The sequence below is a fragment of the Peromyscus eremicus genome, unplaced genomic scaffold, assembly GCF_949786415.1.
Source record: "Peromyscus eremicus unplaced genomic scaffold, PerEre_H2_v1 PerEre#2#chrX_unloc_1, whole genome shotgun sequence".
In the NCBI taxonomy this organism is placed as follows: Eukaryota; Metazoa; Chordata; class Mammalia; order Rodentia; family Cricetidae; genus Peromyscus; species Peromyscus eremicus.
Window position 1 is genome coordinate 11,153 of NW_026734288.1, and position 144,179 is coordinate 155,331.

The 144,179-nt window shown below is 39.6% G+C and overlaps 1 protein-coding gene and 1 pseudogene across 1 annotated transcript; one reads left to right on the forward strand and one right to left on the reverse strand.

Annotated features, from left to right (window-relative positions):
• Nucleotides 1–13,294: 13,294 nt before the first annotated feature.
• Nucleotides 13,295–106,828, reverse strand: LOC131900988 (zinc finger protein 431-like). Its single transcript, XM_059252302.1, has 4 exons — nt 106,706–106,828; nt 19,255–19,381; nt 19,001–19,061; nt 13,295–15,107 (listed from the first exon to the last, which is right to left on the reverse strand). The coding sequence occupies exons 1-4, from the start codon at nt 106,706–106,708 to the stop codon at nt 13,559–13,561; spliced, it is 1,740 nt and encodes a 579-aa protein (XP_059108285.1). The 5' UTR covers nt 106,709–106,828; the 3' UTR covers nt 13,295–13,558.
• Nucleotides 106,829–108,905: 2,077 nt separating this feature from the next.
• LOC131900991 (small ribosomal subunit protein eS1-like) lies at nt 108,906–109,743 on the forward strand (annotated as a pseudogene).
• The last annotated feature ends 34,436 nt before the right edge of the window (nt 109,744–144,179 follow it).

Consider the following 144,179-nt stretch of genomic DNA (forward strand, 5'->3'; position numbering starts at 1 on the left):
TCAGGACAAATCTCTCTCACCCGCCAGTCCTGCAACCAAGTAAACACACAGAGACGCTTACATTATTTAAAATGTTTGGCCTAATGGCTCAGGCTTCTTACTAGCTGTTCTTATATCTTAAATTAACTCATTTCTATAAATCTATACCCTGCCACGTGGCTCATGGCTTACCAGTACTTTACATCCTGCTCCCCATGGTGGCAGCTGGCAGCATCTCTCTGCCTCAGCCTTCCACTTCCCAGAATTCTCCTCTCTCCTTGTCCCACCTATATTATCCTTTCTGCCTGGTACTGGCCAATAAGCATTTTATTTATCAATTAATCATAGCAACATATATTTACAGCATATAGGACATCCCACAGCAGAATACTATAATAAAAAGACTCAGATATTATTCAATTATATCTATAAAACTTAAAATACTTACAATGATCAGTAATGAATAATTTTCCAAGATGTTAGTGTGTATCACGGAAGTTTTAAGTACTTTTTGACATTTGGGATGTCTTCAGACTTTACCAGCTAAACTTCTATCATCTATAAGGCTTTTAAATATTTTAACAGGATTTCAGATTTTCTGATGAGGCATGCTCAACATACCAATTTAATATAATAGAGGATGAGAAAACATTTCCAGAAAAAAATGGGATAAAAAACATATACCTAGAAACTTCACAATCTTAAAAGCAATATTTACTCTCTAAAACATGCAAGTTCCCTATCGATTAAAACAATTTTAAATTTAACTAATCAATTAATTTACTGAATTTTCACAAATTCGGGAAATCTAAATAATTAATGGTGACATTGCTCAACATAAAAAAATGGCATGTACCACAAACTCTAAATATAATTTTCACACTAATTCCTGGAGAATATGAATGAGTGTTCCAATACTGATGTTCTGTCAATAGTTTCATGAAATCCCTACAAAGACACCACAGACTTCTCTCCTATGATATTTGGACCATTCTTGAGTTGTTTAAATTTTGGAAAATTGTAAGGATACTCTAAAGATTTTCTTTTCATTTGCTTTTGAACACAATGAAAATAAAAACAGATACAGAAACCATGAACTGTTCCTCTAATCCCATAACTTATTAGGCTGAAGCAGTGGGGTAATCACATAATGAAATCCTATCTCAAAGAAAGACAAAAAAGTGTACATTACATATAAATATATACTGATATTCAAAGATATACTGAGTTCTAGAATAAAGAGTAATTAAATGAGAAGCAGGTGGGTCTCTGTGGGTTTGGGCCAGACTATTCTACAATATCAAGACCCATTCCAGCCAGTTCTACACTAAGAACCAAATTCTGAATAAAATATAATGTCTTATGGTATGTTTCATTCCTGTTATAAAGGACTTTGAAAGAATGGAATTTTGGTATCTGTTATAGTCCTGGAAAAGACAAATATAGTGGAAATTAATTACAAAGTGAGGTATAATTTAGCAAATGTCTATGGTTGAAAATGACTAACAAACTGCTTGCAAATGAAAGTAATCAACAAGGATACACATGAAAAGGAAAAAAAACAAGAAGTAGTTATGAGTTAGTTCATTTATGAAGAAAAAATAAAAATTATGAAAAATTACGAAAAAATAAGAAATTAAACCATTACTAAGCCCAAGTGTCCAGTCAAAAATTTTATGTTAAAACTTTTTTCTCTGGGCGGTGGTGGTACATTCCTTTAATCCCAGCACTCGGGAGGCAGAGGCAGGCAGATCTTTGTAAATTCGAGGCCAGCCTGGTCTACAGAGTGAGATCCAAGAAAGATGCAAAGCTACACAGAGAGACCCTGTCTCAAAAAACCAAAAAAAAAAAATAAATAAAATAAAATAAAATAAACTTTTTTCTCAGTGCAGGGAAACATATCCAGGATCTCCAGCCTAAACCTCAAACAGAGAGAAGATTTTGACTCAGGTACTGTATATAATAGGGAACCTGAAGATGACTTGCTAGGAAAGATTAGGAAGTTATTGATGACATTTCCACTGTTATTTCCTTTAACATGCCACAATTACATGCAATGGATTATGACATTAATAGGGATATTGAGACCCTAGGAGGACAGATAGATGGAGTACAACATTAGCAGCTGTTCTCAAAACAGACACTATTGGCTCTACCCTGAAAGTGAGCAGGCTTAACAATTCTCTGTTTTTGATATTTAGATTTGAGAAAAGTAAAAAAAGAGACAAACCCTTATTCACACTAACTGGAAGGCAAAGAGAAAATATCCAAATTAATAAAATTAGAAATGAAAAAGAAGACATAACAACAGGCACTGAGGAAATCCAGAGAATCATCAAGTCATACTTCAAAAACATGTACCCCACAAAATTGGGCAATCTAAAAGAAATGGGCAATTTTCCTGATAGGTATCACATATTACAATTAAATCAAGATCAGATAAACAATTTAAATAGATCTGTAACCTCTAAGGATATAGAAATAGTCTTTAAAAGTCTCCCAACCCAAAAAGCCCAGGGCCAGATAGTTTCAGTGCAGAATTCTACCAAAATTTCAAAGAAAAGCTAATGCCAATACTCCTCAAATTGTTCCACATAATAGAAACAAGAGGAACATTGCCAAATTTCTTTTATGAGGCTTTGGTTACCCTGGTACACAAAACCGCACAAGGATGCAACAACAAAAAAGAGAATTACAGACAAATCTCCCTTATATACATTGATGCAACAATACTTAAAAAATACAGGCAAACCAAATCCAAGAACATAAGAAAAAAATCATCCACCATGATCAAGTAGGCTTCATCCCTGAGATGCAGTAGTGTTTCAACATGTGAAAATCTGTCAATGTAATCCCCAATAGAAACAAACTGAAAGAAAAAAAGTTATCATCTCCGATGCTGAAAAAAAGCCTTTTAGACATGTAGACACATCTTAGTCATGAACCCCATTACACTCAAGGTTGTATCTGATACCAGAATACAGTTATATCACTCATTTCTGATAACCAGACACAGTCCTAGAACCCCATGATGCCCACTGGACAGTATATAAGCAAAGACCATTAGTAATGCTCTGCTCTGCCCATGTGGAAAGACACCACCTTGACCAGCCCTGTGTCTACAGCAAATCCCCCAGGATCCTGACCCTTGAATTAGAGACTTCTGTTAGTGACTGGACTTGAACTTCAGCTAATATGCATTGTACTTGTGAGCAGACTTAGGACAATAGTTGGGCATTTACAATGTGAACCTCATGTGATGACCATTAGCATAGAAAAATACAACTTTTGCTATACTAACTATGATACTAGATCTACCTTCTGGCTCACAAAATTAGGATCACTTTCCTATGATTGATGATTAGATGTAAGTCTGCATCACAGCGAAGAAAGGAAAAATTCTACAAACCAAATGCAAGATAACAGATTTTTAGACAAAACAATGTATGATTTGTATTATACACCTAAAGCAATTTGTTTTGCTCTAGTTGCTTTATAAGTCATAAGAATATTTGAAAAAAAAATCATCCCAATTTTTATGTGTATGTTTGTATGTTCAACAGAATGTCTTCCAAATGTATAGAGGTGACACACCAGAAAAGAGGCTATTAGATCCCCTGCTCCTAGAATAGCAAGTAGTTATGAGTCTCCTGATTTGGATGCTGGGATCACATCTGAATTCAGATCATCCCCAAGAAAAATATGTGCTGAGCCACCTGCCAATCCCTATAATATTTTATCTAATTATCTAAAAGTCTTTCGAAGATTAACAATAACAAAATCTAAATAAATATAGTATATAAATGATCCTTAGGAACATGATGCATCAATATTAAGATGTTTTTAATGGACAATTTCAATCACAAATTGAAAACAATTCAAAGCCAAGGCCCAACAATTTACAGCAGAAAACTGATTACAAGGCTACATACATAATGCAAACACTCAGAATGCCCAATGAGATTATGAAAAATCAGTACACACACTGACACAGTGTGACTTCTATATTTACTACAAAAGAAACAACAATGAAGAATGTGTACAATATTTGTAAAAGAATATACAGGAAGAAGAGAAAAAGCCAAGAACAAAAGCAGGAAAATATAACTAAATTTGAATCAAAAGAACAAAAGAAACTCAGCCAGGAAAACTGTTATCTTGACCAATGTTATCCAGCTACCTTTTATTCTATGTGTATAGAAATGAAATAAACACAGGTTTTTAAACTCGCTCAAAATTAACTCAAAGTGATCCTTAAACTGTTAAATTTCTGACTTTCCAACTATTGGTATGTCTTCCAGAGAGGCATCATTCCCTACAGCCCTCCCTGCCAATGGAGATGATTTCCTGCAGAGCCTATGCTGGCTTTACAGCCCCTCATGACCCCTTGTTGTTTCAGACAAACCCAGCTCCATGATGCCTAATCAAAAAACAATGTTGAAAGTAATATGATGCCTGCTTTCTCCCACATGGATTATGTCACAAGCTGTGGCATCTACCCTTTTCAGCTGCCCAACATCATGGAAACTTTAGACACCTGTACAACTCAGAAACTCCTTTTCTGCCCCAGAACTGAACTTTACTGAATCACAACATGGTGGATGACAGTAGCAGAAAGTTGAAAACATTCTAATCATGTATTGCTGAAGGATAATGCCCATCAGCTCCTTTCTACCAGTTTCCAAACTCTCTGTAACATTTTTTAGACACATAAAAGATGGAATGTAACATTCAGAACTTCTAGAAAGCAGACTTTCAGTTTTTCAACATGTTTTCCCACTGCACATCAAAATCAATGCCTGTGTGTGAACACTGGACAGGGATATAAAATGCTCATCATCTTCTATTCCACAGAACCAACATTCCCCAGGAAATCCACACTCAAAACTCAGAGGCCAAAGGCCACTGTCCAGGTCATCCCAGGGACCAAGAGAACCTCAGTCTGGCTCATGGTCCATGCCAGTCCAAAAAGCTCAGACTTGGATAGCTCAGCCAACCTGCTCTACCTGATCTGTGACAGTCACCTCCGCAGTCACCATAGTATAGATTTGTGGTCTTTCTTACAGCTCCCTATAGCAAAACAAGAGGAGAATCCTGTAAATTACCTATAAGCTACCTCCCACTGGTACTCCTGTTTGCTAAGTCTTTCCAGAGTGCCTCAATAGCTTAGAATACCCAGCTGGTCTTTCAGACATAAGAAGTGACCCTAATGCATGAGCAAAGATCAAATAACTCAGACAACCCAAGCCGACCCAGCTCTGCCCTTCCACACTAAGGTGAGACAGTGCCCTAATCTGGGAAATTTTACCTTAGTAAAATCTTCCATTCTCCCTTAGCACTTCCTGTTTGTCTTCTAAGGCAGAGGATTGTATGTGTGCACATTCTATTACATTCTCAATGACCAGTGCAGCCAACCCTTCGCTTCATAGCTGAGTGTGGCAGCCAAACAAAGGTCACATTCAAACAGTGACTGTTGTTAAACAAAAGAGCTCATGGGTTAGAGCACAATGAAGGGTCTATGGGAAGGGTTGGAGGTAGAAAAGACATAGTGGAAATAATGTAAATATAATCCCAAATAATTCTGTTAAAATGTTTAAACAGGTTTTATGGCCATGTAATTCACAGAATAGGGATTTGTATTAGAGCACACAAAGTGTTACTTAGGCTATTTCCCTCAGGGTGTGCATCTTAAACATGGAAAACACAATCATATTAGATAGAGCTACACCATTTTATCCAGTTCTTCTATTAAGTTTGACCTAGTGTAACTAGAGTAATTTGATTTCATGAAAATTCACGTCTTTATTCAGAGTCTTGATTGCCTGGTCTGTGAAACCGAGAAATGGCCAGTCAGGATATTTATGGAACATCTAAAATTAATTTCCTCACTACTTATTGCTAGTGTCAACTACTGTCAAAGTTGGAAGGCTTTCACCCTCCTTCTTTCTCATCACATTCTCTGCTGTGACTACATGTGCTTTATAGTTGGTCAGTGAACTCAATTCTTACAAGGTCCCACTTAATCTGTAAATTTACAATAAAACCTAGAGAACTTGGACAACACTCATTCACTAGTCTATTTTCCTTCCCAAAGACCAGTCAAGGCCCAGCATGGAAGCATTTGCAGGACTGTTTTCCCAGCACTGGGCAGCAGAGGCAAGATTAGGTGTTTGAAGGAATTCTTAATAACATATTGTGAGGCAATCCTGAGTCACAGGAGACATTGATCAAAATCAGTTCTCAAACTTACTAATGCTGTGACTCTTTAACAGTTTCCCATGATATGGTGACCCCTCAACTATAAAATTCTTATCACTGCTACTTCATAAGTATAATTTTTTTACAGATATGAATATAAATATCTGTGTTTTCCGATGGTCTTAAGCCAGTCCTGTTATACGGTCATTTGATCTCCAATGTGGAGTTGTGATCTCCCAGGTTGTGAACCACTGCTCTAAACTGGTATACATAAACAAATAAATAGCACTTAAGAAAAAAAGTGAATGAAATTCTTGAACCAGGAAACATTGGAAAATAGAAATGGAGATTAGAGCAGTAATGCATTCAAAGAAAATAAAATTTAAAAATTATACCAATAACTGATATTTTAAAATAATAAACATAAAGGGAAAAACACTTAACTATACTGACTTTGAAGCAGGGTAGGCACTTCCCTGGTAGGGAGAAGACCATTAATTAGAGACTGTATGATTTTGTTCCATGTAAGGTATTAACTACTGACTGCTGAAAGCTGACACAGATTTACAGGCAATGGCCTTCATCTTAAATATCTGAGAGGACCTAACTATGTCATCCAGGATTGCACATTGTGGTTGATATATTATACAACCCAAATAAATTTACTCAGGGTCAGAGAACAGAACAGTCACTATATTAAACATAGAGGCTAAACAGTGTTAGCACATGCCTTTAATCATAGCATTCTGGAGGCAGAAATCCATCTGGATCTCTGTGAGTTCAAGGCCATGCAGAAGACAGAGCCAGGCATGGTGGCACACACCTTTAATCCCAGGACTTGAGATCTCATGTCTTACTTGGGAAAGACACATGCCTTTACTCCTAGGAATTAATGGCAGGAAGCAGAAAGGTATATAAGTCATGAGGACCAGGAACTAGAGGCTTTTAGGCTTTTAAACTTTGAGGCTTTTTAGCAGCAGTTCAGCTGAGATCCATTCTGATGAAGACTCAGAGGCTTTCAGTTTGAGGAAACAAGATCAGCTGAGAAGTTGACAAGGTGAGGTTAGATGTGGTTTATTGAGTTTCTCTGATTGTTTAGTATTCATGCCAATACCTGGATCCAGGTTTGTTTTTATTAATAAGATCTTTTAAGATTCATGTTACAGCACATATCTGCATAGGAGAGTTCCCCAATTGGAATCTGTTCCCCATAATTTCACACCAACCAATTCTATCTGTTGTCATTCACCTTGAATGAATACATGCTGGAAAAATACACAGAAAGTCATTTACCCAACCCCATCAGGTCCTTCTTTATAATGGAGATTCCTGCAGTTCACTACATTAAACTTCAGTCTGTGATCTAGCTATTGTCTAGTCTGTTTCCCCTACTGTTCCTCCTCTTCTAATCTGAAGAGAGAAGCTCCACACACAAATCTTTTCCCCCTTACTGCAATGGACAGTCACAATGTGACTCACACTGGTAAATGGAGAACTCTTTGGTGCTGCAGACTTGTAATCTGAGAATTAGGTTGGTTAGTAAGGAGGAAATGAAGGGCAATGCCACTCAATCAATCCTGGAGATCTTGACTCAAAACTGCTTTTGAAAAAGAGTAGAGATGTAGCTCTTCTAGAATAAATATACCTTCATGGCACACCAGGACTTAATGTTGATTGTGACCCTTTATTGTTCACTTGAGCAGCATTGAGAGGCCTGTTTTTTAATGGAGGGTTGGTCCTTTCTTGCAGGTTGTAAATCAGGGTTGTCTCATTTGTTATGGAAATGTAGCTTTAAACCTGGTTAGTCCTGGTTAATAAACACTTCCATTTTAACATACTATTTTCTAATAGGAATGATTAGCATGATACTTATTTGTGGGGTATTTGGGGTGAAGCCCTCCCATACCTAAATTTTATTTTGTGACTTAATGTCTCCTAAGGATGAGTAAATCCTTATCTTATGGATTCTATTATCATCAGTTCTACTCTTCTATATCACAGTTTAATAGTGGAGTGCTACTCTAAACCTGAGATACCATTTACAAGCTGCTCAAAATTAACTCCAAATGGATCCTAAACCTGAATGTTATATGTTAAAACTGCAGGACTTCTGGAAGATACTACAGAGACCAGGGCTCTCCATGTTTGGAAAATCTACCTTCCATAGTGACAATACAAGCACTACAGACAACATCATTTCACAGTTATGTCAAAATCAAGGACATTTCTAAGCACAGTCCAGCTCCCATTGCTCTGCACAGACATAGCCAGCACAGTAACATTATTCTGAGGCTGCCACCCTGTCCCAGGGAGTTACAAGGACCATGCAGGACCAGCAGGAACATGCCAAACTTTTGTCTAGCCACTGCCTTCCATCCAACAATGGAAGGACCCAACATACCAGCTCCCTCAGCTCAGCTAACCCATCCAGTCTGAAAAGAGCAGCTCCTCACTCATTATGGCCAGCCACTCCTCCTGACATGAGCACAGTGGTCCCTCAATCACCAAGGTGCACCTGCCAAGGTGACCTGAACTGTCCCTATGATGGAGGCCAAGGCACAGCACACAAGACAACTTCTGACTTCCTCAGGAAATGAACTGAGTCAAAATTGTGACTCCTGGAAGGGCTCTCCCATCTGATTGGTGGGTCTGCTGGAGGCTCTGAATGGATAATAGGGCCTAAGTGATAGGACTAGTGAGCTGAAATCACAAAGCACAATAGTTCCCAGCCCTGGCTTCCAATCTTAGGACATACCTATCCCAGGCTGGCTTAAGGTTTGTGGCAAATTCAACAGCAAGTTACTTGTTATGTAAACCAATGGGTTCAGTTTCAAGAGGAAATATACAAATTCAGAAGGAGGCAAATCAGACAGTGTTGCACAAGAGAAGCACAGGGTAACTCAAGGACATTATAAACAAAGTCCACTGTAGCCTTGGGACTGATAACCACAGCCTCATGTGTACAAAGAGGTGGGTTCTCATGATCAGAAGCAAACCCCTGCCCCAAAAAAACTGGCCCCAGATATTTACCAGCTCTACAAAGCATATTCTATGTTTTAGAGAATGAGCTCTGTTTCTTTCTCAATATATCAGAGACTTAGAAAAACCTTCCAAGGCCTAGACAGGTTGTAAGACTCAAAGGGGCCTAGTTTCTAGTGTTTTCTAGAATGTCTGCATGTTGAATTTGATGTTTAGATGTAAGATTTATTTGAAGTTAAATACTCATCTTATATACTGGGTAACATTTTACTACTAAGCTGTGATATATAAGGGTGAAATTGTTGACATAAAGGATTTACCAATAATTAGGAAACAGTCACAGAAAGTTGAATTTAGCTAAGGGTGGGCTGCATCTAAAATAACCCAAAGGTAAGTCATATGTTATCTAGGGCTGTTAGAGATTAGAATGCTAGGATGTAAATATTCATTCACATTTTTTTGTATACTGTTAATGATCACATGTCTGTAATAAAAAAAATGTTAATGAGATGCTCATCTATGGAGTAGAGAGACCCTCAGGGTAAAGATCTCTCTATCATAAGCTAGAATTTTCTATTTTAAAGAAGGATTATTGTGTTGTACTGGAGGCTGTCTATATCAATTTAATGCTGCTTGGTTATATATTTGCTGTTTCTTTTTTTTTGTTTTTGTTTTTTTTTTTGGTTTTTCGAGACAGGGTTTCTCTGTGTAGCTTTGCGCCTTTCCTGGAACTCACTTGGTAGCCCAGGCTGGCCTCGAACTCACAGAGATCCACCTGGCTCTGCCTCCCGAGTGCTGCGATTAAAGGCGTGCGCCACCACCGCCCGGCTGCTGTTTCTTTGTAATGCCAACATACACCCATTAAAAACCAAAAGCATGGTTATAGTAGTGAGGCCATGTATTACATGAAAACTGTCTTTTGTTTTCTCTAAGGTTTAGTTTAACCAATTATACCTAGGAAATAGTAATTTATTTCATTATCTTTACACAGTTTTTATTCAAATGCCTTTTATTTAATTCTCATTGCTAAGCACTATCTTAAAACAAACAATTGGAACCTTCCTATGATCAGTTTTCCTTGCTTAAAAGGCTGGCCACCACCAAGTTTCCTGACTTGTAAGTTCCAAATGAATGGCAAAGAGTTGGGAGGCTATTCATTCACTGGTCTATTTTCTTTCTCACTGACCAGTTAAAACCCAGAAAAGGAGTGGTAGGACTGTCTTCCCAGTTCTTGACAGCACAGTCAAGATTAAATGATCAAAACAATTCCCAATTACATTGTGTGATGAATGCCGGAGCTATAGAAGAAAGTACTCTAAATAGAAAACAAACAAACAAAACAAAACAACAACAAAAAACAAAAACAAAAACAGCACCAGAGAAAAATGCAAAGAAATCCTTAGTGATTGGGAAATATGTAGAATAAAAGAAACAATAGACTAGAGCAATGCTATAATTAAAGAAAATCAAATTTAAAAAGTGAAACTAAGCTGGGCGGTGGTGGTGCAGGCCTTTAATCCCAGCACTCGGGAGGCAGAGGTAGGTGCATCTCTGTGAGTTCAAGGCCAGCCTGGTCTACAGAGTGAGTTCCAGGAAAGGTGCAAAGCTACACAGAGAAACCCTGTCTCGAAAAACCAAAAAAAAAAAAAAAAAAAAAAATTAAACTAAGCCAGGCAGTGGTAGTGCACACTTTTAATCCCAGCACTTGGGAGAAAAAGGCAGGTGGATCTCTGTGAGCTCAAGGCCAACCTGTTCTACAGACCAAGTTTCAAGAAAGGCTCCAAAGCTACACAGAGAAACCATGTCTCAAAAAATGTAAACTAATAGTAGATATTTTTAAAATATAAATGTAGTTGGAAAGCACACAGCTATGCTGACTTTGAGAAAGAGCAGACCATTTCTGGTAGAAGACTGGCATTAAATAAACAACTGTTTGACCTGGCACTACAGGGTACGTTAGCTGGTGAGCTTTGTAACCTGACACACTCATGTACAGTCAATGACCTGTGTCTCAACTCTTTGAGCTGACTTAACAGTGAAAAAAGGGATTGAACATATGTGTAAAGGAGAGCCCACTAGTTGGAAATCCAGTATTCCTTGGCTCAAGATAACCTGCCAAAACTGTATATTATGAAATACACAGCTGATTGCTGATTAACATAAATTTTCACACCTCGTCAAGAAAGATGAAAATGTTTCTTTGGATACACATATGAAGTATTTAAGGATTTGTATATTCTCTGTTAAGTATTTTAAAATTAACATCATTAAAATGTTTTGACAAAATAACAATCATTGAAAATACATCATCTTACCTTAGTCTTGTCTCACGAGATTGACACACAAGGATCTTGAATTCTAATGTATCAATGACTAATTACTGACATTCAAGCCAGGCTGCATAATAAACATCATTTCAAGGGAATTTGTAAAAAAATATAAAAAATAAAATCAGGAACAAAAATCCACCACCCTTTCACAGACACACTTACTTGAAAAGTATAATCACATGCTGCCTGAGAGATATATGAAAATGGACCACTTAGATGATAGCCATCTCATTCTACACATTGCAGCAGATAAATATGTCTTTCTAAATCAAAGCACAAAAAAATAACAAGGGCCACAGAAGGAATATAAATACGACAAAATAAATGTCACTAATTGAATTTGCCACACATATAACACACTTCAATATGTATCTCAAATGTGCAAAATAGAATCCACAATGTGGTCTTCACATCAGTCTTTAGTAAACTTGATTAATAATTTACTTACTTCAAGGCTACAATGAAAAAGACTTGAAAGAATTTTTTTTCTTGAAACTGAAAATAACTGCACTGTCTAATGTTTTAACCAAATTTGTTTACATGAATAGGGATTTTCTTTTGTATGAGTACCTACCTATTTCCTGACATCAGGATGCCATAAAAAATTTAAAATATTGACAAGAATGTAGACATAGCCAAGCCTTTAACACAAGTTCATTCCCTGGACCAAAGTCTGATTTTTGATGACTTCCAATAATTCCTGCTGCAAGAAGCTCCAAGGACCTAACCTTTTTGAGAACCAGAATGCACATATACATATCCACACAAGGACATACAGATATTGCACAATTAAAATAAAAACAAATCTTTAAACTATTTTTCAATCATGAATGCTTTTCTACTGCAATTTCAGTATCATGGGTTTTGAGGCATCTAAAGGGTTACAGAGTTTTTCTCCATTATGAATTGGTTTATGTAACAGAAAGCAAGCATGCAGGCTTGAAGTCATAGAAATCAATCATTTTCAGTCTGTGATATCATTTGGGAAGATTTAGAAAATGGTGCCCTGCTGGATGAAATATGTCACTGGGGGTTGGCATGAGAGATTATATATGCATACCATTTCCAATTTATACTTTCTGCTTCATGGTGCAGCTAAAGAATATGAATTCTTAGGCTCCTGCTTTAGCTGCCATGTCTGACACTTATATCCATGCCACTTTCACAGGGTTCATATATTGCTCTGGAACCAAGGGCCAAATAAAATCTCTTTGTAAGTTCACTTAGACATGACATTTTATCAAAGCAACAGAAAAAGCAATAATACAAACCTATGAACTTTTACACATGGATTCATTATCTCATGTGACTGAAGAGAAGTATGAAATCTAAGAGGGTTATTTTGTCATTTAAGTTCATAGGCCTTTTGTCCATATAAGATTGCAGCTATAAAAATAAAGAGGGACATCATAATTCTTAGATTATTTACATTTGTCAAATTTTTCTCCAGAATGAATCATCTTTTATAATTGAATGTAAATATGTTGACTGAAGATCATACCAATTCTTATAAATATACAGATTCCCTTTGGTATGAATTTTGTCAGATCATCAAAGTCTTATGTTATATTCAAAGGCTTTAAGAGATCAATTACACACTAAAAGTTTTACAGTTATAGGGTTACTGTGTTGTAACTAGGATTTATCACATTGAGTACATTCACAGGGTTTCTATACAGCATGTGTTTTTTATGTACTTGAATGTTACTTTGAAATGCAAAGGTTTTACCACATTGATTACATTCATAGAGTTTGTCTCCACTATGTGTTCTTTTATGCAATTAAAGAGTATTCTGATAAGCAAAGGCTTTACCACACTGATTATATTCATAGGGTTTCTCTCCAGTGTGTGTACTTTTATGCTTTTGCAGGCTACTTTGACATGCAAAGACTTTATCATATTGATTACATTTATATGGTTTCTCTCCAGAATATGTTATTTCATGTCCTTGTAGATGACTGTGTTGTGCAAAGCCTTTACCATATTGATTACATTCATACTTTCTCCCCAGTATGTGTTCTTTTATGTTCTTGAAGGTGACTGTTGTGCAAAGGCTTTATGTTGATTACATTCAAAGGTTTTCTCTTGAGTAATGTGTTCTTCTATGAACTTGAAGATGACTCTGACGTGCAAAGCCTTTACCACATTGATCACACTCATAGGGTTTCTCTCCAGTATGTGTTCTTTTATGCTTTTGAAGAGTACTACGATGACCAAAGGCTTTACCACATTGAATACATTCATAGGGTTTCTCTCCAGTATGTGTTCTTTTATGTTCTTGTAGATCACTATGTTGTGCAAAGGCTTTACCACATTGACTACATTCATAGGGTTTCTCTCCAGTATGTGTTCTTTTATGAATTTGAAGATTACTGTGAAGTGCAAAAGCTTTACCACACTGAATACATTCATAGGGTTTCTCTCCAGTATGTGTTCTTTTATGCATTTGAAGAGTACTGGGGCGTGTAAAGGCTTTACCACACTGATTACATTCATAAGGTTTCTCTCCAGTATGTGTTCTTTTATGCCTGTGAAGATCACTATAACGTCCAAAGGCTTTACCACATTGCTTACATTCATAGGGTTTCTCTCCAGTATGTGTACTTTTATGGCTTTGCAGGCTACTCTGACATGCAAAAGCTTTATCACATTCATTACATTTATACGGTTTCTCACCAGTATGTGTTCTTTTATGTCCTTGAAGATGACTGTGTTGTACAAAGGCTTTACCACATTGATTACATTCATAGAGTTTCTCCCCAGTATGTGTTCTTTTATGTTCTTGAAGACGACTGTGTTGTGCAAAGGCTTTACCACACTGATTACATTCAAAGGGTTTCTCTCCAGTATGTGTACTTTTATGAATTTGAAGATGACTCTGACGTGCAAAAGCTTTACCACATTGATTACATTCATAGGGTTTCTCTCCAGTATGTGTTCTTTCATGCCTTTGAAGAGTACTGTTATGACCAAAGGCTTTACCACAATGATTACATTCATAGGGTTTCTCTCCTGTATGTGTTCTTTTATGTACTTGTAGATGACCATGTTGTGTAAATGTCTTACCACATTGATTACATTCAAAGGGTTTCTCTCCAGTATGTGTTCTTTTATGCATTTGAAGATTACTATGAAGTGCAAAAGTTTTACCACACTGATTACATTCATAGAGTTTCTCTCCAGTATGTGTTCTTTTATGCCTTTGAAGAGTAATGGGATGAGCAAAGGCTTTACCACATTGATTGCATTCATAGCTTTTCTCTCTAGTATGTGTTCTTTTCTGCAGTTGAACAGTACCATGATGTTCAAGGGCTTTACCACATTGATTAAATTCATTTGGTTTCTTTCCAGTATGTGTTCTTTTATGAATCTGAAGATGGCTGTGTTGTGCCAAGGCTTTAACACACTGATTACCTTCACAACATTTCTCTCCAGTATGTGTTCTTTGATGCCTTTGAAGATTAATGTGACATGCAGAGGATTTATTACACTGATTACGTTCAGGAGGTTTCTCTCCAGTATGTCTTCTTTCATGCTTTTGAAGCTGACTATCATATGCAAAGGCTTTACCACATTGAGTATATACAGAAGTTTTCATTCCAGTTTGGCTTCTTTCATGCCTGCAAGGATAATTGGTACAAGTAAAAACTTTACCACATTCAACATTCTGTTGACTTAAGTTTACAATTTGTTCCAAATGTAAAGAGGAATCAGATTTTATGGTTTCATCGCAATGTTTACATTCATGTTGCATTTACACAGTCCTAGTGCTCATATGCCTTTTCTGTAGTGTGAGTTTGTTGATGTCTTAACAATGAAGCTAGAAACCAATTACCTGTATACTTGAATCAAATTCACCAAGTGTATTCAATGTGGAAACTGCTACACATCTTTTGATTGTTTTGAGAAAGAGATTGTTATGTTTTTCTGTATCCCTATGCTCAAATGGCTTGTATCCAAAGTGACATGTGATATCCCTAGTAAAGGAAGAAAAACAAATAAAAGATTTCCACATTGAACTCAGTTTGACTGATGGGAGATGTCACTTTGTATGCTGTGAATGTGTTGCTCTAATAGGTTGGTAAATAAAATGCTGATTGGCCAGTAACCAGGTAAGAAGTATAAGCAGGATAAGCAAACAAGGAGAATTCTGGGAAGAGGAAAGCTGTGTGAGGAGACACCATCCTGCCATCCAGGAAGAAGCATGTAATGGCACACAGGTAAAGTCGCAGAACATGTGGCAACATATAGATTAACAGCAATGGGGTAGTTTAAGTGCAAGAGCTAGTCAGAGGTAGACCTGAGCTAATGGGTGAGCAGTATAAATTGATATAAGGCTCTGTGTGTTTACTGTGGTCTGAACAGCTACAGACTGGAAAGGACACAGGAAACCTTTCAGCTACAAATGGAGCCAAGTCATAGGGTGAGAATTTCCACCTAAAACGTGTGAAAGTTTTAAAAAATAAGATTCTAAAATGGAGCTAAAAACAGCTTCATAGTTGTGTATCTTAGACAAGCCATGAGCTACAATATGATGGGTTCACAGCAGAGTGTGTTGTTGACCTGCAGCATGGTGGATTTCCACCACACCTCAACAGAGGAATCTCCAAGCTGTGCAGTATGCTGCATGGTAGATATAGCTCTTGCTAATACAGAGGAGAAAAATAGAAAGAAAGAAAAAAAAGATTTCTGGGCCACACACTGCTTTAATGGAGGCATACACCCAGTTTTTCCAAGAGCTGGTGGTACACATGAACCAGAGCTGGAGGTGAATTACCTCCGCCATGTTGAAAACTTGAAATGGGTAGGGTCAGCAGCCAAGCCCGCCACTTTTTGTCCTGGCCATGCAGTTTAATGTCTCTCCTGTCCAGATAAGGATTATAGATTCAAAATAAGACAAACGTAGATGGGATAAACCCTAAACAGTTTACATTGTGTGTAAAAATGTACATAGGTGTGGAAGAGAGAAGAAAAGGAATATACACAGTTATATAAAGAAAGAGTTTTTTTTAAAAAAGTCTTTGAAGGGACAGTAAACGTAGTATAAATATAAGCCACATAAGGATGGATATTACACAGAAAATCTGGATTATATTATGTTTGGGGTTTTTAATTGCAGAGAGACATTTGATTGTAAAAACTGCTGAGTTAATCAATATATATACTTTAAAGTTATCTCAATTTCAAAATTTATGTTTATGGATACACTGATTTGGAAAAGAGGTTTTGCTTTTATTTACACAGTAGATGAGAACTTGTGGATTGCTTCCAGGCTAATATGGTTTGACCAGCCAAGACCCCCTGAAAGATCTCCAATGACACCATGGCATAAATCATTTAACATCCAAAATCAACTTCAAGGCAACTGGCTCAGAGAATATAGCCCCAGAGAATACTCCAGTCAGAACTTGACCATAATCCTAAAATTTTCTTTGTATCCTCATAAGAATATAACACCCTTTATCAGCAGGAAGTCACCTAGAAAACTACACCCACATTCCCAAAAAAATAGATTATGGATGTTTGTCTGTGTTTAGGTTGTTGGTTACAAATTGTTATTGGTCATAGTCAATATATTTCTAAAAGAAGAAAGGGGGATATGATATGGAAATATAGGATAGAGATATGATAAGATAAAAGGATAGATTATTGAACCTACTTTTAAAGAGCAACTTGTTTAAAATGTGTTACATTGCTATAGATTTTAGTTTATTGATATAAATTTAGAGTAGATTTTCTTATACTATATATTTATTTCCACTATTTTTAAGGTATTATGTTTATGTAACTCATTTAAATTGTAATGGATAATTAAGAAATACAGATTAATAATTAGTCTTCTATTACAGTCAAACTTAAGTTTTCTAGGTATACATAGATATAGTATAGTCTTCAAACACTTCAAAGACCTACAGAATATGGGATTTAACATGTTTTAAAAACTTAGACTTTCCTGGACAATGAGACACGTATGCTCCCAGCAGCACCAATTTACTTCAGAGAGGAGGATGGACGTCAAAGACACTCCATATGGAGTTTATCTTCTTCTTGGCAAAAATAGTCATTTGGGCAAGAAATTATTCTTGCTTGCACTGTGTGAAAGAATGTTTTATTGACTGGACTTGCAGGACCCATAAGAAGGTGACCACTGAACTTCGCAAGATAAAATGGTTCTTCAGGTTCCTGCTTTGCAGAAGAAACAGCCAGACATTCTACAGGACACAGAGAGAAATGACTGAGAGACTCTAGGCCTATGGGTTGAAAATGGATGCCCCAACATTTCAGAAGAACTTTGGATGACTGTCCAGGCAGCCAGCTGTCTCTTTCATTCTAGATTTTTGGAAGTTGCTTAAAGTGCACTTCCTGTTTACTTAGGTAATATTATATCCTTCAGAGGTCTTTGATGTAGTTGAAGACTAGATAGATATAGTGAAAATTTTCCTTGGTTATGATAAAAAATGAATTAGATATCAAAATTTAGACTCACAAATTTAGAATAGAATATGTTCTTTAATTTTACAAAATACAAATAGATTAGATATTGTAAGTGTAATTCTTGCTTGATAACTGTTCTATTATATGTAATTTTACTATGTTGAAGTTAAAAACTTCCTTTTAAATAGAAAGAAAAGGAGAAATAATGGGTGATATCACTTTGTATACTATACTATGGATGTGTTTCTCTGATTGGTTGATAAATAAAATGCTGATTGGGCAGTAGCCAGGCAGGAAGTATAAGTGAGATAAGCAGAAAAAGAGAATTCTGGGAAGAGGAAGGCTGAGTGAGGAGACTCCTGCCTGCTGTCCAGGGGCAGCATGTAATGGCACACAGGTAAGGCCCTGGAACACATGGCAACATATAGATTAAACAGAAATGGGTTAGTTTAAGTGTAAGAGCTAATTCGTGGTAGGCCTGAGCTAATGGCCAAACAATTTTAATTAAAATAAGCAAGCTTCTGTGTGTTTACTTGGGTCTGAGCGGCTACAGATTAGGTGGGGCACAGGAAAACTTTCTGCTAATTTGACTTTTTGTCCTCACAGACTTGTGGTATAGGGATTAGTTTCTCCACAACAACTGCCCCTTGGCTCTTGACTCTACCCCTCTCACTATATAGCATAGCCACAACAAGTATATGAGCAATATGAGCTTTACTATGAACTCTTTGCTTACTAGAATGTTTTGGAGATATACTTATCACCTCTTCAATGTGTATACTTTTTGTAATATGAGTAGGATGAAATAAATGGATTAGCAGTTCTACAGCAGAGCTCTCATAGTGCTATGATTCAAATGGTGATATCGGTTAAGGCATTGTCTCCTTTCTTAAAAAAAAATGCCTTGCATATGTAATCCACCTATATAAAATTGAGGTATATGGTTTTGTGAGAATTTAGTAATCATCAATGCACTTTAAGTGGTGCTTATTAATACTGCTGCTTTTGTTTAAAACATCCAGGACATATTACAATTTCTTCAGATGCACATTTGTATCTGCTTGCACAAGACAATTACCTTTCATGTCTTCTAGAATTTTGACAATGTTCTTCAATATTATGGTCTTCCCAACTGTATCCTAAAATATAGCACCAGAAAATGTATATTATTAAACACTTTGTAAAATTTAAGTTATTATCTTCAGTGAATCTTAGAACAATTACTTATTTACTCAACTCATTCTTCTTTCTCAATCAAATTACAGAGGAGGATCCAAAGCCAAGGAATAGTTGTACCCTTACTATAAAACATGAGAGAAAGTACAGTCTTACCTATAATAGTGAGGTTTCTGTAGGTCTCCAGCATGACATCTTTGTAGAGATTCTTCTGGGAAGGATCCAGCAAAGTCCACTCTTCCCAAGTGAAGTCAATATGCACATCATCATAGGTCACTGTATTCTAAAACATCCCATACATATATAGAACAGAAAACATTATACTGACAATATTGTAAATGTATGCTTCTTTGACAGTACAATCATATACTTCTGGTGCTCTCTACACTCACTCCATGATAGATATTATAATGTAATTACCAAGTCGCTTTAGAAGGAAACTGAATAAGAGGGTCACCTCTGTCATTTATGTACCCTTTGAATGACATTATCACCTTGCAAGAGAAATGCCTATTAACAAACATGAAGAGACAAGTAAACAAATCCACAGTACAGAGTACACATGAGAGAAATTGTATGAATAATTACAAACTACAAAAAAGATGAATAAGATGGACAAGCTGGGTGTATTGGCTCATAATTTTAACCCTAACACTCAAAGGACAGAGCCAGGTATATGCCTCTGAGTTTAATGCCAGCCTAGTCTATGCAATCAGGTCCAGGATGGCCAGAAGTACATAGTAAGACCCTGTCTCCCTTGCAAAAATTAGTTAATCCAACAAAAAAGATAGAAGGAACACAGCGATTTTTTACTGAGAATCCTACAAAGAGTTATGCATTCCCTCCAGTTCTGTATTCATCTTCCAGAAACCTGAAGTGTCCTAATTCAAACTGTAACATTGATAAAATTTTAATAAATAGAATTGCATGTTGTAATAGTTACAAATGGACAAATGAAAACATTAGCAATGTAAATGTTGATCATAAATAATCAACATAGGGTAGTGGAGTTGGTAAGTAGTAAAGAGCTTTTGTTGTTCTTGCAAAGAGGTGGGCTCAATTGTCAGTATTTATATGGGGGATTACAACTATCCATTATTCCAAGTTCAGGGTTTCTGAAATCATCCTTTGATCAGTGTGATGCATGCTTGTGGTACATATCCATGAATACAAGTAAAATACTCATTTTCATTTAAAAATTCAAAACAAAACAGGCAGGAAGGTCATGCACCTGCAATCCAATGACTCAGAAGGCTCAGTGTAGTGTGTAGCTGTTTCAGCTTTGACCTGGAAGTACTACCCCCCATTGAGGCTTCTGGTAACTGTCACACCTATGAGGCAGGGCCAAGATAGGAACCCTTAAGACCTGAGATCCAGATGTGCTGGCTCTCTGGGTTCCTGGATCCTGAATGCTGGAGGTAGACTGAGCAGAGTTCTCCAGAGAGCATCACTGGACTGCATTTCACCTCTCCTGGACCCTGTAAACTGCCTACCCTGTCTCCTGCCTCATGCTCACTTGGCTCCTGCCTGCAGCTGCTGCCAGTCAGCATTTTATTTACCAACCAATGAGAACAACACATTCACAGCATGCACAGCACCATCACCCATCAGCTCAGTCAATATTAACATCACACATACATGCCATTCTGAGAAACAGAATGATACCCTCTGCCAAATTTTAAAATTCAAAATATGGGTGAAGCTCAATACAACAGCATATGCTTGACATGTGCAAAAACCTACATCCCAGGCCCATTCCATTACCAAATAATATAAAAACTAAAAAGCCATGAATGTTGGCCCACCTTTGATCCCAGGACTTGAGAACCAGAGTCAAGAGAATCTCTGAGTTCAAGGCCAGCCTGGTGTACAGACCTCCTTTCAGAACAGCCAGGGCTACACAGACAAAACTTGTCTTAAAAAACAACAAAAAATTAAAAGAGTAAGCTACCAAAGTGCCTTAACACTGAATAGCAATTGCTTCTACTGAATCTTATTTGACACAGAGTTAGGTTCTGTAATGGTGGTGACAGCATGAAAATACAAGGAAACTGGATTAGATTAATTTCAACAACACAGTAGACAAAGAACAGGAAATGTGTTAAGGCTGTAGAAATGGATATTACACCCCAAATTAGGAATTTCATATAGAAAATCTCTTCCTACTAAATGTTTCACAAGCAATTGAAAGAACGTCACCAAGGACAGACATGTGATTAAGTAAATCATCCTATCTGGGTGGTTTTTCATTCAGTCAACTACATTCTGACCCAGGAAATGATATGCTCATGGTCATCCAAGAAGAAAATGCATTTAGTCACTTCAATGACCCTCATAGTCTGCAACAGTCCCTACATTGTTCAAATGTCAAAGTCTCTTCTGACATTCAAGATGATCTTTTGACAGTGACATCTTATAAAATCAGAAAATGAGTTACATCTTTACAATATACAACAGCACAGAATGTCATTCACATTCCAAAATAAAGAAATGTAGACATAGTGAGGGAAGATTGGACCAAGGCAAGCCTGAAGCACAGCAGGACAAACATCACATCCTGTATCTCTATCTCAGATGCATGGGGCTTCAGTTTCAAAGTGTTTTGATGGTCCTATCCCTGCAATTCTCTCTCTGGTTACTTTCACTCCTTATATGCTGCGAGCTCTCCTGAGAAGATGTCTCATAGCTAAGGTATCTCAAAATCTTGTGGTATCAAATTGAAACCCAGGTTGTTATGGAATATTATTTTAAGATGTGTTATAGTTGTCTGTGCTGTGGAAGAATTGGTTGAATGATGAAAATATGTGTTGCATTCTTTTATGTTGCAACTTTTTAACTCTATGAAGCTATGTTACCTTGTCTGTCTAAAATATTTGATTGGTCTAATTAAGAGTTAGTGACCAATAACTGGGCAGTAAATGATAGGAAGGGCTGGCAGGCAGAAAGAATAAATGAAAGGAGAAATATGGGAGGAAAAAAGGAAGAAGGGGCAAGAAAAGGAGAGGACACCAGGGGCCAGCCACCCAGGTACACAGTACAGCAAGGAGTAAGAAATAAAGGTACACAGAATAGAGTAAAATAAAAGACCAGAGCCAAAATGTAGATGGGATAAATTAAGTTGAGAAAAGCTGGCTAGAAATAAGCCAAGTTAAGGCCAAGCATTTGTAAGAAAGAATAAGCCTCAGTGTGTGTGATTTATTTGAGAACTGGGTGGCAGGTCCCCCAAAAAGTAAGGACTGAAAAAAATAATCAACAGCAGTAGGCTCCAATCCTACAGCTTCATGCAATGGACTCTCACAGTCTCCTCACTAGGTTTCTGACACTGCCAACCATAGATGCCCATAACAATATGCCCAAACATAGATGCTAAACTGTAACCACAGACTAGGAATTTTGATTCTTTCTTGTTTCCAGGACCAGCACATGATGTGGAATCCTGCAAATTTTACTTCATAATTGGGATGAACACAAACATGCTTAGACCACAGATACTGCAGGTTTTCTATAAAATTGCTTCCTGGGACTATAAATTCCTTTGCTTACTCCTTCCATAAATTGAAGCTGAATGTAGTCTTACCTTTAGAGCACCTTGCTAGGCTAACTTCCATAGCAAGGGCCTTCTCTATAATGGTGATAAACTTCTTGAAAATTCCTGTCTGTTTCAGTACTTGACTGCCCTCTGAAACTACTGTTTCATTTTCATTTATTTCTGCCCCACTTGCTTTTTTTCCACTGTAGATGTAGTAACCATCCAACAGATTCAATATTCCATTTAAGGAACTAGCCCATTATTATTTTTTAATTCTGCATTACTACATTTCCAGAATATGGGCAAAATAGGATTTTGGAAACAAATGTTACACAAATGACATCTACCTTAATTTTTATAGATTCTATTTCCAGCTGAAATCCTATGATTTCAATCTCCACTTTCTACCATTACTCTTAACATTCTCATCTTCCTGGTCCTATAAGAACAGCCAGTTAAGATCTGTGTACAACTTTCTATGGTTTTTGGCACCTAAAGTCCTGATATCTTCCATATTGTTCCAAAAGACAACATTCTCAGGCTCTAGCTAGTCATAAAATTGCCTTAAGTGTTCCCTTTTTTTTAAACTTGCTTTTATGATGGTGCTTTTAAATCCTCCAAATGAAAGTATGTCAGGCAATGAATGGGTTTATCTGGCAGTTTGTGTCAGATGACACTCCATCATTTTGGGAGTTTTGAGGGCAAAGATTGTTTCCTGGTTTCTCTCTTGCCAACTCACTGTCTCGTGCTCAGATAGCTCTCTTTTCCAGCCAAGGCCCACTTTCTTAGGGACATTGACCCTTCAGTGGAGGAGCCTTCCCACATCAATTATCAATCAACACAAACTATTACAGACATAGCAGTTTCTGGCTATTATGAATAAAGCAACTATGAAGATAGCTGAACAAGTGCCATTGTGGTAAAATGGAGTAGCATCTTTGGTGTATATGCTCAAGACTGGTATAGCTGCATCTTGAGGTAGATTGATTCTCAATTTTCTGAAAATTGCATATTGATTTCCACAGTGACTATACAAGTAAAAGGAATAAATCCCCTTGCTCCATGTCCTTGTCAGCATTAGCAGTCACATGTGTTATTGTTCTTAACCATTATGACAGGTATAAGATGAAATCTCAAAGTAGTTTTCATATCCATTTCCCTGATGGCTAAAGATGCTGAACATTTCTTCAAATGTTTCTCAGTCACTTTATATTCCTCTATTGAGAATTCTGTTTAGAGGTGTACCCCATTATAATTGGACTCTTTGGTTTATTGTTGTCTAGTTTCTTGAGTTCTTTACTATCCTCAGTAAGGCAACCCAGAAGCACATAGACAAACATGGTTTACTCACGTACAAGTGTATATTAGCAAGTAAATAAAGTACAATCACAGAAAACACAATTAATCACAATATAATGCACCTATGCAGTAGGGCTAAATAACAAGAATGGCTCTAGGAGAGATGAATAGTTCTCCCCAAAAAGAGGATATAGAATAGATTTTATGAATATAATGGAGGTAGGTGGCGATGGGAATAAGACTGGTTAGATGAGTAAGGAAGGGACAGAGTGGAGAAAAACAGGGAGAAATGACTGAAACGGGGGAAATTTTAGCAGACACATGGAAACAGTGCAGTGCAAACTCCTGAAATCTATAAGGGTGGCCCTAGTGAGGACTCTTAGTAATCAAGAATACAGAGGCAGACTCAACCATCTTCTGTAACCACATAAGGCTCCCAGTAGTGGGACTGGCACACCAAGACAGCCACAAAACATTAGAATCACACCTGTCCTATCTGCAATACATGCTGGAGCAATGGTGGCTCAGAACTTCTTTAGTGGTCCACTGCTGTGGATACTGTGAATGTGTTGCTCAGATTGATTGATAAATAAAATGCTGATTGGCCAGTAGCCAGGCAGGAAATATAGGATAGGCGGGACAACCAGAGAAGAGAATTCTAGGAAGTGGAAGACTGAGTCAGAAGACGCCAGCCTGCTGTCCAGGGAGCAACATGTAAAGGCAACAGGTAAAGCCACAGAACACATGGCAATGTAGAGATTAACAGAAATGGGTTAATTTAAAATATAAAAACTAGATAGCAAGAAGCCTGCCACAGCCATACAATTTATAAGTAATATAAGTCTCTGTGTGTTTGATTGGGTCTGAGTGGCTGCAATTGGTGGGGGCGAAAGATTTGTCCTGACTGTGGGCCAGACAGGACCAGGAAAATCTTGTGGGCTGCAAAAATATATCATAGAGATTTAGCTGTGTATTAAAGCTGAACTTTGACCGGCCAAAGGTCTGTCCAAAGGCAAAGCCATTTATTATGAATATTTGGTGTTACCTAGCCTTTTATATTCCAGCTGTCTTCTGCTATGAAATCCTTGCATGCCCAGACCAATTGGTAAACAATTCAGCTCCCCAGACCTGCTGTACATACTAAGTTACTAACTGCCCTGCTGAGCTTAGGAGACAAGCTGGCGGGAGATGCCTAGCTTTGTTTCCTGTGCTAATGAAGCTCAGACTATCCTCTCATCTTGAGGAGGCGTAATGGATCTCCAGAGCATTTTGACTAAAAACAAAAGAGGGTTTTACATATCAAGGTGAGAGATAAAACAACATTCCTGAGGAGGCAGAGAACCATGTGCCCAGGGAAAGAAAGGGCAGGCAGAAATTTTCTGTAGACAAGGACAGAACAGCATGGCAAGAGAGAAGAGAGGACAACAGAGGTTCCATAGAAAGTAAGCAGATCTCCAGTAGAGTTTTCTGAGTACCAGGAGTAGAGAGTAGCAGAGATGGAGAAAGAGGGTACAGAGGATGAAGATGAGGCTGAAAGCATAGAAGTTAGTCATTAGCATGACTATGAGCTGGGGAGCTGGACAGAACTGCAGTTATGGAGACAGGATTTCATCCCAGAGAAATAAAGTAGATGGATATAGAGCTTGTTATGTCTAGAGTTATTCCTGCCTTGAATGTCTTCTGGAACTATAGCTGAACTGATATAATTTTGTCTCAGAGGAATAAAATTAACAGACATAAGAACACAGTGTATGTAGATTTTTTTTCCCTGATATCCCATGACGGACATAGCAAATCCCCCTTGGAACCTGAGGAATCAATAGGAAAACTTCAGCTACAGTCCACCAATGCCTAGTCTAACTTGAAGCCCATGCTGTGAGAGGATAAAGGTCTTCATGAATAATCAGATGCCTATACACAGTCCCTTGCTTGCTCATGAGAAACCACTTAGATATATTGGATGAGAGTTGTCAGAATGTCTTTGTGTTTAGTCATGTCTTTATCTATGAATGAATATCTATGCCTGCATTTTTTGGAATATGTAAACTGTAAAAAGGTATGATAGGACAGACCAATGAGAGAGAACATGAGAGAGAACAGCATGATGAGAACATGAGAGAATAAAGAAAAGAAACCATCAAGAGAGTGCATGAGTGTTCTTACTTTTTCTAATAACCATCAAAAAGAAAAGTCATAGCTTCACAATGCTGTTTATTTCCCTTTGAGGCCTGAGTGCTATTCTAAAGTCTGGATATCTGGGGCATTTCCAGGAAACTGCAGTTGGGAGGTATTGTATGAGAGACAGTAAATTTTTTAAAGATGTAGATGAACGGTCTTGTTAAATAAGAAACACAGAGCCAATGCAGAGATAAAAGCCCAAGAGGTCAAAGCTAAAAACCTTACCCTTCACTGCTGCTGTTGTCCTCTTCAGCAAGAGACCTACTTCCTGTTTGTTTGTCTTTTTTATAGACTTTCTATTCTGCCTTCTCATTGGTTGTAAACTCAACCACATGACCCCGTCACTGCCTGTCTGTACAGACCTCCAGGTCTTCTATGGTTGGTATTGAGATTAAAGGCATGTGTCTCCATGCTGTCTCTATCCTTGAACACACAGAGATCTGCCTAGCTCTGCCTCCCAAGAGCTGGGATTAAAGGCATGCACCACCACTGCCCAGTTTCTACTATGGCTTGCTATTAGCTCTGACCCCCAGGCAACTTTATTTATTAACATACAAATAAAATCACATTTCAGTACAATTAAAATATCACCATAAAAGAAAGAAAGGGACGTGGTCACAGTGAGGGAATATTGGAACAAGGCAAGATTAAAACTCAGCAGGGCAAACAAGAAACCCTGGAGCTCTGTCTCAGGTGGGGCTTCATTTCAAAGGGCATAAGTAACTCTAGTCCTGAAAATTTTCATACATATCTATCCTTTGCAACTACACTCCCTGTATGGCAGTTGTATTATAGCATGGGAATTGAAACATCTTATCATCTCAAAATACCAATTGACTTCAACTTCACAGCTTCATTCAATTAACTCTCACAGTCTCTTCACTGGGTTTCTGACTCTGCTAAACATAGATGAGTGTAACAGTGCTGGACTGAAACCACACAGGAAAAATCTATGACCTGGGGCTTTATGGTTCAAACCCAGACAAGAAGTTTGTTACGACCTCTTTCAGCTTTGCATCTGATTGTTCTGAGATTTTCCCATCAGCCCTGATATTGCCTAAGAGGGTCTGGTGCTGGCTGATAACATGAGACAAGAAAGCATTCTCAAACTTGGTGATCTTACTGGGCTCCAGTTTATCGAGATAGCCCCTCACGCCTGCATAGATAACAGCCACCTGTTCTTCAATAGCCATGGGAGAGTACTGTCCTTGCTTTAAGAACTCGGTCAGATGCATACCATGACTCAACACTGCTTTGGTTTTGTCATTTATTCGGTAAAATCAGCTCCATTTGTAAAGGATTGCTCCATACTCCTCATGTACAGAAATCACCTAAATAAAGGTTCCATGTTGTGTGTAAGTTTGTGTGGGGGCAGGTGCAGGTGTATACTGTGGCTTGTGGGGGGGGGGGGTCCGAGGACAGCCTGCTGGGACTATGACTCATCGGAAGTGATGGCAAGTGCCTCACTTGCTGAGCCATCCTGCCTGTCTTCATGGTGAGTTCATAAATTCATTTTTGTAAGACGGGCTTACTGTGTTTCCATCACCCATGGCTGGCCCCAGAACTCACTTGAGTAGCCCAGGCTGCTCTTGCCAGAGCTGGCAAATTGCTCTCTTAACCCATTCTACCTAAATGTTGGTACAGATTCTAAAGTCCTTTGTGATTGATTAAAGAGAAATCTGCTGGAAAAAAAAATCTATGACCTATCAGTTTTGCATCTTTCTTGTTTTCAGAACAAGTACAACATGGGTTATTCCCCCAAATTTGACTTCTAAGTTTTGATAGATGCTACCATGATTGGACCACAGTTACAGAAAGTTCTGTATGAAGTTGCTTCTTTGGATTAGGAAACAAGCTGCCTATTCCTTCCATATATTGAAGGCTTAGGTGGCTGGAGACCTACTCTAGGGGACATTCCTAGGTTTCAAATGCCAAGAATGGTCTTCTCTTTAATGGTGATAAGCTTCTTGAAATTTCCTGCCTCTGCTTCACTACAGGACTGCCATTTGAAATTATTTAGGGCTGTTTTTCTCTCTGAGACTGACTTTCCATTTGTTTTTACACCACTTGCTTCTTTTCCACTGTAAACCTGAAGGAGTTATCAGTAATAAACACCGAACAAAATCAATACTTTGTCCAAGAAATCAGGCAATTACTTCATAATTCTGCTTTCCTCACTTTTTCACAGAACAGGGAAAATAGGAAGGATTTGAGGACAAAATATTATACAAATGACCTGTAGCTAAAGTTCTTATGGTGTCTATTTCCCTCTGAAATCCTATGATCTTAAGCTAAACTGTCTGCATTACTTTCAACACTCTCATATTCCTAGTTCCACAAGAATAGACAATTAAACTCTGTATGTAGCTTTCTATGGCTTTTGCCCTCTAAAGTCCTAATATCTTCCACATTTCTCCAAAAGAACACATTCCTACATTCTACTCAGCAACAAAATCACTTTTGGTGTACCACTTTTTGATCCAATTTGCTTAAATCTTGCTGTAATTAAATTTTTTAACCAATACCATTTCAGGTAATGAACATGTTTATTTGGCTGATATTGCCAGATCACAATCAACAATTGTAGAGGTTTAGGATAGAAAATCAAGCTAAGAACTGAAGGCAAAAATCACAGGGAAATTTTATTTATCAGAATCCTTTCTTGCTTGGTCACTGTTGTGTCCTGAGCTAGATCTCTTAACCATCTGAGGCCCAGTTGTTTAGGGTTGAAACCTCAGTGGAAGGGCATTCCCACAACAATAAATACAATTTCTCATAAACATAGTAACTAGTGATTCTGATCTGAGCAGATTCTCAATTGATGTTTGTGATTCTAGGCTACTTTACGTTGACAGCTGAAGCTAATTAAGACAGAGATGATGATATTAGAAGATTTTAAAAACATAAACCCAAAATATTAACCATGTCAATCACTTAAGCAGCAAGAACCCAAACATGAAGTTGGCAACAACTGAAAAACACAGATATGTCAAGTAATAAGGAGAAATGAGCATTAAAGATCAAGAACAAAAAAGTAAAACTGTCTCTCTACAGAAATTTCCCACACAGACTTAAACTCAAGGAACTCATAACATCATATAACAAATTTTCTGAAAAAATATTGGTAAAGATCCATCATTTTCTAGAGAAACAATAACTTTAGATGACAATTAATAAAATCAACAATAGATGGTACCTCTGACCAAACAAGACAAAAAGACATATCTACAAATATATATCATGGTTGCTTAAACAGGAACAGATTCTAATCAAAATTAGTCCACAGGAAGTCACTGGCCAGCACTCATCTTATGCACTCCAGTTCTGTCTTTGGCAATAATAGAAAATGAATAGAATGAGGAAAGCTGTACCACTAACATTAGAGAGATTTGCTTGAATCCTTCTGATGCTTTAACTTCGTGGAAAATAGTTTTGATTACTAAGCCTCGTATTATCTTATAATAAAAAAACAGGATAATTGTTAGAATCACTTGGGCACCCTTTTGTTTCCTATGACTGATGATTGCTGTAAGTCTGCATGAGAGTGAGGAAATAAAAACTTTTCCAAAAATAATGCCAGATAACAGATTTTCAAGGAAATGGTGTATGATTTGTATTGTACATTTAAAGCAATTTGTTTTGTTCTAATTACATTATTAGTCACAAGAACTTTTGAAAACAAGTTTATCTCCCCATTTTGTGTTATGTTTTTATGGGGGAAAATGTCTTCCATGTGTACACAGGTGACATATAAGAAAAGAAGGTGTCAGATCTGCTGGGTCTGAAATAGCAGATGGTTATGAGCCTCCCTACTTGGATACTGGGATATGAGCTCAGGTCATCCCCAAGTAGAATACATGCTGTGTCACCTGTGCATCACTATATTACTTTTTATTCAATAATATAAAAGTTTTCCATGGATTAACAACAACAAAAACTAAATAAACAAAGAAGAAAATAAATGATCCATGGAAACATGATGCATCACTATTAAGATGTTTTGTTCGGGAAATTTGCAGCATGAATTTAATGTAATCCCAAGAAATTCGTGACAATTTATGATAGGATTTCTGATTTGAATGCTAAAGGCACAGAGGAAACACTCAGAATAGTCAGCAATAGGATTATGAAAAAATAACATACGTATTGACACCATGTGACTTCCATATTTACCATGAAATTAACAATAAAAAATATTGACAATATTTGTGAAAGAATAAAGGAGATAGAAAGAGCCAAGAACAAAAGCAGGAAAATATAGTTAACTTTTAATCAGAAGGCTAAGGAAACTCAACCAGGAAAAGTGTGATCTTGACCAACATTACCCAACTACCATTCTATGTGTACAGAAATTAACAAAGGCTTCACAACTCCCACAAAATTAAATCAAAGTGACCATTAAATGTTATGTTTCTGACACTTCGGCTACTGATATTTCTTCCAAACAGAGAGGCCCCAATTTTTAGAAATCTCTGGCAAATGGTGGTAATCTGCTGGGTTCTGCAAAGTCTCATATCCCCTCATTGTTTCAGGCAAACCCAGTCCAATGATGCCCAATTACAAAACAACGTAAAAGAAAAATTTAATTTCTATTTCCACTCACATGGATTATGGCACATGATCCAGAATCTGCTCTATCCACCCACCTAAAAACATGCAAATATAAGTACAAGAGCCACCCATAGGCAGGGAAGCAGAGGTCCCCTCTCCACAGAATCCACATTAAGGGAGGCTCAGAGAAGGACCACAGCCCAGGTCACCACATGGACCAAAAGAAACACAGTCTGGCTCATGGTCCATCCCAGTCACAGAAGCTCTGACAACTCAGCAGAACTGCTCCTCTTGGTCTGGGGTCAGTGGTCCCTACACTCACCATGGCATGGATTGTAGTTTCTCTCACAGCTGCGAACAGCAGAGTCAAATGAGAATCCTGCAAGGAACATGCAAACTACCTCCCACTGGTGTTCCTAATTGCTAAGGCTTCCCATGGTCTCACATTAGTTAAGGCCACCCTTATGGAATTCAGGACAGTAGTAGCTCCCCTACTGGATGATCAGAGATCAAATGACATGGACAGCAAAGGCCTTCTCAGCTCTGCCCTTCCACCCTAGGGACAGACAGGATCTAATCTGTAAAATCAGTAATTTAGTAGAAAATCTTCCAATCTCCCAGAGCACTTCTTATTCCCCTTCCAAAGCACACATTCCTTTTTGTAAAAATACACACTGATTGTTCAGTGCAGTCAACCCTTTGCTTCATAGCTGGGAAGTCCTTCAACCAAAAAAAGGTCACATTCAAACAGTAACTATTGTTACTGTGATTCTGTTAAAGAAAAACAGGCCATGAATTAAAACGATGGTAGGGCTTTTAGGCAGGAAAGAGACTGTGGGCATAATGTAGTTATAATCTTACATAATTATTTTGAAAAGTTGAAACAGAATTCATGGCCATGTGTTCCTTATACTAGGGATTTGCATGAGAGCAAACCAGTGATTACTCACATCTATTTTTTCCTGAGGTTATACATCTTAAACAAGGAAAATGGCAGTCCTATTAGGCAGGGCCATACCATTCTACTCAGAGAGGCAACCCCTCTCCACAAAGGTACTGGATGAAGACCATAACAACTCTCCCAAGCATTTTATTGGTTTTAAAGAAGGAGCTTTGTCTTACTGTCAATACATCAGGCCCTCAGGGAAAGCTCCTAATATTTAGGGCCCAGGCTGTTACGAAGTCTCCCAAGCATAATCCTCTTCCCTGCCTGAGGGCCTAAATGAAAGCCTTGCTTGATCAGTCAAGTCCTTAACACAACAGTATTTTCCTTTTTAAATAGTTGTCACCTGGTGTCATATTGCCCATCTAGCAGAACTACGCCTTTCTCAAGAAGAAAACTGAAACATTATGGCACACCAGGCCTTAAGGTTGGTTGTGACCCTGTAATGCCTCCTTGAGCAGCTTGGTAGAGGCCTGTTCTTTAATATGGGGATAGGCCTAGTGAATGGTTATAAATCAGGGGTGGCTTCTCTGTAATGGTTTGGAGTCAAATATCTGAAAAATTCTACTGAGCAAATATGTATTCTAGCCTCCTAATCTCTAATTGGCCTGGTTAGTATATACTTATCTTTTGGGTGTTTTAGAGGCAATCTTCATTCAGCTAAATTCTACTTTGTGAGATTTACTGATTCTTAAGCATTGGAAAATCATTTAAATCACAAATTTTAGTCTTCTATATCACAGTGTAGTAGTGGAATGCTACCCAACACATGAGATGCCTTTCAGAACCTGTACAAAATTCACTGTAAATGGGTCTTACATATAAAGCTTAAATGAAAGTGCTGAATATGTATAAAATGCTAAAGAAACTAGGCCTCTCAAAGTTTGGCAACCTGCTTCCCATAGGAACACCAAAAGCATGGTGAAGTTGACTAGAAAGATATTTTTATACACAACTCCCTGCTCTCAATGCTCTGAGCAGATTGATCCCACAGAGCAAAGTTATTAAGAGTCCTGCCCCTAGGTAGAAAGAGATTCAAGTACCACATTGCAACTCAAAGGACAGAGATCCCAAGGCAGGTTCTCACCCAGATCTGGGGAGGACCCACGACACTGGCTCCTGTACCTCACAATCTGCTCCAACCCATCTGGGAATAGCAGGCCCTTGCTCACCATGTTGTGGTTTCCCTGCTTGCCCAAACTTTCTGCTCAGCTCCCTACAACAACAATCATAGCACATCACACAAAAGAATTGGCTCCAGCTCCTCTTCAAAGCCAAGCTTGAAGCTGGCAACCGGAAAGACAATGTACAACTTCTGACCAGCAGGTCACCTGGAGGACCTGATTGGCAAGTCAGGCCTGAGTGACAAGAGTACCTCCAATAGGTTTTCACTATGCTTAAAGGCACAGCATAGTGGTTTCTGGCCAGGTCTTCCACCCCAGACAAAGACCTTTTCTAGATCTGCAAAGATATGCATTTCAATATCTCTTGCCCCTGGCTCCAATAGCTGACCCTGCTATCTTCCTGCATTCCATAGGCACTTCCCCTTCTTCATCCTGGACATAATGATTCTAGCTAGCTTCTACGGCCCAGGTTTCCATATGGGTGGAGTGATTCATTGTCCTACCTGTAGAATAGTGCCTAGAATGTTAAAAATTAAAGAGAGATTTAAGGACACACAAGAAGTGTGTGCTGTGGTTTCACACTGAGGTAAGGTGAACTTAAGGTACTTTTTACCTAGTTGTCACAGGGACTTCAGACAACCAGGAAAGAAAAGCAGGAACCAAATCTCAAACAAGATAATAAATATGTCTTTCTTCACATCAGAAGGCTGGATGATGGCTCTAGTGATTTAAGTGTTTTATTCTTAAAATTCAGACCAAAGTCTTGGCAAATAAATAATATTAAAAAGAGTAGGCTTCATAGAAAATTGAATACTTAGAGAATAATGGAGCAAGAGATAACATCTTTATAAACACTATTGTTAGCCATCATATTGTCCTTTTAGGCAGGTGGAAAAACACACACACACACACACACAGCTGCCTTATTCAGAGTTCTCTACATGAACAGGACTGGGAGAATTAATCTCTCTATGCATGTAGAAAGTGGATTTATTAGAATGTCTCACAAGCTGTGGTCCATGTAGTCCAACAATGGCTGCCTACCAATGGAAATTTGAAGCATCCAGTAGTAGTTCAGTCCATGAGGCTGCATGTCTCAGCTGGTCTTCACTATACACCACAATTTTAAGGAAGTAGGTTCTAGTGCTAGCAAAGAAATAAAGTTGAAAGCCAGAGCTAGGGCAAGTGGGCAAAAAACAGAGAGCTTCCTTCTTCAATATCTTTCATATATGTCAGCTGCTACCAGAAGGTAAAATCCAAATTAAAGGTGGACCTTATTCTTCATTGGATTGGGTTTTTTGGTGTTTTAAAGACAAGGTTTATCTATGTAGCCCTGGAACTCACTCTGTAGACCAGGCTGGCCTCAAGCTCAGAAAATCTGACAGCTTCTGCCTCCTGGGTTCTGGGGATAAAGGTGTGCACTGAAACAAGCTGCTAAAGGTAGATCTCCTCACCTCAAATGATCCAGATTAAGATGGGTCTTTAATTTCATAACATTTAAAAAAAATCTCTCACAGTTGTACCCAACTCTTTGGGTTTTAGTTAATTCCAGGGGTAATCAGTTTGACTACCAAGAATAGCCATCACAATAGCCAAGACAGAAGAAATGAAAAAGATTTCTTACCTGCAGGATGCAAGGATAGAATGGGAGTTATTTCCCAAACAATGCTTTTTCTAAACAAAGGAAGCATGTGGAGTTAACCTAGGGAGTCTGGACACATTCACGTAGTGTCCTGTGTATTCTTAAGCATGCTCAGTAAAACGCACTTCTGATCATGATCACAATGTAAAAGCAGAGACATCTATGGATATTCTTACCTAAGAGTTATACAGGAACATATATAATTTTTTTTTTTTTTAAAAATTGATGGAACTAAATTCCTCTGGCCTATTCATCTTGTACCACAAGGTCTTAACTGAAAACCAAGGAAATGACCCTGTAAAAGGTAGATTGCTTTGGGGCCTATGTGACCTGTAAATCTTGATGTTTGATCTAAAAGATAACTGTACCAATGCCACAATTCTCACAGATACAAAAGATAAGAGAACGAAATACAGAAATCTTCAAGGAGAAGTCAAATAACATCACTGTTTACTCTGCTCCTAAATGGACAGTTATAATGATCTCTATTAACCTCAGTGGGCTGGCTTAGCAGAGGGTCACAACTGCTTCCATGCAAGACCAGCAGCAGTTCATTTGAAGTAGCCCACGCTTGTTTCCTGGCTCAGGTCTATGATATCACTATAAATAATTTCATTCTTTCATTTTTCTTTTTTATTTGTACAATATTTTGCCTGAATATGTCTGTGTGTAGTGCCTACCAAGGCCTGAAGAAGGCAGGAGATGACTGGGACTAAACTTACATCAAAAGGTTAGTTATTATGTGGGCTCTGGGAATGGAACCTGGGTCCTCTATAAAAACACCCAGTGCTCTTAATTGCTGAGCTGTTAATCTAGCCCCCTACTTTATTTAAAATTTATTTGCATAAACTGTTATGTAAAAGATATTACATCACTTTCTCCTTTTATCTCTTTACTCCATCCCTTCCCAAATCCTTTTCAACGTCTTCCTTGTTAAGTATGGGTGAATAAGTATGCTGAAATATATTAATACAGTCTGCTGCATCCATTGTTGTTGGTTGTATATATATGGATAATGGGCTGATAATGTTTTATTCAATAAAGTATTGGGGAGCTCATCTTTGCCTAAGGTTAATTCTCTCAGGAGAATTTCACTTTTTAATCAGCATCTGGTGTCTGATGCTGACTGAGCAACCTTGAATGAGAAACATAATCAAGAATAGAAAACTTAGGTTGGAAAAAGCCTTACCAGTTAAGAGCACTGAAGATTCTTTCAGAGCATCTGGCTTCTATTCCCAGTACATATATAGGGTCACTAGTATCTGTAACTCCAATATCAGGGGTCCTGATGCCATCTCCTTGCCTCCCTATCCACCATAAATAGAGGAAACTTGACCATAAAAATTATTTTTCAAGCTGTGAGTGGTAGTCCATTCTTTTAGTGCCAGCAAACTGGACACAGAGGCAGGAAGATCATTGTGAGTTTTAAGGCCTGTGTCACAGTTTACACAAACACACACACACACACACACACACACACACACACACACACAACTGAATTACCTACAAGAAAAGAAGCATTGAAGAATTGGAACAATACAATATCTCTTAAAATCATTTCAAGTGTCTGCCCATAGAATCATTTTCAAAAATAAATGTGGCCAAGCATGAGAGCACATTCTATTAATCCCAGTCACTGGGAGAAACTGAACATTTAACAGTGGGCCACTACCTTACCTCATGACCTGAACTGTCCACTGTCAGTTGAGTGTGATCCAACCCACCAAGTCATAAAGCTGGACATGCACAGCTGCTGTGGGCTTGTCTTTCTGTATTCTGTGAATATGTATTACTTCCATTGGTTAATAGAGAAGCTGCCATAGCCTATAGCAAGGCAGAACAGAATGAAGTGGGTAATCTAAGAGAGATTGAGCAAGATGAAAGGCAGAGTCAGAGGAGATGCTGTGACTCATAACAGCTGTGGTAGTGGTGCACACTTGTAATCCCAGCACTTCTTGAAACATAGAAGGATCAGAAGATCAAGGATTCAAATGAGGTCAAGGCCAGTCTGGGCTACCTGAGAGCCTGTTGAAAAAAAAAAAACCCAAAAAACAAAACAAAAACAACCAAAAACCAAAAAAACTAAATAAATAATTGCAATAATGTCAAACAGGGACAAGATCAAATTTCACACAACGGGGGCAAAAACTGAGGGGATGTAGCAACAACTTAGCAAGTAACAGCAGTGATTACTTTTCTTGGGGACCAGAGTTTAATTTCTAGCATTCATAGGGAAGCTCATACTCATCTTTAATTCCAGTTGCAGGGGATCTTACACCCACTTCTGAAATCTATACGCACCAGACATGCGATAGAAATACAGACACAAATGTAGGCAAAGTACAAACAGGTAACTTTAAATTAAAGCTACTATCTTCTAGTAAGAAATGAGCTAAGAAAAAAAGTGGGACAATGTTGGGGACCGATTCCGGACAGCGGTGTCCTTACTTTATCAAACCTTACAAAAGCAGGAAGTTCCTGGCCTAACCTCGGGCTGTACAACTTCCTGGAGTACCTGCTAATCAGCCAGCTGCAGGGGCCTGGGACCAAAGCGACCTCACTCTCCCTTAGGAATTTTCCATTCTTCTCTCCATGCTTTCCCTGCTCCCCCACCCTGCCTGAAGCCCTGTTTATAAGCCTCAACACCCAGTCAATAAATGAGACCTCGATGCAACTCAGACTGACTTTGTCTTCCTTTACACGCCTGGTCTCCTTTCTCTCTCGCCCCCATTGATCTTTCAGGAGGTGCCTCCTCGGGTCTCATCAAATAACCTGGCCCGCGGGACCAGGCAGGACAAGAGTGGTTACATATGGTGTGGCTATGAACATAAAAAAACACATAAACTGAAAAATCGGGTGTTATTCTGATGGGTTTGCCTTTATAAGTCACTTGGCCTTTTTCCTTTGCTGCTCTTAATATTCTTTCTTTATTCTGTAGGTTTAGTTGTTTAATTATTATGTGGTGAGGAGACTTTTTTTGGGGGGGTCTAGTCTGTTTGGTGTTCTATAGGCTTCTTGTATCTTCATAGGTATTTCCTTCTTTAAGCTGGGAAAGTTTTCTTCAATGATCTTGTTGAATATATTTTCTGTGCCTTTAAGTTGGTATTCTTCTCCTTCCTCTATCCCTATTTTTCTTAGGTTTGGTCTTTTCATGGTGTCGCAGATTTTTTGAACATTTTGTGTTATGACTTTTTTGGCTTTGGTATTTTCTTTGACTGACGAATCTATTTCCTCTATTGTATCCTCTACACCAGAGATCTTTTCCATTTCTTGTATTCTGTTGGTTATGCTTGCATCTGTGTTTCCTGTTCATTTATTCAGATTTTTTTTCAGCATTCCCTCTGTTTGTGCCTTCTTCATTGCTTCTATTTCCCTTTTAAGGTCTTGAACTGTTTCCCTCACCTGTTAATTTGCTTTTTCATGATTTTCTTTAAGGGATTTATTGATTTTTTCCAATTTTCTTGTCTTTTCCTCTATTTTTTTTTATAGGTTTCTTCCACTTTTTTTGTTTGTCTTTTCCTCAATTTCATTTTTCATTTTTTCTAGAAAGGCCTCTAGTATCTTCATGATGCTATTCTTAAGATTGCTTTCTTCTGCTTCTTCTAACTTGTGATGTTCAGGTCTTGCTGTTGAAGAAGGGCTAGGTTAAAGTGATGTTGTATTGCTCTTTATGTTGTTGTATGTACTTCTGCCCATCTCCTCTAATGGGTATAAGAGGTACCTGTGTCTGAGCGAGTTGCTGTTGGTCCACTCTGTGCTTGCTGTGTCTGTCTCAGGGGGCCCACCTGGGTCCTATCTTAGCTCTTGGTCTATTTGGAGCAGGCAGATTCTGTGCCTTAGGGTGCTTCCCTTGGGTCAACCAATATATTAATTATACCAATCACATAGGCAGCAAAAACAAGCCATCAATATATCAACAACTGGAAAACACAGATATGCCTGGAAATGGGGAGAGACAAGCCTCTAAGCTCAAGAAGAGAAAACTAAAACTAAAACTAAAACCAAAGAAAATTAACAAACCAACAAATAAACAAGGAATTCATAAGAAATTTTCTGAATATAAAATTATTGAAGGTCCAACATCTTCCTGAAAAACAATATAATTAGATGATAACAATATAGATGGCACCACAGAAAAAACGAGATGTAAAAAGATACCTACAAATATATCATATCATGGTCCCTTAAACAAGAATGAAAAGATTCTAATCAAAATCAAACTACAAGAATTCACTGACCAGCACATATCCTGTACACTCCTTTCTCTCCTTTGCCAATAAAAGAAAATGAGTTGTGTGAGGAGGGTGTGCCCCCAAAATTGGAAAGATTCACTTCAAGTCTTTTGATGTTTTAACTTTATAGAAAATAGTTTTGACTACTAAAAGGATCTCATTCTTTTATGATAAAGAAAAGGATGTCTTTTAGGAATACTTAGACACAATTTTTCCCTATGATTGCCTATAAGTCTGAATCAGAGGGAGGAAATAAAAACTTTTTAAAACAAAACACAAAATAACAGATTTTTAATGTATCAGTATATACCTAAAGCAACTTGTTTCACTTTAATTCTTTATAAGTCACAAGCATTTTGAAAACAAGTTTATTGCAATTTTGCATATGTTTGTGTGTGAGAAAGAATGTTTTCCAGGATCTAGAATAGTTGAAAATTATAAGCCTCTCAACTTGAGTGTTGGTATCAGAACTCAGGTCATTCTCAACAAGAATATGTATTGAGCCACCTGCAGAAACCAACAATATGTTTTATCCAATAAATCAAAAGTCTTTCACATATTCACAACAATAAGAAAAAAAACCTAAATAAATGCAGAAGCAAATAAATGATCCTTGGAAACATGATGCATCAAAATGAAGATATTGCTTATGGTAAATTTGCAGCATAAAATGAACACAATCCAACAAAAATGCCTAACAATTTACAAAAGGATAGCTGATTACAAAGCTACTTTTGCAATGAAAATATTCAGAATAATCACTGGGATTATGAAAGAATTCTACACAGGTTGACATAATACGACTTCTATACTTACCACTAAGCTACAACAAACAAAAATGAGTGTAGTATTTGATAAAGAATAAAGAGGATAGAGAGGAAAACCAAGAACAAAGGCAGAAAAACATAGCCAACAATAAATCAGAGATCAAATGAAACTTAACCATGAAAAGTGTGATCTTTACCAATGTTACCCAGCTACCTATGATTCTATGTATATAGAAATTAAATAAGCACAGACTTCACAACTACCACAAAATTAACTCAAAGTGACCCTTGAACAATTCTAACCCTCAAGCTACAGATATTTCTTCCAAAGACAAAAGTCCCATGCTCTAGACCTCTTGTTGAAAAGGAGGTGATCTCTTTCTGTGGCTCTGTAACCCCTTATGCCTCCTTGTGGTTTCAGGTAACACAAGCCCCATGATGCCCAATCCCAAAGCAACATAGAAGAATAACTTAAAATCTGCATTATGTCACATGGGTTATGGCACAAGATGTGAAATCTGTCCTATCTGCCTTCCCAATACCATGCACAGTGGAGAATCCTCTGCTTCTCAGAAACTCCTTTTGTATCCTAGAACTAAACTTTGCTGAATTACACCATTGCAGATGGTGGTAGCAGAAAGTGAGAAGCATTCTAATCACATACTGCTGAAACACAATTTACATCACCATCTTTCTACCAGTTTCTAAACTACTGAAAACATTTATAAGACAAACCTGAAAACAGGAATGCAATATTCAGAACTTCTACAAACCAAACATTCAGTTTTTTGAACTGTCTTCCAACTGCACACCAAAATCTTGCCTGTTTGTGCACACTTGCCTGTAATATTAAAGGCATATCTTCCCATGCCAGAGCTGTAGTCCCTCTCTACCCATGAAATCCATTCACAGTGAGGTGCAAAATACAAGGACCACTGACCAGGTCACCACATGGACCAACAGAACCTGTCTGGATCATGGTCCAGCTCAAAACACCTTATCTGAATACCCTATACTCACCATGGCATAGCTTGTGGTCTTCCTTACAACTCATTACAGGAGAAGCAGAGGATAATACAGGAAAGAATCTGCAAGCTACCTGTCACACTTACTACAGATTGCAAAGCATTCTTAGAGTCCTTCAGTGGCTAGAGCCACACAGGTGTGCTTAAGAATATTAGCAGCTCACCTACAAGGTGATCAGAGATCAAAGGACACAAAAGGCACAGTAATTCTAGCTCTGCCTTTCTTTTTTCTTTTCTTTTCTTTTTTTTTAGTCAAATTATGTAACCTTTAATTTCTGCAACAATAGGTTTTCTCCCTAAACACAGGTTGAGAGAGTAGCCAGGAGGATAGGCAAATTGGGGTTTTTCTAACCCAAAAAATTCAACAGCTCTGCCTTTCTTGCCCAGCAGACAGGAATCTATTCTAGAAAGTTTCTATTTTTGTAGACATTCTTCTACTCTTCTAGAACATATCCTGTTCCTCATCCAAAGCACAGGTTCCTTTGTGTGCACATTTCATTACTGACTCAATGTGCAGTGTAGCCAACCCATTGCCTCATAGCTGGGAAATCCTGTAGCCAAAGATCACATTCACACAGTAACTGCTGCTCCTGCATAACTGCTGTTAAAGAAAAGCAAGCCAAAAAAAAAAAAAAAAGGCCATGAATTAGAAAACAATGAGTGGTCATGGTATGGCTAGGAGACAGGAAAAAGAATGTAGACAGGATGCAGTCATGATCTCAAAAAATTATTTTGAAAAGTTGAAACAGACTTTATGGCCATGTGCTCCACAGTCTAGGGATTTGTATTAGAGCACATCAAACATTTCTTAAATCTTTTATCTCTAGGTATACATCTAAACCCTGAAAAATAACAGTCCCATTAGGCATGTCTACAACATTCTACCCACATCTATTTTGGTTGAACTACTGTAACTATAGCAATTTGTTTTCAAGATAAGATCAGTCATTTATCCAGATTCTTTATTGCCCTTGTCTGTGGACCCCAAGAAATGGCCAATCAGGACATTTATGGAACATCTAAAATTGATTACCCAATTCTACATTGGTATTCTCAAGTACTGTTGAAGTAGGAAATTTGTCAACCCTGAACCTGCCTCTTCCTTTCTGCACCGTGACTCCACCAACTTCAAAGTTGGTCAATACAGCTTATGTTGGAGAGGTTATTGAGCAAGGGGAACATTCCTCCACTGCTGGTGGGAATGCACACTTGTACAACCACTCTGGAATTCAGCATGGTGGTTTCTCAGAAAAGTGGAAATCAATCTTCCTCAAGACCCAGCTATACCAGTCTTGGGCATATACCCAAGGAATGACCAATCTTACCATAAGGACACATGCTCAACTATGTTCATATCAGCATTATTTGTAGTAGCAAGAACCTGGAAACAACCCAGACACCCCTCAACTGAAGAATGGATAAAGAAAATGTGGAACATATACACAATGGAGTACTACTCAGCAGAAAAAAAAAGAATGATATCATAAAATTTGCAGGGAAATGGATGGAACTAGAAAATATCCTGAGTGAGGTAACCCAGACTCAGAAGAACAAACATGGTATGTACTCACTCATGAGTAGATACTAGATGTAGGGCAAGAGATGGCCAGACTTCAGGCCACAGCTCCAGAGAGGCCGCTGACAGGGAGAAACCCTGGGAGGGACACATAGATAGCCCAGCAAAGTAGAAGTGGATGGGATCTACGTGAGTGGGCTGGGGGTGGGGGTGGCAGAGGGCAAGGAATTGGGGGTGAGAACATAAGAAAATGGGAGGGTCAAGCTGGAGCGGGGATGGAGTGGGAGAGCAGGGAAGGCAATACCATGATAGATGAAGATATCATGGGAGTGGGAAGAGGCAGGGTACAGGGGAATCTCTCAGGAATCCACAAGGATGACCTCACCTTTGACTGCTGACAGTGATCGAGGGGGTGCCTAGACTGGTCTACTCTGTTGACTGATCTAGTGAATACCCTAATTGTCATCATAGAGCCTTTATACAGTGACCGATGAAGGCAGATGCAGGGATCCTTGACCGAGCACCAGGCTGAGCTCCAGGAATCCAGTCAATGAGGGATTCTGCGATTGGAGGACATCAAGAAGACATGCAGAGATGACCGGCCCACTGGTAGAAACCCATGAAATTTGGACTAGTGGTTGTGGAGCCCCCATGGGACTGGACTAGGCCCTCTGGATACAGGAAACAATTGTTTACCTCAAACTGTTCAGGGTAAGCCCAGGCAGGGTGATTGTGATCCATCCCTGGTGCATGGGCAGGCTTTTAGGAGGCCATTGCCTGAGGTATGGTACCTTGTGAAGCCTTTGTGTGGCAGGGAGGGGCTTGGACCTGCCCCAGCTTGGTATGAGGGGCTCTGCTGACTCCCTGGGGGAGACTTTGATTTGGAGGATGTGGGGATGGAGGTGGCTTGGGAGGGAGGAGGGAGGAGGTGGGATCTGCGGGTGGTATGTAGGGTGAGTAGAAAATTTCTTAATAAAAAATGAAAAAAAACCAGCAAAGTTGGTCAGTGAACTCAATTCTTGCACAGGTCCCTCCACATTCATAAGTTTCTATTAAAAGCCAGAGAGATTGGAGGTCACTCATTAACTGGTCTATTTTTGCTTATCACTGACCAGTCAAAGCCCAAAATGGAAAGGGTTACAAGACTTTCCTGAGCACTGGGCAGCAGAGGCAGAATTAGGTGTTCAATACAATTCTCAATTACATAGAATGAGGCAAGCTTAAACTAAAGGAGACATTGCTCTACACAAAAATCTATAATCAACATAACATGAGAGAAAAGGAATAAAACTATTAATTGGAGAAGAGAAACAAATAGAGATGAGACCAGTAATGCACTAAAATAAGTATTAAAAATGATAGCAATAAGTGATCTTTAAAATGATATAAATAATGTATTTTTAAGATTAAAAAATAGTTATATTGATTTTGAAAAAGAATAGACACTTCCCTAGTAGAGGGAATGTCATTAATATGAGATAGATTGATCTTGACCATATGCATATGTTGGCTGCTGAGATCTATAATGACACATCGAGTTACAGTCAATGGTCTCTTTCTCAAACCTCTGAGCTGAAATAACTGTGTCAACCAGGGTAGGACATATCTGCATGGGTGAATTGTCTAAATGCAAATTCAATATTCATTGACCCAAGATAACCTTCCCAAACTCTACACTCACACAATCTGGTCTGTGATCATTCATGTGACATAAATTAAAATATGATGGGAAATTACAAAACAACTCCTGCTACCATAATCAGGTCCTTTTTTATAATAGTGACCTCAGCAGCTGATTGCCTACCCTGCTTCCCTCTGGTTTCCCAGCTCAGCCATGTTCTCTGCTCAGCTCCTTGCAGGAGCACTCACAGCACACAAAACCAATAGCACCAGCTCCTCTTCAAAGATAAGTCAGAAGCCAGTGGCAGCAGGAAGGACCCTGCACCACTTCTGACTGGCAGGTCACCTGGAGGACCTGATTGGCTAGTGAGACCTGAATGACAAGAGCACATCCCATAGGGTCACAATGTGCTTAAAAACACAGCATAATGATTCCTGTCCCTTCTACCCCACACAAAGACTTTTTCTAGATCAGCAGAAATATGCATATTAATAGCACTTGACCCTGGCTGCAAAAGCAGACACTGCTCTCTTCCTGCTCTCCATAGGCACTTCCCCTTCTTCCTCCTGGACACCATGTGGCTATCTAGATTGTACAGACCACTATACTACATGGGGTGGAGTGATTCTCTGTCACACAGGTAGAAGGGTGCCTGGAATAATAACAACCAAAGAGATATTTAAAGACACACAAGGAGAGTGTTTGTTGTGTGACTTAACACTGACATCAGGTGAAATGAAGGTATTTTTTACCTGGTTGTCACAGGGACTTCAGTCAATCAGGAAAGAAAAGCAGGGACTATATCACTACAAAGATAATAGGCCTTTCTCCCATCAGAAAGCTGGATGATGGCTCCATTGCTTAAGGAGCCTTGTTCTTAATTCATAGCAAACTCCTGGCAAATTAAATAATAATAAAGAGTAGTCCTCATGGAAAGTTGAACACTTAAAGAATAATGGAGCTAGGAAGAATGCATTTATGAGCACCATTATTAGCCAGCACATCTTCCTCCATAGGCAGTTAAAAAAAAAAAAAAACCACAAATGTTTTATTCAAGCTTCTCTACATGATCAGGACTAGTAAAATGAATCTCTCCATGTATGCAGAAAGTTGATTTTATAGAATGTCTTACAAGCATGCAGGATAGAAAGGAGATCATTTTAACTAGTCCTGCCTGCTGTCTGTCTCAGGGCTATGACATCATTGCAGAGAATTTCATTTTAAGCTTTATTTTATGTATGTAAGAATCTGCCTCCAGGAGTCTGTGTAGAGTACTTGCAGAGGCCAGAAGAGAGTTACAGGAGATGGTCAGATATAATGGAACCTGTGTCCTATGCAACAACACCTGGTGCTGCTTTTAACTGTTAAGCTATATCTTCCTAGGCCACTTCTTTATTTATTTGAAATTTATTTATTTATTTTAATTAATATGTATTTAATCAATTTCCCCCTCCATTGTCCTCTCCCCATCCCTTCTCAAATTCTTCCTGATGACTCCATTGCTGTGGGTTGTGTTTATAGGGATTCAAAGATGAACTCATTGTAATGAATATGCAATTAGGGAGTTCATCCCTGCCTGAGGCTAATTCTCTCACCTGCAGGAGAATTCCAGTATTTAATGAGCAACAAGAGTCTTATCCCCAAGTGATATAGGTGCCTTGGACAGGAAACATTATCAAGAATAGAAAATATTATCAAGAATAGTAAACTTCGCTGGGCGGTGGTGGCGCATGCCTTTAATCCCAGCACTCGGGAGGCAGAGGCAGGCGGATCTCTGTGAGTTCGAGGCCAGCCTGGGCTACCAAGTGAGTTCCAGGAAAGGCGCAAAGCTACACAGAGAAACCCTGTCTCGAAAAAAACAAAAAACAAAAAAAGAATAGTAAACTTCAGATGGCAAATATCTCAGCTAACAATTGGTGGTGCCATGGCCCTAAACTTCTGGAGCTTTAGGGAAGATTATGGACATTGTCCTGAGCCAATTACAGTCTCCCTTGGTTCTGTGATCCTCTCCCCATACCCCAATAACCATTCTTATTTGCATGACATTGAAATTCAGAAATTCATACCTCCACTTTCTAAGTACAATGATTACAGGCCTGTGCCACTGTGCCTGGGTTAGGTGGCTTCAACTACATTTAGTTAGGAACTAGAATGACGGATGGGTAACAAGAGCAGTTATACTTAACTGTATTCAAAAACTACTTATTTCTGTGAGCCTGAGTTTTACCATCAGCAAAATAAGGAAAGAATTCTTCCTAGGTCTTTGATGAATTATAACAGACTCAATAATAAAAATAAAATTTCTCATAGTTGGAACACAGTGGACATTAAGGCAGGAAGGCTACATTTGATGGGAACATTCTTCTGTTACTGGAGATAGGACCAGAACCTGTGCCCTGGCTACTCTAACTAGACAGGCTCAGCCACTCATCCTCAGTAAGCCAGTTAAATGAACCAAGTTATCCAGTGAGTGACATGCCCACCTATAATGCAGGCACTCTGGAGGCAAGGTGAACATATCTCTCTGATGTCCTAGGACAGCCTAGTCTATAGTGTGAGTTCCTGGTCAGCCAGGGAGTCATAATAATATTATTCTTTACAAAAAACAAAAGAGAGAGCCGGGCGGTGGTGGCGCACACCTTTAATTCCAGCACTCGGGAGGCAGAGGCAGGCGGATCTCTGTGAGTTCGAGGCCAGCCTGGGCTACCAAGTGAGTTCCAGGAAAAGGCACAAAGCTACACAGAGAAACCCTGTCTCGAAAAACCAAAAAAAAAAAAAAAAAAAAAAAAAAAGAGAAAAGGGAAAAAAGCAAATTATTAATTGTGGGGCATTTACCCACCAACCCCAAAGTTCCCCAGAGTTTTCTTGAGTGAGAGTAGCAGGCAAGATTAGATAGAAAGATTTAGAGTTTGGAAATAAACAGATAGAAAATACAGGATAGACTCCAGAGGGCCTGGATCTTATTCCAACAGGCTCTGACCGTCTCTGCCTTAAGGTATTGATAGAAACTCCAAGGGGTGGAGCAAAAGACCTCCCCCCAGCAGAGCCAAGTGCAGACCATCCCAGACACCTGCACTCAGGCCCATGGTCCAATCAGCCTCTCTATGCAGACCTGCTGGATAAAGTCACCAGGAACCTCAAAATGGGCTCCCACAATTAATGAAAATTTAAAACATGATAATTATTCAAATTGACTAATTTGGAACAATAAAGAAAATACAAGATAAATAATTCATCTTTGGTGTCCTAAGTGGTTTAGATAGAAGGTAAAATATATTCAAACTAAGAAATCTAATGAAAGCCGGGCGGTGGTGGTGCACGCCTTTAATCCCAGCACTCGGGAGGCAGAGGCAGGCGGATCTCTGTGAGTTCGAGGCCAGCCTGGGCTACCAAGTGAGTTCCAGGAAAGGCGCAAAGCTACACAGAGAAACCCTGTCTCAAGAAACCAAAAAAAAAAAAAAAAAAAAAAAGAAATCTAATGAAGCTATGTAATTAATTTTTCCCATCTCTAAAACACTCCCATATTTTCATCTGGAGGATTCAAGTCTTTTCCCACAATGAGATGCCCAGTGAAATTACAATTTCATGGAGTCTATGGTTTCACTAGTTGTTACCCAAAGGGAGAGATGTAAATGTCTCTTTAGAATATCCTTATTCCTACCCGGAATGTAGGTTACATGGATTGACAGGGTGGGGACTGAGGAACTTTAAGGCCCAAGTGAGGACCACAAAGTTGGGCCCTGCAAGAAATTATCACTTACAGCTACATGTAGTTGCCCAAAACAGGATAGTGTGGAAGACCTGGAGTGCACTGATTTACCACAGCTTAGTAGATACAGAGAGCACAATAGTAGCCAGCTTGTCCTCAGGACCACCCCAAGCATTCCTCTCTGATCATCTGATCATGGGATTTCATGATTGAAGCTCCCTCCCAAACACTTCCTCCATATTCTACAGCTCTTTGTAAAAGCCTGATTGCCCTATCTTCTAGTGATTTCTGTTTAAGTCTCAGCATCTCCTGACAATCCAGATATGATCTGGAGTCACCACCATTCAGGGCTCCTAACTGAAAGTTTTACATGCATCAAGAAAGTAGAATATCATCCCATTCAGACAAGTCAATCTTCATGCCTACTATTTCCTCTTCTCTCCTTAAAGGAGGTATAAATTCTAGCATGGGTACATCTGACAATTGTCCCTATAGGCTTATATTGCTCCTCTATTTTTGGCATTGGAGATAAACTCAAGTCTTGTGGCTTTGGTCCAGCAGTCAGACACTTTTAGGACTTGTTAATTACACTCTTAATCATTTTTTTGTAATTGTCCCTCATTTTGTGGAGATTTGGGTTTGGAAACTTCTTTAAGAACCATGTCTAAGTTAGTTTTAGAAGCCATCAACCTTGTATTTTTTTGGGTGATTGGGGTTGAGGTAAAGGTGAAATCAGGATCATCCATTCACACCTTACTGCTATAATGACATGTTCATGAGGCTGAATAGATAGTTTAACACCTGAGAGCACTGGCTTCTTATTCACAGGGCCTGACTTTGATTCCCCCACCCAGAAGACAGCCCACAACAATCTCTAACTACAGGCACTGGGGATCAGACTCACTCTTCTGAACTCCACTGGTACCTGGCAACCCCTTGGTATACACACTGGCAAAACTTACACATCTAAATTAAACTTCATTCCTTTTGAAAATAACATACAGAAAAAGAAAAAAAAAATTTTAAATATGGTATCACATATATATCTGTCTTTTCACCATTTGTATATCTGGTATCCTAGCAAGCCCAAAGAATGAATCAGATCTCCTGAACCTACACATACAGACAGTTCTGAGCAATCTGATGTAGATGCAAGGAATCAACCTTGGGTACTCAAGAGGAGCAGGACTATTCAGTGTACTCTCTGGCTTCCAAATATGACATTAAATTGTAGGTAAAGCTGCCAGATTACTCCTTCTGTCTCCTATCACTTGAGGGTGATAAAAGTCCTTGTCAAAGGATTCAATGGCTTTCCAACACTCTGTGCATGGACACTCTGCTTCTTATTTTTATTATTAACATAATTCTCTTGATATGAGTACAAATAACAAAAGATAACAAACCTGATTTGTTGAAACCTGTCAATGTCCAGTCAGATTATATAGGAAAAGTTCTATAATTTGAGATATGCCTTTTCTTTTTTAATTTTTTTGAGACAGGATTCCTCAACACAGCCATGGCTGTCCTGGAAGTCACTATTTGAAACAAGTTGACCTCAAACCTCAAACTCAGAGAGATTGGACTTCCGCTGTCTCAAAAGTCCTCAGATCACAGGAATGTACCTCTAAGCCCAGCTGAGATGTGTTTTTTAAATGATCTATCTTTAAATCAGAGAATTAAAGGATAAAATAAGATTTTAAAAGAAACTATCAATGTTCTAATGAATAGTAATACCCCCTGAAATTCTGTAATAAAAATGTAAACTGGTAAATAATTTCATATATTCTCAAGAACTAGGTTATTTATTCTGTTAATTTTGTCCATTTAAAAATGTCTGAACTATGTCTGTGTGTGTATACCTGTGTCATCATGTGTATGTGGCAGTGAAAGGACAACTTAAAGGTGTCTATTATCTATTTCTCCTATGTGAGTTCTAGAGATAAAACCCAGAGAGTCAGCCAGGCGGTGGTGGCGGCGCACGCCTTTAATCCCAGCACTCGGGAGGCAGAGCCAGGTGGATCTCTGTGAGTTTGAGGCCAGCCTGGGCTACCAAGTGAGTTCCAGGAAAAGGCACAAAGCTACACAGAGAAACCCTGTCTCGAAAAACCAAAAAAACAAAAACAAACAAACAAACAAAAAACAGAGAGTCATCTGGCTGCAAGTGACACTTATTTGGGTTTAAAAATTATTTATGTATGTTCCAGTGTGAAAATGTACACATGCCACAGCCAGAGCGTAGAAATAAGTGAAAATTTTATGGGAGTAATTTGAGTCTTCCAGAGACTGAACTCAGGTCATTAGGCTTAGCAGCACCCAACTTTACCCAGCAAAAATTTCTATGACATTAGATTGTGGTTCTGAGAAAATGTTAGGAACAAGAGTTGAATCCTCAGATTAAACTAATACAATCCAAAGAAAAGTAATAAGAATAAAAAAGAGATAGCAATATATTACTTCCATTTGCAAATAGGATCTATTATTCAAATTGTCCTGTTTTCCTCTATCATTAGATGACAATGTTTACAATCTGAAAAGAAAACAATATTTTACTGATGTAATATTTCAACTAATTTTATTTGAGAGCTAGTGAGACAACTAAGTGAGAGATGTCTGTGCAAGGCTGGGACTTGACCTTGATTACCAGATGAAGACCAAAAGTAGGTCCCACAAAGTTGCCTTCTGGTCTCCTCATAATCTGTCATGGCCTAAAAACCCATAATCACATCACACACACACACACACACACACACACACACACACACACACACACACCCCAGAAATGTTTTTTGTTTTTAATCATAATATTATCTGGCATCTCTGGATAATTCCCCAGAAGGCAGTACTTCAAGATGAAGTGACAAATGGGAAATTAATGGGGGCATGAAGAAGTATGGGGACTTCAAATAATATATACATATCCATAGCACATCAAGCTATGTTGTAAAATATTGATGTGGACCACATGGTGACCATTGATGCTTGAAAATTTTACAGCATTTTAATATTTCAGACCAATCACACTTTTCCAACACATTTTTACTTTTAATTTTTAATTATTCTCACTATTAATGCCTTTCCCTTTGGGAAATTTTGTGCAGATTTTGATAAAAGATAATGTATACAATGGTAGACTCTCTAAACAAAATGATTCTTTGAACAAAAATTCCTGCCACTGCAGAACAAGGAATTCCATTGGGTCCTTCTAATTACACTAAGAGCAGAAAAGTTAAAGATTTGTTAGAAATATCTGATCCCAAGGATGAAATGCCTACTATTCAGATCCAGAGTTTGAGGCAATTTAGGTCAAGAGTTCAGTTAATAAATATAGAGAAATTAGAATGGTACAGTATAATGGGGAAATAGTAAGATATCAAGACCTTCCCTTTGGGGAGCATTATGAAGGGAACAGGTCCAAATGGCAACAGTAAAATTTGTGGTATAGTGTCTGCTCACCAGAAGTCTTTTTTACCAAGGTCAGGTATTTGAATAAGGGTCTCCATTCCCTCAGGGGCTTGAGGAAAGTTCTCAATTGCTAAAGCACTCATTCTCCTTATCTGTGGCAGGAGGAACTTGTGGTCCATTCATTAACATATGGCTGATGCCTATTGTAAAAGGTCAAGGCTAGCTTCCTCAACCCATGATTTCAAGCCACACAATGTCTCACAAGCCCTTTTCTCACCTGTTGAATTCTACATGTATAATATATCCTAGAGTATAAAGGTGTCTTTTTCTCAATTAAACACTGCTGGTAGCCATCCAAATACACCCTTAGATTATGTCTGTCTCATTCTTCTGACTCCACACATCATCTTTGGCACATGAAGACCCTCCACAAGCAGGTCTCCAACAAAATATAGAATTTATTGCTGTTTATCCTACATTATTACATCTCTACCAAAAAAATTTAAATGATGATTTGGATACATACATGGGATATTTAATTTTTTTTTATATTTTCTTCTATTAAGCATTTTAATGTTGAAACACATTGACAAAACAGTACACACTAGGGGTACATCTTCTACCCTAGGATTTGTACTCATGAAGCTGACACATAAGTGTAAGGATTCTGTCCTTAATTACGTCATCAGCCTGCGATGGCATCCCAGCCTAAAAAGCAGATGGGCCCTCTGTGCGTCTCTCTCTTTCCTTTCTGCTCCTTCCTTCCATCTGTCCTCTCTCTCTCTCTCTCTCTCTCTCTCTCTCTCTCTCTCTCTCTCCCTCTCTCTCTGTCCTCCCTCTCTCCCAATAAAGCTCTAAAAAGGTAACCATGGCTGTGATTCTTCTGGTCAGCATTCTCCTCAGAGCGGCCGTTTAACCAACATTAAGGATCATAAGTTCAAATGCATCTCTGACTAATTACTGGTATCCAAACCAGGATAAATAACAAACATCTCTGTGGGAGCCCGTTCTCAGGTTCCTAATGGCTTTACCCCGCAGGCCCGCAGAGGGGATGATTAGGACCACAGGCCTGAGTGCAGATGTCTGAGATGGTCTGCACTTGGCTGTCCTGGGGGAGGAGGTCATTTGCTCCACCCCTTGGTGTCTCTATAAAAACCCTGGGGCAGAGACAATCGGGCCATTGGAATAGGTTCCAGGCCCTCTTGAGGCTATCCTTTAGTTTCTACCTGTTTATCTCTGCAAGATTCTCCACAATAAATCCTTCTATCTAATATTTCCTGCTGCTCAAACTCAAGAAAACTCTGGGGAACTGTGGGGTTGGTGGGTAAACGCCCCACACATCTCAAGGGAATTTATGAAATTATGAAAACCCGAAGCAGACATAGCAGTTTTTGGCTATGATGAATAAAGCTGCTATGAACATAGTTGAACAAGTGTTCTTGTGGCTGGACGGAGTAGCATCTTTTGGGAATATGCCCAAGAGTGATATAGCTGGGTCTTGATATAGATCATTTCCCAATTTTCTGAGGAACCACCATATTGATTTCAAAGCTGTACAAGGTTGCACTCACACAAGCAATGGAAGAGTGTTCCCCTTACTCCACATTTATGCTGGTATGATACATTTCTTGTGTTATTGATCTTAGCCATTATGAAAGCTATAAGATACATCTTAAAATAGTTTTATTTGCACATCCTTGATGGCTAAATATACTGACATTTTCTTTAAGTGTTTCTCAGCCATTTTAAATTTCTCTGTTGAAAATTCTGTGTTTAGATTTATACTACATTTTTGGATTATTTGGTTTCTTCATGTCTAGTTTGCTGAGTTCATTATTATCCTGAGTGTGGCAATAACCACATAGACAAATATGATTATGTAATCACTTATAAGTGGATATGAGCTTTCAAGTAAAGAATAATCACAGTACAATCCACAAACCCAGAGAGGCTAAGTAACAAGGACAGCTGTACGGAAGGATGCACAGATCTCCCTAGAGAGGGGAAATAGAATTGATTTTGTGGGTCAGTGGGGGCAGGACCAGGAATGATTAAGTAAGGGAGAGAAGAAGAGTGGGAGAGAATATAGGGGAAGCTGATTGGAATAGAGAAGATTTTAGGGGGCAATGTGGAAAACTACTACAGTGGAAACTTCCTGGAAGCCATGAGTGTGGCCAAAGTGGAGTCTCCAAGTAAGTGAGAATACAGAACCTGACCTGGCCATTTTCTGTAACCACACAAGGCTTCCAGTGGTGGGACTGGGACACCAACCTAGCCACAAAATATTCAACCCACATTGGTCCTGTCTGCAGGATGTGCTGGGGCAATGGCAGCTCAGAGCTTTTGTAACAGCCAACCAATGACTAGTGTAACTTGAAGCACAGTATACAAGAAGGAGCCCATGCCCAACACTTCCTGGATGAACAGGAACTGGAAGTTGAATGGCTCAGAGAATTAGGGTAGAACCAAATGCAATCAACCCAAAAGAAAAAAAAAGTCAATGAAATGATTCCTAACTATATTCTACTATAATCAGAGAATGATGCCTACCCAGTTGTCATCAAAGGATCTTCTTCCAGCAGCTGACTGGAGCAGATGCAAAGATCCTATTGAAACACTAACTGGAGTACTGGGAACCCTGATGAAGATGGGAGGTGGGAGGATTGTAGGAGCTGGAAGGGTCAAGGACACAAAGGGAACATAGCCCACAGAATCCACCTAGCAGGGATCATAGAGACTCACAGAGCCTGAAGCAGCAATCATGGTGCTTCCATGGGTCTGTGGCCAGTCCTATACATATATGTCATGGTTGTTTAGCTTGGAGGTTTTGTGGAACTCTTAACTGTATATTAGGGGGTGTCTCTGACTCTTTTGTTTACTCTTGGGACACTTCTCTTACTGGGTTGCTTAATCTAGCCTTCATATGAGAGTTTGTTCCTAGTTTTATTGAATCTTGTTATGATGTGTTCAGTTGATATCCCTGGGATTTGTACTCTTTTCTGAAGGAAAACAGAGGATCAGTGGATCTGGGTGAGTGGGATAGTGGGGTGTGGAAACTGGGAGGAGTAGAGAGGGGGAGTCTAAGGTCAGGATTTATTGTATAAGAGAAGAATAAATAAAAAGAAAACAGAAATGAAAATGCATTTTGTCTAACTTCAATAATTCTCATAGTCTGTAACAGCCACAATACTATACAAATGTCTTCTGATACTCAAAACAATCTCTTGACTGTGACATCTTATAAAATCAAGAAAAAAATTAAACCTTTCCAACATGACAATGGCACAATATATGTACCCAATCAGAAAGAGAGGAATGTGGCAATATTACAGCCTCCATAGTAGACAGACATCCCATACTCATGAGCAGGCCACACCAGCCAGAACTGCAGGTAGGTTACTAGCCCATGGAACTTCCCCATTCTTTCAGTTCACACAGACACAATGCTTTACCAACCTTCCAGGCACCACCCCTGTAGCCATATCCCAACCCCCAACTCAATTAAGTGGACATCTTCTGCTCAAGTGCAGGATATACAAGCCTGAAGAATAGGTAAGTAAGCTCAGTTGAATATGCACTACTGGACTGGGGCCATGACAGTCATCAGAAATCCAGGTGGGCTGTCCAGCAATGGACTCCTCCACTCTTTCAGTATTCCCCAACACTATACCCAACCCCACTTACTTCCTTGTCACTGTGTCCCAGACCCCAGTTCGGGCAGAAATGCCCTGCTGAATCAAAAGACACAATAGCTGCCAGAAGTTCATGTAGGTCACCTGCCCACAGATGTTCCTCACTCTTGCAGTACCCCCATCACACTACTCCCTGTTCCCTCTAACCTTTTTGCCTCATTGTTGTCCCCAACTTGAATGGAAACTCCCTGAAGGAACAGAAGCCAATCCTGCTACCAGATTTCCAGCTGCCAATTTGGGGCTCAGGGAACCTCTGTTTAACCATAGGACATATGGACCAGAAGACCAGAACAAATATACACCAAGGACAAAGCACTGATACAACAAAGACAAACTGAGAAATAGGCACCTAGAACTGTAATCATTCCAAACCCAGATTGATACCTAGACATGACCTTCAGAACACAATCAACAACAGGCAGGGCAACATGTCACCACCAAAGCCCAGATACCCTACTACAGAAGGTAGCCCTGAAGATTCCAACACAGCTGAAGGACAAGCAAAATACCTAACGACCATCTTTATGAAAATAATAGAGGTCCTTATAGAGGAAGTGAATAAATCTCTTAAAGAAAGCTAAGAAAAAACAAATAGTTGAAGGCCATGAGGAAAACTCTTCAAGATCTGATAATGGATATGGAAGCAATCAAAGAGCACAAGCTGAAGGAATTCTGGAAATGAAAGTTAGCTAAACCAACAGGAACTACAGAGGTAAACTGTTAGGATTCTGCGATGCTCCGGATACATCACTGCACATGAACAGTTTGGGGTCTTACATCATCAATGTGTACTGGTGACTATGAACGTGCCTTAAAAGCTGGACGCAGACCCCACCCACTCTCTCTGCTCTCTGCTGTCTGTCTGTTCTGCTCTGCTCCCTCATCCCCACCACCACCTTTCTCTCTCTCCAGGCCTGGCTGTAGAAGGAAAAGAAATTATGGTGATGTTTTGTTGTACCCTAATAAAATTTGCCTGTAAACCAGAGAATAGAACAAGCCACTAGATTAAGCAGTGAGGCTAGGCAGTGGTGACATACACTATAATCCTAGCACTTGGAAAGCAGAGATCCAACTTGATCTCTGGGAGTTCAAAGCCACTCAGTATTTATTACAAGACATTGACTCAGTCTAGGAGAGAAACAGTGCCAGAAACACACCTTATACCCCAGTCCTTGGGAATCACATGTCTTTAATCCCAGCACTAGGAAGGAATATAGCTGGATGGAGAAATGTATATAAGCTCTGCTCTTTTACCCTAGGAGAAGACAGGACCCTAATCAAGGAAATTTGTATTTTAGTAGAAATTCTTCCAGTCTCCCAGATGACTTTCTGTTCCTCTTCCAAGGAAAAGGGTCTTTGGGTGAACACCCCATGACACAAGGTCTAGTACAGCCAATACATTGCCTCATAGCTGGGAAGTCCTATAGCCAAACAAAGGTCACATTCAAATAGTAACTGTTGTTAAAGCAAAAAGAGGACATGGATTAGAAAGCAATGTGGGATCAAGAAACGGCTTGTAAGCAGGAAAGAGACTGTGGACATGATGTAGTTATAATCTCAAAGAATTATTTTGAAAAGTTTGAACAGGATTCATGGCCATGTGCTCCAGAGTCTAGGGATTTGTATGAGAGCACACTAAGGAATTCACACCTTTTCTCTCAGGCTGGACATCTTAAACCAGGAAAAATCAGTCCTGTTAGTCAGAGCCACAGCTTTAAGGATTCGTCCTTAATTACGTCATCAGCCTGCAACGGCATCCCAGCCTAAAAAGCAGGTAGGCCCTCTTTGCATCCCTCTCTTTCCTTTCTGCTCCTTCTCCGCTCCTTCCATCTGTCTGGGCCTCCTTCTTCTCTTTTCTCTCTCTCTCTTTCTTTCTTTCTTTCTTTCTTTCTTTCTTTCTTTCTTTCTTTCTTTCTCTCTTTCTCTCCCTCTCTCTCTCTCTCTCTCTCTCTCTCTCTCTCTCTCTCTCTCTCTCCCCTTCTCTCCCTCTCTCCCCCCCCCAATAAAGTTCCAAAAAGGTAACCATGGCTGTGATTCTTCTAATCAGCACTCTCCTCCGCCGGCATGGCCACAAGGAGCAGTGCCACAGCGTAACCAACAACAACATTTTACCAGATCTTCAATTTTTGTTGAACTAATATAAGGGCAGTAATTTGGTTTCACAATAAGATCAGTCCTTTCTCCAGTTTCTTTATTGCCTTGCTCAGTGGATTGCAACACATGACCAGTTAGGATACCTATGATCACCTAAAATTGATTACCGGACTCCACATGGCTAATCTCAACTGCTGTCACATCAGGAAAGCCCTCACTCTCCTGCCTGTCCTTCCCTTTCTGCACTGTCACTGCACCACCATCAGTGTTGGTCAGTGAAATTGATCCTTGCACAGGTCCCTCTTCATTTGTAAGTGCTCAATAAAAGACAGAGATATTGGAGAATACTCATTTACTGGTCCAATTTTCCTTCTCACTGACTAGTCAAGGACCAGCAGTAAAGCATTCTTTCATTCTCCTTTCTGCCTCTCCATTTCTGCACTGTCACACTACACCATATTCAAAGTTGTTCAATGAACTCAATTTTTGCAAAGGTTCCTCTTCTTTTTTATTTCCCCAGTAAAAGCCAGAGGGGTTGTGGGTCATCTATTAATTTGTCTATATTTTCTTCTCACTGCTGGTCAAGGCCCAGTCTGGAAGGAGTTGCAGTACTGTCTTCCCAGCAGTGGGGAGCAGAGGTAGAATTAGATGTTCAAAGCAATCTCAATTACATAGCACAAGGCAAGCCTAAGCTACAGGAGACATTACACAGATACAAATAATAAACAGAACTTGAGAAAATGCAATGATATTATTAATGACTGAGAAACATTGGAGAACAGAAACAAATAGAAAATAGAGTACCAATGCTTTTAAAGAAAATGAAATTTTAAAAAATGATACCAATAATTGACTTTATAAAATGATAAAAATAATTTATTCTTAAGATAAAAATCTTAACTATATTAACATTGGAAAAGAATATCCTCTACCATAGTAGAGGGAATGTCATTAATAAGAGATGGATTGACCTTTCCCATAAGCACATGATTGCTAAGATCAGTAACCAGACACATAAGAAAAGTTACAGTCAAATGGCCTGTTTCTCAATCCCCTGTGTTGACTTAATAGTGTCAAGCAGGATTGAACACATCTGCATTGGAGTGTTTCCTAATTGGAAGTTTAATATTCTTTGCCTCAAGTTAACAATCACAAACTGTACACCCACCAATCTGTTTGTGTTTATTCATGTGACATTGATTAAAAGATGCTGGGAAATTATAAAATCACTCCTCCTACAATCAGATCCTTTTCCATAATGGCGACTGCAGCAGTTGATTGTCTGCCCTGTTTACCCTGCAGTGTACAAAATAAAATATTCCTACTATTCTGATCTAAAGGCAGAAGTCAAGCTCCAAATCCTTTTCCTGGGACTGCAATGGAGAGTTGACTACATGACTCAAATGGACAATTTTAAAACTCTGAGGTTGGCTGGGTGGTGGTAGTGCACACCTTTAATCCCAGCACCCAGGAGGCAGAGCCAGGTGGATCTCTGTGAGTTTGAGGTCAGCCTGGTCTACATAGTGAGATCCAGGACAGGCACCAAAACTACACAGAGAAACCCTGTCTTGAAAAACCAAGACCAAACAAACAAAAAAACCTCTGAGGTTGTACAGTCATTTAATTTAATAATGTTGAAGGTGTAATATAGAGGACAGAAAGGTCACTGCCCTGGAGAAAAACAGACTGAGATCAAGACCATCTGAATCAACATAGGAAAGCTTATCTCAGAAGCAATTTTCTAAAAGCCTGGAAATTCAGTTGTTATAGAATTAATGTGCCGCCGGGCGGTGGTGGCGCACGTCTTTAATCCCAGCACTCGGGAGGCAGAGCCAGGCGGATCTCTGTGAGTTTGAGGCCAGCCTGGGCTACCAATTGAGTTCCAGGAGAGGTGCAAAGCTACACAGAGAAACCCTGTCTCGAAAAACCAAAAAAAAAAAAAATAAAAAATAAAAAATAAAAAAAAAAAAAAGAATTAATGTGCCACAGGGAAAAATCACGCCACACACTTAAAATCACTTTAATGATACTATGCACGGCTAATGTTCAAAGAAAAGATAGCCTAGACAGATTTTGCATTCCACATATGCAGTCATCCGTAACATATTTTAGGTTCATACTCAAGGTTACACTTTGAGCAATTTAAATATGAAGAGGAGACAACAAGTCTAGCCATTTAGGCAGATGGGAGACTTAAAGAGCAAAAATAGTCCTAGAATTATTTCTTAAGTACTCCAGTGACCTGATACAACAGGTCATTCTTTGGTGACAGGGTCCTGAGTTAAGGGTGCCAGGGGATGAGAAAGATAGGAAAAGTAGAATGCAGACAAGGCGAAAGCTCATTTGGAGATGTCTTACACAAGCTACGTCATATACCAAGTAAGCTTCTCAAGAATAGCATCTTGTATACTACATTCAGTGGGGGGGGGCCGGGGGGGGGGGGTTGGAAGGAAATGGATGACTTCTATGAAGTCAACAGAAACTACCATACAATGGGACAAATTCAGGAGGAAGTTAATCAAACAATGCTGCATAAGGGGAACACAGGGTATCTCAAGAACATTAGTAAGTTCCTGGTGGCATTGGAACTGATAACCACAGCTCTATGTGGTAGGAAGAGTTGGGTACTCAGCAACCCCTGAAACAACCCCTCTCCACAAAGGCCCTGGGCCCAGACCCATTGCCAGATCTCCCAAGCACATTCCTGGTTTTAGAAAGAAGTTCTGTTTTATTGTCAATACATCGGGCCCTCAGGGAAAGCTCCCAAGACCTAGGCCCCAGGGTGTTACTAGCTCTCCCAGGAATGATCCTTTTCCCACCTTGACTGAGGGCCTAAATGGAAGTCTGGCTTGATCAGTCAAGTCCTTAATACAACACTGTTTTACTTTTCAAATAGTTGTGACCTGGTTTTATATTGCCCATCTGACAGACCTATGCTTTTCTCAAGAATAAAACTGAACCTTTATGGCACACCAGGCTTGAATGTTGTTTGTGACCATGTACTGTCCCCTGAGCAGGTTGTTAGAGGCCTGTTCTTTGATGTGGGGATGGGCCTAGTGGCTGGTTGTAAATCAGGAGTGTCCCTTTTTTGGAGCCATATGTCTCCACAATCCTGGTGAAGAAATGTGTATCCTAGCATCCAAAGCTCTAACAGGCCTCATTCACATATACTTATCTTTGGATTATTTTAGAGACAGCCTCCTTTAAATTCTGCTTTATGTTACTTACTATCTCTTAAACATTGGGAAAATCATTTATATCACCAATTCTATTTTTCTACATCACAGGAAGTGGAATGCTACCCAACATAAAAGATGCCATTTACAACTTCTACAAAATTAAACACAAATTGACCTTTCACCTAAATATTAAATGTGAAGTGCAGAACATTTAGAGGATACCAGAAAACCTAGGCCTCTCCAAATTTGGTGCCTATTTCCAAAAAGCATGTTGACATGGACTACAAAGATATTTCCACACACAGCTCCCTGCTCCGAATGCTGTGCACAGAGGCAGCTCATGGAGGAAAATTATTCAGAGGCAGGTACCTGGGTCCAGGTAGTTTCAAGGACCACATGGGACTTCACAGGACAATGAATCTAACTGCAGGCTCCCACCCAGGCCCAGAGAGCACCACACCAGCTCCAGAGGTTCACTATCCACTCTTACCCATATGGGGACAACATCACCTCACTCACAATGTCGTGGCATCCCAGATCACCTATGCTCACCACCCAGTTTCCCACAGCAGCACTCACAGAACAGAACAAAAATACCCTGGATCACACTCAGCTACAAAGCCAAGCTTGCATTCAGGGCCCAAAAAGAGCCAGCACCAGTTCTGACTGATAGGTGAGACTGGAGGCCTTGATTGGCTAGTGAGGCCTGAGTGACAAGAAAATCACCCTTAGGGTTACATTGTGCTTAAACACATAGAGCAGTGGTTCCTGGCCCTGCCTTCCATTCCTGACCTAGACTTTTCCAGATCTGCAGAGATTTGCATTTCAATAGCACTTGCCACTAGCTCCAATAGCTGACCCTGTTATCTTACTGTATTCCATAGGCACTTCCCATTCTTCCTCCTGGACACAATGTGGCTAGCTTACACAGCTCATTACATAATGTGGAGTAGAATGATTACCCTCTCCCTCAGGTGGAAGAGTGCCCAATTGACAATTAAGAGAGATTTTAGGATAAAAAAGGACATGTTCATTCTGTGGCTTCACAATGAAGTCAGTTGATCTGAAGATACATTTTACTTGGTTGTCCCAGGGACTTTAGATAACCAGGAGAGAAATGCAGGAAGCAGATCACAAACTAGAGGCATTTCTTTCCATCATTTATATAATTCATATATGTTCCTCTATGACTTTGAGGTGAGAATGTCCCTAAATGTTTCTGGTTTTACATTGTGATCATGTTCAGAAGTAGATTTGTTAACTGAGCCTGCTTAGAAGGGAGAATGCTATGTGAACATGTCCAATCTCACTATGTAAAATCCCCATGCTTCCTTTGTTTACGAAAACATTGGTATGGAAGTAACTCTCATGATCTCTTTGCCTCCTACAGGCAAGAAATTCTTCTCATTTCTTCCCTCTTGGCTGCTGTGATGGTTATTCTGGATAGTCAAACTGACTACCTCTGGAATTAACCAATACACAAAGAACTGGGTACACCTGTGAGGAATTTTACTCTATTTAATATTTTTGACATGGGAAAACCCTTCATTAATCTGGATCCTTTAAGGTAATAAGATCCACCTTTAATCTAGGTCAGACATTCTGGTGTGAGACTACTTATATAAAGGATATCAAAGAAGGAAGATCTTTCTCGTTGTCTAATTGCCCTGATGGTATCTGGGAAGGTCATTCCTTTATCATCTTTATAGCACAGTTCTTAGTAATTCTGGTATATACTGAAGACCATCTGAGACACCCAGCCTCATGGATTGAAGAACTACTGAATTCTTCAACTTTCCATTGGTAGACAGCAAATGTTGGTCTAGCTGAACCACAGCCTGTGAGACATTCTAATAAATCAACTTAATAAATACATGCAGAGATAAATTCAATCAGTTCTGTTCAATCAGAGAACCTTGACTAATATACTGCTGTGTTTTCTCTTCAGCTGCCCACTGAGTAAGATGTGCTAGGAAACAATAGTGCTCATAAAGTGATTCATCCTTCCTTCACTTCTCTCTAATCCACCTATTGTGAACACTACACTTTTTATTTTTGTTAAATTGTCAAGCAATTGAAGTGAATTTAAGAAGAAAATTCACAAAACAAAGGAGTGATCATTCAGCCTTCTGATGAGAGAAAAACCTATTTTGTGAGTATGGACAAGTTCATGTAGAGTTCTCCTACTTTTTAAGCATTCTCAATTAACACATTCACTCCTGAACTTGATCACAATGTAAAAGCAGAGACATTTGGGGATATTCTCACCTCTAAGTCACACAGGAACATATATGAATTATGTAAATGATGGAAAGAAGTGCTTCTGGCATTTACATCTTGTACCACAAGGTCTTAGTTTAAATTCAGGTAAATGACAAAATGAAAGTAGATTGCTTTGGAGTCTATGATAACTGGCAATCATGTTTCATCTAATAAATAGATGGACCAATGCCATAATTCTCGCAAAAATAAACAAGGACAGTGAACACAATACAGGAAATATCAAAGAAAAGTCTTCTATCAGCATTGTGGTCATTGCTCTTAGGTGGACGGCTCTGCTGAGCTATTTTCAGTTCAGAACAAGGCTACTTTTACCTATCTGCAGGCTCACTCAAAAGAAGGCCACGGTTACTTCCATGCAGGGCAAGAAGGAGTTCATTTTCACTATGACTGGCTGCCATCTGTCTCAGGCCTGTTTCATCACTGTGGAGAATTCCATTCTTTTCCTCTTTACCCTGTTTTTAATTTTAGTTATGTGGGTATTTTGCCTGAATGTATGAGTTCACAGCACCTACAGAGTCCAGAAGAAGGCAAGAGATGATTGGGACTGGAGTTACAACAAGGGTTATCTACCATGTAGGTTCTGGGAATTGAACATGGGTCTTCTGTTAGAATACCCAGTGCTAATATTTGCTGAGCCATCTCTCTAGCCCTTCTTTTTACATAAAATGTATTCCTATATATTTTACTTTAAAAATATTACACCATTTTCCCCTTTTCTCTCTTCACTCCATCCCTTCTCAAATACTTTGCTTCCAACTTCTTCTTTGTAAAGTATGTATGAATAAATATGCTGAAATATGTGAAAGCAACCTGCTGAGTCAGTTTTTGTTGGTTTTATGTACCATCATTGCAGGCATGAAAAAAATAAGGACTTATACATTAGTGACACCAAAAAGGACTCACACTTGTATGTCAAAGATCACTATTAAACACGTTTCATGATGTCCATGAATTGAAAACCAGATTGTGTTCATTTTGAGCAGCAAATAGGGCAGGGGAGTAGTCTCATTTCCATTAAATTGATAAAATAACCTGACTCAAAGTTACTCAAAGCAACTTCGGGAGGAAAAATATTCATATGACTCATAATTTTACGGTACATCCATATTAAATAAAACATTTCCACCCATGGTCCAAAGAGTCTCATGTTAATCATAACAATAAACACTTCCAAATTCTTAAATCTCATAGTCTTTAAAAATTCCAACATTTTAAAAAAGTCTACAGTCTCCTAAATGTATATTCTGTAAAAAAAAAAAAAAAAGGAGTAACAGCCCACTGTTTTCACAAAGGGAAAAACAGGAGCTTAGCAATCAATCACATTTAAAGAAAATAAAACAGGAAGCCAAGCTCCTGTTCTTCCCTTTTTGAACAGTTTCTTGTATCACATAGTGTAAATTCTGAGACTGCTAATGATATTCTGGGATCTCATTGACTAGGAAAGCTTAATGTTTGAGGCCTTGCTATATCTACAAAGCCAATACTATTCCACACCTGCATCTCTCCAGGGTTATCCTATGGTTCAAAAATCTACTACAGCTTCAGGTGTCTGTTGTAAGCAGTGTGCTCTCAGGTCCTCTCTGCAGGTGTTTCAAATTGGTGACATGGTCATCAGCTCTCTATGAGCCCTTCAGTCTTGGATTGGCAGTCAAGAAACCAAGGCAGAAGAATCTCAGCAAACTCCTAAACATCTGGGCTCTAGACAGATAACAAGCAAAGGTAGTTTCTATTCCTTCAATCTACTGTATGTTGATTCTACTATTAACCTGATCAGAGTCAGAAGTCAGAGAATGATAAATGTTGGTTCTTATTACATAATCCAGTACCAAAACCATGAATTGGAATGGTGCTATCAATTATGGAAGGGAGAAAAGTCTTATCTCAATGAACTTCATATACAAGATAATCTCTCATAAGCACACCCCAGAGAATAACATGATCTAGATAAGCCATCAAAGGTATGCTTGGAGGAGTCTCTTGGCTGATTCCAGATCCTTTCAAATTGAAAATCAATATTAACCATCACACAAAATTGATAAAATTTGCTGTGAAGATAGAAAATTTTCCTGTTTTCAGTAATATCTCAAATACAAATGAGCCATGTTTGAGGCCAAATGATGTAAAACTTTTTGAGTATGGACTTACTCCTTTCCCAGATGTAAGCAGCAATTGTCTGAGGATTACATGGCAGAATTATGAACCTTATGTAGAGTAAGGCACAGTGCAGAACTCTTCTGACCCATGCTCTTACCTCATTAAAACAGAATCCCACCCAAGCATCCTCAGGAACTGACCTATGATCATGTTACCAAAGAAAAAGAGAGAAGGAGATAGAAAGACACTGAGAAGAGAGAGACACACAGAGAGAAACTCCATAAGAACCCATTGAAATGGATCTTACAGATGCACCAAAACTGTAACATGGCTTTTTATCAATTAAGTGTGGCTCTCCCTCACAAGACTACAGTTTCCCAAATTTCTTTCTGTTAATATCTGTGCTAAATCCATAATAAAAATTTCTTTTCACACAGGTGTCATCACATGTGGCAGAGGCAGATGGACTTCTTCAAGTTCTAGGCCTAGCCTATCTATGACATAGTAAGTTCCAAGCCAGACAAGTTTAGAATATGAGACTGTGTTTCAAAGGAGGCTCACTCCAAAATTCTCTACTTCATAAACATTTGGGTTGTGAAAATGGTTTATCACAAAGTGCTCACCTTGCAACTATCCCTTTACTTCTGCATTACAAATACAGTTTCAAGAGTGCATGCCTATAATCCAGTGTTTTTAAGGCAAGAGAAAAGGCAGACAGGAGAAATCTGAAAGCCTATTTACATTTGACAACAAACTGGAGACCCTGTCTCAAATATGCTGAAGGGAAAAGACCAGCACCCAAAATTGTTCTCTGATTTTTACACTGAAACTATGACACATATGCACACCTTTCCACAAATAAATAAGCACATACATACAAACAGACATAAGTAAATAAATAATAAAATTACTATTGAATGATATGGCACAAAACTGTTATTCCAATATCTGTACAGGAAAGGCAGGCAGAGTTCTGGGAGTTTGGTGACAATCTTGGCTACATTTGAAGTTCGGGGACAGCTAGAGATACATAGAGAAACCCTGTCTCAAAATAAAATTCCAACTCTGATTTGTATTGACTCATCCTGAATATGTTTTCAAAAATGCACTGAAGTGTTACAGCTTAATTGCTGCAGAGGTCCTCAGGTTAAGGACAATGTCTCAAAGTCATTGCAGGTGTCAGCCATTTGTTTCTGATAAATCATTCACAAAAGGAATATAGCTGAGTATGGTAGCAAAGCCAGGTAGATCTCTTTGAATTTGGTCTACATAGTGCACACACACACACACACACACACAAATATAGTTGGATATAATTTTGCTCTGTGAGCCGGGCGGTGGTGGCGCACGCCTTTAATCCCAGCACTCGGGAGGCAGAGCCAGGTGGATCTCTGTGAGTTCGAGGCCAGCCTGGGCTACCAAGTGAGTTCCAGGAAAGGCGCAAAGCTACACAGAGAAACCCTGTCTCGAAAAACCAAAAAAAAAAAAAAAAAAAAAAAAAAAAAAAAAAAAAATTTTGCTCTGTGGTTTGAGATAAGATCCCAGCAGAAAATTCAAGCTAGCCTAAAACTCACACTGTATAGTTTAATGAATAATACATATTGAAAATATAGAATATATAAATCAAATATAAAATAATATACATTGAATATATAAGACAAATTTGCCAGTTGGTGATGGTGCACACCTTTAGTCCCAGCTCTCAGGATGCACAGGCAGGCTGATCTCTGTGAATTCCAGGCCAACCTGATCTACAGAGTGAGTTCCAGGATAGCCAGGATGGTTTCATAGAGAAACCCTCTCTCGAAAAACCAACCAAAAAAAAAAAACCTTCCAGTAAACATTTTATTCTATACCACTGGCTCATTATTAAAAACATGACAGTTTTCTATGTAAGAGGGAGCTTCCAAACAACTGTCTAACCCTGACCTGTCTAACCACGATCTATAGGAACAGCACCAATTTATAATATCCCCAAGCTCTGTAATTCTGATAATAGCCAATATAGCTAGATTTTTAAATACAAAATAAATAATGCTTCAATATAATAGTTATGAGTTTGTTTAGCTTATAACATTTCCAGTTTTACAAAGAAGCTTACCTATGAGGAACACTCATGCTGTCTCAGGAACATTGCAAGACTCTAGCAGTATCTGAAGTCTCAGAAGGCAATGGGGGGTCCCCTGGAAAGCTCTGAAAGCAGTTGGGCACCAGGAAGAATTTGGATGGCATTTGGACTCAATGAAGGGTCTGGAGAGTGGCTTATAAACTAAAGAAATCAGAAGGCAACCTGGTGGAAGGAAGGTCCTTAAAAACAGTATTGGACGCCCTCCTCACTTTCCCTGTATCAGGTTCTCACTTATATGACCACAGAAAGATCTTCCTGCATTGTTCCAGCATCCTGCTAATCCTAACAACTACATCAGCATCACTATGACCTCCATGTATCTGGGTTTCATCATCAGCCTTGGCTGATTCTTTTTCCAGCTAGATTCAGGTCCTGGAGCGTGGTGGTATTTTACTTGTACTGAAATGTGATTTTAATTGTATGTTAATAAATAAAGTTGCCTTGGGGTCAGAGTTTTAGAGCCATAGCAAGTGCATGGCGGTGATGGCACACGCCTTTAAGAACCTGGAGGGCAGTACATACAGGCAGTGACAAGGCAGTCACATGTTTAGTTTACAACCAATGAGAAGGCAGAACAGCTAGACTATATAAAGACATACACACAGAAAGAGGCCCCTTTTTCGGAGAGCTCTCTTGGCTGAAGCAGGATATCTGAAGCAGGAAGGGTAAGGCTCTTAGTTCTGACCTCTTGGCTTTCTTCTCTGAATCGGCTCTGTGTTTCTTATTTAATAAGATGGTTGGTTACATCTACACTGGAGTTTTCCAGGAACTAGTTCCAGGGCTGCAAATGATCAAGGCAGGTGATACTCCATGAACACCTCCTTCAGCTTCACAGATACTTGAGATAGGCAAGACAAAAGCTAGGTTGGTGCACAGGGCCCTGTGCTTTTGCAGCCCCACTTTCTGGCCTCTCTGGGTCAAGCCTGCAAATCATCTACTAAACACACCCTCTCCCTGATGCAAACCCAGCAAAAATTACTCTGCTAATCTCCTCACAAGCACAGCAATGTCTAGATGTACCTCCAGGCAAGTTCTTCACAGGCACACCCATAAAACATGCTCAGGGACATTCCCCTTCTCTGGAAATGCTCTTCCAGACATTATTTTTAGCCTGACTCAGAGGACATGGGAAACCTCCAATTTGAGGAAAGAGTCAGAGTGTGGAGTGATTGGTAGCTATACTGGAGAGCTGCTTTAATATCAAGGGCAGTGGAGACAGCAGGGCAATCCATCCACTACAACCACAGAGCCCTGCAAGGGGAGACCTGGACCTCCAGAGCTGCATTCATACAGGAGCTGGGAACTCAAAGCCACAGCTGATAAAGTAGACAGACCCTGAGCCCTGCAAGATCTCATGTGGAAAAAAAAAACATGGCCAGTGGACACACTAACATAGAAGGTTTGGGGGGATCTAATGAGACTGTCTCCCTAGACCAAGTACTACAGGAAACTAATGACTATGAAGGGGGAGAATTGTTTTTCCCATGGATGAGCCTCTTTGTTAGTTATTCAAAACAGAGTGGTCTGCCCTGAAATCATATAAAAAGAAGAAATACCAAATGGACTCAATAGCTTATATTTATTTATGTGCAAAGACACATACATATATGTGCAATAGTAATAGCAAAAGATAAACTACCAGTTTGAGATAGAGTAAGTGGGAGCATGTAGCATGTTCTCTTTTAGGCCACCAACCAACTCCCAAATCATGACACAGAGACTTATTAGTTATGAATGCTTCCTGTCACATGGATTATGGCACAAAATGTGGATTCTGCCCTATCCAACCACCCAACACTATGCACACCTGAGAAATCTCTACAGATCCAAAACTCCCTTTGTCCCCTGGAACTAAATAAACTTCACCAAATCATACCATTGTGGCTGGTGGTAGCAGAAAGTTAGAAACATTCTAATTATATATTACTGAAAGACAATTCATATCACCATTTTTCTATCAATTTCTAAACTATTTATAATATTTATAAGACAAATCTGAAAGTGGAGTGCAAGTTCAGAACTTATAGACACCAGATCTTCAGTTTTCCAAATTGTCTTCTCCCACACACCAAAAGCTTAGCTGTCTATGCACACTGGAGAGTGATATTACAAGCATCATATCCTTTCATGCCAGGGTTGCAGAGTCTCCACATACCCAGGAAATCCACACAGAGGGAAGCTCAGAGGACAAGGACAACTGCCCAGGTCACCACATGGATCAACAAAACTACAGTCTGGCTCATGGTTCATCCCAGTCCTACCAGAAATGACAGCTCAGCAGACCTGCTCTAAACATGCTACACTCACTATGGCATGGCTTGTGGGCTTCCTTATAACTCCCTAGAGCAGAACAAGAGGAGAATACTAGAAAGAACCTGGAAGCTTCCTCCTGCTAGTGCTTCTGATTGCTAACCAACCCAGAGTTCCTCATCAGCTAGGACCACCCAGCTGGGCTTCAGGACACTAGCAGTTTCCCTACTGGGTGAGCAGAGATCAAAGAACTCAGAGAGAAACAAACTTTCCCAGGTGGGTACTTCCACACTGTGATTGGAAAGGACACTATCCAGGGGATTTGGTAGTTTAGTAAAGTCCTCCAAACTCCCAGAGCACTTCCTGTTCCTCTTCCAAGGCACAAGGTCCTATAGGTGCATAGTTCATTACATACTTAATGTCCAGTGCAGCCAACCTGTTGCTTCCTAGCTGGGAAGTCCTGTAACCAAACACAGGTCACATTCAACAGTAACTATTGTTAAACAAAAAGAGGCCATGAATTAGAGCACAATGAAGGGTCTATGGAAGGGGTTGGAGGCAGGGAAGTGATAGTGATGATAATGTAAATATAATCCCAAATAATTCTGTTAAACAGTTGAAACAGGCTTTATGGCCATGTGCTCCAGAGACTAGGGATTTGTATTAGAACACATCAAGTACTACTCACATCACTTCTCTTAGGGTATACATCTTAAACCAGAAAAACACAGTCATGTTAGGCAGGGCCACACCATTCTATCCAGTTTTACTACTTAGGTTCAACTGGTACAACTACTCTAATTTGGTTTCATGAAAATTCAGTTCTTTATCCAGATTCTTAATTGCCTGGCCTGTGGATGGAAGAAATGGATGGTCAGAACGATTATTGATCCTGTAACATTGATTACCTCAATACTCATTGCTAAGGTCAAATGCTATCACAGCAGGAAAGTTTTCACCCTCTTTCTTGCTCATCTTTCTCTCTGCTGTGACTACACTTGCTTTACAGTTGGTCAGTGAACTCAATTCTTATACAGTTCCACTTTACTTCTAAATTCACAATAAAATCTAGAGAAGTGGGAGGATATTCATTCATTGGTCTATTTTTCCTCCTCAGGGACCAGTCAAGACCTAGCCTGGAAGGAGTTGCAGGACTATCTTTTCAGCACTGGGAGGCAGAGGCAAGATTAGGTGTTCAAAGCAATTCTCAATTATATTGTGTGAGGCAACCCTGAACTACAAGAGATATTGACCTGAACCAATGGTTCACAACCTTCCTAATGCTGTGACTCTTTGATACAGTTTCTCATGATGTGGTGACACCCAAACTATAAAATTATTTTCACTGCTACTTCATAACTATATTCTTGTTCCTGTTATAAATTATAATATAAATATCTGTACTTTCTGACAATCTTAGGTCAGTCCTGTGATAGGGTCATTTTATGCCCCAAAGGGTGCCATGACATCCAAGGTTGAGAATCACTTGTAGAAACTAAAATAAATAAATACATAAACAAACAGCAGTTAAGAAAAAAATGGAATAAAAGTCTTAAACTGGGAAACATAGAAAAATAGAAAATGCTATCAGTAACGTAGTAAAAGAAAATTAATATTAAAAATTATACCAATTATTGATGTTTAAAAATAATAAAAATAATTAAAAGCATATGTACCTATACTGACTTTGAAATAGAGTAGGCACCTCCACTGTATGACTTTGTGCCATGTAAAATGTTAGCCACTGAGTGCTGTAAGCTGACACATGGAGTTACAGCCAATGGCCTGTATCTCAGTCCTCTCAGCTGATTTAACTGTGTCAACCAGGATTGAACAAATCTGCATAGGAGAGTTTGCTATTTGGAAACTGAATACTTAGTAGTTCAAGCTATCCTCCCAAAAGTGTACACCAGCCAATTGTGTCTGTCTTCATTCACATGGAAGGAATTAATACATGCAGGGAAATTACAAAGAAAGTCACTTACCCTGCCCCATCAGTCCTTCTTTTTAATGGAGACCCCTGCAGCTCACTGCCTTCAACTGCAGTCTGTGATCAAGCTATTGCCTAGTCTAATGTCCCCTGCAGTGTACAGAGTGGCCCATCCCCCTGTCTGCAGCCCCCATCCTACCAGGCAGAGGAGAAAGGAGGAAGAGGACAGATGGCTCCACCTCCTGTCTACAGGCCCCACCCCTGTCTGTAGGAAGCCCACTCTTCCTCCTCTTCTGGTCTGAAGGGAGAAGCCATGCTCCACACACAAATCCTTTCCCTCTTGTGCAATGGACAGTCCACTATTCACTCAAACTGGTAATTTTAGAACCCTGAGGTGGTGCAGATGTGTAATCCAAAAATTTAGGGTGATTAGTTGGGGGATAATAAGGGCAATGCTCTGTAGGGCTACAGACAGGGCTCAAGTCCACCTCAACATAAAAGTCCGTGACTCAAAACTGCTTTTCAAAAGGACTGGAGATGCCCCTGTTCTAGAATTAATATACCTCCATGGCATACCAGGAATTAATGTTGGTTATGACCCTGTAAATGGTCTCTTGAGCAGCATGTTAGAGGACAATTATTTAATGGAAGGATGGGCCATTCTACTGGTTGTAAATCAGGGTTGTCTCTCATGTTATGGAATGCAGCTGGTTAATCTGGGGAACAAACATTTAAATCTTATCATACTAATTTTTAACCATCATGGCTAGCATACTACTTATCTTTGGGGTGTTTGTGATACAGTCCTCCCTGACCAATATTCTACTTTGTGAATTAATGTCTCCTAAGAACTCGTAAGCCCTTATACCATCATTTCTATTACCATCAATTCTACTCTTCTACATCACACTTTAGCATTGGAGTGCAACTCTTCACAGGAAATACTATTTACAAGCTCCTAGAATTAATTTCAGTTGGATCCTAAACATCAATGTTAAATGTTCAAAGTGTAGAACTTCTGCAACATACTCGAGGAACCAGGCCTCTTTGAGTTTGGAAGTCTGCGTTCCATAGAGACAACACATGGACTAAGGGTGCCAGTATTTCACAGTGATGTCAACAAGGCCATTTCAAAGCGCAGCCCTGCTTCCAATGCTCTGCACAAATGCAGCCAGCAGAGTGAAGTTATTGAGAGGCTGCCAACCAGTCCCATGAATTGGAAAGACAATGCAGGACCATACCAGACCACAAAGATCCACACTGGAGCATGCAGGATGAGGAGGACCATGTTGGACAATTCAGGCCCAGGTAGGAACATGTGGAACTATGCATGTTACCAATTGCTCCCACCCAGAAAGGATAGGACCCAACACACTAGCTCCCATGACTCAAATGACCCCTCCTTCCAGTTTGGGGATGGCAGCCCATCCCATACCATATTGTGGTTTTCCAGCTCGACCACATTCTTCATTCAGCTCTTTGCAGCAACACTCGCAAAGCACAGCAAACAAAACTACTGGCAACAGATTCTCTTCAAAGCTAATCCTGAAGCTAGAAACTACTTCTGACTGGCAGGTCTCCTGGACAGCCTGATTGGCTAGTGAGGCCTGAGTGACAAGAGCATCTCCCATAGGGTTAAACTATGCTTAAAGATACAGCACATGATTCCTGATCCTGGCTTCTACCCAAGACCCAGACCTTTTCTGAACCAACATAGATTTGCATTTCAATAGCAATTGCCCATGGCTCTAACAGCAGACTCTGCTCTCTTCTGGCTCTCCATAGGCACTTCACCTTCTTCCTCCTGAACACAATGTGGCTAGCTAACTTGTACAGCCCACTATACTCTGTGGAGTGGAATGATTCCCTGTCACACAGAATATTAACCGCTAAAGGGAGATTTAAGGAAACAAAAGGTGATGTTAGTCCTGTGACTTCACATTGAGGTGAGGTGAACTGAATGAACCGTTTGCTTGCTTGCTACAGGGACTTCATGAAGACAACCAGGAAAGAAAAGCATGAACTAGATCACAAACAAGATAATAGCCCTTTCTCCCATCAGAAAACTGGATGATGGCTCCATTGCTTAAGGAATTTTATTCCTGACATTTAGAACAAAGTTTTAGCAAATGAATAATAATACAGAGTAGTCTTCAAGGAAAGTTGAATACTTAAGAGAATAAGGGAGCTAGGAAGAATGCTTTTATGAGCACTATTGTTAGCCAGCACATCCTCCTCAGTGAGCAGGTGAAAAGAAAAGACAACTATATTATTCAAAGTTCTATGCACAAACAGGACTGGTAGAATGATCTCGCCATGTATATAAAAAGTGAATTAAATAGAATGTCTTACAAACTGTGGTCCAGGTAGTCCAACAAAGGCTGCCTACCAATGGAAATTTCAAGAGTCTAGTAGTTTTTCAGTTCATGAGGCTAGTTATTTGACCTGGTCTTCAGTATACACTGAAATACCAAGGAAGTAGGCTCTAATGCTGGTAAAGAAATGAACTTGGTAGCCAGTGTTTGGGCAAGGAGGCAAAGAGAGAGACAAAGCTCCCTCCTTCAATATAGTTTAAATATGTAGGCTGTGACCAGAGATGCAATCCAGATTAAAGATGGATCTTAAACTTCATTTGATTTTTTTCCTTTTTTTTTTTTTGGTGTTTTTGAGATAGGGTTCATCTTTGTAGCCCAGAAACTCATTCTGTAGACCAGGCCAGCCTCAAACTCAGGAAAATCCAACTGTTTCTTCCTCCAAAGTGGTCAGGTTAAAGGTGTACACAGACACCAAGCAGCTAAAGGTGGATTTTACTTGAAATGATCCAGATTAAAGATGGATCATTAATTTTAAAACATTAAAAAAAAATCAATCACATGTATACCCAACTCTTTGGGTTTTAGTTAATTCCAGAAGTAATCAGTTTGACTACTAAGAATAGCCATCCTAACACCCAAGAAAGAAGAAATGAGAAAAAATTTTCTTACCTGCAGGAGGCAGGGAAAGCATGCTTTATCTAAGCAATGGAAGTATGTGGATTTTACTCAGGAAGTCTGTTTAGGATCCTGCTCTCATGTCATCAGGGCAACTGCATACCACTGTATGGTCATGCAATCTCTGCCTTAAAAAGTTAGATGCGGAGCCGGGCTGTGGTGGCGCACGCCTTTAATCCCAGCACTCGGGAGGCAGAGCCAGGCGGATCTCTGTGAGTTCGAGGCCAGCCTGGGCTACCAAGTGAGTCCCAGGAAAGGCGCAAAGCTACACAGAGAAACCCTGTCTCAAAAAACCAAAAAAAAAAAAAAAAAGTTAGATGCAGACCCCTACCTCTCACTTTCTTTTTCCTCTCTGCTGTCTGCTCTGCCCCACTTCCTTCCCCCACCAGGCCTGCCTTCCCGCTCCTTTCCCCTCTTCTTTCCAATAAGGCCAATTCTAACTCTGGTAGCCATGACCCGTGACTCTTCCACTGACCAACCAGCACCGTTTATCCTTTCAGTCTGAACATGTTCATATAGAATTCTCTCTATTCCTAAGCAGGAGAGTAAATAAATCCAATTCTGAACATGGTCACAATGTAAAAGCAGAGAAATTTAGTGGTATTCTTACTGTAGTGTCATGCAAAAATGTACATAAATTATAATAATGATGTAAAGAAGAGCCTCTGTCATGTTCATCTTTTACCACAAGATCATAGCTAAAAATTAATAAAAGATACATTGAAAAAATTCTGCTTTGGAGTCTATGCCACCTCTAAATCTTAATGTTCAATCTAAAAGATAACTGTACCAATGCCATTCTCACAGTTGGGAATGATAGAGAACACAAATACAGAAAACTTCAAGAAAATGTCACTTAACAGCACTGTACACTCTTATCTTAGATGAATGGTTGCAATGAATTATATTAACCTCAGAATCAAGCTGCTTTTGCCTCTGAGCCAGCTGGCTCAGTGAAAGGCCACAGCTCCTAACATGCAAGACCGTAGGGATGTAGCTGGAGAATTTCTCTCCAGCTCCCGCCAAGTCCCGCCAGTCCCAGAGCCCACTTATAAAATAAACACATAGACTCTTACATTATTTAAACTGTTTGGCCATCAGCTCAGGCCTATCATTGTCTAGCTCTTACTCTTATATTTAGCCCATGTGTATTAATCTATACTTTGCCACGTGGCTCGTGGCTTATCGGTACCTTACATCTTCCTTGTCCTGGCGGCAACTCCAGGCAATCTCTCCCTCTACCTTCCTGTTCCCTCAATTTTCCTCTCTGTTAGTCTCGCCTATACTTCCTGTCTGGCTATTGGCCAATCCGTGTTTATTTATACAGAGTGATATCCACAGCATAGGGATATCGTTTTAACTAGCCCTAGCTGATGTCTGTCTCAGGACTGTAACATCACTGTAGAAAATTCCATTCTTCCCTCTTTCTAATTTAAAAAAATTAAATTATATGGGTGTTTTCCATGCATGCGTCAGTGCATAGTACTTACAGAGGTCAGAAAAAGGCATGAGATGCCTGGAACTGGAGTTACAGTAAATGGTTAACTACCATGTGGGTTTTAGAAATGGAAACTGGATCCACCCAGTGCTCTTAATTGCTGAGCCATCTCTCCAGCCCCTCTTTTTATTTAAAATTTATTTTTATAAATTGCTAATTAAAAGATGTTACAGCCCACTTTTTCCCTTTTATCTCTTCATTAAGTCCCTTCCCAAGTCCCTTCTAATATTTTTCTTGTTAAGTGTAGGTGAATAAGTATGCTGAAATACATGAATACCACCTGCTGCATCCACTTATGTTGGTTGTACACATATGAATAATTGGCTGACCATGCTGTATTGGACAAATAATTAAGGAGCTCTTCCCTGCCTTATTCTCTCACATGGAGGAGAATTCTACTTTTTAACCAGCACCAGGTGTCTGACCATGACTAGGCTGCCTTGGACAGGAAACATAATCAAGAATAGAAAATTTAGGGTAGAAAATACCTTACCAGTTAAAAGCACTGAAGTTTCTTTCAGAGCATCCAGCTTCCATTCCTAGAACATATAGAAGTGCACTACTATCTGTAACTCCAGTATCAGGGGTTCTGACACCATCTCCTGGCCTCCCTGGCCACCATAAGAAGAGAAGACTTAAATCATAAATATTATTTTTCAAGCTGTGGGTGGTAGTACATTCTTTTAGTACCAGCAATCTGAACACAGAGGCAGGAAGATCATTGTGAGTTTTACAGCCTGTGGTACACAGTGTACACACACACACACACACACACACACACACACACACACACACAGAGAGAGAGAGAGTAAAAGAACAAACCTTTATGGAGATTTGCAACCATACAATACCTATTAAAGTCATTTCAAGTGTCTGCCACTGGTGCCCATAGAACCATTTTCAGAAAATAAGTATGGCCAAGCATACAAGTACATGCCATCAATTCTAGCCACTGAGAGAAACAACATTTGACAGTGGGCCATCACCTTACCATGTTATCTGAAATGCCCATCATGAGCTCAACATTATCAGCACACCAAGTCATATAGTAGGACACGCACAACAGCAATTTGCTTTCAAATGGAAGTGGTATTCAAGTGATTAGTCCCAAGCTGATCCTGAAGGCACAAACAACCTATGGGAAGAAGTTGCCCAAATGCCTATGGTCTCTACTCCTGTTGCAATGCCTTCTGCTTCCAAGCACGCATCTAGAGCTCCATGTGGGGAGGGTTCCCTATGATCAGTTGACTGAGGATGAGAAGACTAGGGCCTGGTTTACTGATGGTTCTGTACATCATGCAGGCACCACATGGAAGTGGATATCTGCAAGCATTACAACCCAGTTCTGGGACAACCATGAAAGATACCAGTGAAGGGAAATGTTCAGAGTGGGCAGAAGTTTGGGCAGCACATATGGTCATCCAGTTTGATTGGAAGGAGAAATGGCCAAATGTGCAACTACTCACTGATTGATGGGCTGTAGCCAAAAGTTGACTTGTAAAGTGCTCCTGTCAGAAACCACAACCAACATTGGTAATAAAAACATCTCAGGAAGAAAGTAAGTGAATGCATCTCTCCAAACAGAGAAAGGATGTAAAGATACTTATATTAATGTTCATGTTAATGTTCAGCAAAAGCTGACTTCAGCTGAGCAGGGGTTTAATAATCAGATAGATAGGATGACTCTTTCTATGGACAGTCAGCCTCTTTTCCCAGCCATGAACACAGTGGCCATGGTGGCAGAGATGGGGGCTATGCAGGAGCTCAACAACATGAACTTGCACTTGACACAGCTAACCTGGCTACTGCAGCTGCTCAGTGCCTGATCAGCAAATAGCAGAAACCAAAACTGAACCCCATATATGGCACCATTCCCAGGGGTGACCAGCCAGCAACCTAGTGGCAGGTTGACTACATTAGATCATTTTCTCTGTGGAAAGGACAACTCTGTCTTTACTGAAGTAGATACTTATTCTGATTATGAATTTGCCTTTCCTACATGTAATGCTTCTGCCAAAACTACCATCAATGGACTTACAAAATGTTTTATCCACCAACATGGTATTCCACACAGTATTTCTTCTGACCAGGGAACTCACTTCACAGCCAGAGAAGCATGACAGTGGGCCCACAATCATGGAATCCACTGGTCTTACCATGTTTGCCAGCATCCTGAAGAAGCTGGCCTGACAGAAGGATGGAATAGCTTTTGGTCTTTTGAAGAATCTGTTACAATACCAACAAGGTGGCAGCACCTGGATGGCTAGGGCAAGCTTCTCCAGAAGGCAGTATATGTTCTGAATCAACACTCAGTATTTAATATCGCTTCTCCTAGAGCCAGGATCCATGGTTCCAGAAATCAAGGAGTGGAAAAGGAAACAGTTCCATTCATATCACCCCTAGTGACCAACTAGGAAAATTTTTGCTTCCTGTTCTCGAAACTCTAAGTTTTGCTGGCCTAGAAGTTTTGGTTCCAGAGTGGGGAGTGCTCCTGTCAGAAACCACAACCAACATTCCATTGATCTGGAAACTCAGACTTCTCCCAGTCATTTTGGGTTTCAAATGCCCTTAAACCAAGAGATAAGAAAGGAATAACACCTTTAGGAGGGGAGATATATCCAGATTACCATGGGGAAATTGTAGTCTTTCCATAATAGAAAAAAGAAGAATTATACCTGTAGTGCAGGAGATCCTTTAGGCCGTCTCTTGATGCCACTGTGCCCTGTGATTAGAGTTCATGGAAAAGTACAACAATCTAATCCAGGAAGGATGACAAAGGGCACAGACCCATCATGAATGAAGGTATGGGTCACTCCTCCAGGAAAAAAAACCAAGATCTGTTGAAGTGCTTGCAGAGGGTGGAAGAAATACAGAATGGGTAGTAGAGGAAGATAGTTGTAAATACCATCTTAGAACTTCATGACACACACTGGACAGTATATAAGCAGAAATCATGAACAATGCTCTGCTCTGTGCATCTGGAGAGACACCACATTGATCTACTCAACATCTGGAAATTCTTCCCCAGGATCCTAATCCTCAAAACAGATGTCTGTTAGAGACTGGACCTGACCTTCAGGAAACATACTTAGAACAGGTGAGCAGCCTTGAAGGAGTCTTAGGACCTTAGTTAGGAACCAGGAGTGTGAACTTGGTGTGATGACCATCAGCATCATAAAATATAACTTTTGTCACACTAACTACACATACCTACCTTCTTGCTCATGACATTACTCTTTTCCCCATTTCCACTCCAGCATTTGTCAGCTGTTTGGCAGGTCTTTGCCATTCTGACTGCAATTACCACAACTCTTTCTAACAGACCAAAACCACACTCTATAGAAGCAGCAATAATTTATATCAACAAGCTCCATAATTCTGACAGTAGACAATAAAACAAGAGTTTTAAATACAAAAGAGCAAATGCTTCAAAACAACAGTTATTATTTTATTTACCTTATAACACTTCCAGTTTTACCAAGGAGCTCACCTATGAAGATCACCCATGCTGTGCTGGAAACATTACAAGATTCTATCAATACCTGAAATCTCAGAGACAACTGGGGGCCCATGGAAAGCTCTGTAAAACAGCTGGGTACCAAGAAGTATTTAGAAGGAATTTGGACTCAAAGAAGTGTCTGGAAAGTGGATTAGAGGCTAAAGATTCAGAAGGTAACCTGGTAGCAGAAAGGTCCTTTAAAATGGTAGGTAGACACCTACCTCACTTTTCCTGCATCAGGTTCTCACCTATATGACCATGGCAGCTATTCCTGGGTTATTACCTGCATTGTGCTACTCCTAACATCTACAGCAGCAGCACTAAGACCTCCAACTCCATGGGTTTCATCACCAGCCTTTGGTAATTCCTTGTCCAGCTCAATTCTGGTCCTGGACATTTGTTAGAAATAGTTCCAGGACTGCACATGATCAGGGCAGGTAACACTCAATGCCCCCTTCAGCTCCACAGGCATTTGAGATAGGCAAGATAAGAGCTAGGCTGGTGCACAAGGCCTGTGAGCTTTTGCAGCCCTGCCTTTCTGTCTCCCTGGGCCAAGCCTGTAAATCACTTACTAAAGACACCATCTCCCTATGGCAAACTCAACAGAAATTCCTCCAGTCCTCTCCTCACATGCCCAGCAATCTCCAGATGCACTCCCAAGCAAGACCCACAGAGACACACCAACATAACTTGCTCACAGACATTCCCCCTCTCTGGAAATACCCTTCAAGACATTACCTTCAGCCTGACTTAGATGACCTGGGAATCCTGTGATGACCTCAGTTTTTGAGGAAAGATGCAGAATGGGGCAGTGCTTGGTAGCTAAATTGGAGAGCTGCTCTACGATCAAGGCCAGTGGAGACAGCAGAACAGACCATCCAGTGTACCCACAGAGCCCTGAAAGAGGGGACCCAGACCTCCAGATCTGGAATCATACAGGAGCTGGGAACCCAGAGTCACAGATGGCAAGGTAGACAGACCCTGAGCTCTGCAAGAGGATCTCAGGTGAAGGAGAAAAAAATGGCAAGTACACATACTAACATACAAGGTTCAGGAGAAGGATCTAATGAGACCCTCTCCCTAGAAAAAGTACTAGAGGAAACTAATGACTATTAAGAGGGAAAATTATTTTTCCCAGGGATGAGCCTCCTAGTTGTTTATCTAAAACAAAGTGGCCTACACTGAAATCATATAATTAGAAGAGATGCCAAATAGACTCAGCAGCTCACATTTATGTGCATAGACATATAAATAAGAAAAGTGAAACAACCAGTTTGAGACAGAGTAAGTGGGGGCATGTAGCATGCTGTCTTTTGGGTCACCAATCAGCTCCCAAATCATGAAACAAAGACTTCTTATTAGTTATGAATGCTTTCTGTCACATGGATTATGGCCCAAGATGTTGACTCTACTCACACAACACCATGTACACCCGATAAACCTCCACAGCTCAGAAACTCCTTTTGTCCCCTGGAATGAAATTTCACGGCAAAACACCATTTTGGCTCGTGCTAGCAGAAAGTTAGAAGCAGTCTAATCATGTATTGCTGAAAGATGGTCCACATCACCATCTTTCTACCAGTTTCTAAATTATTTGTAGCATTTATAAGACAAATGTGAAAGAGTTCAATGTTCACAACTTCTAGAATCCAGACCTTCAGTTTTTCATTCTATCTTCTCATTGTATACCAAAAGCATGTGCATGTGTGCACACAGAACAGTGACACTATTAGCATCATATCCTCCTGTGCCAGAGGTGCAGAGTCTCCCTCTCCCAAGGAAACCCATCCACAGAGAGGCTCAGAGGACAAAGATAACTGCTGAGGGCACCATATGGACCAACAGAACCACAGTCTGGCTTATATTCCATCCAAATTCCAGTAGAAATGACAGATCAACAGACCTCTGAACACCCTACATTCACCATGCCATGACATGTGTTCTTCCTTACAACTCCCTACAGCAGAAACAAAGGAGAATCCTAGAAAGAACCTTCAAGCTACCTGCCACTAGGACTTCTGATTGCTAAGCCTTCCCAGAGTACCTCATTGGCTAGGACTATCCAGCTGGGCCTCAGAATATTAACAGTCACCCTACTGGGTGATCAGAGAACAAATGATTCAGAAAGCAGAGTCCTTCTAGCTCTGCTCTTCCAGCCCAGCAAACAGGGCCTTAGTCATGAAAGTTTGTATTATAGTAGACATGCTTCCACTGTCCTAGATCACTTCCTATTTGTTGTTCAAAGCACAAGGTCTTTTGTCTGCACATTGTATTATACACTCAATGTTCAATGCAGCTGACCCATTGCCTTGTAGCTTGGATTTCTACAGCCAAACATAGGTCACATTCACATAACACATAGTAACTGTTCTTACTGTGTAACTGTTGTTAAAGAAAAACAGGCCATAAGTTACAAAACAATGAGGGGTCATGGCAAGGCTTGGAGACAGGAAAGAGAATGTAGATATGATGTAGTCTAGATCTCAGAAAATTATTTTAAAAAGTAGAAAAAGGCTTTATGTCCATGTACTATAGACAGCAGGGATTTGTATTAGAACACATCAGAGATTTCTGAAAACTTTTATCTTGGGGTTTACATCTTTTATTAAAAAAAAGATTTATTTAATTATTATGTATACAGTATTCTGTCTGCATGTGTCCTTGCAGTCCAGAAGATGGCACCAGATCTCATTACAGGTGGTTATGAGCCACCATTTGGTTGTTGGGAATTGAACTCAGGATCTCTGGAAGAGTAGTCAGTGCTCTTAACCGCTGAGCCATCTCTCCAGCCCATAGGGGTTTACATCTTAAACCAGAAAAATAACAATACTGTTAGATAGGACCACAATATTTTACACAGATCTATTTTGGTTGAACAATTGTAACTATAGAAACTTGGTTTCAAGACAATGTCAATCCTTTATCCAAATTCTTGATTGCCCTGATCTGTGGACCCCAAGATATAACCAATCTGTACATTTATGGAGCATCTGAAATTGATTACCTAATTCTACATTGCTAGTATCAACTACTGTTGAAATGGGAAAGCTCTCAACCACCATCCATCCTGCCTCTCTCTTTCTGCACTGTAACTCTATCAGCTTCAAAATTGGTCTGTGAACTCAATTCTTATACAGGTCCCTCTTCATTTATAAATCCCCACTAAAATCGAGAGAGATTTGAGGTTTCTCACTAATTGGTCTATTTTTTTCTTCTCACTGGCCAGTCAAGGCCCACACTGGAATGAGTTGTGGGACTGTCTACCCAGCACAGGGCAGCAGAGGCAAAGAGCAGAGAGCTGAGAGACAGTGTGGGAGTCCGCATCCAGCTTTTTAAGGCACAAATTTCACAACCATGCGGTGGGTATGTAGTCACCAGCACCCACTGATAATGTAAGATGCAAAATCCTGAGCTGCACATGTACAGGATCCTAACAGTCACAAGAGGTGCAATCCACAATAAAGGTGGATCTTAAACTTTTTTATTTATTGATTGATTGATTTGCTGTTTTCAAGACAGGGTTTAACTATGTAGCCCTGGAACTCATTCTGTAGACCAGGAGAGCCTCAAACTCAGGAAAATCCAATTATTTCTGCTTCCTGAGTGCTTGGGTTAAAGGTGTACACAGTCAGCAAGCAGTTGAAGGTGGATTTCACCTCAAATGATCAAGATTAAAGATAGACATTTAATTTCAAAACATAAAACAATCCCTCACAAGTATACTCAACTCTTTGGGTTTTTGTTAATTCCAGAAATAGTCAGTGTGACTACACAGAATAGCCATCACAACAGCCAAGAAAGAAGAAATGAGAAAAAATTTCTTACATTCAGGAGGCAGGGAAAGAATGCTTTTCCTAAACAAAGGAATATGTGGATTTTACTTAAGAAATCTGAACATGTTCATGTAAAATTCTCACTATTCCTAAATAAGCAAGTAAACAAATCCACTTCTGAACATGATCACAATGTAAAAGTACAGACATTTAGGGGTATTCTTACATCAATGTCATGCAGAAACATATTTTAATAATAAAAATGATGGAAAGAAAAGCCTCTGGTATGTTCATCTTGTACCACAAGGTCTTACCTGAAAATCAGTAAGTGACACAGTAAAAAAAAAATTGCTTTGGAGACTTGTAAGTTGTCAGTCTTTATGTTCAGTCTAAAAGATAAGTGTACCAATGTCATTCTCACAGATAGGAAAGATGGAAAACACATAAACAGAAAACTACAAGGAAAAGTCACTTAACAGCAATGTATACTCTGATCTTAGATGAATGGTTATGATGAACTATATTAACCTAAGAATGAAGCTGTTTTTGCCTCTGAGCAGGCTGACTGAGTGGAAGGCCACAGTTCCTGCCATGCAAAACCACAGGGATGTTGTTTTAACTAGCCCTGGCTGATGTCTGTCTCAGGGCTGTGACATCACTGTAGAAAATTGCATTCTTCCCAAAAAATTAAATTATATGTGTCTTTGCCATGCATGTTTTAGTGCACAGTACTTACACAGGTCAGAAGAAGACCGGAGTTGCCTGGGACTGGAGTTACAGCAAATGGTTAGCTACCATGTGGGTTCTAGAAATGGAAACTGAGTCCTCTGTAACAATAGTCAGTGTTCTTAATTGCTTAGACATCTCTCTAGCCCCTCCTTTTATCTAATCTGGGAAATTTGTAGATTAGTAAAATCTTCCTTTCTTCCAGAACCCTTCCTATTCTTCTTCCAAGGCATCGGGTCCTATATGTGCACATACCATTGGACACTCAATGTACAGTGCACCCAACCCTTTACTTCATAGGTGGGTGATCCAGCAATCAAACACAGGTCACATTCAGAGTAATTGTTGTTAAACAAAAAGAGGCCATGGATTAGAGCACAATGAAAGGTCTATGGGATGACTTGGAGGCATGGAAGAGATGGTGGAAATAATGTCAATATAATCCCAAATAATTCTGTTTAAAAGTTGAAACAGGCTTCATAACCATCTGTTCAAGAGACTAGGGATTTGTATTAGAGCACACCAAGTACTACTCACATCATTTCTCTTGGGGTATACATCTTAAACCAGGAAAACACTGTCATATATTAGACAAGGCTATACCATTTCATCCAGTTCTATTTAGATTGAACTGGTTTAACTACAGTAATTTGGTTTCACAAACATTCAGTTCTTTATCGAGATTCTTGATTGCCTGGTCTGTGGACCCAAGAAATGGCCAGTCAAAAATTTACTGATCATCTAAAATGGATTACCTCATTACTCATTTTTTTGAGACGGTTTCTCTGTGTAGTTTTGGTACCAATCCTGGATCTCACTCTGTGGACCAGGCTGGCCTTGAATGCACAGAGATCCACCTGCCTCTGTCTCCAGAGTGCTAGGATTAAAAACATGCATCACCACTACCCAGCTGTCATTATTCATTCTAATATCAACTACTGTCACAGCAGGAAATCTTTCACGATCTTCCTTGCCCATCCCTTTCTCTGCTGTGACTACACCTGCTTTACACTTGCTCAGTGAACTCAATCCTTACACAAGTCCCCACTTCATATGTAAATTCACAATAAAATCTAGAGAAGTTGGAGGATACTCATTCATTGGTCTATTTTTCCTTCCTAAAGACCAATCAAGGTCCAGCCTAGTAGGAGTTTCAAGACTGTCTTTCCAGCACTGAGAAGCAGAGGCAAGATTAGGTTTTCAAAGCAATTATTAATTACATAGTGTGAGGCAAGACTGACCTACAGAAGACATTGATCTAAACCAATGGTTCTCAACTTTCCTAATGCTGTGACCCTTTAATACAGTTCCTCATCATGTGGTGACCCCCCAACTATAAAATTATTCTCACAGCTAATTCATAACTATATGTATGCTACTGTTATAAAATATAATATAAATATTTGTGCTTTCTGATGGTCTTAGGCCAGTCCTTTGATACAGTCATTTGATCCCCCAAAGAGAGTCATGACACATAAGGTTGAGAATCTGCTCTAAATTGATATAAATAAACAGTACTTAAGAAAAAAATGGAATAAAATTCTTAAACTGAGAAACATTGAGAAATAGAAAAATAGCAGTATGCATTTAAAGAAAATGAATTTTAAAAATTATACCAATAATTGATGTTTTAAAATGATAAAAGTAATTGGAAGAACACTTACCTATGCTGACTTTGAAACAGAGTAAACACCGTCATGGTCAAGTGAATACATTAATAATAGGCTGTATGACTTTGTTCCATGTAAAATGTTAACTACTGAGTGCTATAAGCTGACACATGCAGTTACAGCAAATGGCCTGTGTCTCAAACCTCTCAGACAACTTAACTGTCAGCCAGCATGGCACATATCTGCATTGGAAAGTTTGCTCATTGGAAACTGAATACTTAGTAGTTCAAGCTATCCTCCCAAAACTGTACACCCACCAATTCTGTCTGTCTTCATTCATATGGAAGGAATAAATACAGACAGGAAAATTACAGAGAAAGTATAGCTTGAGTTTTCCTGCCTGGCCCACAGTCAGGGCAAATCTCTCTCACCTGCCAGTCCCACAGCCTCTCAGACCCAACCAAGTAAACAAGGAGACTTATATTGGTTACAAACTGTATGGCCATGGCAGGCTTCTTACTAACTGTTCTTACAGCTTAAATTAATCCATTTCCATTCATCTATACCTTGCCACATGGCTTGTGGCTTACCGGCATCTTCACATGCTGTTTGTCATCATGGCGGCTGGCAGTGTCTCTCTGACTCAGCCTTCCACTTCCCAGCTTTATTCTCCTCCTTGTCCCGCCTACACTTCCTGTGTAGCCAATGGCCAATCAGTGTTTTATTTATTGACTAATTAGCAACACATTTGCCATACAGAACATCCCACAGCAAGAAAGTCACTCACCATGTCCCATCAATCCTCCTTTTTAATGGAGACCCCTGTAGCTCACTGCCTTCAAATTCAGTCTGTGATTTAGCTATTGTCTAGTCTTATTCCCCCTGCAGTGTGCAGAGTACACTATTCTTCCTCTTCTGGTCTAAAGGGAGAAGCCATGCTCCACACACAGAACTTTGCCTGTTCTGCAATGGACAGTCTAATATGTGACTCCAACTGCTAATTTTAGGGCTCTGGGGTACTGCAGACATGTAATCCAAGATTCAAGATGGTTTAGTCAGAAGGGTAGCATGGGAGTACACACAGTGTTCAAGTTCATCTCAATCAACATAGAAGATCTTGACTTAAAATTGATTTTCAAAATGACAGGAGACACCCCTGTTCTAGAATTAATTTACCTTCAGGACACACTAGGACTTAATGTTGGTTGTGATCCTGTAATGGTCCCTTGAGCAGCATTTAGAGGCTGGTTTTACAATTGAGTGATAGGCCTTTCTGCTGGTTATAAATCAATGTTGTCTCCTTTGTTATGGGAATGTAGCTGGTTAATCCTGGGGAATAAACATTTACATTTTATTCTACTAATCTTTAACAGGCATGGTTAGCATACTACTTATCTTTGGGGTATTTTTCAGTGCACCCCTCTCTTACTTTCTACTTTGTGACTTGATGTCTCCTAAGAACTGGCAAGCCCTTATACTATCAATTCTATTACCATCAAGTCTACTTTCTTACATCAGCTCTACCCAGGAGATACTGTTTACAATCTCCACAGAATTAATTCCAGATGGATTCTAAACCTTAATGTGAAATGTTCAAAGTGCAGAACTTCTGGAAGGTACTGGAGGAACCAGTGCTCTCTGAATTCAGCAAATCTGTGTTCCATAGCAGTAACAAAAGCACTAAGGGTGCTGGCATTTCACAGTGGTGTCAACAAGGTTATTTCAAAGCACAGTCCCACTCCCAATACTCTGAACAAATGCATCCAGTAGAGTGAAGTTACACAGAGGCTACCAGCCAGCCCCAATAATTGCAAAGACAATGCAGGACCATGAAGAACCACACTGGAGCATACAGGATGAGGAGGACCATGCTGGACTATGCAGGACCAGGCAGAAACATGCCAAACTCTGCATCTGGCCACTTGCACCCACTCAGCCAGGAGAGGACCCACCACACTGGCTCCCATGACTCAACTGACCATATCTCCCAGTCTGGGACAGCAGGCCCTCAGGCACCATGTTGTGGTTTTCTAGCTTGCCCCTGCTCTCTGCTCAGCTCCTTTCAGCAGCATTCACACAGCACACAAAACCACTCTTGTCAGATTCTCTTCAAAGCCAAGCCTGAAGCTAGTGGCCAGAAAGACCTTGCACAACTTCTGACTGGCAGATGACCTGGAATGCTTGATTTGCTAGAGAGGCTTGAGTGACAAGAGCACCTCCCATAGGGTGGCACTATGCTTAAAGTCATAGCACAATGGTTCCAAACCCTGCCCTCCACAACAGAACCAGACCATCTCTAAATCAGCAGAGATTTACATTTCAATAGCACTTGCTCCTGGCTGCAAAAGCAGACTTTGCTCTCTTCCTGCTCTCCACAGGCACTTCCCCTTCTTCCTGGACACAATCTGGCTAGGAAGCTTGTAAAGCTTAAGTTTTGCATCTTGTTTCCAGAACCAGTACAACATGGGTTATACCCCAAATTTGGCATCTAACCTGTGATGGATGCTACCATGCTTGGACCAGAGTATAACTGGTTCTGTGTGAAGTTGCTTCTTCAGATTTGAATCAAGTTGCCTCTTCCATACATAAATTGAAGGCATAAATGGATGGATTCTTACCCTTAGGGTACATTCCTAGGCTTCTAATGATGAGATGGGCCTTCTCTTTAATAGTGCTAAACCTCTTGAAATTTCCTGCCCCTGCTTCACCATACAACTGCCATTTGAAACTACCTCATGCTGTTTTTCTCTATGTAGTGTATGAGAGAAGAATACGTTTTTGAAAAAAGAAAGAAAGGGATGTGGGCACTGACTTTTCGTTTGTTTCTGGACCACTTGTTTATTTTCCACTGTAAACCTGAATGAGTCATCAGTAATAAACACCAAATAGAATCAATACTGAGTCCAAGAAATCAGCCAATTCCTTTTTAATTCTGCCTTACTAAGTTTCTCAGAGAATTAAGAAAATAGGAATGATTTGGGGACAAAAATATCATACAAATGACCTCTATCTAAATTTTTCATGGTGTCTATTTCCCTCTGAAATCCTATAACCTTAAGCTCCACTGTCTGCATTACTTTCAACACTCACATATTCTTAGTCCCACAAGAATAGACAATTGAGCTCTGTGTGCAGCTTTCTATGGCTTTTGCAATCTAATGTCACAATATCTTCTACATTACTCCAAAAGGAAACATTCCTACATTCTACCCAGTAACAAAATCACTTTTGCTATACTACATTTTGATCTAACTTACTTGTTTCTTGCTGTGATTAAATTCTCTAACCAAAAAAAATCTCAGATAATGAACATGTTTATTTGGCTGATATTGCCAGATCACAATCAACAATTATGGGAGCTTAGGATAGAAACTTAAGCTAAGAACTGAAGGCAAATATCACAGGAAATTTTTATTTATCAGAATTCTTTCTTGCTTGGTCACTGTCATGTCATAAGCTAGATCTCTCAACCATCTGAGGCCCAGTTGCTTAGGGTATTGAAACCTCAGTGGAAGAGCATTCCCACACCAATAAATACAATTTCTTATAAACAGAGTAACTAGTGACTCTGATCTGGGTAGAGCCTGGACTGATGTTTCCTCAGATGACTTTAGGCTGCATATTGACAGCTGAAGCTAATTAAGACAGAGAAAATAATATTCGAAGACTTTAAAACACAAACCCAATATCTTAACCATATCTATCATTTAAGCACAAAAACCCAAACATGAAAGTAGCAACAACTGGAAAACACAAATTTGTCAAAAAATGAGAAGTGAGCCTTGAAGATTAAGAAGAGAAAAGTAAAATTGTCTCTCCTTAGGAACTTTCCAAACCAACAAAAACACAAGTAACTCATAACATAATATAGTAATTTTTCTGGAAAAATTATTGGAGAAGATCCATCATTTTCCATAGAAACAATAAATTTAGATGACAATTAATAAATCCAAAACATAGATGGCACCACTGACCAACCGAGACAAATAGACATACCTACAAATATGTATCATGGTCACTTAAACAAGAACAAGATTCTAATTGAAACAAAATCACAAGAAGTCACTGGCCAGTACTCTTCCTGTGCATTCCAGTTCTGTCCTTTGCTGATAATAGAAAATTGATTGGGTGGGGGGAGCTGTTACACCAAAGTTGGAGAGATTTGCTTGAAATTTTCTAATGTTTTAACTTTGTAGAAAATAGCTCTGATCCCTCTATTACTTCTTATCCAATAATATAAAAGTCTTCCGAGATTCACAATGACAAAACCTAAATAAATAAAAAAGTAAATAAATCATCCATGGGAACATGAAGCATCAATATTAAGATGTTGAGTATGGGAAATTTGCAGCATGAATTGAATATAATTGAAAGAAAATTCCCAACAATTTATGGTAGGATTCCTGATTCCAATGGTACATGCAAAGTGGAAACACCCAAAATGCTCAACAGGATTATGAAAAAATAATACACATATTGACACCAAAGCTACAACAATCAAGAATATGTACAATACTTGTGAAAGAATAAAGGAGATAGAAAGAGCCAAGAACAAAAGCAGGAAAATATAGTAAACTATTAATCAAAAGACCAAAGGAAACTCAGCCACAAAAAGTGTGATCTTGACCAATGTTACCCAACTGCTTATGGTTCCATCTGTACAGAAATTAACACAGACTTCAGAACTCCCAGAAAATTAACTCAAAGTGACCCTTAAATGTTATTTTACTGACCCTCCAGCTACTGATATTTCTTCCAAACAGAGAAGCCCCAAGCTTTAGAGCTCTCTTGGCAAATGGGGGTAATCTCCTGCTATGGCTCTGCAAACTCTCATGTCCCCTTGTGGTTCCAGGCAATCCCAGCTCCACTGATGCCAAATCACTAAACAGGGTAGAATAATTTAATGACTATTTCCTGCCACATGGGTTATGGCACATGATCTAGAATCTGCTCTATTCATCTGCCTAACAACATGCATATTACATATTACAAGTATTACAGCCTCCCATAGCTAGGGTGGCAGAGGCTCCCCCTCCCCACAGAATCCACATTCAGGGAGTCTTAGAGAAAAAGGACCATTGCCCAGGTCACCACATGGACCAATAGAATGCAGTCTGGCTCATGGTATCTCCCAGTCACAGAAGCTCTGACAGCTCAACAGAACTGCTCCTCTTAGTCTGGTATCAGTGGTTCCCACACTCACTATAGCATGGCTTGTGGTTTCCCTCACAGCTACAACAGACCCAGAAGAGAATTCTGGAAAGAACTTGCAAGCTGAGTCCCACTAGTACACCTAATTACTAAGCCTTCCTAGGGTCTCACATTAGCTAAGGCCACCCAGTCAGGATTCAGGAAAGTAGCTCCCCTCCTGGTTGATCAGAGATCAAATGACATAGAGAGCAGAGGCCTTCTCAGCTCTGTCCTTCCACCCTAGTGCAAACAAGGCCCTAATTTGGGAAATTTGTATTTTAGTAGAAATACTTCCTGCCTCCCAGAGCAATTCCTGTTCCCTTTCCAAGACACACAGTCCTTTGTGTACAAATACACACTGATTGATTGTCTAATACAGCCAACTCTTTGCTTCATAGCTGGGAAGTCTTGCAGCCAAACACAGGTCACATTCAGAAAATAACTGTTGTTACTATGTAACTGTTAAAGAAAAATAGGCCATGAATTAGAAAACAATGAGTGGTCAATGGTAGAGGTTTTAGGCAGGAAAGCAACTGTGGGCATGACATAGTCATAATCTCAAAAAATTATCTGAAAAGTTGGAATAGAATTCATGGCCACGTGTTCCAGATACTAGGGATTTGTATGAGACCAAACTGAGGATTACTTAAATGCATTTTTTTCTTAGGCTATACATCTTAAACAAGGCAGGGCCACACCATTTTACTCAGATCTTCTATACTGGTTGAACCAGTGTAACTAAAGAAATTTTGTTTCACAATAAGGTCAGTCCTTTAACCAGACTGCTGGATGTGCCGGTCTGTGGACCTCAAAAAATGCCAGTCAGGACATTTGTGGATGATCTAAAATTGATTACATGACTCCATATTGCTAATTTCAAATACTGTTGAAACAGGAAACTTTTCCTCTCTGTCCTGCCCCTCTATTTCTGTACTTTCACTACATCAGCTTCAAAGATGCTCAGTGAACTCAATTCTTACACAGGTCCCTCTTCATTTGTATGTCCCTAAAAACACCAGATGGACTGGGGGACACTCACTAATTGATTCATGTTTCCTTCTCACTGGGCCCAGCATTGAAGGACAGTACTGGACAGCAGAGGCAGGATTAGGTGTTCAATGCAATTCTCAATTACATAGCATGAGGCAAGCCTGGGCTACAGAAGACATTGCTCTAAAAAGAATTTAATAATCAACACCTTTTGAGAGAAAAGGAATGACACTATTAATAACCTAAACACATTAGAGAACAGAAACAAGCAGAGATAAAAGCAGTAATGTACTTAAAGAAAGTGTTAAAAACAATACCAATAAGTGATATTTTAAAATGATAAAAATAATGCATTTTTAAGATTAAAATATTTAGCTACATTGACTTTGAAAAAGAGTAGGACCTTCTCTAGTAGAGGGAATGTCATTTATAAGAGATAGATTTTGCACAAATGCACTTGTTAACTGCTGATTTCTGTTATAGTCAATAGCCTTTTTCTGAAACCTCTGAGCTGACATAACTGTGTCAAGCAGGACTGAACATATATATATCTGCATAGGACATTTGCTTAATAGAAAATTCATATCCCTTGGTGCAAGTTGAACTTCTCAAATTGTACAACAACCAGTCTGGTCTGTCTTCATTCTTAAGTCATCAGTTAGTACATGCTGGGAAATTACAACATCACTCCCCCTGCTACAATCAGGTCCTTTTTAATAAGGATGACTCCAGCAGCTGATTGCCTACCCTGTTTCCCCCAGCAATGTACACAAGAAACTATTCCTTCTATTCTGGTCTGAAGGTAGAAACCATGCTCCAAATGAAAATTTCTTTCCTTTTACTGCAATGGATCTTCAATTGCATTACTCAAATGGATAATTTTGAAATTCTAAGTTGGTACAATCATTCAACTTAAGATTTTGCAGGTGTAATAAAAAGCATAGTAAGGTCACTGCCCTGGAGAGCAACAGATTGGGACCAAGGCAACTTGTGTCAACATAAGAGAGCTTGTGTCAGAAACATTTTTCTAAAAGGCTGGAAATGTAGCTGTTCTAGAATTAATATGCCTTCTCAGAAAAAAAATCACCCCACACACTTTAAAGATTAATAAAGTAAAATTTCTTTAATGATAGCAGGCATCTGTAGTACAAATTGTTAGAAGGTCTTATTAATGAAAACAAACCCAGGAGCCAGATATTGGGGTGAATGCTGGAAGATCAGAGAGACAGAACACAAGCCACAGCTAACCTTACCTCTACAACTTCCCATCTGATCCTGTTTCCTCAAACAGGAAGCCTCTGAGTCCTCATCTGGAATGAATCTCAGCTGAACTGCTGCTAAAAGCCTAAAAGCTTAACCAGGCTCTGGTTCCTGGTCTTCACGCCTTCTTGTCATCACTTTCTGGAATTAAAGGCATGTGTCACCATGCCTGGCTGGTTCCAGTGTGGCTTTGAACTCACAGAGATCCGGATGGATCTCTGCCTCCAGAATGCTAGGATTAAAGGTGTGTTTGCCATCATTTTCTGGCCTCTATGTCTATCTAGTGGCTGTTCTGTCCTCTGATGCCAGATAAGTTTTTTAGGATGCAAAATATATTGGGGGACACAATATATCACCACATGCATCCATCTCTTGTTTGCATTCCACATATGCTGTCATCCTTGTGTCTTAATTTAGGCTCAGGCTCCAGATTACACTTTGAACAATTGAAATAGAGACAGGCAACTTGCCAGTCTAGTCACCTAGGCAGATGGGAGAGTTACACAGAAAAGATATTCCCAGAATAATTTAAGTACACCAGAACTGAAACAGCAGGATCTTCTTCAGTGACACAGTCCTGAGGTGAAGGTCAGAGGAGATGAGAAAGGGAAGAAAAGTAGAAGGTAGAAAAGATCAAAGCTGGGTTGGGGAGGTTTTGCACAAGTTATGTCTCCTATCAACTAAGTTTCTTAAGAAGAAGAATATCAGCCGGGCGGTGGTGGTGCACGCCTTTAATCCCAGCACTCGGGAGGCAGAGCCAGGCAGATCTCCATGAGTTTGAGGCCAGCCTGGGCTACCAAGTGAGTTCCAGGAAAGGCGCAAAGCTACACGGAGAAACCCTGTCTCGAAAAACCAAAAAAAAAAAAAAAAAAAAAAAAGAAAAAAAAAAAGAAAAAGAATATCGTGTATACTACTTGTGGGGGCGGGGAATGGAAGAAAATGGGAAACTTCTAGGAAGTCAGCAGAAAATATCATACAGTTAGACACCCAGTAATAGGCTAATCAAACAATGCTGCATAGGGGAGCACAGGGTTTCTCAAGAACATTACTAAGCCCCATTACTAAATGGCATTGGGCCGGATAACCATAGACTCATGTGATGAGAAGTATTGGGTTCTCAGGATCTGAATCAACCTCACCACTAAGGCCCTGATTCCAGACCATTGGTAGCTCTCCAAAGCATATTCTTGATTTTACAGAAGGTGCTCTCTTTTATTGTCAATACATTGTGCCCTTAGGGAAAGCTTTCAAGGCCTAGGCCCAAGGCTGTTATTAGCTCTCCCAAGAATTTTCCTCCTCCCTGCCTGAGGGCCTAAATGAAAGCCTTGCTTGATCAGGCAATTCTGTAACACAATGATGTTTTCCTTTTTTTTTTTTTGGTTTTTTGAGAGCTACACAGTGAAATCCTGAAAATGGCGCTATAGACCAGGCTGGCCTCAAACTCACAGAGATCTGACTGCCTCTGCCTTGCAAGTGAGTGCTGGGATTAAAGGCATGTGCCACCACCACCCAGGTAGTGTTTTACTTTTTTTTTTTTTTTTTTGGTTTTTCGAGACAGGGTTTCTCTGTGTAGCTTTGCGCCTTTGCTGGAACTCACTTGGTAGCCCAGGCTGGCCTCGAACTCACAGAGATCCGCCTGGCTCTGCCTCCCAAGTGCTGGGATTAAAGGCATACGCCACCACCGCCTGCCGTGTTTTACTTTTAAAATAGTTGTTATCTGGTGTCATAATGCCCATCTCGCAGAACTATGCTTTTCTGAAGAAAAAAACTGGAACTTTATGGCACACCAGGACTTAAGGTTGATTGTGATCCTGCAATACTTCAATGAACAGCTTGTTAGAGTCCTATACTTTGATACAGTGTTAGGCCTAGTGGCTGGTTGTTAATCAGGAGTGGCTCCTTTGTAATGGCTTGTAGCCAAATGTCTGAACAATCTTGATGAACAAATGAGTATCCTACTGTCTTAATCTCTAACAGGCCTGGCTAGAATATACTTACTTTGAGGACTTTTTGATGCAGTCCACCCTTAGCTAAATTCAATTTTGTGAGACTTGCTATTACCTAAGAATTAGTAAATCCTTTATATCACCATTTCTCTTCTTCTTCATTGCACCTTAGTAGTGGAATGCTACCCAATATATGAGATGCCTTTTACAACCTTCACAAAATTAACTATAAATGAATCTTACTCATGAAAGTTAAATGTGGAGGTGGTTGTGGTACATGGCTTTAATTCCAGCACTCAAGAGGCAGAGGTAGGCAGATCTGTGAGTTCAAGGCCAACCTGGTCTACAAAGTGAGTTCCAGCACAGCCAGGACTGTTTCAGAGAGAAACCATGTCTCAAAAAAAAAAAAAAAAAGTTAAATACAAAGTGCTGAACCTCTAGAAGGTAGTGGAGAAACTAGGCCTCTCCAAATTTGACAACCTGCTTTTGATGGATGCACCAAAAGAATGATGAAGTTGACTACAAAGATATTTCTACACACAACTCCCTGCTTCCCATTCTATGAGCAGATCAGCCCACAGAGCAAAGTTATTCAGAGGCCTGCCCTGGGACTAGGAAGTTTCAAGGACCATAGGAGATCACACAAGACAGGGATTTTGGCTGATGGTTCCCATCCAGATCTGGGGAGGCCCTACCACACTGGCTGCTGCACCTCATCATCTGCCCTACCCCATCTGGGGACAGCCGCACCTCACTCACCATGTTGTGGTTTCCCAGCTTGGCCATGCTCTCTGCTCAGCTCCCTGCAGCAACACTCACAGCACAGGACAAAAAACTACTGGTGCCAGATTCTCTTCAAAGTCAAGCCTTAAGATGGCTACTGGGACCCTGCACCACTTCTGACTGGCAAGTCATCTGGAGAGCCTGATTGGCTAGTGAAACCTGACTGACAAGAGCACCTCCCATAGGGTTATACTATGCCTAAAAACAAAGCACAATGGTTCCTGACCCTATTTTCCACTCCAGACAAAGACATTTACTAACTCAGCAGAGATATGCATTTCAATACCATTTGCACTGGCTGCAATAGCTGATCTTGCTATCCTCCTGAATGCCATAGGCTCTTCCCACTCTTCCTTCTGGACACAATGTGGCTAGCTTACACAGCCCATTACACAATGTGGAGTAGAATGGTTCACCTCTCCCCCAGGAGGAAAAATTTCCAGAATATTAGTAATTAAGAGAGATTTTAGAACAAAAAAGGAGATGTTTGTTCTGTTGCTTCATGCTGAGGTCAGATGAACTGAAGGTACCTTTTACCTGGTTGTCACAGGGTCTTCAGACAACCAGGAGAAAAAAAGAACCAGATGACAAACCAGAGACATTTCTTTCCATCATCTTTATAATTTATATATTTTCCTGCATGACTTTGAGGTGAGAATGTCCCTAAATTTCCCTGCTTTTACATTGTGATTGTGTTCAGAAGTGGATTTGTTAACTGAACCTGCTTAGGAAGAGGAAGAACTCTTCAAAAACATGTCCAGACTCCCTAAGTAAAATCCACATGCTTACTTTGTTAACATTTGTTTAGAAGTAACTCTCATGCTCTCCTTGCCTTCTGCAGGCAAGAAATTCTTCTCATTTCTTCCCTCTTGTCTTTTGTAATGGCTATTCTTGGCAGTCCAACTGACTACCTCTGGAATTAACCAATACACAAGGAATTGGGTATACCTGTGAGGGATTTTACTTTATTTAATATTTTTGACATGGGAAAACCCTTCATTAATCTGGATGTTTTGAGGTAATAAGATCCATGTTTAATCTGGGTCAGACCTTCTGGTGGCAGACTACATATATAAAAGATATTGAAGAAAAAAATCTCTTTCTATTTGATTGATTGCCCTGATTGTGGCAGGGATGGTCATTCCTTTATCATCTTTATAGCCCAGTTCTTAGTAATTCTGATGAATACTGAAGACCATACCAGACATCCAGCCTCATGGATTGAAGAAATACTGAATTCTTCAACTTTCCATTGGTAGACAGCAAATGTTGGACTGGACCACAGCCTGTGAGACATTTTAATAAATCCACTTTCTAAATACATACAAAGATTTATTCAATCAGTTCTGTTCAATCAGAGAACCTTGACTAATATATTGTTGTGTTTTCTATTCAGCTGCCCACTGAGTAAGATGTGCTAGCTAACAATAGTGCTCATAAGGACATTCATCCTTCCTTAACTTCCCTCTAATCCACCTATTGTGAACACTACACTTTTTATTTTTGTTAAACTGTCAAGAGATTAAAATGAATTTAAGAAGAAAACTCCTAAAACAATGGAGCCTTCATTCAGCCTTCTGATGGGAGAAAGACCTATTTTTATGAGTCTGAACATGTTCATGTAGTGTTCTCCAACTTCTTAAGCATTCTCAGTTAACACATTCACTTCTGAACATGATCACAATGTAAAGAAAGAGACATTTGGGAATATTCTCACCTCAAAATCATGCAGGGACATATATGAATTATGTAAATCATGGAAAGAAATGCCTCTGGTATGTTCATTTTGTACCTCAAAGTCTTAGCTGAAAATCAAGGAAATAACACTGTTAAAGTAAATTGCTTTGGAGCCTATGATATATGTCAATCATGATGTTTCATCTAATAGATAGATGTATCGATGTCATAATTCTCATGAAAAAACAAGGACAGAGAACACAAATACATAAAATGTAAAGGAAAAGTCACCTATCAGCATTGTGGTCACTGCTCATAGATGGATGGCTTTGCTGACCTATTTTGAGCTCAGAACAAGGCTGCTTTTGCCTCTGTGCAGGTTGGCTCAGATGAAGGCCACAGCTCTTTCCATATAGGACAAAAAGTTCATTTTAACTATCCTTGGCTGCTGTCTGTCTCAGTTCTGAGACATCACGGTAGACAATTTCATTTTTTCCCTTTTTTCTGTTTTAAATCTCTTTTTACTTTGGTCATGCAAGTGTTTTGTCTGTATGTGTCTGTGCACAGTACCAACAGTGGCCAGAAGAAAGCAAGAGATGCCTGAGACTGAATTTACAACAAATGGATGGCTACATTGTGGGTACTGGGAATAGAACCAGATCCTCTGTTTCAACACCCAGTACTATTAATTGCTGAGCCCCTCTTTCTATTTAAATCTTTCTAGCACCTCTTTTTATTTAAAACTTATTTCTATACATTTTATTTAAAAGATATTACACTACTTTACTCTTTCTTCACTCCATCCCTTCTCAAATACTTTGCTTCCAACTTCTTCCTTGTAAAATATGTATGAACAACCTGCTGAGTCTGTTTTTGCTGGTTGTATGTATATGGTTGCAGGGCTGACTATGTAATAGAGAGGAGTAAGAAATTATGCATTAGTGACACTGAAAAGGACTCAAACTTGTATGTCAAAGATCACTATTAAAAGTGTGTTTCAGTAGGAGACCTTGCAGATGTCCATGAATTGATAACCAGGTTGTGCTCATTTTGAACAGCAAATAGGGCAGAGGAGTAGTCTCATTTCTATTAAATAAATAAAATAACCTGACTCAAGAACAACTTTGAGAAAAAAATATTCATTTGACTGATAATTTATGATATATCCTTTTCAAACAAGATGTTTCCATGTACGGTCCCCAAAGTCTCATTTAATGATAACATAAAACACTTTCAAATTCTTAAGTCCTATAGTCTTTAAAAATCCCAACATTTAAAAAGTCTATAGTCTCCTAAATGTATATTCTGTGAAAAAAATGAGTAACAGCCGAGTCCACTGTTTTCAAAAAGGGAAGAACAGGAGCACAGCAAATAATCACTCACATTTAAGGAAACGAAAACAGGAAGCAATGCTCCCATTCTTCCCTTTTTTAATGGCTTCCTATATCACATTGTGCAAATTCTGAGACCATTAATGATATTCTGGGCTATCATTGCCAAGGAGGCTCCATGTTTCAGGCTTTGCCATCCCTAGCATACACAGCTTTTCTACCATGCCAGTTCTATTTCAGACCTGGAGCTGTCCTTGGTTATCTTATGGTTATTGAATCTGCCAAACCTTCAGATGTCCACTGTAAGCAGTGACCTCTCAGGCCTTCTTCGCAAGTGTTTCAAATCTGTTATAGGTCATCAGTTCTACATGAGCCCTTCAATCTTGGATTGGCAATCAAGACACTGAGGCAGAAGAATCCCAGCAAACTACAAAATAGTCTTGGCTCTAGTCAGATAGCAAGCAAGGGTAGTTTCTATTTTTTCAACCTACTGTATGTGGATTCTAATATCAACCTGATCATACTGTATGAAAAGTCAAGAGCCAGAGAATGATAAGTGTTGGTCCTTATTACATAATCCAGGACTAAGACTATATAATGGAATTTTGTTATCCCTCCTGGAAAGAAGAAAGTCTGCTCATCTCAATGAACTTAATATACAAAGTAATCACTCATAAGCATGCCCCACAGAATAACATGATCTACAGAAGCTCTCACAGGTGTGCCTGGAGGAGTGTCCCTTGGCTGACTCTAGATCTTACCAAGTTGAAAATCATTATTAACCATCACACAAAATTAATAAAATTTGCTTTGTAGGAAAAAAAAACTTCCTATTTTTAGTGATATCTCCAATACCAATGAGCCATGTTTGAGGCCAAAGTTTGTAAAACCTTTTGGGTATGGACTTATTCCTTTTGTAGATTTAAGCAACAATTTTCTGAGGACTGCCAGGGCAGAATTGTGAACCTTATGGAGAGTAAGGCACAGTGCAGAACTCTTCTGACTCATAATTTTACCTTATTAAATCAGAATCCCATCAAGCCTCCTCAGAAACTGACCTATGATCTTGTTACCAAAAAGAAGGAGAGAGAAACAGACAGACACTGAGAAAAGGGAGACAAAGAGAGAGTCCCTAAGAACTTGAAATAGATCTTACAAAGTCACCAAAACTGTAACATGGCTTTCTATCAATTCCATGTTGCTCTCCCTAAGAAGATCACACTTTCCCAACTTTCCTTTTGCTAATATCTGTGCTAAATCCATGATAAACATCTATTTTTACCCAGGTGTGGTCAAGTGAGGAAGAGCCAGTTTGGCCTGTTCTCCCTTGGCTGAGTGGGAGCCAGTGGCCAGATGTAGAGTTCTGCGTGTTTTTGTATGGTACTTCATGGTCCAGCGTGGTTCTGCACATCCTGCATGCTCCATTGTGTTTCTGCATGGTCCTGCACTGTCTTTGCAATTTCTGGGCTGGCTGGCAGGCTTTGTGTAACTTCACTCCGAAGGCTGCATCTATGGGGAGCATTGGGACTATGACTGTGCTTTGAAATCACCTTGTTGTTGACATCACTGTGAAATGCTGCCATCCTTAGTGATTATGTTGTTGCTATGCAACAAATATTTGCCAAATTCAGATAGCCATGGTTCCGTATCTTTTGCATTTTCCAGAAGAATTGCACTTTGAACTTTTCATGTTTAAATTTAGGATACATGTGACATTAATTCTGTGGAGCTCATAAACCATATCTCCTATGTAAAGTAGCCCTCCAAAGCTAAAATGAGATGTGGTTTTGGTACTGGATTATGTAATAAGGACCAACACTTATCATTGTCTGGCTCTTGACTTTTTATACAGTATGATCAGGTTGATATTAGAATCCACATACAGTAGATTGAAGAAATAGAAACTACCCTTGCTTGCTATCTGACTAGAGCCAAGACTATTTTGTAGTTTGCTGGGATTCTTCTGCCTCAGTGTCTTGATTGCCAATCCAAGATTGAAGGGCTCATGTAGAACTGATGACCTATAACAGATTTGAAACACTTGCGAAGAAGGCCTGAGAGGTCACTGCTTACAGTGGACATCCAAAAATTATTCTTTGACTTCTACACCTAAACCTATGACACACATGCACATTTTTCTATACATAAATGAGGACATACATACAAACAGATAGAAGTAAATAATAAAATTGCAATTTGATGATATGGCACACAACTTTTATTCCAATATTTGGATAACAGAGGCAGGCAGAGTTCTGGGAGTTTGGGGCCAACCTCATATATATTCTGAGTTCAAAGCAAGCTAGAAATACAGAGAGAAACCCTGTCTCAAAATAAAATCCCAACTCTGATTGTATTGACTCATCCTGAAATTGTTTTCCAAAATGCACTGAAGTATTCCAGCTTAATCTGTAGAGGTCCTGAGGTTAAGGACAGTAACTCTAAAAGTCATTTCTGGTGTCAGCCACTGGTCCCTGTCAAATCATTAACAGAAATGAATATAGAGAAGGGTGATAATAGAGCCAGTTAGATCTCCTTGAATTTTGTCTTCATAATGAATATGATACAAAGACCATTCTCAATAATACACACACACACACACACACACACACACACACACAAAATCACAAATATAGTTGAATATAATTTTGCTCTGTTGTTTGAGACAAGATCTCATTAGAAAGCTCCAGCTAACCTTAAACTCACACTTAATAGTTTAATAAATAATATATATTGAACATATGGAATATATAAAACAAATATAAACTAATATATATTGAACATATAAAACAAATTCCAGTAAACATTTCATTCTATACCATTGGCTCAGTATTCAAAACATGTTTTCTATACAAGAGGGAGCTTCCAAACGTCCTAACCCTGACTTTTCTAACTACAATCTATAGGAACAGCAATAATTTATAATATCAACAAACTCCATAATTCTGATAATAGCCAATATAACTAGATTTTTAAATACAAAAAAGCAAATGCCTCAAAACAACAGCTATGAGTTAGTTACCTTGTAACATTTCCTGCATCCAATTCTCACTTAAATGACCTTGGCAAGCTGTTCCTGGATTATTCCCTTGATCCTGTGCTGTGGGATGTACGGCAAATGTGTTGCTAATTAATCAATAAAACACTGATTGGCCGTTGGCTAGGCAGGAAGTATAGGTGGGGCAAGGAGGAGAATAAAGCTGGGAAGTGGAAGGCTGAGTCAGAGAGACACTGCCAGCCGCCACGATGAGAAACAGCTTGTGAAGATGCCGGTAAGCCACGAGCCATGTGGCAAGGTATAGATTAATGGAAATGGATTAATTTAAACAGTAAGAACAGTTAGCAAGAAGCCTGCCACGGCCATACAGTTTGAAAGCAACATAAGTCTCTGTGTTTACTTGGTCGGGTCTGAGAGGCTGTGAGACCGGCAGGTGAAAGAGATTTGCCCTGACTGTGGGCCAGGCAGGAAAACTCCAGCTACAATCCTGCCATTCCTAACATCTACAGCAGCAGCACTATGAACTCCACCTCTCTGGGTTTCATCACCAGCCTTTGTTAACTCCTTGTCCAGCTTGATTCAAGTACGAGGGGTTTCCAGGGAATAGTTCCATGACTGCAAATCATCAGGGCAGGTGACACTCCATGAATACCCCCTTCAGCTCCACAGACATTTGAGATAAGCAGGACAAGAGCTGGGTTAATGCACAGTGCCCATGAGCTTGTGCAGCCCTGCCTACCTGCCTCCTTGGGCCAATCCTGCAAAACACTTACCAAACACAACCTCTCCCTGAGAGAAACCAGGCAGGAATTTCTCCCAGTCTTCTCACAAGCACAGCAATTTACCAATGCACCCCCAGACAAGACCCTCACAGACACACCCACACAACATGTTCAGTCATTCCCCCTCCCTGGCAATGCCCTTCCAGACATTATATTTAGCCAGACTTAGAGAACCTGGGAATCCTGTGATAACCTCAGTTTTAAGGAAAGAGACAGCAAGGCGGCCCATCCAGTGCACTCACAGGCCCCTGGAATAGGAGACCCTGACCTCCAGATCTGGAATCATACAGGAGCTGGGAACCCAGAGTCACATCTGCAAATGTGGATAGACCCCAAGCCCTGCAAGAAGATCTCAGATGAAGGAGAAAATAAGGTCAGTACACATACTAACATACAAGGTTCAGGGGAAGAACCTAATGAGACCCTCACCCTAGAAAAAGTACTACAGGAAACTAGTGACTATTAAGAGGGAAAATTGTTTTTCCCAGGAATGAGCCTCCTAGTTGGTTATCTAAAACAAAGTGGCCTGCACTAAAATCATATAATTAGAAGAAATACCAAATGGACTCAGCAGCTCATATTTATTTATGTGCATAGACATATAAATAAGAAAAGTGAAACAACCAGTTTGAGACAGAGTAAGTGAGGGCATGTAGCATGCTTTCTTTTGGGCCACTAATCAGCTCCCAAATCATGAAACAAAGACTTCTTATTAATGATGAATGCTTCATGTCACATGGATTATGGCCCAAGACGTAGATTCTGCACTATCCACCCACACAACACCATGCATACCTGATAAACCTCCACAGCTCAGAAACTCCTTTTGTCCCCTGGAATGAAATTTCACTGCAAAACAACATTGTGGCTGCTGGTAGCAGAAAGTTGGAAGCATTCTAATCATATATTGCTGAAAGATGATCCACATCACCATCTTTCTACCAGTTTCTATGTTTTGTGTTTTTTTTTTCCTTTGGTTTTTCGAGACAGAGTTTTACTGTGTAGCTTTGCGCCTTTCCTAGAACTCCCTCTGTAGTCCAGGCTGGCCTTGAGCTAACAGAGATCTGCCTGCCTCTGCCTCCTGAGTGCTGGGATTAAAGGTGTGTGCCACCACTGCCCGGCCAGTTTCTAAATTATTTGTAGCATTTATAATACAAATGTAAAAGAGCAGTTCAATGTTCACAACTTGTAGAAACCAGACATTCAGTTTTCTAATATTTCTTCTCACTCCACACCAAAAGCATACCCATGTGTGCACACTGAACAGTGATACTATTACCATCATATCCTCCTATGCCAGGGCTGCAGAGTTTCCTCCTCCCAGGAAATTCATCCACAGGGAAGCTCAGAAGACAAAGACAACTGCTGAGGGCACCATATGGACCAACAGAACCATAGTCTGGCTTGTATTCCATCCAAATTCCAGTAGAAATGACAGATCAACAGACCTCTGAACCCCCTACAGTACCCTGAATCCCCTACACCCACCATGGTTTGGCTCGTGGTCTTCCTTACAACTCCCTACAGCAGAAGCAAAAGAGAAACCTAGAAAGAACCTTCAAGCTACCTGCCACTAGGACTTCTGATTGCTAAGCCTTCCCAGAGTCCCTCATTGGCTAGGGCTATGCAGTTGGGTCTCAGAATATTAACAGCTACCCTACTGGGTGATCAGAGAACAAATGATTCAGAAAGCACAGTTCTTTTAGCTCTGCTCTTCCAGTCCAGCAAACAGGGCCCTAGTCATGAAAGTTTTTATTATAGTAGACATTCTTCCACTCTCCTAGATCACATCCTATTCCTTGTCCAAAGCACAGATAATTTTTTTTACACATTCTATTATCTGGACTGGTAGGATTTGCTGGGCTGTATACCTAACAACGAGCAGCAGAGGCAGGATTAGGTGTTCAAAGCAATTCTCAATTACATTGCATGATGCAGTGATATTATAAGCTCATAGTCCCCCACACCAAGATGGCAGAGCCTCCTCCTCTCCAGGGAATCCACTCAGCAAAGCTCAGAGGACAAGGGCCTCTACCCAGGTTACCACAAAAGCAACAGAAGGTCATTCTGGCTCATGGTTCATCCCAGACCAAGCAGCTCTGACAGCTCAGCCAACCTGTTCTTCCTGGTCTGGTGACAGTGGTCCCCACACTCAGCATGGCATGGCTTGTGGAATTCCTTACAGCTCCCTACAGCAAAACAAGAAGAGAATCCTGGAAAGAACCTGTAAGCTACCTCCTATTGGTGTTCCTGATTGCTAAGGCTTCCCAGAGTCCCTCATTAGCTAGGACTACCCAGTTGCATTTCAGAACATTAGAAGTTATTCTACTGGGTGAGCAATGATCAAATGACTCAGAGAGCAAAAACCTTCTCAGGTTTTTCTTTCCACAGTATGGTCAGACATGATCCTAATCTGGGGATTTGGTAGTTTAGTAAAATTCTACAATCTCCCAGAGCATTTCCTCTTCCTTTTGCAAGGCACAGGGTCTTATGTGTTCACATTCCATTACACACTCAATGTTCAGTGTAGCCAATTTTTTACTTCATACCTGGGAGGTCCTGCAACCAAACACAGGTCACATTAAAACAGTAAATGTTGTTGAACAAGAAGAGGCCATGGATTAGAACACAAGGAAGGGCTTATGGGAGGGGTTGGAGGCAGGAAAGAGATATTGAAAATAATGTAAACATAATCCCCAATAATTTTGTTAAAAAGTTGAAACAGGCTTTATGGCCATGTGCTCCAGAGGCTAGGGATTTGTATTCAAGCACACCAAGTACTACTCACATCATTTCTCTCGGGGTATACATCTTAAACCTGGAAAACACAGTCATGTATTAGACAGGGTCACATTTTATCCACTTCTGCTATTTAGGTTGAATTGGTGTAACTGTAGTAATTTGGTTTCACACACATTCAGTTCTTTATCCACATTCTTGATTGATTGGTCTGGGGACCCAAGAGCTGGCCAGTGGTAACATCTATTGATCATCTAAAATTGATTACCTCACTAACATCATCTACTGTCACAGCAGGAATGCTTTCACGCTTCTTCTTGCCCATCTCTTTCTATCCTGTGACTATATCTGTTTTCCAATTGGTGAGTGAACACAATTCTTACAAAGGTCCCACTTCATTTTTAGATTCACAATAAAATCTTGAGAAGTTGAAGGATACTCATTTACTAATCTATTTTTCCTTCCTACAGACCAGACAAGGCCCAGTTTGGAAGGAATTTCAGAACTGTCTTCCTAGTAGTGAGCAGCAGAGGCAGGATTAGGTGTTCAAAGCAATTCTCAGTTTTATGGTGTGAGACAACCCTGAGCTACAAGAGACATTGATCTAAACAAGTGATTCTCAACTTTTGAATGTTGTGACTTTTTAATATAGATCCTCATGATGCAGTGATACCCCTAACTATAAAAGTATTTTCACTGCCTCTTTATAACTATATTTTTGCTACTGTTATGAATTATATAAATATCTGTGGTTCCTAATTATCTTAGGCCAGTCCTGTGATACAGTCATTTGATCCCTCAAATGGAGGCATGATCAAGGTTGATAACCACTGCTCTAAATTGATATAAATAAAAAGATAAACAGCACTTCAGAAAAAAAATGGAATGAAATTCTTAAACTGAGGAACATGGAAAAATAGAAAAAAAAAGCAGCAATGCATGTAAGAAAATGAATTTTTAAAATAATATCAGTAATTGATGTTTTAAAATGATAAAAAAAATACTTGGAAGAAAATTTATCTATACTGACTTTGAAATGGAGTAGGCACCTCCATAGTAAAGTGAATAGCATTAATGAGAGATTGTATGACATTGTCCCATGTAAAATGTTAGTCACTGAGTGTTGTAAGATGACACATAGACTTACAGCCATTGGCTTATGTCTCAAGCCTCTGAGCTGATTTAACTGTGTCAACCAGGATTGCACATATCTGCATAGGAGAGTTCGCTAATTGGAAACTGAATACTTAGCAGTTCAAGCTATCCTCTCTAAATAAACTGTACACCCACCAATACTGTCTGTCTTCATTCATATGGAAGAAATTAATACATGCAGGAAAATTACAGAGAGAGTCACTCACCATGCCCCATCAGTCCTTCCTTGTAATGGAGACCCCTGCAGCTCACTGCCTTCAAGTTCAGTCATGATCAAGCTATTATCTAGTCTGTTTCCCCCTGCAGTGTACACAGTACACTGTTCCTTCTCTTCCGCTGGTCTGAAGGGAGAAGCCATGCTCCACACACAAATCCTTTTCCTGTTCCGCATTGGACAGCCCACTATATGACACAAACTGGTAATTTTAGAACTTTGTGGTGCTGCAACTTTATAATCCAAGATTTAGGGTTGTTAGTCAGGAGGATAACAAGGGCAATGCCCTGTGAGGCCACAGACAGGGTTCTAGTTCACCTCAAGTAACATCAGAGACCATGACTAAAAACTGGTTTTCAAAAAGACTTGAGATGCCCCTGTTCTAGAATTAATATACCTTTATGGCATATCAGGATTTAATGTTGTTTGTGACCCTGTAATGGTCCCTTGAGCACCATTTGAGGCCTGTTTATAAATGGAGAGATGGGCCTTTCTGCTGATTATAAATCAGGGTTGTCTCCTTTATTATGGGAATGTAGCTGGTTAATCCTGAGGAACAAACATTTATATCTTATCAGATTTATCTCTAACAGCATATTACTTATCTTTGGGGGAATTTGGGATGGAACCCTCACTATATTAAATGCTACTTTGTGAATTAATATGTCCAAATAAGTGGTAACACCTTGTACCATAAATTCTATTACCATTAATTCTACTTTTCTACATCTCATTTTAGCTTTGGAGGGCTACTTTACATAGGAGATACTGTTTATGAGCTCCACAGAATTAATGTCACATGTATCCTAAATTTAAACATGAAAAGTTCAAAGTGCAATACTTCTGGAAAACGCAAAAGATACGAAACCATGGCTATCTGAATTTGGCAAATATTTGTTGCGGAGCGACAACATAATCACTAAGGATGGCAGCATTTCACAGTGATGTCAACAACAAGGTAATTTCAAAGCACAGTCATAGTCCCAATGCTCCCCATAGATGCAGCCTTCGGAGTGAAGTTACACAAAGCCTGCCAGCCAGCCCAGAAATTGCAAAGACAGTGCAGGACCATGCAGAAACACAATGGAGCATGCAGGACGAGCAGAACCACGCTGGACCATGAAGTACCATACAAAAACACGCAGAACTCTACATCTGGCCACTGGCTCCCACCCAGCCAAGGGAGAACACGCTAAACTGGCTCCCATGACTGAAATGACCACTCCTCCCAGTCTGGGGACAGCAGCTCTTTACTCACCATGTTGTGGGTTTTCAACTTGCCCAAGCTCTCTGCTCAGCTTCCTGCAGCAGCACTCACAGAACAGCATACAAAACCAATGACGCCAGCTTTTCTTCAAAGCCGAGCCTGAAGATGGTGACCGGAAGGACCCTGCACTACTTCTGACTGGCAGGTCGCCGGGAGGGCCTGATTGGCTAGTGAGGCCTGAGTGACAAGAGCACCTCCCATAGTGTTACACTGTGCTTAAAGTCACAGTACACTGGTTGCTGATCTGTCATCAACCCAGACCCAGAACTTTTCTGAATTAGCAGAAATTTGCTTTTCAATAGCACTTGCCCTTGGCTCTAATAGCACACCCTGCTCTCTTCCTTCCCTCCATTGTCACTTTCCTTTCTACCTACTGGACACAATGTGGCTAGCTAGCTTGTGCAGACCACTATGCTATGTGGGGTAGAGTGATTCCCTGTTACACCGGTGGAAGAGTGCCCAGAATATTAACAACTAAAGAGAGACTTAAGCACACAAAAGGAGATGTTGGTTAGGTGGCATCACAATGAGATCAGGTGACTTGAATGTACTTTTTGCCTGCTTTTCAGAGGGACTTGGGACAACCAGGAAAAAGAGCAGGAACCAGATCACAAACAAGATAATAGGTCTTTCTCTCATCAGAAAGCTGGATGATGGCTCTATTGCTTCAGGAATTTTATTTCTGAAAATCAGAACAAACTGTTGGCAAATTAAATAATAATAAAGTGTAAACTTCATGGAAAGTTGAATACTTACAGAATAATGGAGCTAGGAAGAATGTGGTTTTGTGAACCAATGCTAGACAGCACATCTTCCTCAGGGGGGCAGGTGAAAAAAAATGCAACTGTATTATTCAAGGTTCTATACATGAACAGCAGTGGCAGAGTGAATCTTTCTGTGTATGTAAAAAGTTGATTTAATAAAATGTCTTACAAGCTGTGTTCCAGGTAGTCAAACAATGGCTGCTACCAATGGAATGTTGAATAATAAAGTTGTTGTTCAGTTCATGAGGCTAAATATTTTAGCTGGTCTTAAGTATACACCAAAATATAAAGAAAGTAGGCTATAATACTGGTAAAGGAATGAACTTTGTAGCCAGTGTTAGGTCAAGGAGTTAAAGAGAGAGACAGAGCTCCCTCCTTCAATATATTTTATATGTGCAGGTTTCCATAAGAGGTGTAATCCAGACTAAAGGTGGATCTCAAACTTCATTTGATTTTTTTTTTTTGGTGTTTTTGAGACAGAGTTTATCTTTGTAGCCCTGGAACTCATTCTGTAGACCAGGAGAGCCTCAAACTCAGGAAAATCCAACTGTTTCTTCCTCTTGAGTTCTTGGGTTAAAGGTGTATATAGCCACCAAGCAGATAAAATAGGATTTCACTTCAAATGATCCAAATGAAAAATAGGTCTTTAATTTCAAAACATTAAAAAAAAATTCTTCACAGGTACACCCAACTGTTCGCATTTTAGTTAATTCCAGATGTAGTCAGTTTGACTACCAAGAATAGCTGTCACACAGCCATGAAAGAAAAAAGGAGAAAAATTTCTTACCTGCAGGAAGCAGTGAAAGCATGCTTTTCCTAAACAAAGAAAGTATGTGGATTTTACTTAGGAAGTCTGAACATGTTCATGTATAATTCTATCTAAACATGTGAGTAAACAAATCCATTTCTGAACATGATCACAATGTAAAAGCAGAGACATTTAGGGGTATTCTTACTGCATTGTCATGAAGAAACTTATGTAAATTATAAAAATGATGGAAATAAATACCTTAGAAAGTTCATCTTAGTTCATCACAAGGTCTTAGATGAAAATCAATAAATGCCACAGTGAAAAAAACATCGCTTTGGGGCCTATGCAACCTGTCAATCTTGATGTTCTATCTAAAAGATAACTGTACCAATGCTGTTCTCAGATAGGCAAGAAAGAGAAGACAAATACAGAAAACTTCAAGTAAAAGTCACTTAACAACACTGTATACTATGCTATTACATGAGTGATTATGATGAACTGTATTAACCTCAGAATGAAGCTGCTTTTGCCTCTGAGCAGGCTGGCTTAGTGGAAGGCCACAGCTCCTAACATGCAAGACCATAGGGATGTTGTTTTAACTAAGCCTAGCCACTGTCTGTTTCAGATCTGTGACATCAGTGTAGAAAATTTTATTCTGGGCTCTCTCCGCAGCACCATGGCGGTCAGCAAGAACAAGCGCCTGACAAAAGGCGGCAAGAAGGGAGCCAAGAAGAAGTGGTTGATCCATTTTCAAAGAAAGATTGGTATGATGTGAAAGCTCTGGCCATGTTCAATATTAGAAACATTGGAAAGACACTAGTTACGAGGACTCAAGGAACCAAAATCGCCTCTGATGGCCTCAAGGGTCGTGTGTTTGAAGTGAACCTTGCTGATCTACAGAATGACGAAGCTGCATTTAGAAAATTCAAGCTAATTACCAAGGATATTCAGGGCAAAAACTGTCTGACTAACTTCCATGGCATGGATCTTATGCAGGACAAAATGTGTTCCATGGTCAAAAAGTGGCAGACCATGACTGAAGCTCATGTGGATGTCAAGACAACTGATGGTTATTTGCTCTGTCTGTTCTTTGTTGGTTTCACTAAAAAACACAACAACTGGATACGCAAGACCTCTTATGCACAGTACCAGCAGGTCCGCCAGATCCGGAAGAAGATGATGGAAATCATGACCTGAGAAGTGCAGACAAATGACTTGAAGGAAGTGGTTAATAAATTGATTCCAGACAGCATTGGGAAAGACATAGAAAAGGCTAGCCAGTCCATTTATCCTCTTCATGATGTCTTCGTTAGAAAAGTGAAAATGCTGAATAAACCCAAGTTTGAATTGGGAAAACTCATGGAGCTCCATGGTGAAGGTGGTAGTTCTGGAAAAGCTACTGGTGATAAGACAGGTGCTAAAGTTGAACGAGCTGATGGATATGAACCACCAGCCCAAGAATCTGTTTGAAATCCAGATTTTTAATAGTGACAAATAAAAGTCTTAATTATGAAAAAAAATTTCATTCTTCCCTTTTTCTAACTTAAAAAAAAATAAATTATATGAGTGTTTTCCATGCATGCATCAGTGCACAGTACTTACAGAGGTCAGAAAAAGGCAGGAGATGCCTAGAACTGGAGTTACAGTAAATGGTTAACTACCATGTGGATTCTAGAAATGGAACCTGGGTCCTCTGTAGCAACACCCAGTGTTCTTAATTGCTGAGCCATCTCTCTAGCCCCTCTTTTTATTTAAAGTTTATTTTCATAAATTGCTATTTAAAAATATTACGTTCCTTTTCCCTTTTATCTCTTCATTTAATTCCTTCCCAAATCCTTTCTAAATTTTTCCTTGTTACGTGTGGATGAATAAGTATGCTGAAATACATGAAAACAACCTGCTGCATCCATTTTTGTTGGTTGTACATATATGAATAATTGGCCGACCATGTTGTATTGGACAAATAATTAGGGAGATTTTCCCTGCCTTATTCTCTCAGATGAAAGAGAATTCTACTTTTTAATCAATACCAGGTGTCTTACCCTGACTAGGCTGCCTTGGACAGAAAACGTAATGAAGAATAGAAAACTTAGGGTAGAAAATACCTTACCAGTTAAAAGCACTGAAGTTTCTTTCAGAGCATCCAGCTTCCATTCCTAGAATATATAGAAGCTCACTACTATCTGCAACTCCAGATCAGGAGTCTACAACTCCAGTTCTAGGTGATCTGACACCCTCAAACAGACATCTGGTGATATTGACCTTATCTATTCTTATGTAATGGTTGGAAAGTTTGGAATGTCAGATACTTTCCCTTAGTTGCTGGCCCATTCTTGGGTGGATCCCTAGGTAGTGTCATTTTATGGATCTAGGTGTTTCCTACCAGTAAGCCTGTCATGGCAGCTGTGTGGTTATGCAAAATAGAAGGAATATTTTATTGTGTACACTGCTGGCAGAAACAAGGTAGGCAATTAGCTGCTGGAGCCACCATTATGAAAAAAGACCTGACTGTGGTACTGGGAGTGATTTTGTAGTTTCCCAGCATGTGTTAATTCATGTCCTGAATGAACAAAGACCAGATTGTGTTGTGTTGTTTGGGTAGGTTATCTTGAGCCAATGAATACTGAATTTACAATTAGACAATGGTCCGATGCAGGTATGTTCATTCCTGCTCAACACAGTTACATCAGCTCAGAGGTTTGAGAAAGAGGCCATTGATTGTAACTCTACTTATCAGGTTCAGATATCAGCAGCCAACATGTACATATGAACAACATCAGTCTGTCTTTTATTAATTGTATTCCTTGAACTAGATAAGAGCCTACTCTTTTTCAAAGTCAATATAGCTGTTTTTAATCTTAAAACTACATTATTTTTATCATTTTTAAAAAACCACTTATTGATATCATTTTTAAATATTTTCTTTAAGTACATTACTTATCCTATCTCTATTTGTTTCTATTCTCTAATGTTTTTATGTTACTAATTTCATTCGTTTTTCTCTCAAGTGATGTTGATCATTGATTTCTGTGTAGAGCAATGTCTCCTATTGCTTAGGCTTGCCTCATGCTACGTAACTAAGAAATGCATTGAACACTTAATCCTGCCTCTACTGCCCAGTGCTGGGAAGGTGGTCCTGTAACTCCTTCCAGGCTGGGCCTTGACAGCTCAGTGAAAAGGATAAATAAACCAGTTAATGAGTGAACTCCAATCTCTCTGGCTTTTAGTGGAGACTTATAAGGGAACCTCTGCAAGAATTAAATTCACTGACCAACTTTGATGCTGGTCACAGTTCAGAACATTTGAGTCAGGATGGTGTATGAGAGCTTTCTTGCTTCAATAGTAGTTGATATTAGCAATGTGGAATTGGGTAATCAATTTTAGATGCTCCACGAATGTCCTGGTTGACCGTTTCTTGCAATCCACAGATGAGGGCAATCAAGAATCTTGGTAAAGAACAAACCTTATTGTGAAACCAAATTGCTATTGTTATAATAGTTCAGCAAAAAAAATAGAAGATCTGGATAAATGATGTGGCCTTGCCTAACATCACCATTATTTTTCTGGTTTAAGATATTCATCCTTAGAGAAAACATATAAGAAATCTTTAATGTGCTCTAATACAAATCGCTATTCTCTGAAGTACATGGCCATAAAGGCTGCTTCAACTTTTTAAAATAATTTGTGAGATTATAGCTACATCATATTCACATTCTCTTTCCTGTGTCAAAGTTCTACAATGACCCCTCATTGTTTTCTAATTCATGCCTTGTGTTTCTTTAACAACAGTTACACAGCAGCAAAAGTTACTGTGTGAATGTGCCCTGTGTTTGTCTGCAGGATTTCCCAGCTATGAGGTAATTATCTGCACTGGATGTTGGGTGTGTAATGAATGTGCACACAAAGAACCCTGTGCTTTGACTGAGGAACAGGATGTGTTCTAGGAGAGACTATGACCCTTGCTGCTGGGCTGGAAAAGCAGAGCTGGAAGGAATGTGCTGTCCCATCATTTGATCTCTGATCACCTAATAGGGGAACTGCTAATTCTGAGGCCCAGCTGGGTGGCCCTAGCCAATGTGGGATTCTAGGTAGAGTTAGCAATCAGGAGTACTAGTGGCAGGTAGTTTCTGGGTTTTTTTCATGATTCTCCTTTGCTTCTGCTGTAGTGAACTATGAGGAAGACCACAAGCCATGCCATGGTGGGTGTAGGGTGTGAAGAACAGGTCTGCTGAGCTTTCATTTCTGCTGGAATTTGGAGGGATCATGAACCAGACTGTGGTTCTGTTGATCTATGTGGTGACCTTGGAAGTGGCTATTTTCCACTGAGCCTCCTTGTGTATGAATTTCCTGAGGAAGGAAAGACTCTGCAGACCTGTTATGGGAGGATATGATACTTATAGAATCACTGTCCAGTGGACACACATGAGTACTGCTTTTGGTGTGCAATGGGAAGACAAATCTGAAAACTGAAAGTCTGGTTTCTAGAATTTCTGGGCATTGAGTCTCCACATTAAGGTTTGTTTTATAAATGTTACAAATAGTTTAGAAACTTGCAGAAGGAAGTGCTGGGTAATCATCTTTCAGAAACACATGATTAGAATGTTTTAACATTTCTGATACCAGTATTGACCTGATTCTTGAAAGTTCACTTCCATGGAAGAAGTTACTAAGCTGCAGATATATTTCAGGTTTGCCTGTTGTTGGGAAGGTGGATAGGGCAGATTCCAAATCATGTGCCATAATCTATGTGGCAAGAGATAGACATTAAATTATTCTTTTATATCATTTTGTGATTGGGCATCAGTGGGGCTGGGTTTGCCTGAAACTACAGAGAGACATGAGAGTTTTTCAGAGCCATAGCAAGAGAGTACCTTCATTTGCCAAGAGAGCGCTAGAGCTTGGGACTTCTCTGGAAAAAAATATCAGTAGCTGGAGGGTCAGAAATATAATATTGAAGGTCACTCTGAGTTAATTTTGTGGAAGTTGTGAATTTATATACACATAGAATCACAGGTAGCTGGGTAACATTGGTCAAGACAAAACTTTTCCTGGCTGTGTTTCCTTTGTTCTTTTGATTAAAAGTTGACTATATTTTCCTGCTTTTGCTGTTGGCTCTTTCTATCTCTTTTATTCCTTCACAAATATTGTACAAGTTCTTGATTGTTGCAGCTTTGATGTAAATATAGAAGCCACATGGTGTCAATATGTCTACTATTTTTTTTTTCATAATCTTGGTGAGCATTCTGTGTGTTTCCACTTTGCATGTAGCATTCGAAACAGGAATCCTGTCATAAATTGTTGAGGCATTTCTTTTGATTATATTCAATTCATGCTGCAAATTTACCATACACAACCTCTTAATATTGATGCATTATGTTTCCATGGATCATTTATTTCCTTTGTTTACTTATGTTTTGTTGTTGTTAATCTGTGGAACTTTTATTTTATTGGATAAAAAGTAGTATAAGGCTGAGTAAGTATACATGTATTCTTCTTGGGTATAACCTAATTTCATATTCCAATATCCAAGTTAGAGGCTCATAACCACCTGCTACTCCAGATCTAGGTCATCTGACACCTTCTCTTCTTGTATGTCACATGTATGCACATGGGAGGCATTGTCTTTCACACATGAACATATACAAAATGTGGGGATGAACTTACTTTCAAAAGTTCTTCTGACTCATAAAGCAATTAGAGCAAAACAAGTTGCTTTACATGTACAATACAAATCACACACAATTTCTTTAAAAATCTGTTATCTTGCATTTGGTTTGAAAAAGTTTTAGTTCCTTCCCTCTGATGCAGACTTACCAGCAATCATCAGTCATAGGAAACAAAATGGTGCCTAAGTAATCCTAACAAATATTATTTTCTTTTTTTTTTAATAAGATAGTGGGATCCTTTTAATAATCCAAACTATTTCCTACAAAGTCGAAACATCAAAAAGCTTCAAGGAAATCTTTACAACTTTGGTGGAACAGCTCACATCGTTCTATCCACTTTCTATTATCGGCAAAAGACAGAAATAGAGTGCACAGGATGAGTGTTGGCCATTGAATTTTTGTCATTTAATTTTGATTAGAATCTTGTTCTTGTTTAAGGGACCATGATATATATTTGTAATTCTGTCTTTTTGTCTTGTTTGATCAGTGGTGCCATCTATGAAGTTGATTGTTGTCATCTAAATTTGTTGTTTCTCTGGAGAATAATGGATCTTCACCATTTTTTTTTCAGAAAATTTGCTATATGATGTTATGAGTTACTTGAGGTTTTGTTGGTTTCAGAAGTTTCTGTGGAGATACAGTTTTAGTTTTCTCTTCTTGATCTCAGAGGCTCACTTCAACCTCATTTCTTAACACATCTGTGTTTTCCAGTTGTTGCTAACTTCATGTTTGGGTTTCTGCTGCTTAAGTGATTGACATGGTTAATATATTGTGTTTGTGTTTTTAAAATCTGCTAGTACTATTCTCTGTCTTAATTAGCTCCAGCTGTCAACATGAGGTTGCCTAGAGTCATCTGAGGGAGCATCAGTTGAGGCTCTGCCCAGATCAGAATTGCTAGTACTATGGTTTTGAGAAACTGTGTTGATTGGTGTAGGAAGGCTCTTCCACTGAGGTTACAATACCCTAAGCAAGAGGGTCTGAGAATGTTGAGATATCTAGCTTAGGATAAGACAGTGACCCAGCAAGAGAGAATGGAAGTAAACAAAGTTTCTCCAGCAAGAGAGAATGGAAGTAAACAAAGTTTCTCCATGGTTTTTTCCTTCAGTTACAAGCTTGAGTTTCTATCCTAATCTGCAACAATTGTTGATTGTGATCTGGCAATATCAGCCAAATAAACATGATCATAACCTGAAATGCTTTTGGTTAGATAATTTAATTTCAGCAAGAAACAAATAAGTTGGATCAAAATAAGGTACACCAAAAGTGATTTCGATGCTGGGTAGAATGTGGGAATGTTGTCTTTTGGAGGAATGTGGAAGATATTGGAACTTTAGATGGCAAAAACCATAGAAAACTTCACACAGAGCTTAATTGGCAATTCTTGTGGGAGTAGGAATATGGGAGTGTTGAAAGTAATGCAGACAGTGGAGCTTGGGGTCATAGGATTTAAGGGGGAAATAGACACCCTGGAAAATTTAGATAGAGGTCATTTGTATATTTTATCCCCAAATCATTGCTATTTTTTCAATTCCCTGATAAATTGAGTAAGGCAGAATTAGAAAGTAATTGGGTGACTTTTTGGACAAAGTATTGATTCTGTTTGGTGTTTATTACTGATGACTCATTCAGGTCTACATTGGAAAAGAAACAAGTGCTGCAGAAATAAATGAAAAGTCAGTGCCCACATCCCTTTCTCTTTTTTTTTAAATCTATTCTTTTTTAAATAATTTTTTATTTAAAAAAATTTTCTTTCCTTTTATATATCAACCCTTGTTCCCTCTCCCTCCTCTTCTCCTGCTGCCACCACCTACCCCCATCCAGCCACACCTCCTCCTCATAGAGAGTAGGCTCTCTCCTGGGTACATACAATACAGAGAGAAAAACAGAATGAGATAGTTTCAAATGGTGGTCCTGTGATGAAGCAGAGGCAGGAAATTTCAAGAAGTTTAGTGCTATAAAAAGATGGATGTTCGCAGCATGTGAAGCCTAGGAAGGTACTCTAGGGTAAGACTCTATCCATCTAAGCCTTCAATTTATGGAAGGAATAGGCAACTTGATTCTTAAACTGAAGAAGCAACTTCATAGAGCACAGTGTGGTAGAATCCATCACAACTTAGAAGCCAATTTTGAGGGTAACTCATGTTGTACTGGTTCTGGAAACAAGAAAGATGCAAAAGTTATAGGTCATAGATTCTTCCTCTGTGGTTTAAGTTCAGCACTGTTGCACCAATATATTTTTGAGAGAGTCAGAAATCCAGTGAGCAGACTGTGAGAGTTTATTGCATTGTTGTGCCCAGATTGTGATCCCCAGAGAGACCACTGAAGACAAACTTACCATAATGCAAAAGCAAGGCTTTATTGGGGAGCAATACATGCCTAGGCAGGGACTGCAACAAGCCATCCAATACAGTGGAGGCTGGAAGAGGTGCCCAGTCCTCTGCAAGCTCAGTTTTTAAAGGCAAAAACCGCAAGGTTACATCAGGTAGGGGTGCTAGTATGGGTAGAATTCTGATTGGCTCACTTCTAGGAACTTTCCAGAAACCTTATCTTCATCTTACTACTAGGTGGTGGTTGTTTGTCAGCATTTCTCATTGGCTGCCCTCGGGTTGGGACATTCCATGGTTAAACAGTCACCACCAGATGGTTAACTTGATATCAGCAGTTCTGAGAATTCGAAACTCAGGCCTGTTTCAAATTTGGGTTAAGGGCTTGCTTAAAATGGTGGTGCTTTAGTTCTTCAGCATGAAGCTGTAAAGATGTAGCCAGTTTTGTATTTTGACATGATAGGATTTTGTGATACCCAAGCTATGAGACATCTGCTAATGAAGAGTTGCATACAGGGAGTGGAATTAGCAAAAGGAGAGACATGTATGAAAATTTTAAGGATAGAGTTATCTAAGTCCTTTGAGAATGAAGCCCCACCTATCTTAGACAGAGCTATAGGATTTGTTGTTTGCACTGTTGAGTTTTAGTCTTGCCTTGTTCCAATTTTTTTTCTCACTGTGCTCACAGCCCTTTCTTTCTTTTTTAAAAAATCTATTCTCTCATAAATTACATCCTAACTGCAGTTTCCTGGAACTACCCTAGAGGTACAGCCTTTAGAACAGCACTCAAGGCTGAAAGAGAAATCTACAGCATGGTGAAGCTATGCCTTTTCTATCTGAGTGTAATTAAGGAAAGTAAGAACATTCATTTACTCTCTTGATGGTTTCTTTTCTTTATTCTCTCATGTTGTTCTCATCATGCTGTTCTCCCTCATGTTGTTCTCTCTCATTGCTCTGTCCTATCATGCCTTTTTACAGTTTATATATTCTAGCAAACTCTTTCAGAAAAGATAAAAATCATCCAAAAGTTTCACTCATAGATAAAGACCTGACTAAAAACAGAAACATCTTGGCAACTCTCATGCAATATATCTAAGTAGCCACTCATGAGCAAGCAAGGGGCTATGTGTAAGCTTCTGATTATCCAAGAAGACCTTTAGGCTCTCATGGTTTGGGATTCATTAGACCAGTCATTGGTTGGTGACCACACAATCTCTGAGCCACCATTGCCCCAGCCTATCTTGCAGGCAGGTCAAGTATCAGCTGAATGTTTTGTGTCTGGCTTGGTCCTCAATGGGGTCATCCTTATAGATTCCAGGAAGTCTGTTCCACATCCCCTGTTAAAATATCCCTTATTTTAGTCATCTGTTCCCACACTGCCTTCTCACTCTCTGTTTTTTCCTTACTCACCTGAACTTTTCTGTTTATATTCCCAACTGCTTCCAATGCATCCATAATATCTACTCTATTTTCTCATCCCAGGGATATCCAAGCATCACCCCTAGAGCGTCTTCTTACTTTCCTGTAGTTGGAGTTTTCTCTCTGGGGCCAGCCAAGCCCCAGCAGTCTGACAGCCCACCTATAAAATAAACACACAAATGCTTATATTATTTAAACTGTTTGGCCTAATGGATCAGGCTTCTTGTTAGCTGTTTTATATCTTAAATTAACCCATTTGTATTAATCTATAAGTTGCCACGTGGCTTGTGGCTTACCAGTATCTTAACATCTTTTTATGGTGACAGCTGGCAGCTTCTCTCTCTTTTACTTTTCCCTTTTCTTTTTCCTTTGTCCCGCCAATATTTCCTGTCTGGCTACTGGCCAATCAGCACTTTACTTATCGGTTAATCATTTATAGCACTTCCCCTTTTTGTCTTTTTTTTAAAGAAAAGTTTTAACTTTAACATAGTAAAATTACATACAACAAAACAATTATCAAAAAACTTAGTTACAATTGTCTCACACTCCTAAGCAGTCTGGAAGCCTCTTTATTCTCCTACTATCCCCAGACTGCCAGATGGAACCTTAATATCAAGAACTTTGCCGGGCAGTGGTGGCGCACGCCTTTAATCCCAGCACTCGGGAGGCAGAGCCAGGCGGATCTCTGTGAGTTCGAGGCCAGCCTGGACTACCAAGTGAGTTCCAGGAAAGGCGCAAAGCTAAAAAAAAAAAAAAGAACTTTGTTTTAGCTGCTTTTTATACTCAAACTCTGGTACAATTTTCCCCCTTCTTAAATTTTGAAAGCTGTATTTGCCTTAAGTTCTCTAACAATGCTGATATTTCTGATAGATTTTTATTAGCCCAATATTTTCACCAAAACTGCTACTATTCAAAGAAGTCATGTTATGTTCACGATATGTTCTTTCATGAAACATATCATTAACTTACTCAGAGGAAAAGCATTTTTGGGATTTAGTATTTTCACTTCATTAGCTTTAACTCCTGATGTTATCAGCTGTGATATTTAGCATTTCTTATAAGGAACTTTCAAGTGTGGAGAAACTCTTTTTTGTAAGACAGCTATACTTTCTGAAGTTTGATTCCATCTATAGAGCAGCCATTTCTTTTTGAATGCCTGTTTCCTTTTCTCCTTATTAGATTTGCAAAGGAATTACTAATTGCAGGCTGTTTGTTCAAAAGGCAAAAAACTTTTTAAATTTTGCATGTTTCTTCATATCTTGAACAATGTTCAGGGTATAAGCTGCTTTCCCTTGTTTTAAGGATTTTAAAGTGGCTTGTTGATAAATGGTTTCTAGTTAGAGGCTGTCCCTTTACCCAAATTTATCACTTTAGGATGAGGGTGAAATTTCTATTGAACTACTGTAACGCTCTTAGCAAAAAAATATTGCACAGCTATTAGGGAAAATAAGGTATTTTCCTCGACAGTCCCAAAAACCGGCAAAATCTCCTTTCAATTTTTCATTGGAACTGACATTCAAACTCTGAGATGATTTTCATTTTTCTTTTAAAAGCTGTACTTTAAGTTTACCATGGACGTCTTTTGGAGCTGAAAAGTTTTTACAGGCAATAGCGTCATCTTTAGCAGAAAAACTACATTTCCCAGAATTCATTTCTCTTTGTCAGTTCACTGTTACGAGCTAGCTTATGGACTTCATTTCCTATAGTTCTTTTCGGGTCCAGGAGTCAACTTCCGGTTCTTTTTTATTGGGTTTACTTTCACAATTTTTTGCTTTTGCAACAGAAGATTTGAACCAAGTGTTTTGAACTTTCAGTTATGGGACATTGGGAGATTTCTGTTCTCTCCTCAGCTGTCTTCAACAGATGTCTCTCCTTCATTTGACACTGGCCTCAAATCAAAACTGCACCTGCCTCATTAGCATGCATTTGCGGTGGGCACTTCTGATAGCAGCTTTCCTCAGGGCTTGTGTTTGCCTTAGCCAGTCAGGGAAAAACAAAAGCATTTACAACAGAGCTTTCCCATAGCTCCTTCAGAGAGATTTTCTCCCACTGACCTTTATCTCATTTTGCTTTTTCCTCCCCCTCCCCCAAATGCAGAGCTCCAGAGATCTCAGGCTGCTGCTCTGCTCCTCTGTTAGCTGCCTTTGGAGATGGGGCTCCCCCTCCTCCCCCGAATCTGTTTCAAAGTCTAGCAGCTTTTTCAGGTCATGAAATTTCAGGGGAGGAATATGTCCCTTCTCTGTTTCTTCTTCAGAGATTTTTTTCTCTCCAACAGTTCCCAGTTTGGTCTCAGTTTAGTTCCTCTGCCCTAGAAACAGTTTCCCAATACCACAGTGGCAGCTTTTCCTGCCACTGAAGGTAGGGGCTTTTTGTCTGTCTCAATTTTCAGGGTCTGTGTGGTTTGCATACAGATTGAAAATCAAGCTTCTGCTTTTTTAACAAGGGAGGTTTTTGCCATCTCTAAGCTCAAATCAGGCCTTAACCTGGCCCAATTCCACAGTGGGAAATTTGTTTGTTTTGCATTTGTTTGTTTGTGCACTCAAGAACAGAGCTTATGCCAGAGGCAATCACGTTTTAGGGCTAGATTCTCTCATCTCACCAGGAGTGAGGTGAAACAAAGCTTTTCTTATAAAGATGCTTTCTGATTGAAAAAACACTTTACTCCTGCATAGTTCTGCCCTAGCTGGGCTCTTTCCCCAGAGAGCATTCCTGACTAGGCTGACCAACTACAGATGCAGTTCAGGTTTATTGTTTTCCCAGAAAGGTCTTTTCTCTGATAAGGAAAGCTTTTCTCAGAGAGATTTCTTTTTAAAGCTGTGGACACTGCGTAGTCCCACCTAACAACCTGGGACTTGCAGGAAAACGGACAACTGCGATGTTCCCACTAGTTTTAGCTTTGTTTGTTCATTAGCAGTTTTCCCCAGGGGTCCTGCACCTTCCTACCTCATCTCTATGCACCAGGAAGTTCACAACTGCAGGAACTCTAGTATCCCCAGAATACACTCAAACTCGGAGGTACTGCCTAGTTGCTTCTCAGTTGTTGATTAAGCTAAGATACAGTGCTTAACCGAGTTTGCATTGCTTCAGGGGATCTTTGCTTTAGGGCAATTAGGAGCTCCTTTTCATTCTGAAATGCTCACTCATAAACAAAACCCTTAATGCCTCAGCTCAGCTGTAACTGAAAAGGTTGGCTTTTTTGTTTTTCACATGTAAATAGTTTCCTGCCCTATTGGGCTCTCTGTAGCTCTTTACCCATACTCTCCCAAGTGTTTCCCTCAGGGTACTCTGACCCGCTGTCTTTTAGTAGCTTGAAGAGACAGAGCTTAGAAGAGGTTTTTAGGAACTTGTCCCTACCTCCTGCATTGCAGGAAGAATTTTTCTGGCTTGAAAGACAGAATTTAGGGAGGTTTTGCTGTCTTAAGGTTTGTTGTTTTCTTTTAGAGCTAATCACAGGTGGTCCCCATACTGATATCTTCAGGTGATTCTAATTATTGTCCTGAGAGAGTTCTGAAAGGCTTTAGTTTTTAAGTTTATTAAGAGAGCTTTTAGTTTCTCTTTAGAGAAAGATTAAGGCTTTTTAGAGAGATTTCCCCCCCACACAAATTTTCCAAGAAAAGCTTTTTAGTTTAAGAGAAAGATTTTTTTTTCCCCAAGAGAGAAAGACCAACTTTTCTCAAAACTCTTGAACTTAAACTTTTTGGCTTCTTACACCTGCATTTTTTGCCTCAGGGAGAAACACTCTCCCCTGCCCCTTGGCTTTAGCATTTTAGCTGTCCCTAGGCCAAAAGCTTTCATAGGAAACTTTTCTTCTTCCTGACAAGCTCAAAGAAGAGCTTTTTTTTACTACCTGTAAAGCTCAAAGAAAGAATTTTTCCCCCAGTTTGTGTTCATAGTCCCCAAAGTTAGAAAATTGAAGAGTTTTTCTGTCTAGTTGCCTTAAATTTTTTCTACGCAATCTTACACTTCTAAGTTTTCCTACACTATATTACTACACTATAACATATTTTTCACAGATAGAAATTAAGAAAGAGATAGAAGATAGAAATTTTGATAGAAGAGATTTTTGCACTGCAACATTGGACATCCTTCCAGTCCATTTTTTCCTTTTCTCTTGAGGATAAAAACCCCTGCCCCTTATTAATATTCATATTCCATTACAACACCAGACATGTCCTTTTTTTTTCCACTAGCAGGGCCTGACAATGCACTTTAGCCAAAAACTCTGTAATAAAATTATTATTTTCTTTTGTCTTTAGTCCCTATTACTTTGCCTTTAGTCCTTGTTCATTTGTCTTTAGTCCCCCCCACACACCTTTTTTTTCTTTAGTCCCTGTTCATGGTGCCATTCTGCAGGGTGTTTACCCACCAACTGCACAGTTCCCCAGAGTTTTCTTGAGTGCGAGCAGCAGGAAATATTAGATACAAGGATTTAGATTGTGGAGATAAACAGATAGAAAATAAAAGATAGCCTCAAGAGGGCCTGGAACCTATTCCAATGAACCCTCTTTGTCTCTGCCCTAAGGTATTGATAGAAACGCCAAGGGGTGAGCAAAAGACCTCCCCCAGCACAGCCAAGTGCAGACAATCTCAGACACCTTCACTCAGGCCTATGGTCCAATCATCCTCTCTATGCAGACCTGCTGGATAAAGCCACTAGGAACCTGAAAATGGCCTCCCACACCTCCATCATGTGCTGGTCCTGGAAACAAAAAAGATTCAAAATCTAAGGTCATAAATTCTTAGTTTGTGGTTACAGTTCAGCATTGTTGCAGGCATCTATCTATGTTTGGCAGAGTCAGAAATCCAGTGAGGAGACTGTGAGAGTTTATTACATGAAGCTGTGAGGATTGAAGCCTGATGTTGGTTGTTTCTCTTTTTTAATCTTTGCTCTTTTGGGGGGCTGTCACCCAGCTCTCAAAAATTACACACGGAGGCTTATTTTATTATTATTATTATTATTATTATTATTATTATTATTATTATTACTATTTTAATTTTTTTTTCAATTTTTTGAGACAGGGTTTCTCTATGTAGCATTGCACCTTTCCTGGAACTCACTTGGTAGCCCATGCTGGCCTCGAACTCACAGAGATCCACCTGGCTCTGCTTCCTGAGTGTTGGGATTAAAGGTGTGTGCCACCACTGCCCGGCTAAATTAGTTTTTTTTATATGCATTGCTTTTACCTTCATGCATGCCTGTGTGAGGGTGTTGTGTCTCCTGGAACTGGAATCACAAACAGTTGTGAGCTGCCATGTGGGTGCTGGAGAGATGACTTAGTGGTTAAGAGCACTGGCTGCTCTTCCAGAAGACCTAGGTTCAATTCCCAGCACCCACATGGCAGCTCACAACTGTCTGTAACTCCTGTTCCAGGGGATCCAACACCCTCACACAGACATAGATGCAGGCAAAACACCAAAATACATAAAATACAAATATAAATAAGGTTTATTTTTTATTATAAATGCCCAGCATTAGCTTGGCTTATTTCTAGCCAGCTTTTCTAATCTTAAATTATCCCATCTACCTTTTGCCTCTGGGCTTTCATTTTCCTCTGTTCTGTATGATGGATTCACAACATGCCCCCATGGTTGGGCATGTTTGCACATGCCCGGCGGACCTAGACACTTCTGCCTAGCCAGTTCCAGGTCAAAATAGCCATTTCTGGGTCAAGGTGTCTCACGTGACCAGGACCCCATGACTTTGCATGGTTGCATAAGAGCACGCAACGCAACAATGTGATCTGCACATGAGTGGTGTAGCTACATCGACCTGTGTACTTGTGCACCACCCAGCCTTTATAAGTCGGTGCCATATTCCTGGCTCTCTCCTTCTTCTTCTCTACACATGTGTCTCTCCGCAGGCCTGAGCACTCGTCTGTCTCTTTCATCTTAATAAAACTCTTGTTAGTGGATTCTGTTGTGTTTCGTGACATTTCCTCGCAGGGTAAGAGCGCTGCTAAATAACTAACACTGCATACCTTTCTTTACTTATTCTATGGCTTGCTGTGCAGCTGGGTGGTTGGTTTCTGGTGTCCTCTCCTTTTTTTGCTCCTTCTTCCTTTTTTCCTCCCAGATTTCTCCTCCCATTTATTCTCTCTGTCTGCCAGCCCTGCCTGTAATTTCCTGTCAAGATATTGGCTAGTCTACTTTTTATTAGACCATCAGATCAGGTGTTTTAGACAGGCAAAGTAACAAAGCTTCATAGAGTTGAACAAATGCAACATGAAAGAATGCAACATTTCTTCATATCACTGAAATAATTCTTCCACAGTATAGACAAATATTACACATTTTAAAATAATATTCCACAATAGCATGGGTTTCAATTTAAGACCACAAAATGTTGAGATACCTAAGCTATGAGACATCTTCCAAAGAAAGCTAGCTGCATATAGGGAGTGGATGCAACCAAAGAAAGATATGTATGAGAAGTTTCAGGGATAGGGCCATTTAAGCACTTTAAAACTAAAGCACCATGCATCTGAGACAGAGATATATGAATTGGTGTTTGTCCTGGTGTGCTTCAGTCTTGCCTTAGTCCAATCTTCCCTCACTGGGTCTCCATTTCTCTGTATTGGAATTTGAATGGTATTCTGTGCCATTGTACGTTGGAAAGATGTAACTCATTTTCTGATTTTACAAGCTGTCACTGTCAAGAATGTCAGAAGAGACTTTGGACATTTGAACAGTATAGGGGCTATTGCAGATTATAAGGATCATTGAAGTGATTAAATGCATTTTATTCTTGGATGATCATGAGCCTATAGTTACCAGGGTCAGAATGTAGTTGATTGAGTGGAACACCTACCAAATAGGATGATGTATTTAAATGTGTGTCTCTCCTTGGTGACTTTCTTTCAATTGCTTGTGAAACCTCTAGTAGGAGGAGCCTTTATGGATGAAATTACTCACTGGTGGTATGATATGCATCTCTATATTCTCAACTCATTTCCTATTTTTTACATTCCTTTATTGGTGTCTGGTAAGGCCTAAAATGTTCAAATTCCACAAGACATTCTTGATGGGCTCACAATAGCACCCATCTATTAGATGTTAAATTTGACAACTGTACTTGGTCTCTAGAATGATGAGACCACAATAATATTTCACACTCTTTCATTCCTGTTTCATCTGCCAAAAGTCAGCATGATGCCCTTTCCATGTGGCTTCTGGATAGGGAGAGAAGAGGTATTTAGCCTCATTTAGAGGGTTAAAACAATCATGGGCTTGTCTTCCTTGGCTGTGTGCAGGTGCTCAGTGAGACAAGATCTGATGTCTCACATCTGGGCAACATCTTTTTATGAAGAAAATAATATCAGTGAGATTGGTTATCTAAATCATGTCTCATGTAGAGTGAGATCCCTTGGGTTGTTGCCAATTCTCTTAGTCTTTGGTTAAACATTCTTGCTGAGTACTGAAGACCATGCATGTGGCTAAAATTAATTTTTCTTTCTGTGTTGTCAAGACCAGTTGAACAAGTAGTCTTAAGGGTCACTTGGGTTTGAGAGGAATCTCAGACTATTCTAGCCTTTCGTTTATCAGTTGTCCTTTTGTTTATCAGTTGACTTATCCATTGTGAGGATAAGTCAAAGGCTTTGTTTTATGTACTGTGTCATCTTTTGAAGTCTTGAGTAAATCTTTCCCACATTGATCCTCCTTTTGTAGACTAGACAATGTTTCAAATTCATTACATGATGTCTCTATGATTTCTAGGAATAATAAAAGTTATCAATGACTTTTTTCCCAGGGACCTGATTGACCTTGTAGGAAAGGGGAGAAATATTTCCCTTATAGTCCCTCTAACCACATTAGAATAGCTTCCAAGAATAATTATGAAAGACCCAAAAGATCAGTATTACACCATTTTGGTACTTTTAACTACTGTATATTATTTCAATAGCCAAATACAACTCAATAAACTTTTGGTTGACCTACCTTTTAGCCCGTCCCTGAAATAGTTGATATTTGACCTTGCCAAATTTAATATATGACCTCCAAATATCATCTTCAATATGCCTTAAACAACTTTCTCACATCTGCATAATTTGCAAAACCTTTTTAGTCTTCTCTATTATGGAGCTATCCATCATCTTAATATATGTAAGTTCTTTCCTGAGGCCATTTCCATGTTTACATTCTTCTAATATGTTTTTTTTAAATGTACCAATTCCTTTTTCTAATTCCATGAGACATAAGAACATTAACAAATATATTTATGATCTGTTGTGAGAATTTTCTCTCTAGTGTTGGGGGACAAGGCAATGTCTATATCATCTCCATAAGTCCCAGTGACAATGCAAATGCATTTTCATGAATGTCATCCTGGGAAATCAATGAGTTCTTTGAACATGGTTGAAGAGATACTTAAAGGAGTTGAATACTGAAGTAGTTTGAATAAAAATTGCTCCCATAGTCCCATATAGAGTGGCAATATTAGGAGATGTGGTCTTGTTTGAGTAGGTGTGGTCTTGTTGGAGGAAGAGTGTCACATTCACTCCATACTGCCTACTGTTCTGGATGTAGAACTCTCAGCTCTTTCTCCAGGACTGTGTCTCCCTGCACATCACCATGCTTTCTGCCATGATGATAATGGACTAAACCTTCTAAAACTGTAAGCCATCCCCAATGAAATGTTTTTCTTTATAAGAGTTACTGTAGTCATGGTGTTTCTTAACAGTAATAAAAGTGACCATACTGGAATGTCTTCACTCAGTATATACAATGGTTCTCCCATAGCTAAATATGTGTTACTCACCTTCTCTCTACTGTTCCACTGTCCATATACTATAGTATGACATTACATTTCTCAGTGTCGAAAGGAGATAACCTTGAAAGCACTCAAGGTAAATACCCACTTTGAAGATGACCTTGTCATATATACAAATAGAGAATCCACCTTCTTTCTAATATTTCCCAGGCTATGTACTCTAGCTCCTCCTGCAAACCACAAGATCACATGTCATTATGGCTGAATTGCTCACAGTTGGTTGGGAAAGAGGCTGTATATCCAGAAGGAAAGAAGAGCTCCTTCTATGATGGAATATCAATGGTCAGCAAACCTGGTGGTGGCTATCCTCTTAAGCAGGCAAAACTGATCATAGGAAGGTGTATATTATTTGTCTTTATATAGTGCTGAGCAACAAGAATTGAATCAAAGAGTTAAATAAAAACTGTATCTAAGATAATGAAATAAATTAATATAACCTAGGTACAATCAGTGAAACTAAACCTGAAAGAAAACATAAGACAGTCTTCATATACTACATGGCATCACTATTATAACCATGCTTTTGGTTTTTAATGAGTGTATGTTGGCAATACAAAGAAATACATAACCAAAAATTATCGATTTGATGTGTACGGCCTTCAGTACAACACAACTAAAAATTCATCTTTAAACTATAATGCCCTAGCTTATGATAAAGATCTTTCTACAGAGGATCTCTCTATCTTCTCCATGGATGAGCATCCTGTTACCTGTTTTATTATGGACATGTGATTGATAACAGAATACAAAAAAGGGTGAATGAATATTTACATATTAGCATCCTAATCTTTATAGCCCTGGTTAACCTACTACTTATATTTGGGTTATTTTAGTAGCAGCCTGCCCTTAGCTAAATTGTACATTGTGTGACTATTTCCTAATCATTGTTAAATCCTTTCTATCACCACTTCCACCTTATATACCACAGCTTAGTAGTAGAGTGATACCCAGTACATGAGATGAGTATTTAACTCCAATTGAATCCTGCATCTAAATGGCAAATTCAAAGTGCAAAACTTCTAGAAAACACTAGATTCTTGGCCTCTTTGAGTTTGGCAACCTGTGTAGGCCTTGGAAGATTTCTGTAAAGACCCTGATGTATTGAGACAGAAACAGGCCTCATTCTCTAAAACAGGGAATATGCTTTGTAGAGCTGGTAAATGTCTGAGGCCAGGATCTTTGGGGTGGGGGGATGGCTTAGGAACATGAGAAGCCACCTCTTTCTACACATGGGGCTATGATTATCAGTCGCAAGGATATTGTGGACATTGTTTATAATGTCCTTGAGTTATCCTGTGTTCCTCTTGTGCAAAGTTGTCTGATTTGCCTCCTTCTGAATTTGCATACTTCCTTTGAAATTTGAACCCATTGGTTTACATTAACAAGTAACTTGCTGTTGAATTTAGTACAAACCTCTAGCCACCTGTACTAGGTTTGTCCTTAGATTGGAAGCCAGGGCTGGGAACTACTTTGATTTGTGACTTCAGCTCACTGGTCTTGTCACTCAGGCCATACTATCCAATCACAGCCTCCAGAAAACCTAGCAGTCAGCTGGGAGGGCACTTCCAAAAGCCATGCTTCTGGCTCAGCTCATGTCCTGAGGAAGTCAGAAGTTTTCTTGTGTGTTGTGCCTTGTCGTCCACTGTGGGGAGAGTGCAGGTCAGCTTGTTGGCTACACTATGGTGAGTGAAGACCTGCTTTCCATAGACAGGGATGTGGGGCTGGCCTTGGGGAGTGAGGGACCACTGTTCCCATGTCAGGAGGAGTGGCTGGCCATGGTGAGTGAGAGACTGCTGTCTTCCAACTAGGTGGGCTATCTGAGCTGAGGGAGCTAATATGGTGGTTCCTCCTCTTGTTGAGTGGGAGCTAGTGGCTAGACAAAGAGTTTGTCATGTTCCTGCTGGTCCTATGTGGCCCTTGTAACTCCCTGGGACAGGGTAGCAGCCTCTGAATAACCTCATTCTGCTGGCTGTGTCTGTGCAGACCAATGGGATCAGGATTGTGCTTAGAAATATCCTTGTTTTTGACATCACTGTAAAATGATGTTGCCTGTAGTGCTTGGATTGTCAATATGGAAGGCAGATTTGCCAAACTCAGAGAGCCCTGGTCTCTCTAGTATCTTCCAGAAGTTCTGCAGTTCTAACATTTAACATTTAGATTTAGGATCTGTCTAGAGTTAATTTTGTGGAGCTTGAAAATTATATTTCGTGTTTAAAATAGCACTCCACTATTAAACTGTGATGTAGAAGAGTAGAATTGATCATAATAGAACTCACCAGATAAGGATTTACTCATTTTTAGGAGACATTAAGTCACAAAGTAAAATTTAGGTAAGGGAGGGCTGCATCCCAAATACTTCAAGATAAGTAGTATGCTAATCATGCCTGTTAGAGAATTGTATGATAAAATGGAAATGTTCATTATTCAGGATTAACCAGGTTTAAAGTTACATTCCCATAACAAATGAGACAGCCTTGATTTACAACAAGCAGAAAGGACCATCTTTCCATTAAAAAATAAGCCTCTCAATGCTGCTCAAGGAAATATTAAAGGGTCACAATCAACATTAAGTCCTGGTGTACCATGAAGAACTAATTCTAATTCTAGAAGAACTGCATCTCTAGTTTTTTTGAAAAGCAGTTTTGAGTCAAGGTCTCCAACATTCAATGACATGGACTTGAAAGGCTGTTGGTAGCCCCGCAGGGCATTGCCCTTCCATTCCTCCCTACTAACCACCCTAAATTCTCAGATTACAGGTCTGTAGCACTAAAGAGTTCTCCAGTTACCAGTTGGAGTCACATAGTGTGCTGTCCATTGCAGTAAGGGAAAAAAGATTTATGTGTGGATCATGCCTTCTCCCTTCAGTAGAGAAGAGGAGGAATGGTGTACTGTGTACACTGCAGGGGGAAACAGACTAGACAATACCTAGATCACAGACTGAAGTTTAAGGCAGGAAGCTACAGAGATCTCTACCATAAAGAGGGCTTGGCAGGTTGCTCAACACATATCCTTCATGGGGCTCACCTGAGTTCAGATCAAAGCACCCAAATTAGTAGGCCCATAAGTACCTGCTGGTTCAGGTTCAGGTTCAGGTTCAGGGGATATGATAGCCTCTTTTCTTGTTTGTCACCTTGTGGGAGCCCGTTCTCGGGTTCCTCGTGGCTTTACCCAGCAGGTCCGAATAGAGGATGATTAGACACGGGCCTAAGTGCAGGTGTCTGGGATGGTCTGCACTTGGCTGTGCTGGGGGAGGAGGTCTCTTGCTCCACCCCATGGCGTCTCTATAAAAACCCTGGGGCAGAGACAGTCGGGGCCCATTTGGAATAGGTTCCAGGCCCTCTCGAGGCTATCCTTTATTTTCTATCTGTTTATCTCCGCGATACTCTCCGCAATAAATCCTTCTATCTAATATTTCCTGCTGCTCACACTCAAGAAAACTCTGGGGAACTGTGAGGGTGGTTGGGTAAACGCCCTACATCACCTATACACACATGGAAGACATCCTCTTGAACATACAAATGTACTTATAAAATTTGTTTTCATATGTTCTTGTGACTTATAAAGCAATTAGAACAAAACAAGTTGCTTTAAGTGTATAGTACAAATCATACATTTATTTATTTCTTATTTCTTTAAAAAATCTGTTATCTTGGGTTTGGTTTAGAAAAGTTTTCCTTTCTGCACTTGGATATAGACTTACATCTGATCATCAATTATAAGAAAGTGATCCCAACTTTTTTGAACAAGAGGTAGATATAATAGCAGAGTTGGTATAGAAAAGTTGTATTTTATTATGCTGATGGTCATCACATAAGGTTCCCACTCTAAATTCCCAACTATGGTCTTAAGCCTACATTGCCAATTCTGCTCACCTGTGCAATATATCTTAGCTGAAGTTCTGGTCCAGTCTCTAACAGAAGTCTCTGATTCAAGGGTCAGGATCATGGCAGCAATGCTCTAGCCACAGGGCTGATTAAGGTATTGTCTTTACAAGTCTACAGAGCAGAACATTGTTCTTGGACTTTGCTTATGTACCATCCAGTGGGCATCATGGGGTACTAGGATTGTGTCTGGTTATCTGAAGTGGATGATATACCTGGATTCTGGTTATCAGGTACAACCTTGGGTGAAGTGTGGACTAGCATCCATGGTCTCTTAGTATCTACAGATTCTATCTAGGACCTTCTGGCTTTTACAGTTTTTTATTGAGAAGTTAGGTGTAATTCTAACAGATTTGCCTTTATATGTTTTGTGTTTTGATTATTATGTGGCAAGGGTCTAGTCTATTAGGGTTCTTTTAGCTTCTTGTACCTTCATAGGCATGTCTTTCTTTAGGTTAGGAACGTTTTCTTCCATGATTTTGTTGAATATATTTTCTATGATTTTTATCTTGAATTCTTCTCCTTCTTTTATCTCTGTTATTCTTAGGTTTAGTCTTTACATTGTGTCACAGATTTTATGGATATTTTGTGTTAAATATTTGTTGGATTTAACATTTTCTTTTACTGATTAATCTATTTCTTCTATGGTATTCTCAATGACTGAGAGTCTCTCTTTCTTCTCCCGCATTCTGTTGGTTTTGCTTGAATCTGTAGTTCTTGTTTTTTTATTCAGATTTTCCTTTTCCAGAATTACTTCAGTTTGTGTTTTCTTTATTGCCTCTATTTCAATTTTCAAGTTCTGAACTATTTCTTTCACCTATTTGATTATTTTATCTTGGTTTCCTTAGCTTTCTTTAAGGGATTTATTGATTTATTCCAATTTTTTTGTTGGTCTTTTTCTCCATTTCTTTAAGGGAAATTTTTATTTCCTTCTTAAGGGTCTCTATCATCTTCATAAAGTTATTTTTAAGGTCATTTTCTTCTGGGTCATCTGCATTGGGATGCTCAGATCTTACTGATGCAGGATTACTAGTTCTGGTGGTGCCATATTGCTTTTTATGTTGTTGAATGTGTTCTTACATTGCCCTATACCTATTAATTCCTTCAACCCATACAGTTTGAGCTCCAGGTCACTCTTCTTCCAATTGGTACATGTGGGGTCTGTGACTTCTGTGGTTTTGGGTGCCTCAGGTAATGGTTGTTAGGGGTCAGAGGAGGAGACTGCTGCCCAGTCTCTGGGGCTCTGGTTACTGTGAGGAAGGGCATGGAATGTACTTTTGGAGCCCAGGGGCTAGAGAAATGAGCTCTCCAGCCAGGAGGTCAGGGTCTCACTTTTTTTCCCAATTGATGCAGGAGTGAAACATGGCTTCAGTAGTCACTGGTGCCACAGGGGAATGCTTGGTGAACCATGTTCAGTATTTATATGTGTGCATAAGAAGTTATACTGCCTCTTTGATGAAATCTAGATGAATAAATTTAAAAAGCTAGAACACAATATCAATGATGAAATACCTTAATCATGCTTTTAGTAAAGCCAAATTTATAACTGTTTAAGATTTATCATCACTTTAATGTATGTGGCAAATAATCTACTTTGCTGTTCAAATATGAAATCATTGCTACTCATGGGCTTGGCACATCCTATAAGTATATTTATAGTATCAGCCATTTTTTTGTGTTCTAAAGGGACTTTCTAAGCTGGGCGGTGGTGGCACACACCTTTAATCCCAGCACTCTGGAGGCAGAGGTAGGTGCATCTCTGTGAGTTTGAGGCCAGCCTGGGCTACAGAGTGAGTTCCAGGAAAGGCACAAAGCTGCACATAGAAACCCTGTCTTGAAAAACAAAACAAAACAAAACAAAAAGTAAAGGGACTTTTGGTCCCAACTACAGTGTTATAAGGAAATAAAAGGTTACTAAATGACTGTATGATGGCTTTTCAACTATCAGGGAATGACTAAGTCATTTGGGAACATGACAACTGCACCAGGTTCTTTGTAATTAGACAACGGTTGATTTGTATAGTCTGTCAGCCCCTGGGACAGAAGAAGAGTGCAGCTCACCTAGGTCCACATATAGTATTAATTTCAAGATCTACATGTTCAAGTTGCAGGATGTCTTATTTGAACACAATACTCTGGATAGCTAAGAATTACTACAAACTTTTCTAAATCATGACTTGAGGATGTGGGATTTTTTTTCCAATTACAGTGCTGAAATCTAATTTTCTTTTAAAACTAATTTTTTCTCTACTGATAATGAGTTCCTTGAAGGTGGAAACTCAGAAGCCTCTACATTCATCACAGTGTCAGGCAAAAAAAAATGCAGATATCATTAATCAAATAAAAATCAATCAGGATTCTGGCAAAGGCACAGTACAGGAAGTCAAATGAAAAATTAAGTGTTTAAACAGTCCCTAAAAGTCCCTCTTGTAGAACATTATTTCAAGGTATACTACATTTGTTTGTGCTGTGGAACATTTGTTTAATGATGCAAAGATGTGTTGCATTGTTTTTATGTTGCATTTGTTAAACTCCATGAAGCTGTGTTACTGTGCCTGTCTAAAATACCCAATGATCTAATAAAGAACTGAATGGCTAATATTGTGACAGAAGATAAGAATAGGTGAGCTGGCATGTACTTAGAATAAATAGAAAAAGAAATCTATGGACAGAAAAAGAGCAAAAGAACAAGGATAGAAGAATGCTAGGGGCCAGCCACCCAGCCAATCATGGCATAAGAGTGAACAGCCACCCAGCCAATCATGGCATAAGAGTGAACAGCCACCCAGCCAATCATGGCATAAGAGTGAAAATAAGATTTAAAGAAGTAAGATAAAGGTCAAAGCCCAGAGGCAAAAAGTAAATGGGATCATTTAAGTTAAGAAAAGCTGGCTAGAAACAAGCCAGGTGATAACCAGGCATTTATAAGAATAAGCCTCTGTGTGTGTATTATTTCCTTGGGAGAGGTGAGTGGTAGGCTCCCAAGAGCAAAGGACCCTCAAAATGGTGAAAACAACCAACAACAAGACCCTGATGGGTGATGGTGCTTTGTATGCTGTAAATGTGTTGCTCTGATTGGTTGATAAATAAAATGCTGACTGGCCAGTAGCCAGGCAGGAGGAACAGGCAGGATAAGCAGACAAAGAGAATTCTGGGAAGAAGAAGGCTGAGTCAGTAGATGCCAGCCTGCCGTCCAAGAAGCAGCATGTAATGACACATAGGCAAAGCCACGCAACACACGGCAACATATAGATTAACAGAAATGGGTTGAGTTTAAATGTAAGAGCTAGTCAGTGGTAGGCCTGAGCTAATGGCCAAGCAGTTTTAATTAATATAAGCATCTGTGTGTTTACTTGGTTCTGAGTGGCTGTAGACTGCAGGGCCACAGGAGCTGGGCAGGACCAGAAAAACTTTCAGCTACAAGACCCCTTCTTGCAGCCCTGGAAATAATTGCTGGCATTGTCACTGGAACAGTAAGACTGACTACTTCTCTATCTATTATCAGTTTTCTTCTCAGTTTATCCAAGATCTTTAACAGGTGGCTCAGATCATTCTCACCCTCCAGGGCCAAATAGACTTGCTGGCCTCCATGGTACTACAAAATAGGCAAAGATTAGGTTTATTAACAGCAAGAGAGATAGTCTTTGTATCTTTCTCAGGGAAGAATGTTGCTTTTATGTCAACCTGTGAGTTATAGTTAAAAATACAATCTTTTATCTCCAGATAGATCTCCAAACATGTAAGAAACAGCTCTATTCATCTGGTCAGTAGATGACTGACAGTCCAATATGCAACTGAATACTATCCTTCTCAAAGACCATGGTAAATGAAGACCACATGAGAATAGGAAGAAGCAAAGTGCTAGAGAGGCCCACAGAAATCCACAAAGATACCCCCACTACAGACTGCTGGCAATGGTTGAGATACAGCCCGAACTGACCTACTCTAGTGATGGGATGGCCAAACACCCTAATTGTCATGCTAGAAACCTCATCCAACTACTGAGGGAGGGATCTGGACGCAAAGATCCATGACTAGGCCCCGGGTGGATCTCTGGGAGTCCAATTAGTGAGAATGAGGAGGGTTTATATGAGCGAGAATTGTTGACACACTTCTTTTCTTAATCCTACTAGTTACAAAGTATTCACTTATAAACCTTATATTCTTGTTTTGTAGATTTCTTTAACAGATTCAAAAGATTTCTTTTATTTTAAACTTTAAATCTTTAAAATTTTTTTTGAAGATTTATTTATTATGTATACAGTATTCTGCCTGCATGTATGCCTGCAGGCCTGAAGAGGGAACCAGATCTCATTATAGATGGTGTGAGCCACCATGTGGTTGCTGGGAATTGAACTCAGGACCTCTGGAAGAACAGCTAGTGCTCCTAACTGCTGAGCCATCTCTCCAGCTCTCTCCAAAAAGATTTCTTACAAGACTTTTAATCAGTTGTTATTATAGGATTACCAGCCCCTATGTATGGAGCCAGAGTCCTACAACCGCTGATGATATCCTAATGGCAAAGATCAAGTATACCCCAAAGATTTCAATGCCCCCATTCAACAAGAAGTTGACTAATGATAACATTGCTGTCCTGATCCCTGATTTTTATCAATAGTATACAAAAATTGGGAATGTTAGCCTCTTGAAGCCCAAGTGTTCAGGCTCCAACCCCAGACTACCCTAATTGCCATAACTGCTATTTTTAGCCCCACAAGACACAGGTGGCCACACTACAGAAAAAAGAGGCCCAAGACCAGGTACAGAATCCCACCAATCTCTGAAGTTGCTCTAAGATCAGGCCACAAAATCTTACCAATCCCTGAGTTTTCCTAAGGTCTGTCCAGATAAAGCTCACCAATCCCAGGCCACCCTGGAATGCTTTGCCACCTCCATCCCTATGGGATACTTGCCCACTCAAGCATGTGGTTTTTGCATAACTTGTCCTTCTCCCTGTTCCCTCTGCCTTGCTGAAAACCATTAGATTACATTACCTAACACTAGCCACTCAGCTCTATTCCCTTATTTGGATACTTCATCCTCCTGATGCTGACAACCAAGGCCCATCAATCAAATGCTCCCTTTGGTTCATCTAATTAACATGTCCAATTAAAATTAGACATCTTATAGTAACAAAAGTCTCCCCCCTTTACCTTTTTTTTTTTTTTTTTTTTTTTTTGGTTTTTCGAGACAGGGTTTCTCTGTGTAGCTTTGCGCCTTTCCTGGAACTCACTTGGTAGCCCAGGCTGGCCTTGAACTCACAGAGATCCGCCTGGCTCTGCCTCCCGAGTGCTGGGATTAAAGGCGTGCGCCACCACTGCCCGGCCCCCCTTTACCTTTATAAACCATCTTCTTATGTGCCACATCTTTCTCTCTTCTATCCAGAGGCAGTCCTTTATCCCACTGGAACAAATATCCCTTTTCCTTTCCCCTTCCAACTCATTGTCCATCTCCTCTACTGCCACATCCTAGCCCAATCTAACACAGACCTCCCCTTTTCCTCTTAGTCTGTTCTGACAGACCTTCTGACTGAGTGAGAATGGAACCACTGTAACTTTTCTTCCCCCATTAATAAAGAATTTCTCAGTGAAAACAGATGTTTGGATGTGGTTTATGTCTAATCTGGGGTGCAAGAGGAAGCCCTCACTGTGCAGGGATCTCTTTGACCCTTACCCCAAGAAACCCTATATAAAGCCCACTCAGTTCTCTGCTGCTTCTAGTGAACAAGTGGGAAGCAGTTGATTTTCAACTACAAGGCTACACAGTTGTTGGATATGGTCAATGCTTCTGACTCTTTATGTGGAAATATAGACATGGGAAAATATGGACTTCTTAGGTAAGAACTGTTCACCATGTCCTGGGACAAAGAGACCAAATGACCATTGAGTGCCCACAGCCCTAAGGAGAGAGGGAGGAGCAGCAAATAGAAATGTAGTGTGAACCACAGCCAGAAGGCTCAAGGGTAGCCAGCTCAGCAAAGGGCCCCTGCAGCTTCTGGGCAACAGTGAACAAGGACAGGGATAGGTAAGCAGCTCTGGGCCCCCAGCTGTGCTTAGAAGAAAGAACACCTAAAGAGGAGTTTGCTTTTAAGTTTGGGGGCATACTGAGAAGGATGGAAATACCTGCCAGCAGAGGGAGATAAACAGGATATGCAGAATGTGCCCTCTGTACTTGGACCAGTCTGATGGCAACATTGTTTTTCTTTCCAGGAAGCAAAAGCTTTGTAGCTTTTCTGGTAGTGCAATCTAGCAGTGATGTGTTTTAAATAGTTTTTAAAATATTAGTGAGAAAATTTGAATTTCAGGGTAAAATGGAGTGATTGTTTTTTTCAATTTTAAACAGGACTGAAAGAATTGGCACGCAATACTCTTATTACATAATAGGAGGAGAAAGGGAAGTTGCTGTAACTTCGGGCTTAAGCAGCAATTGTAACTGTGTTTTGAAGAGTTTGAGAATATGGAAGATAAACTGAGAATGAACAACTTGTGGATTCCCTAATCCTGTTGTAGGCAGGTGATGCTGAGTGGTCAGTGCAGTTTTAGTCCCAGATGTGCATGGTAGGCATCCAAGGAGTACAGTCTGTAAATAAAGTATCTTCCAAACCAAACAATTGCCATCAATTTCTGTTAGACTGAATAGATCTTAGGTAAGGAGACGTACTCTATAGGCCCTTTGTCAGACTGTTTGTGCCTTTGTCTTCTTGTATCAAAGAACAGGAATATCGCAGTTCCTGGTACTCGTTGCTGTGGCTCTAACTCTTTAGCTTTTTATCTCCTCTTTTATATTTCTATTTTTTTATTCCTTCTCATCCTAGTTCATTCACCTGTTTCTCAAGTGTCTGTTATTCTTTATTTAGAATAATAAAGATGGCTGTCATCTTAGCCTGTTCAAAACCCTGGGTAGAGCCTATTTCATGACATTATTTGAGATAAAATTGATACCCAGAACACGTTATTTAGCCTTTTCATAAAAGAGCAATGAGCTTGTGAATATTTTTGTGCACACAGCCTGATCAAGGTTGTAGTGGGGTGTTAGACTAGGTTTCCAGAATTTAGACTAGGTTTTCAGAAGTTCCCAAATGTACTGGGTGATGCAATTTCTGAGAGGGCTAACCATGGGTTTAGGACGGTGTGCTTTCCAAACTGGAAATCCAGCAGCTTTTGTATTGGGTAAGCATTCACTGTCACATGAGACCTTTGGGATTTCTGGCTTGTAGCAGAACTCTCACAGCCCTATGCTAATGTCAATCTTGCCACACTCTGGAGATTTATTTTAAAATCTTCAGATGTGTGTGGGAGAGATAGTGTGTGTGTGTCAGTGAGCCACCACATGGATGCTGGGAATGGAATGTAGTTTCTCTGAAGGAGCAGCAATTGCTTTCAAGTGATGAGCCATCTCCCTAGTTCAATGATAAGCTTCTTTTGAGAGTTAAATGGACTTTGAAGTAGCAATGAGTTTGAGCTAGAAAAGCATGCCTCATCTCTATTCCTAAATGAGAGAAATATATTTTTAAATATGTTTTATTTTATTTTAAATCATTTGTATTTGTGTGTTACTGTAGATATGTGTACCTGAGTGCAGGTGATACCAGAGACCTAAGGAGAGCATCAGATTGCTTGGAGCTGAAGTTACAGGTGGTGTGAGCTGCTGATATGGGTACTCGGAATCAAACTTGGGTCTTCTGGAAGAGCAATAAATGCTCTAACCACTAAGCCATTTGTGGTGGTTTGAATACAAATGGCCAACATAGGTGTTATATTTGAATGTTCAGTCACCAGAGAGTGGTACTATTTGAAAAGACTACAGAGATTAATAGGGATGGCCTTGTTGTAAGAAGTGTGTCACTGGGAGGTGGGCTTAGAGGTTTCAATAGCCCATGCCAAGCGCAGAGTCTGTCTCTCTCTCTGCCTACAAATCAGGATGCAGAACTCTCAGCTACTTCTCCAGCACCATGTCTGCCTGTGTGTTGTGATGCTCCCCACCATGATGATAATAGACTAACCTCTGAAACTGTAAGCAAGTTCACAATTAATTAAATGTTTTCTTTTATAGGAATTGCTTTGGTCATGGTATCTCTTTACAGTGTCTCTTTAAAGAACAGTGATTAAGGCACCATCCCTCCAGCTCAAAATATTTTTATCATGTAAAATTAAATATAAACACTGGGAAGGGCAATTGAAGATACTAATTGTCTTGTTACTTAAGAGAAATTTGAATAATGCCAAGTTTTGTGTGCTGATACTGACATTTATAGTTACTTCTTACATTAATATCATCTATTTTTCCTTTATATTCTCTTTGCAGGGACCTTCCTTTCCTCCATTTTCTGATTATGGACCTGTACCAAATCTAAACTCCAAGCATTGTGTAGCTGCAAATCTATTTGATGACCACTGCAATACTATTTCCTATAAACCACTACCTCCATCCAATCCTTATCTCAGATCTGGTGGAGGCTACAGCACATTCAGAATGTCACCTGATCTCCCCAAGAATGTCTTCCTCTTATTATGGTCATTACTCAGGAATGAGCCACATCTATTTTCTCACAATTCTTCGGCTTTGGCTTGCAAACCCACCTAACATAATGAATAAGACCCTTACATTCCTAGTCACCATTTTAGATAGAGCTCTGCTAAAAACTTTAGTCAGATCTCCCCACAGAATGCTGGCCACGTGTCTAACTCTGACTAAACTCCATTTTTATTCTAATAAATAATTCAAATTTTACATCTCCATTAGAATCTAATCATTTTTTTATTCCATTACCAAACACATTTGGCCAAGCAAAAGTACGACCTCCCAAAAAAGACTTTCGTCAAGAGATAACAAAAAATTAGAATAAAAATTCCTCTGATTATCCATCTCACTTAAATATTGAGGAAATAGTCAGTATAATATCAAAATAAAAATTACCAAGAAGGGCAGAAGCAGCAGTGCTGGGTCCTGTGTGCATGTTCTCTAACAGTGGCTGCTCTCACCACAATTTCAGCATGAATTCTGTGCATATGTGTCCACAGAGTTCTTTCTCAACTTGAGAGGCTGTGGGAAATCTGACTGAAGAAACAGTCTGTGATCAAGAGACTTTAGAAACTGTCCCTTTGGAAAGGAAAATGACAGAAAAGGAATGGTCTGTAAACTCCTTATTGATGGCTTAAGCTTTGAAACCACAGAAAAAAAATTGAGAAGCTATTATGAGCAATGGGGAAAGCTCAAAAACTATAGGGTTATGAGGGATCCTGTAAGCAAAAGACAGCAGGATTTGTTTTTGTAATTTTATCATCAATGGCCGAAGTTGATACTGCCATAATTACAAGGCCTCATTCCATTGGTGGGAGGATAGTTGAGCCAAAACATGCTGTAGCAAGAGAGGAATCTGGAAAACCAGGAGCTCATGTGACTGTGAAAAAGCTGTTTGTTGGTGGAAATAAAGATATGAGGAACACCACCTTAGAGATTATTTGAGGAATATTGAAAAATTGGTACTATTGAAATAATTACTGATAGGCAGTCTGGACCAAAAATAGGCTTTGACTTTGTTCCTTTTGATGACCATGATCTTGTGGATAAAATTGTATTACAAACATATCACACCATCAGTGGTCACAATGCAGAAGTTATAAGGGCATTGTCTAGACAAGAAATACAGTCTTGAAGTCAGAGAACTCAATTCTTTTAAGTTGGTCATATAATTTGGGAAGATTCAGGAAAGTCTGCTCTGCTGGAGAAAATATGGCACTAGTAGAAGGCTTTGAGAATTCACATCCACACACCGTTTCTAGTTCCCACTCTCTGCTTCAGGCTGTAGTCTAAGGATGTGCAGTTTAAAGATATAAAGCCTGTTTTAGCTGCCATGTCTGATACTTGTTGCCATGCCACTTTCATGGTGATCCTGTATCCCTCTGGAGCCGAGGACCAAAATAAACTCTCTTATAATTTGACCTAGACATTATATCACAACAACAGAAAAGGAAGTAATACAAATCCATTTAGTTTTACACCTGAATTAGTTATTTCATGCAAATGGAGGAGAATTCTACTTTTTAATCAGTATCATGTGTCTGATCTTGACTAGGCTGCCTTGGACAGGAAACATAATCAAGAATAGAAAACTAAAGGTAGAAAATACCATAGTAGTTAAGAGCACTGAAGCTTCTTTCAGAGCATCCAGCTTTCATTTCTAGTACATATAGAAGCTCACTACTATCTGTAACTCCAGCATCAGGGGTTCTGCCACCATCTCCTGGCCTCCCTGGCCACCAAAGCAGAGAAGGCTTAAACCATAAATATTATTTTTCAAACTGTGTGGGGTAGTCCATTCTTTTAGTACCAGTAATCAGGACACAGAGGAAAGAAGATTGCTGTGAGTTTCACAGCCTGTGCTACATAGTCTACACACACACACAGACACACAGACACAGACACACAGACACACAGACACACACACACACACACACACACACACACACACACACACACACATACACTCACAGACACACACAAACAGTAAAAGAACAAAATTTAATAAAATACAAGAATAGGAGCATTGGAAAATTGGAACAATACTATACTATTAAAGTCATTTCAAGTGTCTACCACTGATGCCCATAGAACCATTTCCAAAAGTATGTGTGGCCAAGCATGCAAGCACATGCCATCAATCCCAGCCACTGAGAGAAACTGAACATTTGAAGGTGGGCCACCATGTAGCTGTGTGGTTGCTACACGAGTGTGTGGGTTCATGCAGATCAGTGGAATGAAGACACAGAGGCATCTTAAGAATGAATTTAGCCTATCATGGCTGCAGAGGGGTCCAGCCTCGAAGGACTGAAGCACTAACCCTTTGCCTAGGGCATATTTATTTACTCCATTTTACAGTTCAGATAGTTAATCTCTGTACCTTTAAAGCAACCCAAAAGAAGCTCCCAGAGACCAAATGCCAGGAGCAAATTACTTGATTTATGAGGTACCACGGTTTTCTGGGTTTCCTGGACCAAATTTTGCATAGGCCTTTCATCCTTGGAGGACTCTCTGATCCTTGGCTCTCAAACAAGATTCACATAGGGTGATAAGATAAACAAAAGGTAATTGAAACAAAAGGTGTGGCTAAACAAAGGAAGGATTAGGTCTAGGTGATGCTCTCTGGAGCCAAGCCAGGAGCTCAGCAGGAATGCCACTATAGATGCCCCTTTTATTAAAAATAAATAAATAAAATAAAATAAAACAATTATCTTGAAGGTTATGTAGCCTTACAGCAAATATAGCCTTTCTATCTATTTGTCTTTTTATCTTACACATGTATACTAAAACACATTTTACAGCCACTAAAGTCACTATAGCTAATACAAGGGCAACACTTTTTAGGATAAGAAGTCTATTAAAGTGATTTGTAGGATTGAATGAGGCTATAGTATCTGTTAGATTTTCCATAATATCCATTCCTGTTGTATCAGGTAACCTTCTTACAAAAGTTTCTTTGATTTCTTTCTGTAAATCAAAAACCATTTGAGAAGCATTAGGGTGACCTGTAGCAGGAATCTTAAAGGGTCTTATAAAAAATCAAACCTGAGCCAGTTATTGGGGTGAACACTGGAAGGTCAGAGAATCAGAACAAGCCACAACTAACCTCACCTGGCCAACTTCTCAGCTGGTCTTGTTTCCTCAGACTGGAAGCTTCTGTGTCCTCATCCCAATCGCTCTCAGCTGAACTCTCCTAGAAGCCTGAATGCTTAACCAGCCAAATGCTTAACCAGGCAAATGCTTCTAGTTTCTGGTCCTCACACCTTGTAAACCTTTCTGCTTTCTACCACCACTCCCTGGGATTAAAGGCTGCTTTCTGGGATTAAAGGCGTGAGTCACCACGCCTGGCTGTTTCCAATGCGGCCTTGAACTCACAGAGATCCAGAGGGATTTCTGTCTCTGGAATGCTAGGATTAAAGGCGTGTGCTAACATTTTCTAGCCTAAGTATCTTGTGGCTTTTCTGTTCTCTGACCCCAGATAAGTTTATTAAGGTACACAATATTTGGGGGAACACAATACCACCACAGTGACCCAACAAATGCATTCTAACCTTTTTCCAATCACATTTGCTCTCATTAAATCTTAAGGGTGGAGGCTGGAGAGATGGCTCTGCGGTTAAGAGCACTGACTGCTCTTCCAGAGGTCCTGAGTTCAATTCCCAGTACCCACATGGTGGCTCACAACCACCTGTAATGAGATCTGGTGTCCTCTTCTGGCCTGCAGAGACACATGCAGGCAGAATACTGTATATATAATAAATAAATAAATCTTAAAAAAAAATCTTAAGGGTGTGATACAATAACAAGAAACATTCCAATCACATTTTAATTTTATCTGCTCCTTCAAAATCTCTAACTGATCACCTAACACTACAACAGCTTGCCTTAATTCAGCTAATTCATTTACTATCTCACTATCAATTTTATTTTGTTCAGTCCAAAGTTCTTCTGAATGCCTATGTCAGTCTCTAATGAATTCAGCGGTTTGGATTTCTTTATGAAGCACTACTCCAGCCGTCGCTGCCGTAGCTGTCAATGCAATGATTCTCATAGTAACTGCAATCACCAGGCCAGCCATACGACATGTTCTTTTTAGTATTCTTTCAATGAGCTTCTGTACCAGGATCATTTCAGGAGAATCTTGCCATGGCCTCGACAACTTCACTGGTATCTAGATTGCTGGCCTTGCTCTAAGAATATATAAACTTTAAAAGGTTAAATTTAGAGACATGCTAGAATTAACACAGGTATGTAGGGTACACTGTTCACAAGTGATGCTGCAATTATTTTGGTGCCATTGTACAGGCCCCTTTAATAGCAAGTAAGGTAATGGTACACATGCCATAATAGGATGGGTTTGATTTAGTCTAAAAAACAGTGTACTTATTATCCTTAATGTTTAATTTTCCTTCTCATGCCTTAAAAGGGTGGAAGCTAATTTCCACAAGTTAGTCTGAATCAAATTGCCAAACTGTAGGAAAGGACGTGCCATTCCAACTCCATGCCACCAAATAGGTTCATTAATAGAAGCACTGATTTCCACAGTTCCATTTATATTATACCATTTTCATCTTAACTCTGAGTGAGAATATTTTCTTTGAGGCAAACCATAAGGGCGCCAATCAATGACGTCTCCATTGGAGATATTAATTAGCACTCAAGGTTTCTCACTCTTACATTGTTGCCAATGTACCCTGTCAGATTCCTTGTTGGTAACCCTCATCTCACAGAATAGCAGATTTATGGAATTAGTAGCATTAATGTCTTGTCCTTTAAAACCAGATGTATGCAGCATATAAAACTTATTATGATAATCTTGGGTAGTATTGACTATGGATAGCCATACTTGAGGTGTTATTTTTAGGCACTGAATTACATTCCCCATGCAAATAGGAATTCCTTGTACTCCAACAGTGTAATTGTCAATCACTCTACCCTCCTCCATTGGCTGAGCGGGACCTCAGTTGTCATAAGGACCAGGTAGCCAAGAAGATTCATTAACCACTACAGGGATATTCTTATCTCCCCAACTTACTGCTTTGTTAATTGGAGGATTGGGGATATAAACCCAATAATTATGATCCATCCCTTTCACCTGTACCGTTACCACGGAAAGTATGGCAAGAAATAAGTTTGTAGCATTCAGAGGCTTGTACTTGTGAGTCATGCCAAGTATCATCTCTCCTTTGTCACACAAACTCTTAAGCTGTCCCCAGGTTGGAAGGATTAGTTATTGCAAAGGTCTCCTGTGGAAACATAAGCATAACCTCAGCCCTAACTTAACACTTTCCCTAAACTACTTTGATGTAAAAATATTTATAATACATGGGCTGACTTGATTCAGCAATTTTTTTTTCATAACTCAATTTTGTT

What these genes read in the sequence shown, in the direction of transcription:
- LOC131900988 (XM_059252302.1), bottom strand. An exon ending in CAGAAACCTCACTATTATAG is followed by an intron (nt 19,062 to 19,254) that starts GTAAGACTGTAC and finishes GCTATATTTTAG; the next exon opens with GATACAGTTGGGAAGACCAT. An exon ending in AATTCTAGAAGACATGAAAG is followed by an intron (nt 15,108 to 19,000) that starts GTAATTGTCTTG and finishes TTATCCTTGCAG; the next exon opens with GCATGAAAGAAGCCAAACTG.